Source organism: Mustela putorius, unplaced genomic scaffold (assembly GCF_011764305.1).
Source record: "Mustela putorius furo isolate JIRA1106 unplaced genomic scaffold, ASM1176430v1.1 tig00000129_pilon_pilon_pilon, whole genome shotgun sequence".
NCBI lineage: Eukaryota > Metazoa > Chordata > Mammalia > Carnivora > Mustelidae > Mustela > Mustela putorius.
This window is the reverse complement of record NW_025421290.1, coordinates 14,301,026-14,445,204: the sequence shown is the minus strand read 5'-3', so window position 1 is coordinate 14,445,204 and position 144,179 is coordinate 14,301,026. Positions and strand designations below refer to the sequence as shown.

Sequence of the window (144,179 nt, the reverse complement as noted above, 5' to 3'; positions counted from 1 at the left end):
GCCACCCAGATGCCCCTAGTATGGTATTTTAAAAAAAATTATTATTATTATGTTTTTTGTGTGGACTGCTGTTAAACTAAAGGCTGAGGAAGTTTTTAAAGATTTTCTGTTTAGGCATATTTTAATTGATTTAACCTCTTAAAACCGAACAAATTAATTTTAATTACTTCAAATTCTTCTTATGGGAGAAAAATATAAAAACTTCCAAATTTTGGGTAAATTATTGAGATTATGATATTAATGGCTACATGTAAATATGTATGTCTACCAGCACTACCAGATTGGTACATTTCATTGGTAAGGAAAAAAAAAATCAGTTACTGGATTTTATAGAAATCAATGGATCATCAGGATGAATGAAGTACCATATCAGATAAAGTACATCCATGTCTCTACTCAGTGTTGAAAAAGGTCTTATGCTGGATCAGCTGTTAACTTATTTTTTATCTTTTTAAAGATTTTATTTATTTATTTGACAGAGAGAGAGAGGCCACAAGTAGGCAGAAAGAGAGAGAGGGGAAGCAGGCTCCCTGCTGAGCAGAGAGCCCAAGGCAGGACTAATCCCAGGACCCTGAGACCAGGGTCTTTCTCAGCTGAGGGCAGAGGCTTAACCCACTGAGTCACCCAGGCGATCCTGGATCAGCTATTTAGAGAAAATAGACAAGACCAGCAAAGAATTTCTAGTGGTAATGTATGGAAAGTAAGCGATCACTGTAACTTACTTATTTTCTCAGCAGTTTGACTTATGTAGTCCTTTCTTAAAACCTGTATCCTTTTCGTTATCTCTTCCTTTTGCACACATCTTCATAAACATTGCAGGTAGATTTGATGCACTTGCCCTTACAAATAGAAATACGCACTATCTTTACTGAATGATTGATTTGTTCATCAACAGTGGGCAGTTAATTAAGGCTGGTGGGAGGAGACACTGCAGTTGGTGATGAAGGTGGATTAAAAAGGATAAGAGGAAATATTTTCTCTTCTTTCATGATAAGGTTGTGCCTCTAATTAGCCAAAGATTTAAAAACGGAAAAAGGTAATGCTAGAAGGGATTAGATGATTGAGTGAACTTTTCTGGGCTTGTGCTGCTTGGTTGAGCTGATCACTTTGCATATAGAAAGCAGACATGTCAGCACAGCGATCTCTGTTAAATGTCGTCTGGCCCCTTTGCTTTCACCAGAAATGAATCCAAATATTTAGATATGCTCTCAGTTACAATTGAATTAGAAAATTTGCCTAGAATGAAATCTTAGAACAAATGAAATTTGTAGCCATGTATATGTAAGAAATGATAATAAATGTAAAGTTTAAAACAATAAACTTCTCATGAAATTTCAAACTCAGTACTGTCTTTGTTTATGATGGATGCAAGGTTAAGGGGTGGAACGATGTATCTTTAGCCCTCGTAGGAAAGGTTTTCTACCTCGAGAATTCCGCAGTAGTTAGAAAACCACCATTGAGAAAGGTCTTTCTCCTGCAACTAGTGTAATTTAAAGTGGTTGTCTCAGAAAGAATCTGCCCATGGCCACCAGCTAATTCAGAGAATTGAGGTCACATTTACTTAAAACAGTTGACCAGTTAAATACAAAGAAAGCTTTTCTTTATAACAATGAGTGCAGAATTATGGTTAAAAATGTTATTCATGAGCAATCCACAAAATGGTTCTTGGGTCAAATGTACCATTAAGTGGGATGCAACCATATATAGGATAGCCTTATCTCCCTGTCCAGTCTCTCTGATGAGATTGTGCTGGAGGAAACTGAAAACTGTTCAGGTAGCTGAATGACTGCCCTTCAGATAGATAGACTGTCCCTGAGAAATGGGAAGCATAATCATATAGAAAGCATCATGGTAGTATCACATATTTTATAACAAAAGCATAGACTGGTTTCACTGAGTTGCATATAATCTATATATATAGGATATATATATATATATATACACATATATTTGTGTGTGTGTATATATATATATATAAAACATATAGCACTCATGTTTGGAGGATAAACATTTTTATTCTAAAAATTTTAAAAAGAAGATCTTTGTCTTTACATGTGACTCTAGACTTTTTCTAGGAATGGTTTTCATTAAAAAAAAAAAAAAGGGAACAAAAACAAACAAAAATGCTACCAGGGCACCCCAGGAAGGTGTTAATAGTAAATATTCGTAAGGTAATGAGAGAAAGATTTTTATCTAACTAGATTTGGTGAATTTATTGGTAAACTGTGTATTAAACCAGGAAAATAAATCCAATGCAAACAGAGTACGTTTAGGGAATACTTGTAGTTGGATGGTTTAACAAGTATAAGTATGTGTATGAGCCAAAGTTACACTTTTTTTTTTTTAAGATTTTATTTATTTATTTGACAGATCACAAGTAGGCAGAGAGGCAGGCAGAGAGAGGAAGGGAAGCAGGCTCCCTGCTGAGCAGAGAGCCCGACTTGGGGCTCTATCCCAGGACCCTGGGACCATGACCTGAGCTGAAAGCAGAGGCTTTAACCCACTGAGCCACCCAGGTGCCCCCAAAGTTACACTTTTAAAATCAGATTCTTCCAAGTGCCTAAGATTGTGTCTACATAAAGCAAGCATCACAATTCTGTTAAAACAACAACAAACAAAAAACAAAAACAAAAAAACAAAAAACTACTCCAAACCCAGTGAAACTGGCCATTTGGCAGCCTAGAAAGCAAAATGCTTATTAAACTGAATGTTCCAATTTTATAAATAGCTTGTAAATTTAAATTAGGCAGGCAGTTTCCTTGCCCTCTTTCCCCCACCCCTCAGTAAGCCATGTGTTAAGGTTGTTTTAGGCTGCCAGGGTTCCATTTCTCTATTTTTATGCTTTTATTTTTATCTTAAAAAATTTTTTTATTTAAAATAAACTCTATCCCCAAGTGGGGCTCAAACTCTTGACCCCAAGATCAAGAGTTGCATGCTCTCTGGACTGAGCCAGCCAGGTGCCCCCATATTTCTACACTTTTAAATTTATTTCTATATTTTATTTTTATTTTTATTCTTAAAGATTTTGTATATTTATGTGACAGAGAAAGACACAGCAAGAGAGGGAACACAAGCCGGGGGGAGTGGGAGAGGGAGAAGCAGGTTTCCCACCCAGGAGGGAGCCAGATGTGGGGCTTGAGCCCAGGACTCTAGGATCGTGACCTGAGTCGAAGGCAGACACACAATAATTGAGCCACCCAGGTGCCCTCTTTCTATACGTTAAAGAGATATGCCAGCAACCCGAAAGCCTTTCTGTGCCCAGCATCTTGGCAAAGTCAACTTATTGGGAGTGTAACTTAGGCAAAATACATAATTTCTTTTATTGCAATTCTCTAACCTATTGGTCACCTTGTTAAGATATCAGTGTGACTAGGAAAAAAATATGAGGTTCTAGATAACTCATGAAAGCAAGCATGACTTACAGAATGATTGTTGTTTTTAAGGTTCTTGGTGTTTAAAGCTTTATTGTCACCTTTGATGTCTACTCCAAATAACTCAGTATTTACCTTTTCAAAAAGAACTTCTGGTATTATTTCTAGAAGCAATGATTATGTTCTCAATATATCCCTTCTCATCTTATTCAGGAGAGGGTTAGAGAGTCTAGTACATTAGACATCAAAGGGTCTAGGACTGGGGCTAAAAATCCCAATATATCTCATGGATTCTCAAATTGTCCACCTTTCAGATGGCATTGGCATACAGTGATTTGAGGACTTTGTCTTGGACAACTTCAGAAGATGGCATTAGAGTTCCTTTTTATTTCTTCTTCCCCTTGACAAGAAAATCTTGACCCTAGTGATTTATAAAACAATCTACACACATCATTTTCCTTCTGAGTATTCAATCCATGTCTCTAGGGTGCTCTCAGGTTGTCAGAAGCTGATATCAGAGGCTGCCTGTTCTTCGTTTAAGGTTCAGGTAAGGTATTCATAATAAGACCTGATCCACATGCAGGATCTGGGGATAGTCTCATCAGCCTGTACGTTTCCAAAATCTTGTTCTTGACTCTTCCCCTGCTCCTGTTTTCTACTGAACTTAATTTACCTTTGTGTTCTTTCTTTTCTCCTTCATAATGTGAAGTTTTAGAGAATAAATGGCATCCAAGGGAAGATAAGGAAAATGATCAACATCTCTCCTATGAGAGGGTGCATTTTATTTGTCTTGGTATGACCCAGGTTGGGTTCAAGCACCTAGATGATGCTTAATAGATGCACTTTGAGTGGATGTAAGAATAATATTCAGTGAATGATAGGAACATTTCTATGTACAGCACAAGAGGGAACAGATAGGCGCTGCTAGGCAAGATTGAGATGAGACTATAGGAAAAACCATGTGACTCCAAGGAGTTCAGGACACAAGAACACTTTATTTGGGAAAGCTGTAAGCCCTTATATTGGGATCATTTAAAGAATAAAAGATGGTTATTTTTGTAAAGTGGTCTTATCTAGAGAGTCAAAGATCCAATGTTTCTGTATTGCTGTCCCACTGATGTGTTTCTTTATATTGTAAACAATTACAAGGAGTGATTCTTTCACAAACTAAAGTTTGAGATTAATGGTTCCAAATAATATTTCCATTATAGAGCCCAGGCCATCATCATCTCTTACCTGGATTCCTATAATAGCCCTCCATCTCCCCACAGTTATACTCCCTCTCCAGTATATTCTTCAAACAGAAGCAGACAGAGTGAGCTTGAATTATGTCACTGCTTTAAGTCCTTCAGTGACTTTCCATTATACTTAAAATTAAGTCTAGGGGCACCTGGGTGGCTCAGTTGGTTAAGCGTCTACCTTTGGCTCAGGTCATGATCCCAGGGTCCTGGGATGGAGTCCCACATCAGGCTTCCTGCTCAGTGGGGAGTCTGCTTCTCCCTCTCCCTCCCTTCTCCTCACCATTTGTGCTCTCTCTCCCTCTGTCTTGCTCTCTCAAATGAAGAAATAAAATCTTTTTTAAAAAAAAGATTTTAGGGGCACCTGGGTGGCTCAGTGGGTTAAGCCTCTACCTTCGGCTCAGGTCATGATCCCAGGGGCCTGGGATCGAGTCCCGCATAGGGCTCTCTGCTCAGCAGGGAGCCTGCTTCTCCTCATCTCTCTCTCTGTCTGTCTCTCTGCCTATTTGTGATCTCTCTCTCTGTCAAATAAAGAAATAAAATCTTTAAAAAAAAAAGATTTTATTTCTTTATTTGACACAGAGAGATCACAGGTAGGTAGAGAGGCAGGCAAAGAGGGAAGGGGAAGCAGGCTCCCTGTTGAGTAGAGAGCCCAATGTGGGGCTCCATTCCAGGACCTGAGCCGAAGGCAGAGGCTTAACCCACTGAGCCAAATAAATAAATAAAATCTTAAAAAAAAATTAAGTCTAAACTTCTCTCTGTTGCCTTGAAGGTCCTGCATAATCTTTTTTGTTAATCTTATTTCATACTCCCCTCCAGTCACCATACTTCAGTTCTACAAGCTTTGAGTGCCTTAAACAAGCCAAAGTCATTCACTCTTCTAAGACTGCAGACATTGTTTCCTCTAACCATTAGGAGTGCTCCTCTCCTGCCTAATCCTTCCTGCCACTCGAGTGTTACTTCTCTGAGAGGTCTTTTCTCTAAGTATAGCAGGGGAATTAAGGTACATATGGCTGCAAATGTCAGAAAACCACAATCCAAACTGGCTAAAACATTAGGGCAGGCCCCAGCCAGGTCCCTCCAGGCTGCTGGCTCACAGCAGTCCTGCCAGGCAGACCATCTTCTCTATGTCAATGTCATCCATCCCTAGATGGGTTTGCAAGATGGTTCCAGCAGTTCGAGCCATCTCATCTAGGCATAGCTGCAAGCAGAGGGGCCAGGCCAACCTTCTCTTCTTGGAGCCCACAGGAAGGAGGAAGCCTCTCCCTAACAGATTTTTCTTTGGTTGGCCAGAAGTGGATATATGCTAATTTGTAAACCAATCACTGGTGGGTGGAAGTGAGGTTATTATGACTACCTTTGACCAGAGGTTCTTTTGTTGTTGTTGTTAAGATTGTATATATTTATTTGACAGAGAGAGAGCAGAAGGAGGGTGAGAGGCAGGCAGAGGGAGAAGCAGGCGCCCTACTGAGCAAGGAGCCTGATGGGGGACTCGATTCCTGGACCCTGAGATCATGATCTGAGCCAAAGACAGATGCTTAACTAACTGAGCCACCCAGGCACCCCTTGACTGGGGTTCTCACTCCATTCTGTACCAAGTATACCTCAGGCAGTTTTGTGACACCCAAAGACCTCAAGTGTCTAGTATAAGTGATATGTTGAGATATCTAGATTTCTTTTTTTCTTTTCTTTTTTTTTTTTTAAAGATTTATTTATTTATTTGACAGAGAGAGATCACAAGTAGGCAGAGAGGCAGGAAGAGAGAGAGGAGGAAGCAGGCTCCCTGCTGAGCAGAGAGCCCGATGTGGGACTCGATCCCAGGACCCTGAGATCATGACCTGAGCCGAAGGCAGAGGCTTAACCCACTGAGCCAGCCAGGCGCCCTAGATTTCTTTTTTTCTAAGATTTATTTATTTTTTTTTTTTGAGATATCTGCAGGAGCTGATGAGTGGGGGCAGAGGCAGAAGGAAAGAACTCCTGACCTCCACTAATCACCTGAAGATTCAATGACATATTAATGTATGTAAAGTGCTAAGCATAATGGCTAGTACATGACAGATGTTGAAAGGATAGCTTAAAACACAGACATTCACAGAAATCTTAGGAATATAAAACCCCAAATAATATCATTTAAATTGATTCATTTTATCCTTATAAACTAGGGATGGCATTTTAGTGCAATATATTAAAACACACTACTCCCAAACAATTTCACATATACGTTCAAGACAGAAGAATGGCAAATAAAGGATGTCTGGGCAGCTCAGTCGGTGAATAAAATCTTAAAAAAAAAAAAAAGAAGAATGGCAAATGACTGAAACTAACTTGGTGAATGGACTAGAACCATATCCAGAAATATTCAAAATCACACCTAGCTTATATTTTTTAAGTTTTTAAAAAATATTTTATTTATTTATTTGACAGAGATCACAAGTAGGCAGAGAGGCTGGCAGAGAGAGAGGAGGAAGCAGGCTCCCTGCCGAGCATGGTTCTTCATTAAATTTTAGTTCCTCCCTTAATAGGAGGATGTAATTTTGTGACCATTAAGATCCCAGGACCCTGAGATCATGACCTGAGCCGAAGGCAGAGGCTTAATCCACTGAACCAAAGCTTGTATTTTTTAAAGGTTTATTTATTTTATTTGAGAGACAGAGAGAGAGAGAGAGAGAGAGCATGACCAGGGGGAAGAGCAAAGGGAGAAAGAGGGAAAGAATCTTAAGCAGACTCCCCACTGAGCGCGGAGCTTGTCCTGGGGCTCTATCTCAGGACCTTGAAATCATGAACTGAGCTGAAATTGAGAATTGGAGGCTTAACTGACTGAGCCACACAGGTGCCCCCACACCAAGCTTATTAATGCTACTAGCCAGAGAACCTGTCCCTTAATGCCATGGTTTGGCACCATCATCCACTCTGATTGATATGCCTGGATCATAGCTCACTCTGCCATGTTGCTGATACTGGATAAGCCAGGACCAAGACTTGGCTCTGCATCCTATGGTGTGGTCACCTTGGCTCAATGCTGGGTAGTTCCGGTTTACACCAGTCATGGTTCTTCATTAAATTTTAGTTCCTCCCTTAATAGGAGGATGTAATTTTGTGACCATTAAGATATCATATTTTGGTCAGAAAGACAAAAGGTCATCTTGATCTACCGGATGAATTGGGGGAGGCAAAGCATTTGCTTGTTCATGTGTGTGTTGGGTCTGAAAGAAGAAACTTGAAGAGATGTTGATGGTTCTTATAAATTCTCTCTATTAAAGGGAGGAATTTCCAGATTTCCAGAAGTCTTATTTTATTCTCAGAATTACCCTGGCTTAGTCATTCAAAAGCATTGCCTTCTATATACTAAGCACCCAAGTTCTGGAATCAAAAAAGAATTTGAACCTGAGGTCAAATTCTGACCATCCCATACTCTCTGTGTGACTCTGAACAAATAACTTCAATAATAATAATAATTATTATTATATAGAATATTTATGTAATTGGTACTATATTATATGTATAATAAAATAATATAACATATCATATTATAACATAATAGTAGCAGAAGTAGTAATCACAGCAGCAGGAGCAATAGAATAGCAGCAGCAACAGTGTTAGGAATCCCATATGTAGCATTTACTCTTACAAGGCTAATTGCTTTGTATGGATTCTTTTAGTTGATTCTTACAACCCTAAGAAATAGCTTCTACTTTCTTTCTCACTTTGCAGATGAGGAGATAAGGCGAAATGGGTTATAATATTTGCTTATAAACTTTATTTTTCTTTCTTACAGAGTGGAGATAATCGTCCTACCTGCCTAATAGAGTTGCTGTGGAGACTAAATTGCTTTATGTTGCAGGTTTTCATTGTAGATATAAGCGCTCAGTGAGTGGCATTGTTAGGTATTATTAGTCTACCCAATCTTAGGCAGCCAGTAAGACTTTCTAAAAAGAGTTTATTTATTTATTTATTTATTTATTTATTTATTTATTATCAGAAAGAGAGAGAGAGAGAGGATGCACGCATGAACAAGCAGAATGGCAGGCAGAGGGAAAAGCAAGCTCCCCACTGAGCAAGGAGCCTGATGACCCTATCCCGGGATCCTGGGATCATGACCGCAGTGGAAGGTAGATGCTCAACCGACTGAGCCACTTCTGCTCAATTCATTCTTACTCAAAATGGTTTTGGCTTGCTTTTTTTTTTAAATATTCAAAGTGGTATGTGGTTCCTTAATCCCATTCCAAATACTGTCAAATCAGGAAAGGGGCAACAGAAATATTTTAGGCCAAATGATCATAGACTGGGTGGTTCAAACGAGAATTATTTCTCACAGTTGTGGAGGTTGGAGGCTGTGATCAAGATGCCAAGACAGGGACATCTGCGTGACTGGGTTGGTGAAGGGTCTGCTCAGGTTATGAACCTGAGATAGAGCCCCAGGTCAGGTTCTCTGCTCAGCGGGAAGCCTGCTTCTCCCTCTCCCACTCCCCCTGCTGTGTTCCCTCTCTCTCTGTGTCTCTCTGTCAAATAAATAAATAAAAATCTTAAAAAAAAAAAAATTGCCTGCTCTACTCACTGAGCCAGCCAGGCACCCTAAAAGCTCTATTCTTGTAACCTAATTATCCCCAAAGTCCCCACCACTCATTACCATCATACTGGGGCTTTAGGGTTTAACATATGAATATTCAGGGGGCATAAACATTCTGTCCATAATGTCTACAAAGCTATATTTTCAATATGGAATTTCTCCAGTCTTGGATTACTTTACACACACACACACAAAACACATAGATTGGCTGGCTGCTTACGTCCAATGTCAAAACTTCATTTAAGAAGACACTAGGAGTGAAATTCATGGTCTTTTATTAAGAAGTCATCTTTCTACTATTTACTGAGTAGCAATGAACCCACCTTTTGTGAACAAAGATTTCCCTGGCCAGGGCAAAGCTCCTTGTATCCTTGGATGTGAGTGCCACCTGCTGGATGCTGTATACAAAAACTTCCCTGTACCTCAACCCAAGAAGGGTCAATGGTTTCAATTCTTAATGGGAAAATGCCCAGGCAACACCCCTTTTGATTTTAGGTCACAAGGACAGCTGTAATGCCTAACGAGCAATGTAATCTTTTAGTAAACGTGCAGATCTTATAAGAAAAACACACTCAGGAAACAAATCCAATGCTAAAATATTCCACTGAGCTATTGTTTATAAGCTTGCCAAGAATATAGTAAATAGTTCTCTGTTTATATTATGAGCTCACTCAGTTTTATACATTGGGGACATAGGCAGTTGGTGGGTGGCTTTTTACCTTAAAGAGCCTGTACCTATATCTTGCAGAAGGGTGAGAAATTAGGGAACCCTTGACTATGACCATGACTATGTGTTGGCTTCAATACTAAATACAAAACCTCATCAATCTGAGTTTTGGTGCCATACTCACTGCTTGGGGCTTAGGAGAAAAATGGTTTTCTTTGCTGTTGTTTGTTTCACTTTAAAAAAAAAAAAAGCTTTTATTTATTTGACAGACAGAGATCACAAGTAGGAAGAGAGGCAGGCAGAGAGAGGAGGAAGCAGGCTCCCCGCTGAGCAGACAGCCTGATGATGTGGGGCTCTATCCCAGGACCCTGGGATCATGACCTGAGCCAAAGGCAGAGACTTTAACCCACTGAGCCACCCAGGCGCCCCTGTTTGTTTACTTTAATGGGCTCTGCAACAATAACTTAATCTGTTATTTATGGACTCAGTAGATGGAGGCTCATAGTAGCTTTGGGACAACTTGTGATTTCCATGGAGGGCAAGAAGGTAGAAATGGCTCTTTAAGGGAAATAAATACATGTCTTGGGCTATCAAGAGCTTCATGAAGTTTCTGCCAGATTGATCCTTGAAGGACATGACAATTGCAAAGCATTGTTTGTGTGGTAGCTACCTAGGGGAGGTATAGGGGGAAAGGGACAATCACCTAGCCTTCTTTTCCTTAGATCATTTTTGATTGCTTTTGCAGAAAGCTTTTAAGTTGGGCCTTTCTTCAGCTTCCACTAAGGTGCTCTGTGCTTCCGAGGAAGTTCAGGCTGCATTGGGGTGAGGCCCTCATTTCATCCAGTGACTAGCGTGGTGCCCCGCACAGGGCCTGCTCAGCACTCGCCAGGCCACGGCCTCTGTCTAGGAACTCGCCTGCATGGTGATGAGGTAACAGTCACAGGGGGTAAATCAATGCCCTCATTAAAGCAGCAGGTGTAAATGTTGTGTCTCTCTGGCCAGGCTTGTTTGCAAAGGTCCTGGATGATGTCCGCATCGGGAACCTCATCTACGGTGTGGGGTTGGTGAACCTGATCAGCTGCTGGTGCCACACCAGCAGGAGTCCTGCTCCTCCCACCACTGCTGCCCCAGCTGAGGTGAAGAAAGTGGAAGTAAAGAAGAAGAATCAGAGCAGTGTGAGGATGACATGGGCTCTGGTCTTTTTTGTTGTTAAGGTTTCACTTATTTATTTGAGAGAGAGAGAGAGAGAAAGCACGCAGAAGCAGGGGGAGTGGCAGGCAGAGGGAGGAGCAGACTCCCCGCTGAGCAGGGAGCAGGATGTGGGGACTGGATCACTGGATCACTACCTGGATCACTGGATCACTACCTGAGCCGAAGGCAGACACTCAACTGAGTGAGACACCCAGGTGCTCCAGGTTTTGGTCTTTTTGACCACACCTCTTCTGTAACCTGTTCAATAAAAAGCTGAGCTCCTGGGGGGGGGGTGTCCCTAAGTTATCCCTGACCCAAAGATTGTCTTTAGTGTATTCTTGACATAAGTAAGGCCAGTAATCTGCTTTTAGAATTTTACAAAAGCTGGTGGCATCTATATCTCCTGCCCTGATTCCCTTTTCCTAGCATTGAAAAACATCATGCATAATTCACAAAAGAGTCTTTGAGCTAAAGCAAAAATTCTCTTTCTTTGTTGCTAAGTCGGTTAATGGATTTTTGTGGCTAAAATTTCTTTCTTTTTTTTTTTTTTTAAAGATTTTATTTATTTATTTGACAGACAGAGATCACAACTAGGCAGAGAGGCAGGCAGAGAGAGAGGAGGAAGCAGGCTCCCTGACAATCAGAGAGTCCGATGTGGGACTCGATCCCAGGACCCTGAGATCATGACCTGAGCCAAAGGCAGAGGCTTAACCCACTGAGCCACCCAGGCGCCCTGTGGCTACAATTTCTAAAACTACAAAATAAGATTCAGATTTGGAAGGGGCTCAAGGCAGATAGAGCTTTCTGTTTTTATTTTTGGGTATGTGCAGCTCAGGACCATGATAGCACAGTAGTGCTGGAATTCAGTATTTTATGGAAAACAATGGATCCTTGACAGGAATCTATGTTGTGAGTATTAACTAGGCTTATTTTTGTAATACATGCAATTACAGATTCATTATGCTGAACACCTGAAACTAATATATTATATGGCAAATATATCTCAACTAAAAAAAGAACTGTAGTATATGAGATTACATGACATTTAGCACTCTTGTCTGTACCTACATCAATGGCAAGCCAGAACACAGAATGAAAATGTTACTTCTTAGACCTACAATGGTACGCTCAGCTCACTTGACTGAGGTATTTTGTCCCTGCTAATGATTGCATGTTCAGATTTTTGGCTTCTCTGGACCTCTCAATATGCTGTACCATTTCTGTTTCTTGCACTTTTAGTCTGCGACAACATTTACTTATGCTTGGGTTTCGGTTGTCCAGCAATTCTACCCCATGATATGCAAACCCCAGTTTTTTCAAATGTGACTTTCAAATTGAGTTGTTGTTATTGTTGGTCTAATAGAGCAAGCATGTAGATTTGTATTATATCTTAGAATCTTCTTGATATTACACTAAATGGATTTTAGTATTCTCTGCTTTTTCATCATAGAGTTTTCCAAAAATGTTGCTGGGCAGAAATTTGGTTTGAACCTCTGTGGAACAGAGGAGAAATGGCAGATTTACACAGTCATATGCTATAGAAGTCACCAGACTTTGCAAAAAGAGTTTGAAACAAGACAGGAATGGAAGTGCAAATCTCAGTGGGTCTTAGTGTTTCATCACAAAGTTTTGTGGTAAAACAAAGATGAAACCACAAGTTTCACTGTTAGCCAGACCAGCCCTGGAAGAATGATCGATTTCAAGGTTAGCTAAGGTCAGGCGGAAACTTGGGTTGTTTTATTCATATGTTCAAACCCCAGATCTACTGAATTTTGTATGATTTGGGGTTTCCAAAACAGAAAGCATTTTGGGGCCCAGTCCAAGGCTGAGGTCTAGAGAATAAGGGTAAGGGAAAGTTGTTCTGTGTTGGTTTGCACTTCAGCGATGACAAGGTGCGGGCTTTTATCTCCAGTTACTAGCTGAGCCTTATTTACTTAAACTGTTCTTTGGAAGTTTACAAAACCAAAGTATGTCTTTTCTCTCTGTATTTCTGCCTAATAAGAAGACCAGGGTTCTTCTCCCAGAGTCTCCAGATGTTTCTACAGGCCACAAGAAGATTTATTTTTTGAAAAATTTCATGCCTGCATTTGCCATCACTCATAGACTGTATTCAATTTCTTCACTTCAATATTTAGGTAATTTTCTAGGGGTAAAACTAGCAAGGTCACCTACTCTGAAAGAACTGGGCCCAGCCCACTAATCTGAAAAAGTCTTGTTGAACTTTCAGAATAAGAAGGCAAAGAAAACAAAAGAAACAAAAGAAAGACCTGCCCCCCAGTGGAGTGTGGGAAATGGGACTCATGACAGACTTTCCTTTGGCAAATTGTGGGCAGTCTGAGTTCTGGTTAGGGCATTATCAGTGAGTAATATGAGTCTGGGAGTGACTTTTATTATGCCAGGACCAAATATACTAGAAGGTGGCAAACCCATCAAGTTAGTTGGACATGTTTTCAACTACAAATTGTGGAAAACCATTCTATAATGTTTCAATCTTATAGGGTGTTACTTGTTTTTCTCAATAGGAATTTTGAGACTGGCATGGTGGCTCACTGATACCATAAGGAACCTAGTCTTTTTTCTTTTTTCCATTCCACATTCTTATTATGGTCACCTTAGGATCTTAAGATGGCTGCTGTGGTTCCAGACATCATGTTTGTGTTCCATACAGGAAGAAGGAGAAAAGGAGCTGAAGGGTAAAAGGCAAAGGCTTAAGGGCAAAATGGTGAAAAGATCCATTTCATGCAGAAAACAAGAGCTTAACCAGAAGACTACGCCAGCAGATCCAGTCAACAATATCTACCTTTATCTCAAGCCAGGTGGTCAACAATAAGAGGATACCATGTAACTGCACGAAAGAGCAGGTGTGAAGTACTCACGCTGAGTACATGCTGAGGCAGGTCTCACCTACAATTCAGAGCCATGGAATAAGGCCAGTAGAGCCTTACAGCTAAACATGAGAGGATTCTCAAAGAGAAGGTTCTCTGTGAAAGTTCACAGAGAAGTCCAGGGGAGATGGTATCAGGAGATCACAAAGCGATTGTGTAAACTAAAATAATTGGGCATGGGATGGTTAAAATGTAAGGTTACGAGCCATTGTTGACCACTAAAGTTTTCAGAATGAGCAAATCAGCGAAAACCACATCTTTCAGGGTCTTAAGGAAGACTTCTTTCCTTCATTCCTTCCTTCCCTCCTTCCCCCACTCTGCTTCTTTTTTTCCATTTTTCTTCTTTCCTTCTATTCATATGTTTAAGTTTTTAAAATTTATTTATTTATTTATTTGACAGAGAGAGACACAGAGAGAGGGAACAAAAGTGGGGTGGGGGTGGGAGATAAGGAAGAGGCTTCCCACTGAGCAAGGAGCTCAACGTGGGGCTTGTACCCAGGACCCTGGGATCATGACCTTAGCCAAAGGCAGATGCTTAATGACTGAGCCACAGGCACCCATATGTTTAAGTTTTTAATCATGAAAAATCTCAGCATACAGAAAAAGAGAAAATAATTCCCCACATTCCTCCCATTAAGTTTTAATAAATTATTATGTACCTATTTTACCTTCTCTTTCATTCTATATACAATATCATTAAACACATGTTTATATGTACATGTGTATACACGGGTGCACCTACATATATACCTATACATATACACAAGTCTACACATCTCTATCTACATATCTATCTACATCTGAGCTATTTTTTAAATGCAAGGTTGTTTTTTTTTTTTAAGATTTTATTTATTTATTTGACAGAGAGGGACACAGTGAGAGAGGGAACACAAGCAGGAGGAGTGGGCAGAGGGAGAAGCAGGCTTCCCCCTGAGCAGGGAGCCAGATTCAGAGCTCGATCCCAGGACCATGAGATCATGACCTGAGCTGAAGGCAGACGCTTAACCAACTGAGCCTCCCAGGTGCCCCTACCTCGGAGCTATTTAAGCAGGTTGTAGACTCTTCACCCCTAAATACTTGAGCATATATCTCTTAAGGATATATTTCTATGTGGATGTGTAATTGCAACACAGAGCTAATGTAAAAAGACTGAAAAAAAGAAACATGATTTATAAAGAAACTGAGGCAAGAGGAATTCATGAAACAAGTAAGGACAGAATGGAGAGTGTCCACATAGCTCATCCTTAAAAATGAAATTATGCCAAACACATTGTACTCTCTGTGGACAAAGCTTACGTCAGAGAGAGGCATGGCTCAGAAACATAAACTGAAGTTTCTAAATAGTAATTTTTCTAATGGTATCCTAACTTTGAGGAAGAGAAAAAAGTCAGAATGTGAAACATTCAACTTCTTCTACTACTCTTTTCTTTCCTTTTAAATTATGAAAACATTAAAAGTTAGAGAAAAGTTGGGGCACCTGGGTGGCTCAGTGGGTTAAGCCTCTGCCTTTGGCTCAGGTCATGATCTCAGGGTCCTGGGATCGAGCCCTTATCGAGCTCTCTGCTCAGCAGGGAACCTGCTTCCCCCCTCTTCCTCTGCCTGCCTCTCTGCCTACTTGTGATCTCTGTCTGTCAAACAAATAAATAAAATCTTTAAATAAAAGTGATCTGCTAAAAAAAAAAAAAGTTAGAGAAAAGTTGCTAGCATAAATATTCAGGTGTGTGCCACCTAGAATTTAAAATGGAAATTCGAGGTAACAGCCTTTTGAAAAGAGAACAATGAATCTCAATCTTCAAGGGCAATTGTGCTGGAGGAAAAGAAATGAGGTACGTGTAAGTAAAATATTCTAGAGAAGGGTTGTTTGTGAATTAAAAGAAGGTAGAACAATGGAGAAAGAGAGGGGTTAGGGTGATTTGTGAGACTTAAAATCCTCAGACTGAAGTTCCATGAAAAGCGTGGCACTCTTTCATGCCTCCCTCATGAACAGAGCTGTCCTTTCCTTCTGACCCTAGTGTCAGAGTTCCAGAAATATCGCTCAGCAGAAAAGCCCAAATCTCACTCTTGGCCAGCACTGCCGGCCAGCTGCAGTCAGTGCAGGAGATGATGGGTGCTCACTCCCTCTCCCACCTCTTCTGGGGGCAGACTGTTCCCTCCTCCTTCACGGGATAAACCATGAGCCCATCAGGAGATCTGAGGGAACCTACAGCCAGTGGAGTCAGGGCCCGTCAGATTCCAGCCAGAGCAAGCTCCCTTCAGGTGAGTGGTGGGGGTAAAAGCAAAACCAAAACCCACAGCGGGGTAGATTGAGAACCAAGAGTGGTTCAAGTTCAGTCCATCCGAGGTAGGAACAGATTATAGCATCAGTGGCCAGGATGCCGATGGTTTTGTTCTACCCCTCTTCAAGTTCTTGGACCCCTTGATCCAAGAAGTTAGCTCTATAGCTAAGGCACAGGGAACTACCCTTGTGAATGTGGGTGTACCTCCCTTTCAAAACCACCTTGTTTGAAAGATTAGGTTTTTTAAGCTGCTTGAAGGACAAGCAAAATTGTTTTCTTTCTTCTTGAACTTCCCTTTGTCACACTTACTTTTCCCAGGTCACCCCACTTGGGTCTGCTTTTGCTACTGTTGGTTTCATCAAACCTCTACTCTCACAGGTAACGTGTTTACAGGCTGTGAAGCTAAAAGTGATGAAAAAGGTTCCCTCACTGGCACTGACATCCTCTGGTTTCTCTCTGCAGTCAATATACTCATTTTACTTATTCTGTTTCTCTTGACTCCCGAAATCTCCTTTTTTTTTTTTAAAGATTATTTATTTACTTGACAGAGAGAGACACAGGCAGGAGGAGTGGGAGAGGGAGAAGCAGGCTTCCTGCCTAGTAGGAATCCTGATTCAGGGTTCAGTGTGGGGCTCAATGCAGGGCTCTATCCCAGGACCTGGAATCACGACCTGAGCGGAAGGCAGACGATTAATGACTGAGCTACCCAGGGGCCCCTCTCCTTTCTTTTTAATCAGGTGAGACTAACCTGGGTCCTCTGCTGATGGGAGAGATCTTTCAAAAGCAATATTCAGAGTGTGTGCTTGCCAGCAAGAACCCACCTCTTGTATGAGGCCATATGTTCTCTAAGGGATGGGAGTCTATTAACAGACTTTGCCGCCTGAGGGTTTTTTATTCTTTCCTCTTTCAGACTTAGAAGGATATCTAAAGTGTTTATTATTAGCTAAACTGAGAGCAAGTGAGTGTCCTTATCATTCAAAAACAAATACACCTGTCTGGCAACAGGAACTCTGCCTGGCTTTATGAACCAGGAAAATCAACACTGTATTCAGAGCTCAGCCAGTAAATCTGAGGGGCTTGTAAAGTCATGTTGGAGAAGGGGTTCTTTGTGGAAGGATCTAAACTTCCACAGACTCAAGAATTCCCAGTGGAAGACCAGACTTGCTAGTCATTTTTCTGTACTGACTCTGTATCCTACTTATGTGTCCTATACCTACTATAGGATATATATAAGAATTCCAGTGGGGGAGGGGAGGACATACTGAAGAACTGGGAGGGAAGAAATTGAAGGGATAAAGGGAACTTAACATCTGTGAATGCTGTCAGATTAGCACTTCTTCCTGATCTCTCCTAAGTACCCCAGACCTTCACTACTTTCCTTTTTGCTAAAAAAGGAGCTAGGTTAGTTCCAAAGCTTGGTCATGGCATTGTCATGACTTCCTTCATCTAGAATTAAAACTGAAATTTAAGAATAACTGTTTCAAAAGGAAAAGGGTGTCTTGATATTGCCCAAATGCACAAGGCTGTAACACCTGATATTCATTTAGTTATATGACTCATCTCTTTGTACCTGTGAATTTTAAGGACAAAATAAAGGTGCAGAATGTGACCTTGCCCTCTAGAAGCTTTTGATCTAATGGGGATGTAAGATATTTTGCATCCAGGCCCCCGACACCCACACCAGAGCCACATATCCATGGCTCCTACTCTTTCATCATCAGCTTCAAAGACATTTTCATAGGGGAGATAGTTTCAGTCACTCATTGCCCCTGACTCTTACCTTCTGTAATTTTAAGCCTTCTCAGAGAAGACTTAAAGGATTTTTTTTTTTTTTTAAAACAGCTTTAGAGTGACCTAAACAGGTGTGGGTAGTTTTGAATCCTTTTACCTTAGCTGTTAGGATGTAGTTTGATGGTTTATCAACAGAGGAGAGATTTCTTTCTTTCTTTTTAAAAAGATTTTTAAAAATTTATTTTTGCACGTGCGAAAGAGAGAAAGAGAGAGAGAGGGTGCATGAGTAGGGGAAGGGCAGACAGAGAAGCAGACTCCTGCTGAGTAGGGAGAACCATGTGAGACTCAGGCCCAAGATCCTGGGATCATGACCTGAGCTGAAGGCAGATGCTTAACCGACAGAGCCACCCAGGCACCTGACGGGAGAGATTTCTAGATCGAATGTAGCAGTTCGGGTGAGGCGTGAAGGACAATGTCTTTGATGGAATAAAAACGTTTGGGACCTCTTTCAAGAAATGACCCCAAATTAAGGAGTCATTGAACATATGGTTATTACTACTAATGAATGAAGTCAACCAAATTTAGAAGTCCTATTTGTCATATTTTCAAACCTAAGACAGCCTGTGAGAGAGAGTGTACAGTCTGAAATTAGCAGAACTGTGTTCAAATTCTGCTCTACCATTTTCTATCTGCAAAACTTTAGACAAATAACTTGCTAAGCTTCTTTTTTTTTTTCTTTAAAGATTTTATTTATTTATTTGACAGAGATCACAAGTAGGCAGAGAGGCAGGCAGAGAGAGAGGAGGAAGCAGGCTCCCTGTCGAGCAGAGAGCCTGATGTGGGACTTGATCCCAGGACCTGAGATCATGACCTGAGCTGAAGGCAGCGGCTTAACCCACTGAGCCACCCAGGCGCCCACTTGCTAAGCTTCTAAGCCTCTATTTTTACCTCTGCAAAATGAATATTGCCACCATTCACTTTTCAAAATGCTGTGAGGATTAAGTGAGACAATGTGTGTAAAAGCTTTTAACTGTGTCCCCCCCTCCCCTCCCACTGCCCGGCTGTGCTAATTCTGTCCTTGTCTTTTCCTCCACTTTTCTTTGGAGGATTATGTCTGTATTTTATTTTAGTCCATCCTTTTTTTTTTTTTTTTACACCCCCCCATTCTTGGCTTTTCTCATTTGTTCTTATTTTTTCTGGCTGATCTTGTCTCTTTGGTTTCCCTCTCTCTACTCTTTGTGGATGTTTGTTTTGCCTGTGTTTATTTTTCCATCGTGAACTTTCCTTGAGTTCCTTTCTCATTTGCCTTTTCGCAGGCGTCTTTTGTTTTACCTGGGGCTCTAGCTCTTTGCACATTGATGTCAACACTGACTGCTGATTTTGGACTTTGCTGAGGAAAGGAGGGGTGGAAGGTGTGGGGAAAACCGCTCTTACAAGGCTAGAGAAAGGCTATTGGGAGGTTGGAGCAGTTTGTTGCTTGGCCATACATATTTTGCAGACATACACTCAGTTCCTGGCCAGAAGATTGAGGCTTTTTCCCGCAGGTCCTCAGAATTTTTTTTAATCTGCCTGGATTTCACTCTCTTTTTCTTCCCTGCCTGTTTCTCTATCTGTTGGAGTAGAGCTCTGCTTCTCCTTCCCCGACTTCTGGCTGTTTTGCTTTCTCTGAAACATGTTTTACCTATTACTGCTCCTGTCCAATATTTCACTTATGTGGAACACCCACTTGGAAGGGGAGATGTTTTTAAAGAGGGGGTGGTCATTATTGATAACAGCAATAAGAATAAGGGTTGCATACAAAGCACTGATGCTTGTTCACATAAGGCCAAAAACAAGACAGCAGGAACTCATGACCCTGGGCATAGATTCTTAATAGAATCCAGAGTCCAAAGGATAGAAACAAGCTAAGGGAGTGGTGGGTGGTGACAGGAAGGAGAAGCCAGGGAATATTTCTTGCATCTTTATTTCCACAAACATTTATTCATCACCTATGCTGGGCCAACCAGTGAGCTACGTTTTGGGTATCATTGTACCAATATACAAAAGGTGTTGTCTTTAGCAGCCTTTGAGAATTATGGTTGTGTTCTAAAGAGTTAGAGTCTCCCTGAAACTCATACTGAGTATTTTAAATTTGGAGCGAGTTTTCTATCAGGAAACACCATGGAAGGGAGACTGTGGCTCCGGTGGCAACAGTAGATCTTGTGCTTGCGGGCAATTGTTGGGGGCACACCATGACTACCCATTAGTGTCCTTAAATATTTTTATTGTGGAATTTTTAAGCAAATGTAGGGAGAATAGGATAATGAATGTTTATGACCCATCCTTCGGCTTTAATAGTTATCATCATTTTATCGATCTTGTTATAGCTCCTCCCTCCTCCACTATTTTCCTGAAATATTTTCATGCGAATTCCAGACATCCTGTCATTTCACCTTTATTTCAGTCTGCATGTCAAGTAGGTAAAGACTTTGTTTTTTACGTAACTATCATGCCATTATCACATGAAACAGAATCAATAATAATTATGTAATTTCCTTCAATATTCTTTCCACATGCAGATTTTCCCCGAGTTATCTCAAAGATGCTTTTTTATAGTTTGTTTGGGTGGATGGAGATTAAAGCAAAGCCCGCACATTACTTTTGGTCATTCTGTCTTTCAAATCTCTTGCTCCATCATAGGCCCCCTCCATTTCCCGCCACACCATTGCTTCTTGTCGAAATTTGACGTAGTGGTTGTGGTGTGCTGTCCATATCGCTTCTTCATGACCAAAGTACTCCTTCCTGAAGCTGTCAGACCCACAGCATGCATCCGATGACTGAGTGTTTAGAGAGTAAGAAGGTCTGGTTTCCTTGCTTCAGTTTAGGACACCTCTGGAGGACTATCTCAACTCTAGAGCTTCCTGTAGGACTGAGATGTCTGTTGTGATGACATCACAGCTCAATTTCTTCTTTTGCCCAAACTTGTTCCCCTCACTCCCTTTGGGTATGTTCCTGTGGCTGCTTTTTGGTAAAATGCCTCACACAAATCACCATGTCAGAGTCTAGTTCCTGGGAAACCTGTCCTAGACAATTGATACTACGAGCTCTCTGAGCAAGCAGAATGTAAAAATGGGATTTTAGAGTTGGTCACCAGCCTATTGGCTGGCAACCCAAGCACCATCACTGGTGTAGATGAAAACTGGAAACACTCATATTTTGTAGCGTTGTGAGTTTAATTTTTATTTGATTTTAACATTTTAAGAGATTTATTTATTTATTTTAGAGAGAAAGAGCGAGAGTGCATACAAGTAGGGGGAGGGACAGAGGGAAAGGATCTCAAGCAGACTCTCCACTGAGCATGGAGCGAGACTGATTTCAATTTTCTGACCTGGAGATCATGACCTGAGCTGAAACCAAGAGTTAGATGCTCAGTCTACTGAGGCACGCAGGCGTCCCCAGAGTTGCAATTTTTAAAAAGATTTTAAAAATTTATTTGACAGAGATAAAGAACAAGAGAGCACAAGCAGGGGGAGTGGCAGAGGGAGAGAGAGAGAGAGAAGCATGTTCCCCACTGAGCAGGAAGCCTGATACAGGGCACAACACCAGGACCCTGGGATCATGACCTGAGCTGAAGACAGATGCTTAACCAACTGAGCCACCCAGGTGCCCCTAGAGCTGCAATTTTTAAACAAGAATTTCACACTCTATTCTTTAATCATAAATACCCCTTCCCCATCCTGCCCTCTAACTTCTCAAGGCATAATTATTGGCATGGCCTCCTCACTCTCTCTTTTTACTAAAACATTTTTTTTTCCTTCTGGTAAGTTTTTTATTTTTAGATAATTCTGGATTTACACACAACTATAAGAAATAATTCTGAGAGGTCCCATACACTTTTTACTCAGTTTCCTTCAATGGTAGCATCCTGCAAAACTATAGTACTAGAATGCAATCAAGGTACGGAACATTTCCATCACCAAAAGGATTTATCATGCTTTCTTTTAAAAACCATACTCTCTTCCCTTCAGTGCTCCCCTCCCTGGCAATGACTAATCTGTTCTTCATCTCTATAATTTTTTCATTTCAAGAATGTTATGTAAATGGAACCATACAGTATGTGAACTTCTGGGATTACTGTTTTTTCCACTCAGCATAATTCTTTGGAGAGGCATCCAGGTTGTTCTATCAATAGTTTTTTTTAAATAGTTTGTTTTTTTAAATTGCTGAATAATATTCCATGCTATGGATTTATAACCATTGTTTAACTGTTTACCTGTTGAAGGATATCTACATTATATCTGGGTTTTGGCTATTAGAAATAAAGCTGGAATAAGCTTTTGTGCATAGGTTTTCTGTAAGCATAAGTTTTTATTTCTCTGCAATAAATGTTCAGGAGAGAAATTGCTGGTAGTATAATAGTTGTATGTTTAGTTTTTTAAAATAAACTGCCAAACTGTTTTCTAGAGTGACTATACCATTTTACATTCCCACCAACAATGCATGAATGATCTAATTGTTCCACATTTTTGCCAGCACTGGAGGTTGTCACACTTTCTTTTTTCTTTTATTTTTTCCAGCTTTTTTGAGTTATAATTAACAAATTAAAATAGCATATATTTAAGTTGTACAATGTAATGATTTAATATATACATACATTGCTAACTGATTATGACAATCAAGTTAATTCACTCAACCATCACTTCGCAGTTATTATTGTGTGTGTGTGTGTGTGTGTGTGTGTGGCGAGAGCACTTAAGATTTACTCTCTTAGCAAGTTTCAAGTATACAATACAGTATTATTAACTATAGTCACTTTTCTGTACAACAGATCTCCAGAACTTATTCATTTTATAACTGGGAGTTTGTACTGTTTGACCAACGTCTCCACATTTCCCTCACCCCAGCCGCTGGCAACCACCTATCTATTCTCTGGTTCCTTGAGATTGACTTTTTTAGATTGCCACATAGAAGTGAGAACATGCAGTATTTGTACTTTTGTACCTGACTTATATTACTTAGCAAATTGTCCTATGCTTTCATACATATTGATGCAAATGTCAAGATTGCCCTCTTTTTTTGTGGCTGAATAACATTCCTCTGTGTGTGTGTGTGTGTGTGTGTGTAACATCTTCATTATCCATTCATCTGTTGATAGACCCTTAGGTTTTTTTTTTCCTATTTCTTGGCTATTGTGAATAATGTTATGAGAAACATGGGAGTGCAGATAACTCTTTGAGATACTGATTTCATTTCCTGTGGATATATACCGTAAAGTTGAATTACAGGATCATATGGAAAAGAACCACCATACTGTTTTCCACAGTGTCAATTTACATTCACACCAATAGTGCACAAAGTTCCCTTTTCACCATATCCTCACCAACACTTGTTATCCTTTGATAAAAGCCATCTTAAGAGGCATGAGGTAATATCTCATTGTGGTTTTGATTTGCATTTCCATTTCCCCGATGAATAGTGATGTCAAGCACTAATCTCATGTACCCTTTACTGGAATTTGATGTCAGTTTGCTAAGTTGATACATTATTCAGCTATGTTAAATGAAAGGGAAGAGGAAAGGTCTAAGGTCTTCCTTCTAAGAATCTGTTATCCCCTGCATGGTAATACATAGCTGGCATCTGAAGATAATTCTTCCAATTTTATTATTCCATAAATAGGATGACTGGAGGGATGGGAATTCATTGGGAAAAAAAGGAAACACTCTGGCAAACTAAGGTAGCAGTTTTTTGGTAGGCATTGTCTTGAGTCTAGTAACTATCAATCAGCTCAGTAGCTTACTTCATTTACACACAGGGCTGGCCAAAAGGCTTATGTCCAAAGGCATTGAGAAAGTGCTCACTTGAAAAGAAAGACATTATTTGACAATGACATCTGATCTCTTTCACACACTGTGTTATAGTCAATGTTGTAAAGTTCTTTTGATTGCCAGTAACAGAAAATAGCTTGGAATAACTTAGCCGAGAAGGAAAGAGAAAAAAGAAAAACAAAAAAAACATAGAGATAGGCTATGAAATTCAAGAAGTTACAGATTAAATAAGGTTTCAGGAAAGGAAATGACCAGAAGTTAGAAAGCTATTAGATCCCAGGCGACTATTCCCATTTGTGTTCCTCTCTGTTTACATTTTTAAAAAAAGATTTTATTTATTTATTAATGAGAGACAGAGACAGAGCTAGAGGCAGAGGGAGAAGCAGGACCCCAGGAAGCCTGATGTGGGACTCAATGCCAGGACCCTGGGATCATGACCTGAGCCAAAGGCAGAAGCTTAACCAACTGAGCCACGCAGGTACCCTGTTAACATTTTTTTCTTTCCTTTAAAAAAATTATTTATTTATTTGGCAGAGAGATTGAGAGAGAGCACAAGCAGAGGGAGTGGGAGAGGGAGAAGCAGGCTCCCCACTGAATAGGGAGCCTGATGTGGAGCTGGATCCCAGGACCCTGGCAGCACAACTTGAGCCAAAGGCAGACACCTAACTGACTGAGTCACTCAGGCATCCTCCTGTTTACATTTTTAAAAAAAAATTTTATTTATTTATTTGAGAGAGAAAGAGAGAGAGCCAGAATGAGTTGGGTAGGGGAGGAGCAGGGAGAGAAGCAGATTCCCTGATGAGCAGAGAACCCAATGTGGGGCTCAATCCCAGGACCCCAGGATCATGACTTGAGTCCAAGGCAGATGCTTAGCCAACTGAGCCACAACACATTTGTGGAAATTTGATCAGAGACTGGATGCTAGGTGATACCAAAGAATTATTATTAATTTTGTTAAATATAATAAGGGCCTTATGGTTACATAAGAAAGTGTCCATGTTTTTAGAGATGCATATTGAAACATGTGAGGGTAAAATTATATATCATCTTAGATTTTATCTAAATTGCTTCAGCAAAGAAAAACAAAACCAAAAATAATAGACAAAATAATGGCAAACATTTGCAGTTTTTGAGTATGGGTGATATGCATATGGTGGGTTATTTTCTATTCTATTCTCATGCATTTGAAATGTTATGTTAGAAAGGAAATAGAGAAAAGAGCATATTTTCAGCTTTTTCTTAAAACACTGGGTCTTAAGTATGTTTAAGTTTTATCATTAGAATATCCAAATTTATGTGGAGAAACACTTCTTGTGGGACAAGAAGAAATGGTAGAAAGTGTACTACCTTAGAAGTCAGACAAATGTGATTTGAATCTCATCCGCACCCCAAGGTCCTGAGAAGAAAGAAACATGGCAAGAGCAAAGATGGCAAGAGCAGAGATATGGCGCTTTATAACATCTCTATGTGCACGTTTGGGGGTGGGGATGGGGTTGGTGTACTTGAGGCTGGCTGTGTCAAGTTTAGAACAAGCATTTACTTTCTCTGTTTGCTTTTTTGTCTTTTTTTTTTTTTGCCATAATTATCAATCGTAATGACTGTATTGCCAACAAATTATCTCAAAGAAAATTGTTAGAAAGTTATCTCTTCTGGAGATTATGTCCTGGAAGGAACTCTACTACCCTTCCTTTCTCCCTAGTGAGGGAGAGTATAGTGTGAATTGGGGCTGATGAGGTAGGTAGAGAGCAGATCATGCAGGGCATTATAGACTGTCATAAGGAGGTTTGTCCTGATCACAAGAGCAACAGGGAGACATGTGAGGCTTTTAAAACAGAATATGTATCGTGACATGATTGGTTTTGTATTTTGAAATGATAGCTCTGGCTAAAGTGTAAAGAACACATTGGAAGGGGCCAGAGTGGATGTACAAAAAATACAGTGGGTGTTCAGAGGCCAATGATGTGTCCATATGAGAGACAATGGGTAGGGGTGGTAGAGATAGAAGGGAGTAGATATCTCAAGAGACACCGGGGAGGTAAAATGGATAGGACTTGGTGATGCACTGAATGTGGTAGAGTAAGAAGATGATGTCACACGTGAAAGGTAGGTGAGTGGTAGAACTGGATGGATGGTAGATTAATTCACTTGGAATCCCTGGAAGAGGACCAAGTTTTAAGGAGTGAAAGAAATAATGGTTTTTGGTTTTGGGCACACTGAGTTTGACTTTAAGGTATCTTTGAGACATTTAAGAAGTGATGTCAAGAATGCAGTTCAATATTAAAGTCTGGAGCTCAATGAGACATGAGTGTACGTCTATTAGTTTAAAAGAAAAAGGTAGTTCACCTTTTGGTTTTTCTATATAATTGTGTTACTGCTGCACCATATGCAAACATTTCACAGCTGTAATACCTGTGAGAAACAAGGACTCACATAAACCAAAGTTTTGTTTTATTTGTTTCACAAATGAGCAGGTTCATTTTTACAGGAAAGCAGTTAACTTTCCCTTGCTTTTTATTTTTTATTGCAAATACTGAAGGATTCTGGCAGTAGCTAAGACTTCTTTTGAACCAGCTGTGCCTTAATTTTCTCCTATTATTTATGGTTTCTCTTTTTCATGATGCATCTTTGCCAGTTACTGGTTAGATCAACTTACCATTAAGGGAGATTCCTCTGGAATTAGAATATAGTAATTTCTACGCAGAAACATACCTCTCCAACCCATTAAAAAACCATTAGAGGAGCTCCTGGGAGGCTCAGTGGGTTAAGCCTCTGCCTTTGGCTCAGGTCATGATCTCAGGGTCCTGGGATTAGGACCCTGATGTGGGCATCGGTCTCTTTGCTTGGCAGAGGGCTTCCTGTTTCCTTCTCCTCCTCTCTCTCTGCTTACTTGTGATCTCTCTGTCAAATAAATAAATAAAATCTTAAAAAAATAAAAAACCATTAGAAAACTGTTAACAAAACTGAGGGTTGCTGGGGGGAGGGGGTTTGGGAGAAGGGGGTGGGATTATGGACATTGGGGAGGGTATGTGCTTGGGTGAGTGCTGTGAAGTGTGTAAACCTGGTGATTCACAGACCTGTACCCCTGGGGATAAAAATATATGTTTATAAAAAATAAAAAATTAATAAAAAAATAAAGAAAACTGTTAACAATATCTGAAGAGTCAGATCCCAAAACAAAATTTTCCCAAATGTATGTAGGTATAGAACAGAATGAGGCTGGCAGGGAGGGAGTGGTGGGGGTGGAGGGGATGATATATATATTTTTAATTTTTTATTTTTTATTAACATATAATGTATTATTAGCCCCAGTAGTACAGGTCTGTGAATTGCCAGGTTTACACACTTCACAACACTCACAATAGCAAATACCCTCCCCAAAGTCCATAACCAGCCACCCTCTCCCTGCTCCCCTCCAGCAACCCTCAGTTTGTTTTGTGAGATTAAGAGTCTCTTATGCTTTGTCTCCCTCCCGATCCCATCTTGTTTCATTTTTTCCTTCCCTACCCCCCAAACCCCCCACATTGCCTCTCAAATTCTTCATATCAGGGAGATCATATGGTAATTGTCTTTTTCTGATTTATTTCGCTCAGCATAATACCCTCTAGTTCTATCGTATCTAGTCTAGTCATTGCAAGCGGCAAGATTTCATTTCTTTTGATGGCTGCACAGTATTCCATTGTGTGTGTATGTGTGTGTGTGTGTGTGTGTGTGTATACCACATCTTCTTTATCCACTCATCTGTTGATGGACATATAGGTTCTTTCCCTAGTTTGACTATTGTGGACATTGCTGCTATAAACTCGGGTGCACATGCCCCTTCAGATCACTACATTTGTATCTTTAGGATGAATACCCAGTAGTGCAATTGCTGGGTCATAGGGTAGCTCTATTTTCAACTTTTTGAGGAACCTCCATGCTGTTTTCCAGAGTGACTACATCAGTTTGCATTCCCATCAACAGGGTAGGAGAGTTCCCCTTTCTCTACATCCTTACCAGCATCTGTCATTTCCTGACTTGTTAATTTTAGCCATTCTGACTGGTGTGAGGTGGTATCTTATTGTGGTTTTGATTTGCATTTCCCTGATGCCGAGTGATGTGGAGTACTTTTTCATGTATCTGTTGGCCATCTGGATGTCTTCTTTGCAGAAATGTCTGTTCATGTCCTCTACCCACTTCTTGAATCAATTATTTGTTCTTTGGGTATTGAGTTTGGTAAGTTCTTTATAGATTTTAGAAATTAGCCCTTTATCAGATATGTCATTTGCAAACATTTCTCCCATTCTGTCAGTTGTCTTTTGGTTTTGTTAACGGTTTCCTTTGCTGTGCAAAAGGTTTTGATCTTGATGAAGTCCCAATTTTTGCCCTTGCTTCCCTTGCCTTTGGCAATGTTCCTAGGAAGAAGTTCCTATGGCTGAGGTTGAAGAGGTTGCTGCCTGTGTTCTCCTCAAGGATTTTGATGGATTTCTTTCTCACATTGAGGTCCTTCATCCATTTTGAGTCTATTTGTGTGTGGGGTGTAAGGAAATGGTCCAGTTTCATTTTTCTGCATGTGGCTGTCCAATTTTCCCAACACCATTTGTTGAAGAGGCTGTCTTTTTTCCATTGGACATTCTTTCCTGCTTTGTCGAAGATTAGTTGACCATAGAGTTGAGGGTCTATTTCTGGGCTTTCTATTCTGTTCCATTGATCTATGTGTCTGTTTTTGTGCCAGTACCATACTGTCTTGATGATGACAGCTTTGTAATAGAGCTTGACGTCCAGAATTGTGATGCCACCAACTTTGGCTTTCCTTTTCAATATTCCTTTGTCTATTCAAGCTCTTTTCTGGTTCCATATAAAATTTAGGATTATTTATTCCGTTTCTTTGAAAAAAATGGGTGGGATTTTGATAGGGATTGCATTAAATGTGTAGATTGCTTTAGGTAGCATTGACATTTTCACAATATTTGTTCTTCCAATCCATGAGCATGGAACATTTTTCCATTTCTTTGTGTCTTCCTCAATTTCTTTCATGAGTACTTTATAGTTTTCTGAGTATAGATTCTTTGCCTCTTTGGTTGGGTTTATTCCTAAGTATGTTATAGTTTTGGGTGCAACTGTAAATGGGACTGACTCCTTAATTTCTCTTTCTTCTGTCTTGTTGTTGGTGTAAAGAAATGCAACTAATTTCTGTGCATTGATTTTATATCCTGACACTTTACTGAATTCCTATAGAAATTCTAGCAGATTTGGAGTGGAGTCTTTTGGGTTTTCCACATATAATATCATATCATCTGCAAAGAGTGATAGTTTGACTTCTTTGCCAATTTGGAAGCCTTTAATTTCTTTTTGTTGTCTGATTGCTGAGGCTAGGACTTCGAGTACTATGTTGAATAGCAGTGGTGATAATGGATACCCTGCCATGTTCCTGACCTTAGTGGAAAAGCTCTCAGTTTTTCTTCATTGAGAATGATATTTGCTGTGGGGTTTTCATAGATGGCTTTGATGATATTGAGGTATGTACCCTCTATTCCTACAATTTGAAGAGTTTTGATCAAGAAAAGATGCCGTACTTTGTCAAATGCTTTTTTAGCATCTATTGAGAGTATCATGTGGTTCTTATTCTTTCTTTTATTAATGTATTGTATCACATTGATTGATTCATGGATGTTGAACCAACCTTGCAGCCCTGGAATAAATCCCACTTGATCGTGGTGAATAATCCTTTTAATGTACTGTTGGATCCTATTGGCTAGTATTTTGGTGAGAATTTTCGCATCTGTGTTCATCAAGGATATTGGTCTGTAATTCTCTTTTCTTTCTTTCTTTCTTTCTTTCTTTCTTTCTTTTTTTTTTTTTTAAGATTTTATTTATTTATCTCAGAGGGAGTGAGAGAGCACTAGTAGGGGGGACAATGGGGAGAGATAGGGAGAAGCAGCTCCCTGCTTGAGCAGGGAGTCAGATGTGGGGCCTGATCCCAGGACCCTGGGATCATGACCTGAGCTGAAGGCAGAGGCTTTAACCGACTGAGCCACCCAGGTGCCCCTGTAATTCTCTTTTTTGATGGGGTCTTTGTCTGGTTTGGGGATCAAGGTAATGCTGGCATCATAAAATGAGTTTGGAAGTTTTCCTTCCATTTCTGTTTTTCAGAACAGTTTCAGGAGAATAGGAATTAATTCTTCTTTAAATGTTTGGTAGAATTCCCCTGGGAAGCTGTCTGGCCCTGGGCTCTTGTTTGTTGGGAGATTTTTGATGACTGCTTCAATCTCCTTACTGGTTATGGGCCTGTTCAGGTTTTCTATTTCTTCCTGGAAAAGTGGAAAGTTTATATGTCTCTAGGAATGCATCCATTTCTTCCAGATTGTCAAATTTTCTGACATACAGTTGCTCATAGTATGTTCTTATAATTGTTTGTATTTCCTTGGTGTTGGTTGTAATCTCTCCTCTTTCATTCATGATTTTATTTATTTGGGCCCTTTCTCTTTTCTTTTGGTAAGTCTGGCCAGGGGTTTATCAATCTTATTAATTCTTTCAAAGAATCAACTCCTAGTTTCGTTGATTTGTTCTATTGTTTTTGTTTGTTTGTTTCAGTTTCATTGATTTCTGCTCAGATCTTTATTATTTCTCTTCTCCTGTTAGGTTTAGGCATTCTTTGCTGTTCTTTGTCCAGCTCCTTTGGGTGTAGGGTTTAGGTTGTGTATTTGAGACCTTTATTGTTTCTTGAGAAAGGCTTGTATCACTATATCTTTTCCTTTTAGGACTGCCTTTGCTGTGTCCCACAGCAGTTGTGTTTTCATTTTCATTTGTTTCCATGAATTTTAAAAATTATTCTTCACTTTCCTGGTTGACCCATTCATTCTTTGTGAGATGTTCTTTAGCCTCTATGTATTTTAGTTCTTTCCAACTTTCCTCTTGTGGTTGGGTTCTAGTTTCAAAGCACTGTGGTCTGAAAATACACAGGGAATGTTCCTAATTTTTTGGTGTCAGTTGAGACCTGATTTGTGACCTAGGATGTGATCTATTCTGGAGAATGTTCTATGTGCACTAGAAAAGAATGTGTATTCTCTTGCTTTGGGATGGAATGTTCTGAATATATCTGTGATGTCCATCTGTCCAGTGTGTCATTTAAGGCCTTTATTTTCTTCTTGATCTTTTGCTTGGATGATCTGTCCATTCAGTGAGGGGGTGTTAAAGTCCCCTCTTATTATTGTATTATTATTATTGATGTGTTTCTTTGATTTTGTTATCAATTTAGTTTAAATAGTTGTTGCTCCCATGCTAGGGGCATAGATATTTAAAACTGTTACATCTTCTTGTTGGACAGACCCTTTGAGTATGACGGGGATGATATTTCTAATCCTATTTTTAAACAAAGTTGAAAAAGGCTGCTTCTGTAAATTATTTGGTTTCTCAAAGGGTTAAACTCCTTCAGAGACTTTGGTAAACTCAGATATATCCTAAGGGCAATTGTCCAATTTGGTGTAGGTTTTGCTTAACCTCCCAGAGGATGTTCTGAGTAATGGAATCTTAAGCAGGCTCCATACCCAGTGCAGAGCCTGACTCAGGGATTGATCTCATAATTCTGAGATTATGACCTGAGCTGAAATCAAGAGTTGGACACTTAACCAACTGAGCCATCCCGATGCCCCTCATAACATTATATTTTTAATTGGGAAAGGAAGACAAGTTGATGATGCACTAATGGGTCCTTGCATACCACTAAGAGAGTTTATCCCCTTCCCTTGCACATATTTTTTTCACTTCTAGGTTTTCCTAATTGTTTCTTAATTTTGTAGGCCAGTCTCTGGTTCAGTTAGTAGATAAAAAATATCAAAACAACATCTTTGATTTATCTAATTCCTTTCTCTTGATTGATGTCCCATGTGTGATTTCATTAGAATTTACACAATATTTCTGTCAGTGAGTTAGAGAAGAATAGGTGCTCTTATTACCATTTTTTGAAAAACAATGATCCACAGAGTTAATATCAGAACCAGGGCTGGAACACAGGTGTTTTGATTTTATTCTAACAAGAGAAAAAGAAAACAGAAAAAAAGGAGAAAAAGAAGATAAAGGATAAAAGGAGGTGGTAGGAGAAAAGGCAGGGCAAAAAAGGAAAATGAATTTATTTATTCCTTCAAGAAATTTTTTTTTTCCACATGGAAAAAGCCCAAATATCTGATGAATGGGATAAAGAAGATGTGATATGTATATACAATGGAATTTTACTCAGCCATAATAATGAAATCTTGCCATTTGCAACAACGTGGTTGGAGCTAGAGAGTACTATGCTAACCAAAAAGAGTAAGTTAGAGAAAGATAATACCATATGAATTAACTTATATGGAATTTATGAAACAAAATAGATGAACATAGTGGGGGGAAAAGGGAGATAAACCAGGAAACAGACTCTAAATGATAGAGAACAAACTGAGGGGTGCTGGAGGGAGGAAGGTGGCAGGATGGGGTAGTTGGGTGATGGGTATTAAGGAGGGCACTTATTGTGATGAGCACTGGGTGTAGAATGTAAGTAATAAAATCACTAAATTCTATACCTGAAAGTAATATTACATTGTATGTTAACTAACTGGAGTTTAAATAAAAATTTGTAGAAAGAAAAAAATAAGTGTATGTAGAAGCATTGAAAAGAAAAAAGAAGTAAGGTCTTCCAAATTAGAAAAGCATAAAGAAGAAGAATAATGAAGACCTGTAATGCACCCTGTAGGGATATCACAAATGGCAGTAGAGTGCAAAATCTAAGGTGCATCATGGACATTAAAGGCAGAACTTGTGGTCCAATCGCTAGTTCTCAAATTATTAACTACATATATTTCTTAACTTGTTCTCTGAGACTCTGAGTCATTTTCTGAAAAATACAGATAATAATACATACTTTTAGTGGTTACTACAAGGATCAGTCATAAAATAGTAATACCACATGGTATATAGCAGCATTTAAGTATTTTTTTAAGAAGATTTTATTTATTTGAGAGAGAGAGAGAGTGGGCACAGGCAGGGTGAGGGAAAGAGGGAAAAGCAGGCTCCCCATTGTGTAGGGAGCCTGATTCAGGGCTCAATCCCAGGACTCTGGGATCAGGACCTGAGCCAAAGGCAGACCCTTACCGAGTGAGCCACCCAGGCACCCTGCAACTAAGTTTTTTTTTTTTTTAAAGCTTTATTAATTCATTTGAGAGAGAGTGCACATGAGTGGGGAAGGGGCAAGGAGAGAGAATCTCAAACAGATTCTCTGCTGAGTACATGGCCTAATGTGGGGCTGGATGTGGGGCTTGATCCCATGACCTAAGAGATCATGAGCTAAAACCAAGAGCTGGTTGCTTAACTGACTGAGCCACCCAGGCATCCCAGCAACTAAATAATTAATAGCTAGCGCAATCATCATTGTCATCATCGTGTGAGAATGAAAACCCAAGGCTCAAAAATGCTGTTAAGTAATTTCCCTAAAATCTCACAGAGAGTTAATTGGGATTAAAATCTAGGGTGTTTTTTTTTTTTTTTTGCTTGTTTTGTTTTGTTTTGAAATAAACATCTTTATATTAAAAGATATGGAGAACAATCTGCGGAAAAAAAAATAAATTAAAAAAAAATCTTCAGTGTTCCCATTCCTGAGAATAAATGGTATATGATGCGTGGTTACATGACAAGAGCTAAAAAATTAAAGGGGAGGGAGATAAAATCATAAATATTAGAGTACAGGGGAAAAATTAAAGGAGGACTATGGAAGATAAATTGCATAAAATAAATATAACACATAGTAAAAAAAAATATATATATATAACACAAAGTAGTTTTTATCAATGGTTTTGGTTTCTCAATCCAAATATCTAATACCTTCTCATTTGTTTGTCTTGAAGTGGATTTGTCATGCATTATTTGGTATTACTTTTCATTCACATACTTTTGTGCCTTCTTGTTATTTTGCCCATATCTTGACATAAGATTTCTTGATTTTCTTAAATATGTATCCTTTCTTAGCCACATTTCACCTACTGAAGTCATAAAAAAACTCCTATTTTCAATTTTATGCACCTAGAATTACCACTTTGGAGCAGGGGAGAACTGCAGTAGATTTTTGAATCCTGCTTCCTGGGTTCCCCTTTCATCACTATGGCAAACCTCGGTGGAACACCATGTCTTCCTCCTGGACTTCCAGATGCTGTCCCTTTCCCCTTATAATCCACCTGATCCAGGGATAACTAGTCAGCTAGATGCTATACCCTATGCTTACTTAGTTTTTTTTTTTTTTTTTTATCTATCTATTTATTTATTTATTTATTTTTAAAGATTTTATTTATTTATTTGACAGAGATCACAGTAGGAAGAGAGGCAGGCAGAGAGAGGGGAAGGGAAGGAAGCAGGCCCCTGCTGAGCAGAGAGCCCGATACGGGACTCGATCCCAGGACCCTGAGATCATGACCTGAGCCGAAGGCAGCGGCTTAACCCACTGAGCCACCCAGGCGCCCCTGCTTACTTAGTTTTTTAAAAAAAATATTTCAGAAGATCTTGTTATAGCATTAAAAAGGAGTAACCAGGCAGGCGCCCAGAAGGGAATATTAGAGGAAGATAGTCAAAGATACAAATACTCAGTTATGAGATAAATAAACCCTAGATATGTAATATACAGCATGGTGACTATTGCTAACACTGCTGTGTGGTATATAGGAAAGCTGTTAAGAGAGTAAATCACAAGGAGAAAATTATTTTTATTTTATCCTTTCTTGTCTTTTGAATCTATATGAGGAAATACATGTTAGCTAAACCTATTATTGTAGTCATTTCACAATATATGTAAATCAAACCATCATCTTGTATTCTTGAGACTTATACAGTGTTATATATTAATTATTTCTCAATAAAATTGGAAAAAAGTAGGATTGGTTGGGTTTGAGTCCAGGAAAGTTTTGGTAACTGATGTGACTCATTTCGTAAAATGTAATTAACCATTTTTATCTTAATAAATCATGCTACTTCATGTTTGTTTGTATGAGAATTATCAAGAAACAAACCACTCTACTTCTTTACATTTCAGATGTGATGACTGACCTATTCTTGTGGTCAGTTTTGAAGAAGGAAGTTTGCCTACATATGCATTTATTCAAAAAGTATTTACTGAGTACCTTCCACAGTCAGGTCACCTGCAGATGTATGGGAGATACAGAGGTGCCTGGCTCCCAGAGTGGTGGCTTCAAAAAAATTAATAAGATAATATGTTTATACGAAAGCTGCTTTATGAAGTAAAAGCAAACATTTTAGTATTGTTACAAAAAAAAAAACCCAAACAAAATCAATTCATCTTTTCCTATTGCATGTTCGGCACAGAGGTGAAATCATTTCAACTTTGCACCTTTAGAAACCCTGGGCTTATGGAACGCAGGAAATAAACTTGGACTCGGTTCAAATTCTATGATGTCAGAAACTGTGGGGACTATTGTTGTGACAGCACCATTAGAGTCTTGTCCTCCGTAGGCCCGCAGAGTTATAATCTTCATTCCAATTTGGGTAGAAGAGGAAGCTGAGACTAATTTTACCTTATGAGTCATGTAGACCCTGAGTGACTTAGATTTTCATCCTCACTAATTTCTTTTGCAAAATGTCCTTCCATGGCAGGTGTAGGCAGAGAAACTATGGTAGAACTCCCTCCTCTTGCAAAGCAAAGTGGAGTGTTACTGTCACAACAAATGCACCTTTTCTTTTCCTCTCGTTTTCATAAATGCCCAGGTGCATAAACAAATGTCCTAGGATTACCTGTGGCTTGTTCAAAGTTGTAGTAATTTCTACATTTTCTAGTTTGAGGTCTTTCTTGGTCTCCTTCCCTAAATTCTGTTATCTGGCCTACCAAGGAAAGATGCTTTTTCTCCAAATATGGATAAAGAAAAATAAGGCTCCACGTAGTGAAATCAGTGATCACTCAAATTGTTTGGTCTTTGTTCACAGAATAAGAATTGTATATCTTGGTTATGGTTTGTTGGTTGCTCTGAAATCTTTGGTACAGATTAGTTATGACCTTAGTTGTATTTGGCATTGAAAACAGCAGCGAGTAATACACATTTTATTCTACAGAGTAGTTCCAGCTGGTGCTGACTCTTAAACAGTATTTATTGGAAAGGTTATTTTACATCATTGTTTTATTGTTTAAGGTTTATTGTCAATTTGCTTTTAAATATTATGCAAAAGCATTGGCTTAGTTGTAGAAAACTTAGTCTTGGAGAATTTGACTCTCTGAGGGATGAATAATTAATGTCCTGTGAAGTCACATGTGTGAAAGAGAATTCTAAAGTTTACCATGACCATATTTTCTCCTGTTTCCTATTTTTGAAAAAATTCTTGGAAACCACTCTATGCTAAAAAAGAAAAAAAAATTTAAAAGCAAACGTGCTGAGAACGTATTCACAGAACATATGATAGACAAAAGATTGCTGCTTATGTTATAAAAATTTCTAAGAATATCTTTAAGATTAGGTGAATGAAGAAAGGATATGAATATCCTACATAATTAGATGAAATAATATGAACCATTCACAAAAGAGATAGTTCAATTAACAAACATGGAAACTGGTCAGTCTTACAAGTGTCATAGGTATACAATAACAGATGCTTTTTTTTTCTAGGCCAAATTGGCATTGGGAAGATTACAATATTGGTGAGAGTATGGTAAATAGGTACTGTCTCACATAATTTTTGAGTGCACAAATTAATAAGAGACTGCATTGCAAACTGAGTTGGAAAACTCTATGAAGTTTCTTAAAAATACTCATATTCTTCATTTTCAGTGATTACACCTCTAGGTATTTACTCTAAGAATACAATATTACATAAAGCATATAATACATATATACACTAATCTAAAGTGAAATATTAGAACCAAAACAGACATATTCAATGATAGGAAAACAGTCAATAAATTCTGTGTACTGTTGAGCATTGAACAACATGGGTTTGTACAGTATGGTACTGTAAATGTATTTTCTCTTGCCTATGGTTTTCTTCATAACATTTTCTCTAGTTTACTTTATTTTAAGAATACAGTATACAATATATATAACATACAAAATGTGTTAATTGAGTGTTTTTGTTTTCAGTATGGCTTACAGTCAATAGGAAGCTATTGGTAGTTCAGTTTTGGGGGAGTCAAAAGTTATATATGGATTTTTGACTGTGTGGGGTTTGGCACCCTTAGCCTTTCTGTGTTGTTCAAGGATCAATTGTATTTAATATTATGTCATCATTGAATAATATTGTAATGTTAAATTGCAAGGTCAAAAGTACAAATATTGCATGATTCCATTTATATGAGGTACCCAGAATAGTAAAAAAAAAAATTTTTTTAAACTGGACAATGTACTAGTTTCACGTTTGTTTGTTTGTTTGTTTTGGTAAAGACTTATTTATCTGAGAGAGGGAGATCAGACGAGCAAGGGGGAGTAGCAGAGGGAGAGGAAGAAGCTGACTCCCTGGAGAGCAGAGAGCCCCAATGCAGGACTTGATCCCAGAACACTGGGATGGAGACCTGAGCCAAAGGCAGATGCTTAACTGACTGAGCCATACAGGTGCCATGCAACTGACAAATTTATAGAGATAGAAAATAGAACGATTGTTGCCAGGGGTGGGGTACGGTATGGGTAATGGGAAGTTAATTGTTATTATTTTGTTTTGCATTGTTTTATTTTTTGGGGGGGAAGTTTACTGTTTAATCGGTATAGAGTTTCGGCTTCAGTTTTCATCTTTGGGAATATGAAAGTTCTGGAGACAGTGATGATAGTTGCACAACCATGTGACTACTTACTGTCACTGAAATGTATACTAAAATGATTAAAATGGTAAATTTTCTGTAATGTATATTTTATCACAATAACAAATGGCAAGTTCCTTATAATAGTATTAGGAATGCTTATTACATTATTTTATTTTAAAAAGGCAGTATACATGCTCTGCAAAATACGTTGTCAAGAGAATGAGAAGACAAGCCACAGACTAGAAGAAAATATTTGCCAAAGACACATGGGTAAAGTACTGTTATCCAAAACATAGGAAGAGCTCTTAAAACTGAACAGTAAGGACAAAACGCACTTGATTAAAATGGGCCAAAGATCTGAACAGACACCTTACGAGAGATACAGATGGCAAATAAGCATATGAAGAAATGCTCAACGTCATATGTCATTAGAGAATTGCAAAGTAAAATAGCAATGAGGTACAACTACATACCTATTAACATGGCCCAAACCCAAAACGCTGACAACACCAAACGTTGGTGAGGATGAGGAACAATAGGCCCTCTCCTATTTTGTTGGTGGGAATGCAAAGTGATACAGTTACTTCAGAAGACAGTTGGCAGCTTCTTACAAAACTAAACAGATTCTTACTATTATGATCCAGCAATTCAACTTGGGTATTTTCCCAAAGGAAAAATTTTTTTCCAAATCCAAAAAAATTTTTTGGAGCACCAAAAAATCTGCACATGGATGTTTATAGTAACTTTTTTCAGAATTTCCTAAACTTAGTCCAATTTCATTCTTTTGCTTATAGATATCTAGTTTTCTAGCACCTTTTATTGAAGAGCCTATCCTTTCCCCATTGAATTTTCTTGGCTTCTTTGTCCAAGTATTAGTTGACGATATATGTCTGGGTTTATCTGGGGGCTCTTGATTCTGTTCCGTGGGTGAATGTGTCTGTTTTTATGCCAATACCATACTGTTTTGATTACTACAACTTTGTAATACAATTTGAAATCAGGAAGTGTGATGTTTACAGATATGTTCTTTCTCAAGACTGCTTTGGCTACTTAAGGTTTTTTGTGGTTCCATACAAATTTTACAACTGTTTTTTCTATTTAATTTTTTTTTCCTATTCCATAGGTTGCCTTTTCATATTTTTTATTTTCAAAAGCTTTAAGAAACTTTTTAGTTTGATGCAGTCCTAAGAAGCCCTCATACTTTCATGAGTTTCACCTCCAGGAATTCTACCAGGTTTTTTTTTTTTAAAAGATAGATTTATGTATGTATATATGAATATATGTATGTATTTATGAGAGAGTGGTGGGGCATGAGCAGGTGTGAGGGGCAGAGGGGGAGGAAGACGCACACTCCCTATTGAGCAGGGAGCCTGATGCAGGGCTCAATCCCAGGACCCTGAGATTATAACCTGAGCAGAAGGTAGACACTTACCTGACTAAGCCACCCAGGCACCCTCTACCAGTTTTTTAGGTGAAGAGCCAAGAAAAACCTTCATATTTCTGCCCGGGGAAGGGGAAAAGCAACCATTTTGAAATACACCTAGTGTATTCTCCTTAACGAAGGCATACTTAGCAACAGAAAGATTACCAGAACTTTATCTGAAGTGGGGGAAAGAAAATTACCCAATTCCAGCCTCTTCTAGCCTTTCTGTCTCACCTACAAGGAAAAATAAGATCACAGCCCAATCATGACCCTTCTCTATAGTCAGAGATTTTAATTTAATTTTTAAATACTTTTTTTCAATAATTGATAGATCATGCAGGCATAAAATCAATAAATATAGTTGAACTAAAAAAATACCACCAATCATCTTGATATAATATTAACACTTATAAAGTATTTCAACCAATGATAGCAGCATACACATTTTTTCAAGTTCACATAAAACATTTATCAAAATAGACGATAAATACACCAGAAAATACACCTGAACAAGCCTAGAATAGAAAATATATTAAGAATGTTAATGTGTTCTTTAGACCACAACAGAATTAAACTATAAATAAAAAAACAGAAAGCTAGAAAATTCCAAAATACATGAAGACTAAGTAACATACCACTAAATAAATGATGTGTCAAAGAAGTCTTGAGAAAGGACAAGCTTAATTGTTTTGTCCTTCACATTTAGGTTTACAATCCACCTCAAATCAGCTTTATGTGTGATGTGAGTATGGGATCAACTTTTGCCCTTTTTTTTATGAATATCTGTCACACACACACAAGATAAGGTAAGGCCAAGGCGTGACTGATTTAGTCATAAATGTACAATGAGCCACTTCTAGATTCAGGTAGTTTTTACTGTACAAACAGTGAAAGTAAAAAAGCTTCCCACACACCAAGTATTCACCTTGTCCCCTACACCAGGGCCAGCACCAAAACCAAAGGGGCTAGATGCGAATTGAGATGAATTAATGAAATTATTAGTTGCAAAACAGGAGAGAGTGATTTTGGCCCCACTCATTCGTTAGTTTATTCAACAAATTTATTGAGTACTTACTATGCACTTTATGTTAGATTCTGGCAATGATGAACAAGATAGACTCGGTCTCTGACATGACAGAGTTTATAATCTCAGACTTGGAGAAAGAGATTTAAAAAATTAATTGCAGTACAGTGGCTAAATCCTATGATTTTTAAAAAAGATTTTATTTGACAGAGAGGAAAAGCATAATCAGGGGGAGCAGCAAGCAGAGGGAGAGGAAGAATCAGGCTCCCCTGCAGATGTGGGACTCAATCCCAGGAACCTGGGATCATGACCTGAGCCAAAGGCAGTTGCTTAACCAACTGAGCCACCCAGGTGCCCCTTCTATGATTTTTTTTTTAACAAGATAGGCTAATTCTAAGCTTACTAGCTAAAATATATTAGTCTAGTTGAAGTATGAAAAAATAAGAGTAATGGGTGATAGTAAGGGGAAACTAGCCCCAACAGATATTTAAAACATGTTATATAATGATGTGCTGTATGTTGGTTAACTGAACATAATAAAAAAAAAAAAAAGAAAGAAAGGCAATACCACGTATTAGTGAGGATATACAGTTACTGGAACTTATAGAATGTTCTTGTTGGGAATGCCAATTTGTATGACCACTTTGGAAGACAGTTTGACTATCTATTAAAGCTAAAAATATGTATATCCTATGATCCAACAATTCTATTACTATCTTTACATTCACATGCCCAAGATGCATGTACAGGAATATTCATAGATAAAACTTCAAATAACCCAATGTTAACAGAAAAATGGATAAATTATGGTGAATGTCTAAAATACCACACTGCAACAAAAATGAATAAACTATAGCTATGTGGAACAACATAGATGAACCACACAAATAAATAAAACATTATAAAACTACATTAATTGAGACTATTAGTACTTGTGAAGGGATTGATCAGTGGAGCAAAAGCAAGTATCCAGAAATCAATCCAAAAAAGTAGGATGAAAGATGGCTTATTTGATGAATGTATTACTTTAAGATGATTGTTTGGTTATTTGAAAAAAATAATCTCTGAAATGAATTTCACTCTATACCAAAATAAATTCTGAATGGATCTAATATTTAAAAATACAAATTAAAAAAATAAAATAAAAATACAAATTAAATAATAAATTTTGAGACAAAGTATGGATGAATTTTTTTAATGAGTTGGGATAGAGAAAAGAACTTTCAAGCAATATTCCAAATTTAGAACCCATAATGTAAAAAATTATTAGATCTGACTACATATTAATTAGAAATAACTGTACTACAAAAGATAACATAAACAAAGTCAAAGAAGAACTGATAAATTGAAGAAAATAGGTTTTAAAAGAGTAACAATGGCTAATCTTTTCTTAGTATATAAAATCCCTTAAAAATTAACAAATACCAGGTGCCTGGGTGGCTCAGTTGGTTATGCTTCTACCTTTGGTCACGATCTGGGCATCCTGGGATAGAGCTTCTCGATGGGCTCCCTGCTCAGTGGGGAGTCTGACTCTCCCTTTCCCTCTGCCTCTCCCCCCACTCATCCATTCATGCTCTCTTTCTCTCTCTCAAATAAATAAATAGAATCTTAAAAAAAAAAAAACACAAACCAATAAGCTATGTTCATGCACATATAGAAAAGAAATACAAATGAGTTTTAAACATATAAGGAAATGAATGAAATATGGTATACAAACATTAAATAAATCAATAATAATACCTAATTTGGGGGTAAAAATATCAATAACTAAGGATAAAATAGGAAATTCTAATATCCATCTAATTGAAGTCCCAGAGGGTAAGAATAGAGAGAATGGGAGAGGCATTCTTCACAGAGATCCCATCTAATGATTTTCCAGAAATATAAAGACATGCATTTTCAGGTTCAGGATACACAATGAATTCCAATTACTCAATAAGGAATTCACAGTTGGATACATCTTGGATTGATTTAGAGCACTAAAAACAAAAAGAAATTTACACAAGCGAGCAGAGAGAAAAAAATACAACTTACAAAGGATATGACAATCACATTTACAGCAGACTTCTCATCTTTGACATGGAAACTAGAAGACAGTGGAATATCCTCAGAGTGCTGAGACAAAATAACTGTCAACTTAGCTAAGTTACCATTAAGTAAACACCCTTTCTGACAAAAACTGAGAATTTCTTTTACCTTAAACAGATGCTAAAGCACTTCTAAAAGGATTACTTTAGGGACACCTGGCTGGCTCAGTAGGAAGCAAGCAACTTTTGATCTTGGGGTCACAAGTCTGAGCCCTGTGTTGGGTGTAGAGATTACATAAATAAATAAATAAATGGATTACTTCAAGAACAAGGAAAATGGTCTCCAAAAGAAGGTCTGAAAATACAATAAATAAATATAATAAATAAAAGGTCTGAAATACAATAAAGAATTGTGAGCAAAGAAAAGATACTTAACCTCTTAGGCCTTAAATGACTTGCAAGTAAAGTGCTTATAAGAGTACTTAATAAATAGTAGGCACTGAATAAACATTATTTTTATGATTATAAAGGTCCTGAGATTGCTTAGAGTAAAACTGACATACTGATTATATTTAGACAATAACCAAATACATGAGTTGAAATTTTAAGGGTGACTACTAAAGGTATAGAAATAGAGATTATACATTTCTCATCATGGTGGGGGGGGGAACCTTAGTCCAAAATGAGATACTAAAAGCAATGAAAAAATAAGCTTGGAGAAATAGAACATTTAACTTTCTCCTATTGATCATGCACATGACAGTTGGCTTTCTCCTATTTACCAGTGATTCCTCATAATCAGGATATTATTAAGATTAGATATAAAACAAAGAGGGCTTCTTGATGGTTTTATTCCTTAGCACATTCGTCCTAGAAGCTGCCACTATTGATGTAAAATTGTATATAGAGGCTTTAGCAAAGCATATGGAGGCCATCTTTAACTGAGCCCAACATGCAGTCACCCATAAATTCAAAAGATGGCCCTTCAAAACTGGGTAGCCTTTGATAGCCTGACTGCAGCTCAAGAAGGAACCTATATTTTATAAAAACAGAGTGTTATGTATATACTCCGGGTTACCACAAAAATGTGACAGGATTATTAAAAGACATGAATACTCAAATTGGTACTTTTTTAAAAATGATTTTATTTATTTATTTGAGAGAGAGAGAGAGCAAGCACGAGAGGAGAGAGATCAGCGGGAGAAGCAGACTCCCTGCTGAGCAGGGAGTCTGATGTGGGACTTGATCCCAGGACTCCAGGATCATGACCTGAGCCGAAGGCAGTCGCTTAACCAACTGAGCCACCCAGGCGCCCCTCAAATTGGTACTTTAAAAGATCCCTCTGTTTCCTTCTGTGATTGGTTAAATTCCTAGACTGGAGGAAGATTTTGGTCAACTAGAGAAGGTCTTTTATTTGGGTTTCTCTTTCTCATAATAATAATAACAACCTTGGGACGCCTGGGTGGCTCAGTTGGTTAAGCAGCTGCCTTCGGCTCAGGTCATGATCCCAGCGTCCTGGGATCGAGTCCCACATCGGGCTCCTTGCTCAGCAGGGAGCCTGCTTCTCCCTCTGCCTGCCATTCTGTCTGCCTGTGCTTGCTCTCTCCCCCTCTCTCTCTCTGATAAATAAATAAAATTTAAAAAAAAATAATAATAATAACAACCTTATTTTGCTGTGTTTTCCAATGTCTTTTCCAATGTCTGGTGCTGAGACTCCTTCACTGCCATAACTTTAAGCCAACAGATGATTCTTTCTACTTAAGGAGATTCATATATGTTGTCTACCTTGGATTTGGCTGTCTCCACCTTTCATAACTTCTATATATAAATTCCCCAACTGATCAATGTTGACACATAGGTAGGGACATCTCTATGCCCCTATTCAGCTGGAAGACGTTACAGAAGATAAGACCTTCCACCCTCAGCAACCTTAAAGATTTAAGGGTCAAAACTGTCCAGGGGGCAATGGTGTGGAGAACAAAGGCAAAAGGACATGTAGATAAAATTAAATTTTCTTACAACTTGCAGCCCATTGACAAATATTTAAGACAAGTCAAGTATAACATTCCTCCAAAAATTCCCAATTCCCTTAATGTTAATGCTTTGTTAGAGACAAAACAAAACAAAACAAAACCCACAAAAAACCCCTAAGTTTGACAGTAGTCAGGCTTCCAGGATTCTGTAAATTTTCTGTAACATACAAAAATCCTTTTGGAAACTTCTTTATCTCTTCCCCTTCCAACTTCAATCTAAACATGTCTAATCACTCTTTCCTCACCATCACAGTGCGGCTCTTTTTGCCCATGGGTCCTCTCCTTCTGCTTTAATAAAACCACCTTTTTGCACCAAAAATATCTCAAGAATTCTTTCTTGACTGTTTGCTCCCAAACCCCACATCAAATCGTACCAGTTACATGTCTCTTGTATTATTATTTTAGAACTGTTATAGATTTCTTTTTTAAAGATTTTATTTGTTTTTTTATTTATTTGAGGGAGAGACAGTGAACAAGGTGGGGTGGGCAGAGGGACATGCAGACTCCCTCCTGAGCAAAGAGGCCATCATTGTGGGGCTCAATCCCAGGATCCTGAAACCAGGGCCCAAGCTGAAGTTATATGCTTAAGGGACTGAGCCACCCAGTCACCCCTGTGAGAGATTTCTTTATATTTCTATTATATGTATGGGAGGTTTTTATCCTGCTCTAATTTTATTCTGGTTGTTTTCTTCATAAGAAAATTACTGTTAGAAGAAACTTAATTTAGCATTATTCTTGTCTCTAACAAGAATGTTTTAGAAGCCCAATGCACTATTTTAGAAGTCCAGTGCATTATTCATTGTGCAGCAGAACCTCTAACAGGATAATTTTAAGGAGTAAAAACACTGTGTTGTAATGGGTTTCCAAATATTGTGTTGCTATTGTAATTTGGTCTCATTCTATTTATGTTCTTATAATTAACTCAGCAATGTAAATGAATGTAACTTTTTGTGATTACATAAACCTTTACTTGGTTATAATAAATTTCTTAAAACTGAAAAAAAAGAACATTTAGAAAGTGCATTTATGTAAGAAAAAAGGTATTAGAAAATTGACATGACATTTATGTAAGAAAAAAAGAGATATTAGAAAATATACAGGAATCTGCTAATTTGTGTAAAGGAATACAGGAAGAATAAATCAGAAATTAAAGAGATTGATGGAGGGCTCCTGGGTGGCTCAGTGGGTTGAGTGTCAGACTCTTGTTTTTGGCTCAGGTCGTGATCTCAAGGGCATGGCATCAAGCCCCAATGTTGGGCTCTGTGCTCAGTGTGGAGTCCATTCCAGGTTTTCTCTCCTTTTCCACCCTGCTTACTCTCTCTCTCTCTCTCTCAAATCAATACAAAAATAAAATCTTTAAAACTAAAAAAAAAGAGATGGTGGGCAAAGGGTGCAAAAAGTTTGGTAGCGATGAGAACAGAATAGTGGGCATGTGGAAAAAGCAACACTTCTCTGAGTATACCTTTTTTTATAGCTCTATGGAACCATAATAATGTTTCACATACTCCTCTAAAAAATAAGTGGCAATCCAAAACAAAGTGCAAATAGTTAGATAAATAACATGAATGATATTACTAATAAATAATATTGCTACATTGGAAGGGTGGGGAAGAAAAGAGCTAATGTAAGTAATGTAAGAAATATAATATTTTGACCAGATTCTATAAAAGCTGTACACAATACTGTTATTTAGTTATTAGATTTGTTTTTCACATGGCTCTGGATAAGCAATTTTGAAAGTACATTATGTACACACTAAGAACAAATAGAGTGTAGATAATAAGAGCAGGGTGATTTCTCACTGTTGGAATAAGTATACATAAGAAAAGGGGTAAGGGAAAAAATGAACTTCATGGTGTTGGATTGGAATCAGAGGTATCAGTATGACCTTGTTCATACATAGTATGGTAACTTAACACATCTATTTGTGAAATTGGTAGATAAAGCAAAGAAAAATAATCTAGTGCATAAGAACTTTTAACAACTGATAAGAATAGATCTAATGATCAAATATAAAACCATATATTCAGTGATTACAGAATGCACTTATTTTTAAGTTTTTATTTAAATTCCAGTTAACAGATTGTGTAATATTAGTTTCAGGTATAGAATATAGTAATTCAATACTTACATACATCACCTGATGCTCATCACATAAAGTGCACTACTTAATCCCCATCACCTGTCTCACCCATCCTCCCACCCCCCCTTCCTTCTGGTAACCATTAGTTTGTTCTCTATAGTTGAGTCTATTTCCTTAAAAATATATGTTTATAAAAAATAAAAAAATTTTTAAAAAGAGTCTGTTTCTTGCTTTGTCTCTCTCTTCTCTCTATCTCTCTTTATTCCTTAGCTTGTTTTTGTTTCTTAAATTCTACATGTGAGGGAAATAATATGGTATTTGTCTTTCTCTGACTTATTTCCCTTAGCATTGTACTCTCTAGCTCCATGTATATCATTGCAAATGGCAATATATCATTCTTTTTATGGCTGAATAATATTCCATTATATATATATGTATGTATGTATACATACATATATATATATATATATGTATATATATACACATCTTTATCCATTCATCAGTCAATGGACACTTGGACTCTTTCCATAGTTTAGTTGTTGTAGATAATGCTGCTATAAACATTGAGGGGCATGTGTTCCTTTGAATTAGTGTTTTATAGTCTTTGGGTAAATACCTAGTAGTGCAATTGCTGGATCATAGAGTAATTCTATTTTTAACTTTTTGAGGAACCTCCATACTGTTTATCAGAATGACTGCACCAGTTTGCTTTCCCACCAACAGTATAAGAGAGTTCCCCTTTCTCCACATCCTTGCCAACATTTTTTGTTTTCTGTGTTTTTGATTTTAGCATTCTGATAGGCGTGAGGTGTTATCTCATTATAATTCTGAAATGCATTTTACCAACAATCAGTGATATTGAGCATCTTTCCATGTGTCTGTTGGCCATTTGTATGTCTTTAGAAAAATGTCTCTTCATATCCTCTGCTTATTTAAATTGGATAGTTTTTTGGGGTGTTGGGTTTTATAATATCTTTATATATTTTGGATACGAACCCTTGCTATATCATTAGCAAATATCTTCTCCCATCCTGTAGGTTGCCCTTTTGTTTTGTTGATTATTTCCTTGGGTGTGCAGAAGATTTTTATTTTGATGTATTCCCAATAGTTTATTTTTTTGTTTCCCTTGGCTCAGGAGACTTATCTAGAAAGAAGCTGGTGCTGCTGATGTCAAAGAAGTTACTGTCTGTGTTCTTTCCTAGGATTTCTATAGTTTCAGGTCTTACATTTAGGTCTTTAATCCATTTTGAATTTATTTTTGTGTATGCTGTGAGAAAGTGGTCTAGTTTCATTCCTTTGCATGTGGCTGTCCAGTTTTGCCAATACCACTTGTTGAAGAGACTTCTTTTACCCATTGGATATTTTTTCTTGCATTGTCAAAGATTAGTTGACCATATAGTTGTGGGTCCATTTCTGGGTTTCTGTTCCGTTGATCTGTGTGTCTAATTTGTGCCAGTACCAGACTGTTTTGATTACTATGGGTTTGCAATATAATTAAAAGTACCGAATTGTGATGCCTCCAACTTTTTCTTTTTCAAGTTTGTTTTGGCTATTTGGGGTCTTTTATGGTCTCATAAAAATTTTAGGATTGCTTGTTCTAGCTCTGTGGAAAATGCTCTTAGTGTTATGATAGGGATTGCTTTAAATGTGTAAATTGCTTTGGATAGTATAGACATTTTAAAAATAGTTGTTCTTCCGATCCACAAGCATGGGATGTCTTTCCATTTCTTTGTGTCATTTTCAATTTCTCTCATCAGTGTTTTATGGTTTTCAGAGTCCAAGTCTTTCATATCTTTGATTAGGTTTATTCCTAGGTATTTTATTGTTTTTGGTGCAATTGCAAATGGGATTGATTCCTTAATTTCTCTTTCTGCTGCCTTATTATTAGTTTGTAGAAATGCAACATATTTCTGTATGTTAATTTTGTGTCCTGTGACTTTACTGAATTTATTTATCAGTTCTAATAGTTTTTTTTTTTTTTTGTGGAGGTTTTTCAGTTTTCTACATATAGTACCCTGCATCTGCAACTAGTGAAAGTTTTACTTCTTGCTGATTTGGATGTCTTTTATTTCTTTTTGTTGTCTGATTGCTGTGGCTAGGACTTCCAGCACTGTGTTGAATAAAAGTGGTAAGAGTCAATATCCCTGTCTTCTTCCTAACCATAGAGGAAAAGATCTGTTTTTCCCCATTAGGGATATTAGTTGTGGGTATTTCATATATGACCTTTATTATGTTGCAGTATGTTCCTTTTACACCTATTTTATTGAGGGTTTTTATCATAAATGGTTATTGTACTTTGTCAAATGGCATTTTCTGCATCTACTGAGAAGTTCATATGGTTCTTATCCTTTTCTTTATTAATGTGTATATCACATTGATTGGTTTGTGAATGTTAAACCACCCTTGTAACCCAGGAATAAATCCCACTTGATTGTGGTGAATGATTTTTTAATGTATTGTTGCATTTGGTTTACTAGTATTTTTTTTCCCTAGATGGGGAAAGGTGGGGGAGGGGCAGAGGAGGGGAGAGAGAATCTTTTTTTAAAAAAATTAATTTATTTATTTTCAGAAAAACAGTATTCATTATTTTTTCACCATACCCAGTGCTCCATGCAATCTGTGCCCTCTATAATACCCACCACCTGGTACCCCAACCTCCCACCCCCCTGCCACTTCAAACCCCTCAGTTGTTTTTCAGAGTCCATAGTCTCTCATGATTCACCACCCCTTCCAATTTACCCCAACTCCCTTCTCCTCTCTAAGACCCCCTGTCCTCCATGATATTTGTTATGCTCCACAAATGAGTGAAACCATATGATAGTTGACTCTCTCTGCTTGACTTATTTCACTCAGCATAATCTCCTCCAGTCCCATCCATGTTGCTACAAAAGTTGGGTATTCATCCTTTCTGATGGAGGCATAATACTCCATAGTGTATATGGACCACATCTTCCTTATCCATTCATCCGTTGAAGGGCATCTTGGTTCTTTCCACAGTTTGGCGACCATGGCCATTGCTGCTATAAACATTGGGGTACAGATGGCCCTTCTTTTCGCGACATCTGTATCTTTGGGGCAAATATCCAGGAGTGCAATGGCAAGGTCATAGGGAAGTTGTATTTTTAATTTCTTGAGGAATCTCCACACTGTTCTTCAAAGACACTGCACCAACTTGCATTCCCACCAACAGTGTAAGAGGATTCCCCTTTCTCTACATCCTCTCCAACACATGTTGTTTCCTGTTTTGTTAATTTTGGCCATTCTAACTGGTGTAAGGTGATATCTCAATGTGGTTTTAATTTGAATCTGCCTGAGGGCTAGTGATGATGAACATTTTTTTCATGTGTCTGATAGCCATTTGTATGTCTTCATTGGAGAAGTGTCTGTTCATATCTTCTGCCCATTTTTTGATATGTTTGCCTGTTTCGTGTGTGTTGAGTTTGAGGAGTTCATTATAGATCCTGTATATCAACCTTTTGTCTGGACTGTCCTTTGCAAATACCTTCTCCCATTCCGTGGGTTGCCTCTTTGTTTTTTTGACTGTTTCCTTTGCTGTGCAGAAGCCTTTGATTTTGATGAAGTCCCAAAAGTTTATTTTGACTTTTGTTTCCTTTGCCTTTGGAGACATATCTTGAAAGAAGTTGCTGTGGCTGATATCAAAGAGATTACTGCCTATGTTCTCCTCTAGGATTCTTACGGATTCCTGTCTCACGTTGAGGTCTTTTATCCATTTTGAGTTTATCTTTGTGTACGGTGTAAGAGAATGGTCGAGTTTCATTCTTCTACTTATAGCTGTCCAGTTTTCCCAGCACCATTTATTGAAGAGACTGTCTTTTTTCCACTGTATATTTTTTCCTGTTTTGTAGAAGATTAATTGACCATAGAGTTGAAGGTCCATATCTGGGCTCTCTACTCTGTTCCACTGGTCTATGTGTCTGTTTTTATGCCAGTTCCATGCTATCTTGGTGATCACAGCTTTGTAATAAAGCTTGAAATCAGGTAACGTGATGCCCCCAGCTTTATTTTTGTTTTTCAACATTTCCTTAGTGATTCGGGGTCTCTTCTGATTCCATACAAATTTTAGGATTATTTTCTCCAGCTCTTTGAAGAATACTGGTGGAATTTTGATTGGAATGGCATTAAAAGTATATATTGCTCTAGGTAGTATAGACATTTTAACAATGTTTATTCTTCCGATCCAAGAGCATGGAATGGTCTTCCATCTTTTTGTGTCTTCTTCAATTTCTTTCATGAGTGTTCTGTAGTTCCTCAAGTACAGATCCTTTACCTCTTTGGTTAGGTTTATTCCCAGGTATCTTATGGTTCTTGGTGCTATAGTAAATGGAATCGATTCTCTAATTTCCCTTTCTCTATTTTCATTGTTAGTGTATAAGAAAGCCACTGATTTTTGCACATTGACTTTGTATCCTGTCACATTGCTGAATTGCTGTATGAGTTCTAGTAGTTTGGGGGTGGAGTCTTTTGGGTTTTCCATATAAAGAATCATGTCATCTGTGAAGAGAGAGAGTTTGACTTCTTCATTGCCAATTTGGATACCTTTTATTTCTCTTTGTTGTCTGATTTCTGTTGCTAGGACTTCTAATACTATGTTGAACAAGAGTGGTGAAAGTGGGCATCCTTGTCTTGTTCCTGATCTCAACAGGAAGGCTGCAAGCTCTTTCCCATGAGGATGATATTTGCTGTGGGTCTTTCATAGATAGATTTGATGAGGTTCAGGAATGTTCCCTCCATCCCTATACTTTGAAGCGTTTTAATCAGGAATGGATGCTGGATTTTGTCAAATGCTTTTTCTGCATTAATTGAGAGGACCATGTGGTTCTTCTCTCTTCTCATATTAATTTGTTGTATCACATTGATTGATTTGCGAATGTTGAACCATCCTTGTAGCCCAGGGATGAATCCCACCTGATCATGGTGGATAATATTTTTAATGTGCTGTTGGATCCTGTTGGCTAGGATCTTGTTGAGAATCTTAGCATCCATATTCATCAGTGATATTGGTCTGAAATTCTCCTTTTTGGTAGGGTCTTTGCCTGGTTTGGGGATCAGGGTAATGCTGGCTTCATAGAAAGAGTCTGGAAGTTTTCCTTCTGCTTCAATTTTTTGAAACAGCTTCAGGAGAATAAGGGTTATTTCTTCTTTGAAAGTTTGGTAGAATTCCCCAGGGAATCCATCAGGTCCTGGGCTCTTGTTTTTTAGAAGGTTTTTGATCACTGCTTCAATCTCGTTATTAGATTGGTCTATTCAGGTTGTCGATTTCTTCCTGGTTCAATTTTTGGAGTTTATAGTTTTCCAGGAATGCATCCATTTCATCTAGGTTGCTTAGCTTATTGGAATATAACTGTTGATAGTAACTTCTGATGATTGTTTCTACTTCCTTGGTGTTCATTGTGATCTCTCCCTTTTCATTCATAATTTTATGAATTTGGGATTTCTCTCTTTTCTTTTGGATTAGTGTGGCCAATGGTTTATCAATCTTATTGATTCTTTCAAAAAACCAGCTTCTAGTTTCATTGATACGTTCTACTGTATCTCTGGTTTTTACCTCATTGATCTCAGCTCTAATCTTGATGATTTCCCTTCTTATGTGTGGAGTTGGTTTGATTTGTTGTTGATGGGGAGAGAGAATCTTAAGCAGGCTCCACGCCTGGTGTGGAGCTCAACATGGGGCTCTCTCTCACAACCCTGAGATCATGACCTGAGCTAAAATCAAGAGGCAGATGCTTAAGGAACTGAACCACCCAGACACTCTGGTTTGCTAGTATTTTATTAGTAATTTTTGCATATATGTTCATCAGAGATATTGGTCTATAGTTCTGCTTTAAGTGGCATCTTTATCTGGTTTTGGTATTAGGGTAATGCTGTCCTCATAGAATAAATTTGGAAATATTACTTCTTCATTTTTGGGGGGGGGAAATAATTTGAGAAGAATAGGTATTAACTCTTCTTTAAATGTTTGATAGAATTTGCCTGTGAGGCCACCTGGTCCTGGACTTTTGTTTCTTGGAAGCTTTTTGATTACTGATTCAATTTCTTTGCTGGTTATTGGTCTGTTCAAGGTTTTAAATTTCTTCCCGTTTCAGTTTTTGTAATTGGTATGCTTCTAAGAATGTATCCATTTCTTCTAGGTTGTCAATTTTTTGGTATATAGTTTTTCATAATATAGAATACACATTTTTCTCAAGGACACATAGGAAGTTCAGAAAAAGCAAACATCAAGGAATCTTAATGAAGTTCAAAGAGTCCATAGTACCAATCATACTCTGTGACCATAATGCACTTAAGTTGGAAGTCAACTACCAAAAATAACCAACCCTGTTAGAGGGGTAAAAATTGGTCCAGCCACTTTGGCCATGTCAGTTGATTATACACATAAGCTATGGTTCAGCAATTCTTTTCCTGTAACAGAACTACATACATACATACAGTCAACTAAAAATATGTACTAGAATGTTCACAGAAGCACTATTCACAACAGCTCTAAACTAGAAACTACTCAAATGTCCATCAACTGTAGAATAGATAAAGAAATTGTGATCCATTCTTAAAATGAAGTGTTCTACATCAAGGACTATTAACAAACTATAGTTACATACAACAATATGGATGATTTCACAAACTTAACTTTGAAGACCTTCAGGGTACATATTGTTTGATTTCTTTTATATTAAATACAGAAGCAGGTAGAACTATACTGTCAGAAATCAGGGTAGTGTTTATTCTTAGGGAAGGTAGTGAAGGGAAGGGAGCATAAAGGTGGCCTCTGGGGTACTGGCAAAGTTTTGTTTCTTGATTTTGGTGTTGGTGACATGGCTGTATTTAGTTTGTAAAAATTCACTGATTTGTGCATTTATAATATGTACTTTGTGTATGCATATTATTCTTCAATGAAAAGTTAAAATTAAACCCATATGACTTTCTTATATTTGGAAATTTAAAAGCATTTATGAAGTAACTTATGAATAAGAGTATAGTCAAAATGGAAATTTGTAAATGCCTAGAACTACCATAAGGAAAATACTAAATCAAAGTTAATGAAATATAGCAAAAGCAGAAGGAAATGTCTATTTTTGAATGTTTACATTATAAAGGAGGAAAGGCTGAAAAATTAAAGGGGTAAGCATCTAACTTATCTAACTTTAGATAGCAAAAGATAGGCAGAGCAAGCCCAAAGAAAATAGAAGGAAAGAAAAATAAGAGTAGACATTAATAAGATATAAAAAAATAAAGATAAAATAGAGAGGATCAACAAAGCCAGAAAGAAGATGGTTCTTTGGAAAGTCTAATAAAGTACACAAATCTTTGGCAGGACAGATGATGAGGAAAAAGAGAAGATGAATAAATAAACAATATTAATAATGAAACAGATATCTAGTGCACATTCTGCAGAAATTAAGAGATAAAAGAATGCTATGAACCTCTTTAAACCAATAATTGAATTTGCTAAGAGAGTAGAACTTAAGTGCTCTCACACACACAGACCAAAAGATATGTGAGGTGATGGATATGTTGATTATTTTTCATTTTGTTGAGAGATAATTGACATACATCATTTTGTAAGTGTAAGGTAGACAGCATGATGGCTTGATTTATATATATTGTGAAAAGATTACCACCCTAGATTTAGTTAATATCCATCATCTCATATAGGCACAATAAAACAAATGAAAAAAATTTCCTTGTGATGAGAATTCCTAGAATCTACTTTTTAAAATTTTTCCCATGTATCATACAGTAGGGTTATATAATCATCATATTGTATATTACATCTCCAGTACTTATTTATCTTATAACTGGAAGTTGTACCTTTGACTGCCTTCCTCCAATTCCTCCTCCTCTATCCTTCATCTCTGGTAACCACAAATCTGATCTCTTTTTGTATGCCTTTGGTGAGGTTTTAGAGGGTTTGTTTTGTTTTTAGATTCTACATATAAATAAGATCATAGAGCAGTTTGTTTTTCTTTGTCTGACTTATTTCACTTGGCATAATGCCTTTAGGATCCATCCATGTTGTCACAAACTGTAAGATTTCCTCATTTTTCATGGCTGCATAATACTCCTTTGTGCATATGTGTAAATGTGCGTGTGTGGGTATATATAGATAGATATAGATAAAGATATAACAACTTCTTTATTCATCCACTGATGGACACTTAGTTTGCTTCCATGCCTTGGTTATTGTAAATAATGCTGCTATAAACATGTACACATCTATTTTTTCAAGTTAGTGTTTTCGTTCCCTTTGGACATAGTTCCAGAAGTGGCATTGCTGGGTCCTTTGGTAGTTCTATTTTTAACTTTCTGTGGGTATTTCATGTTGTTTTCTATAGTGGCTATGCCTATTTATAATCCAACAGTGCACAAGTGTTCCCTTTTCTACACATCACACCAGCATTTATTTCTTGTCTTTTTGATGACAGACATTCTAATAGGCATGAGATGATATCTGTGTGTGTGTGTGTGTGTTTTAAAGATTTTATTTATTTATTTGACAGAGAGAGAGAGAAAGAAAGAGAGAGAGAGAGAGAGTGAGAGCACAAGCAGGAGGAAGCATCAGAAGGAGAGAGAGAAGCAGGCTCTCCGCTGAGCAGGGAGCCTGAAGCAGAGCTTAATCCCAGGACTTTGGGATCAGGACCCGAGCTGAAGGCAGATGCTTAACCAGCAGAGCCACCCAGGTGCCCCTCTGTATGGTTTTAATTTGCATTTCCTTGATGAAATGATGCATTTCTCAGGTTATTTGCCCATTTTTAAGGGAAACAAAAGCAAGAATAAACTACTGGGACTACATCAAAATAATAAGCTCCTACACACTGAAGGAAACAATTAACAAAACTAAAATACTAAAAGGGAGAAGATATTTGCTAATGGCATAGCTGATAAAGGTGATAAATATAACAAAATATATAAAGAACTTATAAAACTCAACACCCCAAAACATATAATCCAATTAAAAATGGGCAGAAGACACGAAAAGACATTTTTCCAAAGAAGACATACAGATGGCCAACAGACACATGAAAAGATGCTCAGCATCACTGATCAAGATATATATAGGGCACCTGGGTGGCTCAGTTGGTTAAACAACTGCCTTGGGCTCAGGTCATGATCCTGGAGTTCCAGATCCAGTCCTGCATCAGGCTCCCTGCTTGGTGGGGAGTCTGCTTCTCCCTCTGACCTCTTCCCTCTCATGCTCTCTCTGTCTTTCTCTATCTCTCAAATAAATAAATAGAATCTTAAAAAAAAAGATATATCTATCTATCTATCTATATGAAAATACAATAGAAATGAAGTAAGAAAAAAAATCCAGCACAGGCCAACAAAGACAAAGTTGATTTTTCAAAACAATAACAATTAACAATATAAACAAATATAAACAAATAACAATATAAACAAATTACTGACAAGATTTATCAAGAGCAAAAGGGAGAAGATACAATTTTATGCATGAAAAGGGGAACATAACTAAGATAAAGTAGAGATTAGCAAATAGGAAAACACTACCAACTCTATGCCAATGATTTTGCAAATATAGGTGAGAACATAACCCTATGAAAAAAATTTACCAGAAGAAATAAAATGCTTGAATAATTTTACACTAATAATTGTAATTAATTGAAGTAATTGAAACAATAGTTAAAATCTTCCCAAAGAGAAAGCATTGATATTTTTATGAGGTTTTATTAAGTTTTTAAAGAATAAAGAAATATGAAAATTATGTAGGACAGTAGGAAAAGAGGGATGCCTGGGTGGCTTAGTCAGTTAGGTGGCTGCCTTTGGCTCAGGTCATGATCCCAGTAGTCCTGGGATCAAGCTCCGTATTGGGCTCCATGCTTGGTGGGGAGACTGCTTCTCCCTTGCCTCTGCCTGCCGCTTTGCCTGCTTGTGCTCTCTCTTCCTTTCTCTCTCTCTGACAAATAAATAAAATCTTTTTAAAAAAGAAAGAAAAAGAGAGAACATTGCCCAGTTTGTTCTACAAGGCCGGTATAATATATAAAATAAAACCAGGGGTGCCTGGTGTCTGCCTTCAGTTCAGGTCATGATCCCAGGGTCCTGGGATCCAGCCCCGCATCGGGCTTCCTTCTCTTCAGGAAGCTTGCTTCTTCCTCTCCCACTTTCCCTGCTTATGTTCCCTCTCTCGCTGTGTCTCTCTCTATCAAATGAACAAATAAAATCTTTAAAAAAAAACAACCAGGAAACACATTAAGAGAAAGAAAAATTACAAGCCTAATGAATTTCACTAATGAACATCAATACAATAATCCTAAACAAAATGCAAATTGAAACCACGGTGTAAAAAAGAATACACTACAATCAAGTTGGATTATCCCAAGATTGGGATGGTTAGTAAAAGAGGGAAATTTATACATTTCATTACAAAAGTTGCATAAAAAGTATTCTTTATCTAAAATAAAACAGTTAAGGGCTCTTGGGTGGCTTAGTTGAACATTGGACTCTGGATTTCTACCTGTGTCATGATCTCAGGGTCATGAGATCGAATTCCTCAATGGCTCCTTCATAGCCCTGGAGACTAATTAAAATTCTCTCCCTCTCTCTCCTTCCACCCGCACTTCACCCTCCTCAGCACTTGTGCATGTGTGCTCTCTCTCTCTCTCAAAATAAATAAAAAATAAACACTTAAATTTTTTTTTTAATTTGAGAAAGAGAAAGAGCATGGGCAGGAGGAGGACAGAGGGAGAGGCAGATTTCCCACTGAGAAGGGAGCCAGACATGGGGCTTGATCCCAGGACTCTGGGATCATGATATGAGCCAGAGGTAGATGCCCTACTGACTGAGCCACCCAGGTGCCCCTAAATAAACACTTAGTAAGTACAAATGGGAGTCTTTTTATTCTGATCAAAATATTTACCAATATCTAGCACAAACGTCATCCTAAATAGGGGGAGATTAGAAATAGTCTCTTGAAATGAAAGAAATACGTACATCACTAACACTTGTATTCATTACTGCATTAGGTGTCTAACCCAGTGTAATAAGGACAAGGAATAGTCAATTGAGGCATAAAGACTGGTAGAATGTAGCAGAAGTGACTTTCTGGGATTTTCAAGTGCAACCCTTAAGAAAGCAACTTTCATGGCCTCTTTCTAGGAATCCAATCACCATGTGAAATACCCAGCTCTTCCACTAGACAGACTCCATAGAGATGATATGGAGAGGCCACATGGGTAGGGAGAGGCCCTGAAATGTAAGGAATTAAGAAATCTAGCCAACAAGAACTAAGGCCCCACAAACATGACTCTAGTTGGTATTCTAAACAGCCATTTGAACAGTCATTTGAACCATCCTAGCTGAGGTTCCGGATATGTGAGTAAAGACGCCATCTTGGATATTCCAGACCCAGCAAACATCAGGCAGAGGAGATAAACTGTCTCTGCTCTATCCTGCCCAAATACTAGTCCATGGTCTCATGAACAAGATAAAATTGTTACAGTTTCCAGCCACTAAGTTTTGAGGTAGTTATGCAATGGCAGATATTTGACACAACAGGAGTCTAACTATACACTCTTCTCTTGAGTTTCATGACATAAAGGATGTATGTGGTACTTACATAAGTGAGAAATGCTTGAGACCTTTTATCTGAATTCTTGCTATAGACAAATTTTCCCTGGTTGGCAACTTGTATATGATAAGGATTGTGTAGCAGATAGATGCCAAGTTGGCCTCCAGCGGTTCCTACCTCCTAGTCTTTATGCCTTTGTGTAATCCCTCTGAGTTTAGGCAGGATTTATGAGTGTAGGTAACACACACACACACATACAAAGATGATAGGATGTCACTCCCATGGTTAGGTTATGTTATATTGTAAAGGTGATGAGATATCATTCCTGTGATTATGTTACATTATATAAGACTCTTCTTAGCAGACTGGAACTACAGATTCTTGCTGGATGAATAGACAGCTATATTGAAAAAGCTCATATATCAAAGGACTATGGGTAGCCTCTAGGATCAAAAGAGGCCTCCAGTCTACTGCTAGCACAAAGCTAAGCCCCAGCCATGCAGTCACAAGGAAATAAAGTCTGCCAACAACCCAAAGAGCTTGGAAGTGGATTCCTGTCTGGAGAAGTCCCCAAAGAGCTTGAAAGTAGATTCCTGTCCGGTGAAGTCTCCAAATGGGAATGTAGTCTGGTCAACGCTTTGACTGCAGCCTTGTGAGACTCTGAGCTGAGGAGCTAGTCAAGCTGTGCCTTGATTCCTAATCCATGGAAAATGTGAAATAATAAATGTGTGGTGTTTTAAGGCCCTGAATTTGTGGTAATTTGTCACACTGCAATAGAACACAAATTCAGGAAAATTATGTTGGGGGAGTATTATGGTGCATCACTTATATATCCAACAAAGAAGAGCATTACTATGCAAATAAAAGAGGTTATATAAATTCCACACTTAGTTCATTCACAGGGTATAGCTGGTGGTCATCAATAACCCTCCTGATTTTGATTTGGAATTGAAAAAAAAAAAGAGTAAAAATAAATGATTCACTGAAGGAGGTTGAAACTTTGGAATTGAGTTCCAGTGAGGGTTGGTATAATGTTAATTGTGGGTTTTGCTTGTTTGTGGTTTTTTTTGTTTTTGTTTTTGTTTGGTTCTTGGTCTATGTGTGGTAAGGCACTTCCATTGACCTTTCCTAGGATTTTTGATGGCTTAGTTCTTTCTGAATTTCCCTGTCTCGATGCTCCCAAAACTAGGAAGGATTTTAACATTCTAGCCCATGCCATATTAGATGCAGAGTTCCATACCTTTATGATTTCTACAGGAAAGCTACTAACATTAAGTGTTTTATGATTTTTTAGAGGAGTGAGAGGGGTAGTACCTTTTTACCGAGGTTTGGAGAGAACCAAAGTGGGGAGTCATGATGTGCAATGCTCTGATATCATCTTGTTGGGTCCTCCTTTCTTCTCTTCTCTGTCTGTCCTTGTCTGCTTTGGGATCAATTAAGTATTTCCTCTCCTCTTCTCAAGCAGGGAGGTTCTTTCCTCCTTTGCTTCCACTCAAGGTGTTAGCCTTTGTCTGAATTGAGTAACAAAGAGATTTTTTCCAATTAAATATTTTGTATGTGGCAGACTCTATCCCTTGCCTACCCTATACTTATTTACTTGTTTTCCTTACTAACAGATAAAGTATTAATTAATTAAAAGTATTAATTTTCCCAAACTTTTCTTAGAGCCAATAAAAGGCATGTAGGCTGTATGGGAAAAACTATAATTCCCTGATATAAAGGGACAGGCTCAGCTGGCAGTAGTACCCTTTTGCCCTTTTCCCTTCTTTGGGGCTAAATAGACACAGTGATTCAAAGGGCTGCAGCCATCTGGTAAACTCAGAGGTGAATAGCAGAGCAGGAAAATAGCAGGGCTACTTTGCTGAGCTGCTTTACTTGCTTTGGTTATCAATCTCTGGACCTACTGTCATAGAAGAGAACAAAATCTCATATTTAATTAAGTCACTGTTTACTGGGTATCTGTTACACCATTCTGGTATATAGAGAAATAGTTTATTTCTCTTTCTACTTGTATTTTTATCTTTTTCTGAAGGGCTTATTTGAACAACTCAAATAAAACTTGGCTTTTTTATTCCCTGCTTAAGTCCACCCTCAGCATGGTGACTTATCTCAAAGTAACATGAATCTGACTGTAAAAAGTAGTCTGGTGGTCACTGGAGCCTCTCGAGCCCAGGGAAAACTGCTACATAGAAGCTCCAGCAAAACTTCCCCAAACCCTTCTCTGCAGAGCTTTCTCTCTGCAGTCATACCCTGAAATATACTTCTTTCCATCTCTCCTTGATAATCTCCTCAAAACTGTCTCCACTACTCTTTCACCCTCTTTTTTCAGCCTTGAAGTTGAAAGATGTTTTTAAGAGAAGCTTCATGTCAGCACTTTTGTAAATCAATCTGTCCCCATCTTTTCCCTCTTATTTTGCAGCGTTATCTATAAGCCCTGGCAACACATCAAAGAACTCATGTGTAGGGACACCTGGGTGGGTCAGTCAGTTAAACATTTGACCTTGGCTCAATATTCCCATCCCAGGGTCCTGAGATGGAGGGAGTCCCACTTTGGACTCCCTGTTCAGCAGGGAGTTCTGCCTATCCCTCTACCCATGCTCTCTATCTCTCCCAAATCAATAAACAAAATATTAAAAAAAAAAAAGAATCCATGTGCAGTTATAGACTTGCCCTCAGAAGGCAACCGAGGGAGAGATATTTGAAAATTCCATCTCCCCCCACCCCCCACCACCAACCCCATGTATTAGCCAGGGTTCTCCAGAAAAATAGAACCAACAGGACTGAGTGGTTGGTTGATTGGTTGGTTGGCTGATTCATTTTAAGGAATTGGCTCATGTGATTATAGAAGTTTTTAAGTCCTAAGATTTACATTTGGCACTTTGGAGTTCCAGGATTGCTAATGGTGTAATTTAAGTCTGAAAACTGGGGACTCAAGACCCAAGAAAATCCAATGTTTCAGTTTGAGTCCAAAGGCTGAAAAAAACAAAAACAAAAACAAAAACCAATGGACTAGCTCTTAGGCAATCACTCAGGAGAAATTCCTCTTTTTTTGAGGGAGGGCCAGACTTTTTGTTCTATTCAGGCCTTCAACTGATTGGGTGATGCCCATCCATATTAGGAAGAGCAATCTGCTTTACTCATTCAAATGCTACTAATTCAAATGCTAATGTCACCCAGAAACACCCCCACAGACACTTTCAGAATAATATATGACCAAATGTCTGGGCACCCCAAGGCCCAGTCAAGTGGATACATAAAGTTAATCATCATAGCCCATCACATTTGTATCTCTCACACAGCTGTCCACTCTATGTGCCAACTCCCTAGGTTCATTTCTTCACACTTCCCTTTCCTCTTCCCATCCCCTTTTCACATCAGGCTATTGGTTCTATGTCCTAGAGTAGACTCCTTCCTCTCCCTCTTCCCCACCTTCAAATCTCTGTTCATCTATTATTTTTTTTTTTAAGATTTATTTACTTATTTAGAGAGAGGCTGGGGGCAAGGGCAGAGGAAAGAGAGAGCCTTAAACAGACTCTTTGCTGAGTGCAGAGCCTGAAAAAGGACTCGCTCTAACTTCTTCTGTAAGTTATTCCTTGATTCTCCCAATTCAACGTAAGTGCTCTCTTTTCTGTATGCCCAGTATTTTGTGTGACTCTCAAACATACACTTATCATAGATGACTTGTGTTCTATTCATGTTTGTCTGACATGTCTGTGTCCTGTAAGTGCTCTCCACAGAGTGGAGGGTGTGACTGAAATGGTTGGGAAGAATTAGTGATGCCATATTTGCATTGAAAATGGTAGCAATAATTAAAATTTGGCATGTGAGAGTGCCTGGGTGGTTCAGTGGGTTAAAGCCTCTGCCTTTGGCTCAGGTCATGATCCCAGGCTCCTGGGATCAAGCCCCGCATCGGGCTCTCTGCTTGGCAGGGAGCCTGCCTCCCCCCTCTCTCTGCCAGCCTCTCTGCCTACCTGTAATTTTTCTGCCTGTCAAATAAATAAACAAAAATCTAAAATAAATAAATAAAAAAATAAAAATTGGCATGTGAATAACTGGTTTCACTCTAAGAAGAAAGATGCCTTAGTTGAAAGTAAGTTTTAAAATGGAAATGTGGATGATAATAATACAAACAGCTAATCATAAAAGCTCTATTGTGTCCCAGGCAGTACATTAAATGATTTACATATATCACCTTATTTAATCCACACATCAACACTATGAAACAAAGCCTAATAACCCTATTTTACAAAGGAGGAAACTGAGGGAGAGAGGGGGTAAAGTAACTTGGCAAGGTCACAAAGCTAGATGCTGTGGAGCTGGAGTTTGAACCCAAGCATAAATGTGTAATATTGTGAAAGGCTGAGGTGTGTTAGTTTCCCAGGAGGAAAGCGGCACACCTATGTAATCTATTATGTGCATTCTTGATTCTCCCCACCCACACCCTGAGAGCATTCCTTATACTCTTGCCCACCAACAACAATGTTTTTTTGCTCCTTTTCTCCTGTTTTCCCTCCTCAAAAAATGCTATTAATTATTATAATGAAAACCTTTCTGGAAAAGCAACACCAGGCACCACATGCATTCCAAGCCTGGTTTTCGTTACCAGATTTGCTTTCCACACATGATTCTCACCGTGAGCGTGAAGTTATGGTGCCCTTCTTGTGACATGATGTAGTTGGCTCTGCTTTGTGGTTGGTGCTGCCAACCTCTGGATTAAATAATAAAGAGCCAATTGTATATTTCAGGGCTATTATACCATTTAATCAGGATTTAAAGAAAACTGTATAGAATAAAGGAATCTGTAAGTGTATTTATAATTAATGCTATTTTCATTTCACTGAAGTAAAAACACATTATGCAGATTATCAAGTGAGGAATGTCTTAATTTTTCTTTTCTGGATATGAGAAATTTTATATCTAGAGTCTCCCTCCACAATACCCCTTAAAAAATTATTATGACTTTCCATTGGAAAAAGTGGGACTGGTAAGTTCTAAACATATTTTTATAGAAGAAACTAAAAATTAACTAAATAATAGGATATTTCCCACATTATCATATATAAGCAAATGTAGTATCTTTAAATTTCATACATTACAATCTAAGAAAAGGTACTGAATTGAGGTAAATATTCTTTTAGTTTAAGATTTTATTTATTTTTATTTATTTGAAAGAGAGAGAGTGAGTGAGAGAGAGGATAAGCAAGGGGAGGGGGAGAAGCAGATTCCCCTGCTAAGCAGGGAACAGAACACGACTCCGGAGTTGATCCCAGGACTCTGGGATCATGACCTGAGCTGAAGGCAGAAGCTTAACGGACTGAGCCACCTAGGTGCCTTGAGGTAAATATTCTTATAATTTAATTACCTTCTCAAGAATTTTCTTACAGGAATCTTGCAAAATGTACTATTGTAGGAACAAACTTATACCTTGGAGGAAATGAATGCTCAACGCCTAAGAGCTGCTCTATAAATCATGATGTTTTCAGAACAAAAATCGCAGTTCTTCCAAAGTTTTCTGATAAGCAAATGTGAGTAAAAAATAACTTTATATCTCACAAACTTCTTTTTGATGGAAGAAAGAGCACACAAATCAGGCATTTAATGCAAGAATGTAGAATTTTTCCAGATGATTTTTTGGTACCAGACCTGTGCATACATTGTGGTCTTTGGGGCCAAGAAGCCGAACTTGTTGTGAGAGTTTTGCTTTGAGGGAACAGAATGGGCTTTAGCAGCAACCCACTTATTACGAAACAGCTTGGGAAAGGCTTCCAGAGAAAATACAAGAAATCTGCTATGTATTTAGAAATGTTCTTTCCCAGATATGGAAGGGACATCACTTGCAAACTTAAAATATTTTAGCAGAGAAGGCACTGGCCTACATCTACTTAAGTAGGACATTTCAGGAGTCCTTATGCTGGTTGGCATAGAGAATTAGTCTATTTCAGAAAATCTGATATTCTAACTAGGAAAAAAAGACATACTTTCTACCTTTTAATTCTTTCTGGTGACTCAACTCATCAATTCAGACTAATTTGAGAGAGAAGAATTAGAGCTAGAGAATTGGAATAAAATTTCTGGGGCCAAATTCACACTGACCTTGGGCAGATCATTTACGACTTTGGGTCTAGGGTTCCCCTTCACCCCACCTCCCACTGTATTTAAGTAGCTGGACTTGATCCCAGGTTTGCTGGTCTGATAGAAGAAGAATATGTGTCCTTGGCTGGAGAAGTAGGAGATGATGTGATAATTTTATGTATTTTATTTTTAGTTATTAAAGACTTGCCTTCTTAACCAGAAAGTTAGGATGGTGATATATGTTTGTCAAGAAGTTGATCTATGATTGAGCAACAATGATAGAAATCCAAATTATTGCTTTCTTCTCTTGAAGGATCATAGGGACAAACCTGCCTGTAATTATCTGTTGCTTAGGTATGGCACTTTTCATTAGATGATGTCAAACTGTTTTGTAAATGTTAATTAAGATTTGCCTTTTCTCTGTGAAGTGAATGTGATTGTTTTCCTGGTACACAGAGTAGCAGACTGAGACAGAACACCTTAGAGGCTGCCCATGATTACCCTCATGAACAGTTCATCAAGAATCAGAGAGACTATTTATAAAGTTACTTAGTCTAACCTGCAACACTATATAGCTACTTGGTAAAGGTTAAGTAGTTAAATTTTTGAAAGGCCAGTTGGCCTTGGTGCCACTGACTAAAGTTCTCAGATGCATCAGGAAACTTGTATTCTATGCAGAAATGGAGGCAACACTAAGTGAGGGAGGGAAAGTTACTAAGAGACTAACTGGCTCTGTCTTCTCTTGAAGAGTTGCAGGCTTCCTTATTCCCACCTGGTATGCTAGGCAGGTTCTATGGCATTGGGTGGGGTTTGTAAAAGCAGGATTTTTGAGGAATGGGGATACCCTGCAAGGTGTTACTGTGGGTACTACTGGCGATTTCAGGGTCTAAAGAGAGCCCCTATTTTTGTATGTTCTTAACATAGGAACATTTTGTTCTTATGAGTGTTCACTTGGTGGCCATGTGAAGAAGTGGCTGGTAGACAAAAAAATAGTAGTTACTGTGGAATTTATTTTTTCCTTCTTCTCTCATCACCTCACCCCTGGACCACTGCCTCCTCAAATGTTTTGTCATATTTACTTGTTTATTCTTTAGTCTGCTCTGTGCACAACTGCCAGATTAGCTTAAGCATGGCTTTCATGGTACATCTCTTCTTAGAAATCTCTCATGTTTGCACCAAAACATCAACCAAAACAGCAATAAATATAAGCCGAGTCCCTAGTTATGGGTAGACATCATACTAAGGGCTTTATATATCTTATTTTTACTTCATTCCAAATATTTTGTATAATTTGAACGCCCCTCCAAAGTTGGATCCTACCCTCCCTTTTCCAATTGCATTTTCTCCCATTCTAACATGAACTGTCTCCTCTGGTAGGACCGTGTCTCATTTCTCTGTCCACCCCCTACCCCCAGCCCTAAATGCTGTGCCCATTATCTTTGGCTCATTGTTTCCCCCTCATTGAGTGGGCTTACTTCCTTTGACCATTCAATTCATCTTTCAAGGAACAGCTTGAGTCCCACTTCAGGGCTTCGGCAATAATTATAGGTTCCTTCCATGAACTATTCACTGTTGTTGAATTACATAATTATCACTCAATTACTTGCTAATCTATTTTCTGGTAGACTATCAGGACATATTGAGTATCGGTGTGGAAGATGTTTCTTGATCCCTCCATTTTCTGTTGGATCATCATTCCTTCTAGACTTGGCTTCTATATTAGGCAGAGGACAGCCTAAGTTATCCTGCAGTAGTGAAGACTCAAATCTTAATGGTTTCTAACAACAAAGGTTTATTTGTTACCTATAATATGCATCTGTTGTGTGTTGGCTGGAGGCTCTGCTCTGCTGTCTTATTCAAGGACTCAGGCTGATTCAAGGACTCAGGAGCAACATCTGGAACATTGCCTAATGCAGTGACGGGGCAAAAAAGATGCGGCTAATAATGCACTAGCTCTTAAATTTAGACCCGTGTCTCTTCTGCTCACTTCCCATGGTCCAAACAAGTTAAATGGCCATTCCTAACTTTAAGGGGTACAGGGAAATACAATTTATCATGTACCCATTGTAAGGGCCTATTTAGCCAGAGCAATTCCATCCGGTTAAACAGCGATTTTGTTGTTTATGCAGTAAAACTTAAACTGACCCTGCCTCCCCTCTCTCAGGGAATTTACTCAAAAACAAGTCCCGGAAACCAGTCCCAGGTAACAAAGCCCAAATACAAGGGTGGGTCAGGCCAGGTGGAGGTATCTAATCAGTGGGGGCACATACCTTCTCCCTAGCTACCAAGGAGTATGGGCCCCGCCCTTTGGGTGCCCTTTGGGCGCCAATTCTGACCAAGGTGATAGGCTAGTTCAAATATCTACTATAGGGTAAATTGTAATTCAATTGGTCACTTATGTGTGACCTAACATGACTGTGCAGATTTCTCTTTGTGTTACAATCTCATTGGCCATCTGTGCGTGGCCAGGCCCAACCACATGGCCTTTGCCCTTAAAAGCTAGTCTGTAAGGCAGAGAGAGGTCGCCCTCTCTGCGTGGCCCCAAACGGTCGGTTTGTTTCTTGATGCTTGGCACGAAATAAAGCTTTGCTTGACCTTCGCTTTGTATCAGTCTTGCTCCTTTGATTATGGACCCTACACCCATCAGAAAGGAAACCAGAATATTTGCCAGAAATGCTCATGATTAATACAACATTATTTTCTGTATAGACTAGACCAGGGGTTTTCAAGCTTTTTGATTATATCCCATTATGAAGACTACCTTCTACATCACAACTAAATATACAGTACATATATGCATGTACTTAACTGAGACAAAGGTTACCGAAAGTAATTTACTGTTATTTCTTATTCCATTCCATTTAACTTCATTTTTACAAAAATGGACAATACCCACTAAATTGGTTTGATGATCCACTGATGAATTGTGACCCAGGATTTGAAAAGTAATTGTCTAGAAGCCATGAGCCCAGCAGCCTTAACCTTTTCTCACTGCTAATCCCAAATTTTTTCTCACTGAAATCCCATTCTATACATTCACCTTCTCTATATCTATACCCTTGTTAAGTACTGCTAGTGAAAAACCATATAGTTATAAAGACTTACTGGAGTTTGGAGACAGTACATCTGTAGAAGTATGATCACCATAATCGATCTCATCCAGCAGCGTTTTGTGTGTCCTATTCCCCTCACTGTCTTCTCTCTGCAAATGAGTCAACATGCACACATTAAGGTCATTTAGGGACATGCTCATTCAACTTCTCACCTCGTGCTTATAACCTTATCAATATCTGCATTCTCTCTCACTTCCTTTCATCTGGTCTTAGAGAAGGAGGTGCTGCTTTATGAAGTGCTCTTATTAAGTATTCAAGTGTTTGCCTGTTTCCTTCAGGAACAGGTCTATAACATTGGGCTTGCATTATAATCATCCTACCTGTTTCACCTTTTTCTGGCTACTCTTAGGTAAGCTATTATTTTTCTCTTGGGCTCATTATTTATCTCTTGGCCTCAAAGACCTAGTTGTCATTCTTAAATGCAGGAAGTGTAAGGCAAATGGATCTTTGGCTGGTGCCCTGTTCCTCCTGAGTCACCTGCTCTCTGCCTTCCTATCTTGGAGCTCACAGAAGATTAGCTTTACCATTGGCTCTCTCCTGGCTTTTGAGAGTCAGGAAAACCAGCATACTTACATGTGGGGTTAAGGTAGTCTATCCCAGGAACCAAAGTTTGCTAAATAAATGAGAAGCTCTTCCCAGTAACCACTGCCTCTGATCCTCACTCCCAAATCTGGTTCACAGGGAAAGAACGCTACCTCAGGTCATTCCACTAGGAGCCTGAACGGTTGCTGCCTCATCTCTACCCAGTTAGTTGCCTGAGGGTCCCAGCACATTGTTACTCAAGAGAGACCAATATCTTGTGGGAATGGACAAGAAGGAGTTGCCTTCAGGATGCCCTTTTCTGGGACCAAGATAGCTAATTACTTCCTTACTGATTTCTTTCATTTACTGTCAACTTTCTCAAAAAGTAAACTATACCTGTTTTCTTTCTTTCTTATCTTATGTATGCTTTAGAATCCATTGCAATAAAACATTAGCCCCACCACCTCCCTGAAACTGCTTTGGCAAAGGCAACTAGACCTAATTGCCACATGCCTTGTAATCTTCATGGTTCTCAGGTCTTTATCAACCCCTTTGCTGCATTTACTCTGTTGACCACTCCCACTCCTTTTCTGACTCTCTCTTTGGCTTTTGTGACAATACTCTTTTTTAGTTCTTCCCTTGTTTCTCTGATTCTTCTTAGTCTCCTCTTTTGGAATTCCCATTTCTCCTATGTTCTCTCTCTCTTTCTTTCTCTCTCTCTCTCTTTTTTTTTTTTTAAAGATTTTATTTATTTATTTGACACAGAGAGAGAGAGATCACAAGTAGGCAGAAAGGCAGGTAGAGAGAGAGGGGGACGGAGGCTCCATGCTGAGCAGAGAGCCCGATGTGGGGCTTGATTCTGGGACCTTGGGATCATGACCTGAGCTGAAGGCAGAGGCTTTAACCCACTGAGCCACCCAGGCGCACCCCCCTCCCTATCTCTACTATGTTCTTATTTTTGGTGTCACCCATAGTTGTGTTCTCTCCTTTCTCACTCTACTTGCTGTCCTCTGTGTAAACCCATCCAGTCTATTAACTTCTATATTTAGCCACCTGTATGTGAATGAGTCAGAAATTCAGGTCTCTAGTTCAGATCTCTTCTAAAGTCTAGATCTATTTCCAACAGCTGCCAATAGGACATTTCTTCCTGAACATTCCACAGGCATTCTGAACTCAGCAGTCCAAAATGGAAAATAATCTTTCTCAGAAGTAGCAGCTCAGGAGGTGGCAAACCAAGACCAAAGGGCCGAATATGGCCTGCTCCCTGTTTTTATATGGCCCAAGGACAGACAATGGTTTTTACATTTTTAAATGGTTGGAAAAATCAAAATAATATTGTTTCAGAAAACATGGAATTATATGAAATTCAAAGTTCAGTGTTTATAAGTAAAGTTTTATTATAACACAGTGTTACCCATTTGTTTATGGGTAATTATTATTCATAATTGGCTATAGATTTCACTACAATGGCAGAACTGAGTAGTTGTACAGTTCACAATGCCTAAAATATTTAGTATTGGGACCTTTGCAGAAAAAGGTTTGCTGACTCCTGGTGTAGCTAAATAGACTTAGTTTTATTTATTTATTTATTTATTTATTTATAAATGATTTTATTTATTTATTTGCCAAAGAGAGAGTGTGAGAGAGTGAGAGTAAAAGCTGGGGGAATGGCAAGCGGAGGGAGGAGCTGGCTTCCCACTGAGCAAGAAACCCAATGCAGGACTCGATCCCTGCATTGAGGATCAAGATCCTGGGATCTTGACCTGAGCTGAAGGCAGATGCTTAACTGACTGAGCCACCCAGGAGTCCTAAGACTTAGTTTTAAATCTCAGCTTTACCACTTATTCTCCATGTCACCTGGGCAAAATATTCTACTTCTCTCAATCTCGATTTTCTTGTCTGAAAATGAGAATAATCATACTTACTGCTCAGGGTTTTTTGTAGACTGAATGAGATAAAACATGTAAGACATTTGGCACAGTGCTTGATATATATTACCTCATAAATGTTAAACTATTGTTATTTCTCCCCAAACTCACTCTTCTTCTTGTGGTTTTTTTTTTTTTTTTTCTCTTTAGGATAGCTACATGGTCTACCAGTCATCCAAGTCAGAAATCTGAGTGTCACTGTAGACCTTCCATGCTATTTGTTGTTGATTTTAACTCCACAAAATCTAAGATGTTCAATTTTTTTAAAAAATTTATTTATTTATTTGACAGACAGAGATTACAAGTAGGCAGAGAAGCAGGCAGAGAGAGAGAGGGAAGCAGGCTCCCCGCTGAATGGAGAGCCTGATGTGGGGCTCGATCCCAGGACCCTGAGATCATGACCTGAGCCAAAGGCAGAGGCTTTAACCCACTGAGCTGCCCAGGTGCCCCAATTTTTCTTCTTCATAGTACTACTACACTCTAATCTTCTCTCACCTGGATTGTCCTTAACTTGTCTCCCTGAGTCAGATCATGTCCCAATTTTCTGTTTTCTATACTATAACACAAGTGAATATTTTTTTTTTTTTTTTTTTTTTTAAAGATTTCATTTGTTTATTTGACAGAGATCACAAGTAGACAGAGAGGGAGGCAGAGAGAGAGAGAGGGAAGCAGGCTCCCTGCTGAGCAGAGAGCCCGATGCGGGCCTCGATCCCAGGACGCTGAGATCATGACCTGAGCCGAAGGCAGCGGCTTAACCCACTGAGCCACCCAGGCGCCCCACAAGTGAATATTTTAAAATGAAAATCTTATTGTATTACTCTACATCTTAAAGCAATGCAAGAACTCCCCATTGCCTGCAAGATAAAGCCCAAGCTTTCACTATTCTCCATGGTTAGCTTTTGCTCAGTCTTCATTTTCACCATGCCTATATTGGACATCATTCACCAGCTCATTACAGCTTGAAATTTTCAAGGCTACCCAAAATGTCCTTCTTCTCTCGTCATTCCAGGCAGCTGGTACTTCACTTTCAACATTCAACCCAACCATCACTGCCACTATGAAGTAAGTTTTCTTTAGTTCTAACCTCTTCCAATTTTTTAAAGAATATTTATTTATTTGTATATTTAGAGAGATGGGGGAGAGAGAGAGAAAGAGCAAGTAGAGGGAGGGACAGAGTGAGAGAATCTTCAGACAGAGTCCCTGCTGAGTAAAATCCTGACATGGGGCTCATCCCATGACCCATGAAATCAAAACCAAGAGTTGGAGTCTTAACGGACTGAGCCTAGGCACCTTACCCCCTCCCTATTCTTGTCCATCATTCAGCACTCCCTTTTTGAGTTCCCATGGATGCTTATGTTCTTTAATCACAGCATGGAATTGTGGTTCTAGGTTATAAACACCTGGGTAACATGATATGTATTCAAGTCCCAGAAGCTAGTACAGTGTTGACACACTGTGGAAACTTATAAGCATTTATCAAAAGAAAGAATCAGCAAAGTACTGCAAAAAAATACACATATTTGTAAAATGAACATTTATCAGTCTGTCTTTTCCTTCTGTGACTTTTCAGAAGATCCAAGTGATTCTTTTTTAAGATTTTATTTATTGATATGAGAGAGAAAGGGAGAGTGCATGTGTGTGCACTACATGCATGTAAGCACACAAGTAGGGGGAGGTGTAGAGGAAGAGAGAGGGGGACAAGTAGACTCCTTGCTGAACATGGAGCTCGACACAGGCCAACTTGAGGCCTGACATGGGGCCCCATTCCAGGACCCTGAGACCATGACCTGAGCCAAAATCAGATGCTTAAGGACTGAGCCATCCAGGTGCCCCAATCAGTGATTTTTTAAAAATTCAATTAGCCAACTTACAGTACATCATTAACTTCAGAGGTAGTGTTTAATAAGTTATCAGTTTTGTGTAACACCCAGTTCTCATCACATTACATGACCTCCTTAATGCTCATCACCCAGTTACCCCATTGCCCCACCCACCACCCCTCCAGCAACCCACAGTTTGTTTCTTATAGTTAAGTCTCTCATAGTTTTTCTCTCTCTCTGATGACTTCCCATTCTGTTTTTCCTCCCTTCTCCTATGGTCCTCTGCCCTTTTTCTTATATTTCATGTATGAGTGAAACCATATGATAATTGTCTTTCTCAGACTGACTTATTTTGCTAAGCATAATACCCTCGAGTTCCACCCATTTGATGTAAATTGTAAGTACTCATCCTTTCTGATGGCTGAGTAGTATTCCATTCTATACATATACCACATCTTCTCTATCCCTTAATCTGTTGATGGACATCTCAGCTCTTTCCACAGTTTGGCTATTGTAGACATTGCTGCTATGAACACTGGGGTGCAGGTGCTCTTCAGATCACTAAACTTGTATCTTCAGGGTAAATACCTAGTTGGTATTTGTTGTGGGGTCGTAGGGTACCTCTATTTTTAACTTCTTGAGGAATCTCCAAAATGTCTTCCAGAGTGACTGTATCAACAGTGTAAGAGGGCTTCCTTTCTCTGCATTCTCGCCAACATTTATTGTTTCCTGTCTTATTAATTTTAGTTATTCTGACTGGTGTGAGGTGGTTTCTCATTGTGGTTTTGATTTGTATTTCCCTAATGTCAAGTAATGTGGAACATTTTTTCATGTGTCTATTAGCCATCTGTGTGTCTTTTTTGGAGAAATGTCTATTCATGTCTTCTGCCCATTTCTTGACTGGATTATTTGTTTTTTGGGTGTTGAGTTTGATAAGTTCTTTTTTTTTTAAGGTTTTATTTATATATTTGACAGAGAGAGAGAGAGAGCAAGCACAAACAGTGGGGGGGCCAGAGGGAGAGGGAGAAGCAGGCTCTCCACCCAGTAGGGACCCTGATGTGGGGCTAGATCCCAGGACTCTAGGTTCCTGACCAGAGCTGAAGGCAGATGCTCAACCGACAGCCATTCAGGTGCCTCAAGTTTGATAAGTTCTTTATAGATCTTAGATACTAACCTTTTATCTAATAAGTCATTTGCTAATATCTTCTCCCATTCTGTAGATTGCCTTTTAGTTTTATTGACTGTTTCCTTTGTTGTGCAGAAGCCTTTTATCTTGATGAAGTCCCAGTAGTTCATTTTTGCTTTTGTTTCCCTTCCCTTTGGAGACATGTCTAGCAAGGAGCTGTTGCAGCTAAGGTTGAAGAAGTTGCTGCCCATGATCTCTAGGATTTTGATGGATTCCTGCCTCAAATTGAGGTTTTTCATCCATGTTAAGTTTCTCTTTGTGTAGGATGTGAGAAAAATGGTCCATTTTCATTCTTCTACATGTGGTTGTCCAATTTTCTCACCAGCATTCACTGAAGAGACTGTCCTTTTTCCATTGGATCAAAGTGATTCCTATAATGTGGTATCCCTGCACCAGCATCACCTGGAAATTTGTTAGAAAGACAGATGCCTAGGCCTCATCCCACACTTCCTCAATCAGAAATTGTGGAGGTGGGGCACAGTAAACCATTTCAATAAGGGCTTGAGTTAATTTGGATGTATGCAAAAATTTCTAAAAAAAATTTAATTTTTTTTAATTAGCTTTAATTTCTAAAAAATTTCCATTCTAGACTAGTTTCTCTCAAACTGTGACTGTGGCCCACCTGTATTAGAATAATCTAAGTTGATTGTTGAAGCTAAAGATGGTGGACCCCATCCCAGAGTCTTTGGGTGCATGAAATAGCTATAATTTCAACACTGGCTGCACATTAGAAGTACCTGCCAAGACTTAAAAAATAAAAAACAAAAACAAAAACCAGTACTCTTTGTTTCCAGAGCTTCTGATTCTTTGGGTTTGGTGGAAGACCCAGCACAAGTTTTTTCAAAGCTTCCCAGGTGATGAAAATATACAGTCAGGGTAGAGCATGGAATATGATGGCTCACCATCTAGTCCTAGCTGTGTGACTTTGGTTAAGTTAATTCTGTTTCACTTCCTTGTCTGAGGATTAAATGAAGTAGTATGTATGGAATGCTTACCACGGGGTATGACCCACAGCAAGCTTTTAATAGATTTTAAATACATTTTAATTCATGAATATAAACCCTTACAGTTCTTTATAAACACCAACATTTAGGAACCATGGAGGATGGTTAGTTTAGAGGATGGAGCTAGAGGATATCCTGATTCCCTGAAACTGACTGAGTGCTGGTGAATTACTTTGCTCTTTAGATGGTTTGATCAGGTACCTTGTAAATCTCTCAACTTTCTGGTATGTTATTTCATCCAGGTAATCAGTCCTAACTAATCCTGATTGTGGTGATAAAATGTAGGTATACCTGCAGAGACACACAATGTTTTTTTTTTTTTTAATATTTATTTATTTATTTGATAGAGAGATCACAAGTAGGCAGAGAGGCAGGCAGAGAGAGAGGGGGAAGCAGGCTCCCCGCTGAGCAGAGAGCCCGATGTGGGGCTCGATCCCAGGACCCTGAGATCATGACCTGAGCTGAAGGCAGAGGCTTAAACCACTGAGCCACCCAGGCACCCCGAGACACACAATGTTTAAAGTACTTTAAAAGCATCTATCATCATCTCTTGCTCAGAAGTGTTTCACAGGTATGTCTCTTCTTCCTAATTAGATTCTAATTCTCCTGGGGCAGACCGAATCTTATATTTGCTTTTCATATTACAGTACCTAGTAGAGTGTTAGAGATATCAAAGACCTTCAACTTGACTAAAACATAGGCTCCACACATGCCAATCTCAGTCCTGCCTTGTGTCATCCTTACTGGGTTTTCTGAATTCCTTGGGTCTTGATTTCCCCATCTAGGACAGGGAGAGAGTTAGTTATTTCAATTTACTTCCAGGGCTGAAATTTACTTCCAGGGCTGAAAAAGTGTCTATATAGCTCCTCAGAATTTATAGTAAGTTTTAAATATTCAAACAAAACAGACACAAAGTTCCCCCACAGTTGTGTTTGAGCTCTGAGTATTTATCTGAGGTTGCTGGTATTTCCAGGTATTTTAGTAAAGCCTTCCTTTACTATGATATCTCATTGTGAATGATTTTAATATGAATTGTGTAAGTGCCCAGCTACAAAAAGAATTAAGTTTTCAGACACCCTTGCTTTTTAAGCCTCTCTTTCCTTTTTATTTTTCTCCTGAGATTCTAAAAGTCATCTCTTTTCTAAGATTTCATTGGCACCTTGCAAAAGAGAAATAATAATTAATTATAGAAGCATAAAGTGTCACTATATGAATCTCGTATAGTTTGTGGACTAAGAGTATGTTAAACAGATGAAGATTATGATTTTCATTCAGGATGAAATATCTAAATTTTGTTTCCAGGACACTGGTGGTAATATTCCATAATCAGAGCTTTGTAATGATGTCATCTTCATGATTTCTATCATTGAACTGCATTAGAAATGATTGTCACCTTTGAAGTTCTTTGGTCAGAAATCAGTAGATCAGAGGGTATTCCCTTTGAACTGATGTTAAAACAGAACTTTGAGAATCAGAACTGAGCTGGAGATACTCTCAAGCTTACCTTTCTTTACTACCATTACAGTCTGTAACTTCCTCTATCCTCACTTAAATCACAGAGCATTGTTCTTAAGTTTTTATATGTAGTTACTATAGTGCTTAAGGCAGCTGGTTTTTATTTTAGTTAGAATTAGTCACACTGTTCTCTGGCCTTGGAATTTGTAAGAGTTTTGGATGGAGAGACTTCTTGGAAGCTAAGGCCTGTGTAATTTTGTTAGTTTTTTTGGCTTGCTGAATTCACTGCTGTGGTTCTTGACAGATGAAGGGTGTGTGTGAATTGGCTGTAATTTCTTTGTTGTGTCAGGCAAAACTCTGCACTGGGTGACTTTTAATAACCCAGTTTTATTTACTTTCTGAATGTTGGAGCATTCAGGGCTCCTAAAAAGAGGTTGGGTAAGTATGAGTGCTCTTAGGTTGTTTTATTACTATAAGATTTCCCCAAATACTTCCAACTGTGTACTCATACAAGAAATATAATTAGATTTATGAGGATTTGTAGCATGATTCTGGTATATCTGTTTGAGTATTTGGGCTTAGATTACCTATTTAAGAAATTCTTTTTAATATCATAATTTATCCTTCAGATAAGTCAATTAGGAATCACTTAATTCTCCACCATTGAAATTGCTAGTCACATCAGTGTATCTTTGTATTTCAAAATTGGTTTCCTTTCTTGTATTTGATCAAATTCTCATGGTAAGTTTTGCAATTCATTTTGTAATGATGTTACAGCTGATTTGTTCTTCCATCTAAAATTTCCAGTGAATCCTTGCATTTGTCAGACATTTGCTGAGTCTCTCCACATGCTAACCCCTGGGATAAAGGTGGACAGCAGAGTTGGACAGCAGTCTCTCTTCTTAGGAGCTTGCTGTTAAGAGGGTGGCAGTTGAGAAAAACAAATAATCCGATATATAATGTGCTTAGAGATGTGCTGGAGACAATGCCTGAAGCAAATTTTCTCTATTTCTTCCTTGCTGGAGGAAGTCAGGGAAGGTCTTTCTTCATTTGCAGCCTCTTCTGAAAACTAGGGAGGACTCCATGATTTGGAGCACAGAAGGGGTGTAGGTTTCCAGTTGGTTCTTGAGGAAACAAAAGAGAACAAGAAGCTTTTGCACACGAGGTGGTGCTGCTGCTCTGTAGCAAGAACGGGCAGGCCATCACTCTCAGAGGCAGATAAGGGGCTCCTATCATCTTTTGACTTGTGCTGAAAAGTTAGGTTTTTAAACTTTATTGTCTTTGGCCTTCTGAAGCTTTTAATTCCTAGGTACGTTTGCTTTCTGAATGAAAATATCTGCTTCTTCTCCAAAGTGCTATTCCTCTCCCATCTTAAAAGGGAAGGCTTTTGCTTTTTCTAAAAGTTATTGAGGCTTTCCTGGGAGTATCCTTGAGAAATATGGTATTTAGTACTTATATGCTCAGATTTTTATTTTGTTTTGTTTTGTTTTTGTGATTTGGGGGTTGGCCTGACAAACTTTTGGAATGGCTTTGGCTGTGGAAGGACTTTTTTGAACCGGCGGAATGAGTCAGGAGAGGGAGGCCCCCAAATACTGAATTGCATTAGAGGTTTTTTTTTTTTTTTCTTACAATTGCTGCAGTATTTCTGGTAAGAAAAGTTATTAGGTGTTTATGGATGTTTCAAAAGACCAGGGGAAAAAAAGCAGATTCCATGTTAAAATATCCACTTGGGGACCCTTAACACTCAGAACAGAACCTAGGCTGGGAATGCCAAAGAGTGTGATCAGCGTAAACCAGCAGTTGTTTCTAACATGGGGGTGTTAGCTGGATGTAGTCCAAGAGGAAAGGGGTTGCCAGAGCATTCCCCCGGGTGGATAGGTTGGCTAGGCCAGGTGGATCAGGAATACAGGTTTTCCTCCTACTGAGTCACATCTAAACTTCTTTTTTTTTTTTTTTTTTTTTTTTTTTTTTTTTTTTTTTTTAAAGATTTTATTTATTAATTTGACAGAGAGAAATCACAAGTAGACAGAGAGGCAGCCAGAGAGAGAGAGAGAGGGAAGCAGGCTCTCCGCCGAGCAGAGAGCCCGATGCGGGACTCGATCCCAGGACTCTGAGATCATGACCTGAGCCGAAGGCAGCGGCTTAACCCACTGAGCCACCCAGGCGCCCCACATCTAAACTTCTTAAACAGGGAAAACCCAGCTCAGTTAATGGAGATCTCTTTCCCTGTCTGCCTCCTCCAGGAGATATGGAGGGAAGCAAGCTATGGGAAGAGGTGAAAACTCAGAGTTCCAAAAGGGAAAGAGAGAGGAAGTATTTTAGGCTAATAATTTTGGGTTACTGTTTTAGATTAAAATGCTTTTCCTCCCCCATTAGACATGAGGCTGCTTTGAATTGTTTTTTGCAGAGCAGGTGAGGGAGTGGCTTTAACCTGATCCAGTCCCTCTTCTGATCCACTTTGGAATCCACAGGCCACATTTACTATTCAGAATCTAACATTTGGCCAGAGGTTCCTTTAACACTCAAATTTTGGAATATTTGGAGGGAAAAATGTTATGAAAATTTTGCCAGATAGTTTTTTCAAAATGTTGTTTTGAATAAGTGGTACGAATAATGGGACGTGATGTTGACATTCTTCTAATCTCTTTGGTGTGACAGTGAAAAAAAACAGAGCATTCTGGGGCACCTGGGTGGCTTAGCTGATTAAGTGCCCAACTCTCGATCTCCGCTCAGGTCTTGATCTCAAGGTCATGAGTTTGATTCCCGGGTTGGGCTATATGGGACAGATACATAATACCAGTTATATAATACCATGTTCGTGTGATGTATATGACATTAACATAGGTAATGCACACTTTAATTATACATTAATGTATAATTAAATGTAATTAATGTATAATTAATGTATGGCTGCTTTTTATGGTTATTGTGATATGCAGCAAGCATTAAAAAGACTACCACTCAGTAAGACTTAGGGCTATATAAATCAGTAATTATGTGTTCAAATCTAAAGTTCAAATCAAATTAAATGTTAATTTGGAATTCACTTTATGTAAAACTCTTCTAGTCATTATTTGAGATATCTGTAAGTTCAGGAGAAAATTGTGAGAAACTACATGAATCAGCCAATACTCAACTTAAAAAAAGATTGTGTTCTGAAAATTTCTTTTAAATATTTGTAAATCAAAACACATTCCTATTAAAAATATCACATAGGATGTCTAGTTTCTCTGGGTACCCAACAAAAGCTCAATTACACTATCATGACTTTTAGAATAACTACAACATGATTTCTGGGACTTGAAGGGAATGGGCCATGAGATGAAATAAGAAGGAAGTAGAGTTTCTCTGCTTTTATGAGGCAGAGCCAACCCTAGGCAAACTAATTTAAAAAAAGAAAAATTTATGCTTGGCCAGCTCCTAGTTCCATTTCTGTACCCTTCTCCCAAGGATCCAGGACCCTCATGATACTTTAAATGCTCCCATGTTGTGGCTCTCCACTGAATTCTAACATACTCTATCAGTGATTTGGAAAATATGATTTTTGTACCACCTGTATCAGAATCACTTGGGATACTTGTTAAAAACAGATTTCTGGATCTCATTCTAAACATACTGTAAATTGGAATATCCAGTGACGGGGATTGGGAATCTACCTGGGTTTACAACAAACTCCTTGAGTCACATTTAGATTGGGCAACCTCTGAAATGAGGTCTCCTATTTCATCAGAAGAGCCAATAGTGTAAAATATTATTCAGTCTTTAAAAAGAAGGAGATTCCACCATTTCCAACAATGTGGATGAACCTGGGACAGGGATAGGAGGGAAATGAGGAGATACTGGTCAGAGAGTACAAAATTATAGCTATGTAGGCTAAGTCTAAAGATCTAATGTACAGTATGGTGACTATAGTTAATAATACTGTAACTGGAAATTTGTTAAAAGTATATTTCAGGTGCTCTCACAATACACACACAAAAATGCTAACTACACAGGGAGATGGATTTTTTAAGGGGGGAGGGGCAGAGGGAGAGAGAGAATCTTAGGCAGGCTCCACACTCAGTGTGGAGGGCTTATGAATCACAGGGCTCATGACCCTGAGATAATGGACACAGGGCTTATGAATCACAGGGCTCATGACCCCGAGATAATGACCCTGCGATCATGGCTTGAACTAAAATCAAAAGTTGGTTGCTGGGGCACCTAGGTGGCTCAGTTAGTTAAGTGCCTTCCCTCAGCTCAGGTCATGATCCCAGGGTCCTGGATCGAGCCCAAGGTCGAGCTCCCTGCTCAGTGGAGAGTCTTCTCCCCTGAGTCTTCTCCCTCTCCTTTATCCCTCCCCTCCCTGGTGCCTTCTTGCTCACACTTTCTCTCCCTCTGAAATAAATAAATGAATGAAATCTTAAAAAAAAAAAAAAAGAGTTTGGTCACTGAACCAACTGAGCCACCTAGGCACCCCGGGAGATGGATATGGTAATTAGCTTGATAGTAGTAATCATTTTACTATGTACATGTACACCAAAACATCATGTTGTATAACTTAAATGCATATAATTTGTACTAAAGAATAAAAATCAGAAGAAGAAACACCAACAATATCAATCAATGTTTCTCAAACTTTGGCATGCATCAGAATCACCTAGTGGGCTTATTAAAATACAAATCACTGGGCCCTTACTGAGTTTCTGATTCAGTAGGTCTGAGACAGACCCCAGAATTTTCATTTAAGTGCCTAGGTGACTTTCATGTTGCTGGTTTGAGAGACACACTTTGAAAACCAGGATTTATTATATAGACTCTATGGAATCTAGAGATACTTGTGTTTTAAAAATAGGCTGCTTACAAACCAGACCTGTAAATACAGAGAACAAAGCAATGGTTGCTAGAGGGGAGGAAGAGGCAGGTAAGTAAAATAAGTGAAGGGGAGTCATAGATACAGGCTTCTAGTTGTGGGATGAAAAAGTCACAATAATAAAAGGCACAGCACAAGAATTAGAGACAATAATATTGCAATAACATTACATGGTGAGCATAGCATGATGCATAGAGTAGTTGAACCACAATGTTGTACACCTACCTGAAAGTAATGTAATATTGTGTGTCAGCTATACAAAAAAAAAAAAAAGTTGTGATCAATAGTTTCAAGAAAATATTTTGAAAAAAATACAAGGATACTGCTTATTAACCCAAATGGATCTCAGACAGTGGAGCATTGCAAAATAAAAATGGAAAGATGCAGAGGGTTAGAACTTCTGGGTGGAGGCTGAGGCGTGTGTGTGTGTGTGTGTGTGTGTATCTGTGTGTGTCTGTGTCTGTGTGTGTGTGTGTGTTGGGGTGAGTTGGGTAAGCATCTCGAGATCTAACTAGGAATCTGACTGGATTTTTCCCCTGTAAATCAGACCCTGATTTTCACAGCTTTTATCTCTAATCTAATCCTAGATATGCCCCTAGTAGTTCCAATAGCAGTGACCATAAAATGATAAACTGGATGAGGAGAGGCAGGGCACGGAAGCTATGCCTCTTCTGGAATTGTTCGTTTCCTGAAATCTACAGTGATCCATTTATTTAAATTTACCAACATTAGAATTTTACTTTGGCCACCAGAGGGCTCTCCTAACATTGTATAAATGGATATTTCCCTAGCGAAAGAAAGGGAAGTGATTTGTTAACCTGAGAATACTGGAAATTCTGACAGAATTTGCAATTAGGGAATTTCTACACTATTTTGATTATTACGTTTTCCCTTATAATAAGATTTAAAAATCACTAATTGTTATGTAAGAAAGAACAATAATATAAGAACAATAAGTAAATGGAGGTTTGGTAGTTTGAGTCTTTACTATGGATTTGACTAATAAAATTGGTAGTGTGATAATTGCCAGATGTGTAGGGCAGGGATATGAGAATGAGTGAGTATTTTTTTTTTTAAAGAAACTAACTATTCCAGACTAGGAAATTTTTTTGTTTTGCTTTGCTTTCTGGAACAAGAAGCCTGTAATCAGAATTAATATTTCATGGGTAAAATGATTTTTCTATTGTGGATGAGGATATGAAGTGCAAGTCTCAAATGTTTCTACACATTGGTTCTATAGCTTAGCCTTTTATTAGTCATGAGAAAGTGAGCAAACTGTCAAGACAAATCAAGTTGTTCAAACAGACAATAATACTGTTTAGAGATTAGTTATTTGCGGGATCTTAGACACAGAGTGAACACCATATTGAGAAAAGATTACCTATTTCTTGATCCTAAAAAATGAAACAAAACACCATAACTTGGTTTAGTAAAGAATGAAATCAAGACTGGTTTCATGTGCGTGTGACCTGTGCAGTGACACGGGGCCCTGTGCTTAGATGGATCTCATGCTTGGTTTAACACTCTTCTGTCATGATCTTGAAATTTTAATAATTTTGAACAAAGAGCCAATATTTTCATTTTGCATGGGGCCCTGAACATTACGTAGCTGGTCCTGAATTGAATAGGTGATTGTCTTCTCCTGTTGTTGAATAGGATAGATAATAGAATAGATAATTGTATTCTCCTGTTGCTGCTGCTGCTGCTGCTGTTGTTGTTGTTTTTCAGACAGTAGTTCTTGTCCTTGGTTGTAAATTTAGAATCATCTGGGGAGTTTTTGAAAATCCCAACAGTTTATACCCAGATTGGTTACATCACAATTTTCATGGACGGGTTTCAGATTTTTGTATTTAACCAGTCTCTTTAACAAATGGTGTTGGGAAAATTTTAACAAATGGTGATGGCAACATGCAAAAGAAAGAAACTGGGCCACTTTCTTATACCATACACAAAAATAAATTAAAAACGGATTAAATATGAGAGCAGTAACCATAAAAATCCTAGAAAAGAACACAGGCTGTAACCACTTTGAAATCAGATATATTCTTTTTAATATGTCTTATGAGTCATTGGAATCAAAAACAAAAATAAACTATTGGGACTACATCAAAATAAAAAGTTTCTGTACACTGAAAGAAACAATCAATAAAACAAAAAGGCAACCTAAAGAATAGGAAAAGATATTTAATAATGACATACCTGATAAAGGGTTAGTATCCAAAACAGAATAAAGAACTTATAAAACCCAACACCCCCCCCCAAATATTCCAATTAAAGGTGGGCAGAAGATGTGAACAGACATTTCTCCAAAGAAGACATACAGATGGCCAAACAGACAAATTAAATGATGTTCATCATCACTTACCCATCAGGGAAATGCAAATCAAACTATAATATCACCTCATACCTGTCAGAATGATTAAAATCAACAACATAAGACATAACAGGTGTCTCTAAGGATGTGGAGAAAGAGGAACACACTTACACTGTTGGTGGGAATGTAAACCGGTATAGCTACTCTGGAAAACAGTATGGAGGTTCCTCAAAAAGTTAAAAATAGAACTACCCTATGATCCAGCAATTGCACTACTGGATATTTACCCAAAGAATACAAAAACACTAATCCAAAGGGATGCATACATCCCTATGTTTATAGCAGTATTATTTACAACACCCAAGATACGGAAGTAGTCCAAGTGTCCATCGGTAGATGGCTGGATAGAGAAGATCTCTCTCTCTCTCTCTCTCTCTCTCACACACACACACACACACACACACACACGGAGGAATATTATTCAGCCATACAAAGGAATGAAATCTTGCCATTTGCAATGACATAGATGAAGCTAGAGAGTATTATGCTAAGCCAAGTAAGTCAGAGAAAGACAAATACCATACGATTTCTTTGTATGTGGTATTTAAGAAACAAAACAAAGGAGCAAAGGAGAAAAGAAAGAAAGAAAAATCAGGAAACACGTTATCAGAGAGTGTTAGAGACTGTAACTCTAACTATAGTAGAGACTATAGTAGCTATAGTAGAGACTATAGTCAAAACAGACTATGGAGATCAAACTGATGTTACCAGAGGGGATGGGGATTGGGAATGGGTTGCACAGGAGTGTACTTATGAAGAGCAGCAGGTGATGTATGGAACGGATGAATCACCATATTGTGTACTTGAAACTAATATAACACTGTATATTAACTAATTAGAATTAAAATAAAAATGTAAAGAAAAAATTCCTCAGGTGATTCCAATGTGCAGCCCAGGTTGTGAACCACTGTAATTTTAGAGCCTCATTTTCAGAACTGTCCTTCTACCCTAACCTCCCCAGCTTAGATTGCTCTTGTGGTTTTATGGTCTTGTAAGATTTTAGATTCTTCACATGGGCTTTCTTTATGTCTGAGAAGAACAAAAGTGTATGAAATTTGAGTCTTTTATAGATGTACTTCATTTTTATTACTCTTACTTAAGAGATTATAGGGTTCGAAAGAAAACCATCTTTCTTAAACACAGGTCTAATCAACTCTGTATTCCTTTTAAAGTAGCAAATTAATGTACTCTGTTAAGAAAAACCTCAGGTATTTAGTGAGATTAAAACTGAAGAGAGAAATACATACTTTCCTCTTCTTTGCTAATGGCTGAATATTCACTAAGCGCCTTGCCCTGGCTGGGCCTGCATCAGGTTTCATTAAATGCCTCTTTTCTATCTGAAGGGTTTTTTAGGACACTAATTGTTTTTTCATTATGAGTCACCTGTGGGCTTTTGCAATCATCTAGAAGCGTCTGGTCCCAATCCTTCTGGATTATAGGAATTGAAGGTCCCAATTAGAGACCTGGGGTCCTGCAAGGGCAAATCCTTTTAACCTTAATTCACTGGGGACCTTCTCTGAACAGAACTGTTTTGCTGTCTTTAACCTTCTTGTTCCCTTACAAAACAGCACACAAGGAATTGTTTTTCTCCTTAGTGTGTCTTCTTAATATTATGTCTGTGTCTGCATACAGGTAATTTAGGGATTAATTCCAACCCTAGATTATTTTACTATTAAGAGTTATGTTAAATCTTTCCACTTGTTTAGCTTTGAAATGAACATTGAGTGAAGAGTCACTTAATGGCAAAATATTTGAATGTTTAATGAAAATATTAGTAAGCTGAAACCCAAGGGGAGATGAAAACCAGAATAATCCTTTGGTTCTCAGGATTCAGAGATTCAGACTCACAGGGAGGCACCATTTTACTGCTATAATTTATGGCCAAATTAGACATAAGAAGTGATGGTGAAACTACAGTTTGGAATAAGGTATTTTGATATTAAGCAGTTTCTCTTTAGCAAATGGTCATTGGCAAGAATAATGTAAATAATTTATGTATGTAACTTCAAATTTTGAAAAATTATTTTCTTGTTTACATGTATCATCCTCTGAGTTGAAGTGTGCATTTTTTTAGGTTCAGAAAAATATGACTTAACGAGCACTCACTGAATATCAGATGTGATGCCAGATGCCTTACATATATTATCTCTAAACCTCAGAATAGCCATGCAGAGTAGGGATTATTGTCCCATTTTTCAGATGAGGAAACTGAGCCTTGGAGAGGCTAAGTGACTTTCTCTAGGTCACACAGCCTATAAATGTCAGAACTAGGACTCTCAACCATCTTTTCGACTATACTACACAGTCCCTAGAAATTGTAGGCATAGAATTTTAAAAATTGTAGTAAGATATACTTAACATAAAAACTGCCATTTAAACCACTTTACATATACAGTTCCGTGGCATTAAGTACATTCATGTTGCTGTGCAATCATCATCACTGTCCATCTCAAGAGTTTTTTCTTTTTTTCTTTAAAGATTTTCTTTATTTTTTTGACAGAGAGAGAGATCACAAGTAGTCAGAGAGGCAGAAAGAGGGGGAGGGGGAAGCAGACTCCCTGCTAAGCAGAGAGCCTAATGCGGGGCTCAGTCCCAGGACCCTGAGATCCTGACCTGAGCCAAAGGCAGAGACTTAACCCACTGAGCCACCTAAAAAAAAAGCTTTGGGGGGCTCCTGGGTGCGCAGTTTGTTAAGCAACTAACTCTTAGTTTTGGCTCAGGTTGGGATTTCAGGATCATGAGATAGAGCCCCATGTTGGGCTCCATGCTCAGTGTGGAGTTTGCTCTACATTCTCTCTCTCTCTCTCTCCCTTTGCTCCTCCCACTCATGCTCTCGCTCTCTCTCTAAAATAAATAAATACATCTTTTAAAAAAATTTTTCTCTATTCCAAACTGAAATTCTGTACCCTTTAAACAATAACTCCCTATTTCTTCCTCCCCTCAGCCCATGGTAATCTATATTATACTTTTTGTCTCCACAAACTTGACTACTCTGCATGTTTCATATAAATGAAATCATACAATATTTATACCTTTATGTATGGCTTATTTCACTTAGCATGTTTTTGAGATGTATCCATATTGTAGCATATGTGTCAGAATTTTATCCCTTTCTTAATATTCCATTATAAGTATATACCATGCTTTATCAATTTCATTGCTTATCTATTCATCCATCAATGGATATTTGGATTGTTTCCACGTTTTGGCTAGTATGAATAATGGTGCTATGAACACTGGTGTTCAAATATCTATTTGAGATCCTGCTTTCAATTCTTTTTGGGGGGCATATACCTAGAAGTGGACTTTCTGGATCATATGGTAATTCTATGTTTAACTTTTGTTAAGAACCACCATATTGTCTTGAAGCCTTAGAATTTTACATTAAGACATTTGATTCTTAAAAAATCCCCCATGTGGAATGCTGAGGTAAATCTCAACTACTGGCTGAACTGACAGCACCAGGCCTATCTCCTCAATCTGTGGGCTCTGATTCAGGCATAGAGTTAAGGGAGCTTGAGTCATTTGACAAGCAAGAGATTGTTCTTTCCTTACTGTGGGCCTTTGCCAGCATGTGGCCATCCATGTCTGGCTCCTGCCCTGGGTATTCCAATTAAAAGGAAATTCTTTTGAAAGAATGTGCTTGTAGGGGAGGGTTATCTTTCTTAGTAAAATTAAGCCCAAACATCTCTATTTCTGGACTCTGAATGGAACAATACCTAATCTCTGATCATTTTATTGTTCAAATTACAGACACACAAAGCCACCTTGAACTGCAGATAATGAATAATCCCATTTATGAACCAGTTGTCATGTTTTCATATCATAATAATGTTAAAAAATGCAGCTGATGCTAGGCTTCCTCTTTTTTTTTTTTTTTTTTTAAGATCTTATTGATTTCTCAGAGAGAGAGAGAGAGACAGCACAAGTAGGGGGAGTGGCAAGCAGAGGGAGAAGCAGGCTCTCTGCTGAGCAGGGAGCCTGATATGGGACTCAATCATAGGACCCTGGGATCATGACCCAAGCCGAAGGTAGATGCTTAATGGACTGAGCCACTCAGGTGTCCCAGATGCTAGGTTTCTTTACTTGTGGGGCCATGCCAACTAAGAACCACTGGGGGCAAAAATGGAAACAGTATTTGGCAGAGTGGATGTTAGTCAACTAATGATTACTTAATGAATGATTTCACTGTGCCTGTAATGCCTTCTGCATTAATGGATATTAATGACATCCTATGAATTTTAGCAATAATCATTGTGTGCCCATGTTCAATTCAGCATATATTCATTGCATGTCTGTTCTGTTCTACTATTAGGAGTAGAGGAACAACGAACTAAAGGGTACACCAATGATTAGACATATACTCCATCCCAGAATTTCTTCCCCATTTATAAAAGAACTATAGAGCTGGAAGAAGATCATAGGATTTATCCAGTCCAATATCTTCCTTTCTCAACTCCACTTCCTCAGTATAGTATAGATGAGAAAATTAAGGCCTTCAAAGATGGAGTTGTTATGAACACAGAGATCTGGGTTTGAATCCCTATACATGAGTATGTATCTTTTTGGGTAATCTTTCCTAATTTTTTTTTTTTTAAGATCTTATTGATCTTATTGACTTCTCAGAGAGAGAGAGAGACAGCACAAGTAGGGGGAGTGGCAAGCAGAGGGAGAAGTTTATCTGTAAAGATAACTTTTTGTTTATCTGTAAAGATGAGCTTCAGACACTCCCTTTGTTCTGAAATATTCTCTCCTCTTTGTTTGTATGATACCATTCCTTTTGGATTTTCTTTCTTTTTCCTGATTAGTCATTGTTTTCTTTCATAGTCCCTCTTGCTTGGCTTATCTCATAAATACTGGAATTCTTGGAACTCTACCTTGGGCCCTCTTCTCTTATTACTCTATACTCTTTTCTTGAGAAATCTCATCCATTCCCATCTATAGGCTGGTGATCCCTAAATATGTATCCTCTGCCTTGAAATTTCTTCTGAGCTCCAAACGAATACACCCATTTGTCTGCCTGATTTCCATCCAGGGATCCCATAGGTACTTTAAACTCCACAATACCAAAACTGAGCCGAGAATATTCACCCATGCCTGCTCCTTCTCCAGTATTTGCAATCCTAAGTTTTCCAAGACAGAAACTGACAGATATTCTCTAGCCAACAAATGTTTAAGTTGTGTTGCTTTTATCCCCCTAACTATATCTGGCATCTGTCTACATCTCTATCCCGACCACCACATTATTGCCACCATCCTTACTCAGATTCTCATCATTTCTTACCTAGACAACTACTTGCCTGTCTCCTGAATGACCTTCTGCTTCAAATAGCACTCTCTTCCAATCCATTTTTCACACTCCACTCAGAGCAATCACTCAAACATATCTGATCTATCACTCAAACACATTTAGAGGAACACCTCTATTTAAAACCGCCCAATGGTCTCTAGTTGCCCTTAGACAAAATGTAAACCTCTAAACTTGTGTAGCAGGGTAGAACATTTATTATCCTAACAACTGGAACTGGAATTTTTCTTGGTGAAGAGAAAGTGGTCTTTGCTTAAGAAAAATCCTTCAAGACTGCTGGAGATTGGCTGAGAGAAGATCTAATGAAAGACATGACATGCCAGAAGTCAAGGTAACAAATTGTTGACTGACAACAAATTGTCAGTCAAAATAAGTAGAAATATGAAGTTAGTGAAAGATCTGATGGTAACGTGGCTGAGGACTTTGGGGAATCAGAATTCGAGTATTTACTTTAACTTTTACAGTACAATGTTATAAGCATCTCATATACTCTGTAAATCTACTTATATAAATTACCTGGGTGTGTCAGTGATTGTGTGTACACGTGTGTGTGTGTGTGTGTGTGTAAAGGAAAGGAAAGAGCGTGTCCCATGTCTTGGTCAACATTGTGTAGGAATAGGACCAGTACTCACTCATGCAGTGATAATCCTTTAACTGAATTAAGCAGAAATTCATAGTTAGTAATATAAACCTACTAGAAATTTGATGAAATCCTGGAGAAGGCTTTGGATTTTCTAAACTCCTGTGGAATGGGGTTTTAGATCTGGCTTATCTAGATCTTTGTCAAGCTGACAGTGACTTACACAAGATTCCATTATCTTCATTATCTCTCCACTGCCTTTTTCCCCTCTGGATTTGTCTCTCATTCTTTTTACTCCTGGACTTTATATTCTAGGTGTGCTTAAGTGTTTCCATTCACTCTAATCTTCTTGTCTTTGCAAATAGAGCACTGCTCTTCCCAATATTAACTGGGTTAACTCTATTTTTCCTTCTGATTGCAGAGAATTGTTAGGGCAGTGAAACTATTCTGAATCATTCTGTAATGGTGGACGTATGTCATCCTCTGTCAAAACTCATAAAATATGACATGATGTAAAACATGGACTTTAGTTAATAATAATGTATCAATGTAGGTTTGTCAGTTGTAACAAATGTACCTCAGTGATGTAGGGTGTTACTGAAACTGAAATTGGGGTGGTGGCAGTGAGGGCAGAAAGGGATATATGGAGACTCTTGTACCTTCTGTTCAGTTTTCTGTAAATTTAAATTGGCTCTAAGAAATAAAAATCTATTAGTTTTCTGTTTCTAAAAGATTATTTGAGGGGCGCCTAAGTGCTTAGTTGGTTAAGTGTCTGCCTTCAGCTCAGGTGGTGATCCCAGGGTCCTGGGATGGAGCCCTGCATCAGGCTCCCTGCAGGAAGCCTGCTTCTCCCTCTTCCTCTGTCCCTCCCCCTACTCTTGTTCTCTCTCTCTCAAATAAATAAATAATAAAAAGTTATTTGAGGGGCGCCTGGGTGTCTGGTTAAGCCTCTGCCTTGCTCCGGTCGTGATCTCAGGGTCCGGGGATGGAGCCCTGTGTCAGGCTTTCTGCTCAGCAGGGAACCTCATTCCTCCTCTCTCTCTCTATCTGCCTCTCTGCCTACTTGTGATCTCTGTCAAATAAATAAATAAAATCTTTTAAAAAATATATAAGGTTATTTGAGAGAGAGTGTGTGCATGTGCCCCTGGCTGGGGGGGCAGAGACAGAGGGACAGGGTGAGATAGTCTTAAGGAGACTCCACACTCAGCATGGAGTCCAACCCTAGGCTTGATCTCATGACCCTGAGATCACAACCTAAGCTGATGCTTAACTTACTGTGCCACCCAGGTGCCACTATCAATTTTCTTCAGTAGCTAACAAAACAAAACAAAACAAAACCCACAAAAAAAGCACATGCAAGATCTAGCACAGGCAAAGGGAGAAGCCAATATACTTGGGTGTTTATATTTTAAGCTCTTTCTACTTTAAGGTCCTGAGACTGATGGTGATGACCTGGAAGATACTAAGGAACATGTGGTGCCAAAGTTTCTCTGCACCCTTGCCCAGTCTGTGAAGACAAAAAGTAACTTTGTATCAAAAAATTCTAGGGGAACTATTTCAAACCAAAAGCTACCAGGGTCTAGGGCACTTATTTAGAGGGGAGGGCCAAGTAGGTGGCAGAAGTTAGGTGGTTGAGGATTAAATATGCAGGCTTGAACCTGCATCCACTGATCCACTGAAGTATATGAAGATATAATGATAAAGGAATGAGACAGTCCCTAAGATTTCAACTGTAGTCTGTGATAAGGAGATGATGAGATGAGAAGAGTTGTTAAATCACCAAAGGCCATTCTGTCACTTTCCAGTGATTGATAATCATCTTCAGAATCAAAGGATTCTGCAAGGGTCTGTGGTAACTAAAATCCACTCTTCTCTTAGAATTTTTTCACATTGAGAAATACTTTTAAAATACACTTGAACTTAATAACTGATTTTGTAAATTTGCATATATATATTATCCCTCATGTAGCACCTAGAAAAAAATTAAACTATTTTTAATGCTTTATTAACAACCGATTAATGCTTCTACTCTCAAAAAAATCCCACTCACCTGTGGATAAAAGATACACATGAAGCATATTAGAATGATTACCTCTTGGCAGAGAGGGGAATGGGAGTAAAAAGCCTAATAAATAAAAAGCCTAAGTAAATAAAACCAGAGATTACCTTGCACAGGCCAATGATAATGCTATGTCCTAAAAAAAGAATGATTCCCTTAACCCTCTACAATAGTTTAAAGAAGGTATCAGTAATTCTTATTTGGGAAGTAGAGTGGCATATCATGTTCTCTCAGATATGTTTGGGTGGATTAAAAGACTGAAGAGGAATGAATTAAATGAGCTTTCCAACTATAAACTTGATGAAGGTGGTTTGATGAGTAGAAAGAATGCCAGGTTAGAAGTCAGAAGGGAGGGGTGCCTGGATGGCTCAGTGGGTTAAGCCTCTGACTTTGGTTCAGGTCGTGATCCCAGGGTCCTGGGATTGAGCCCCGCATCGGGCTTTCTGCTCAGTGGGGAGCCTGCTCCACCACCCACCCCCACCTCCCCACCTGCCTCTCTGCCTACTTGGGATCTCTGTCTGTCAAATAAATAAATAAAATCTTTAAAAGAAAAAAAAAAAAGAAGTCAGAAGGGAGTTCTACTTAGGCTACTTCAATAGCAAGGCTGATACTGGGTTGGGTATAGAGATGCTTTGGAGGTAGAATCATGAAAATAGGGGATATTTTTGGTTGTGAGGGGTGAAGAAGAGGAAGGAAGAAATCAAGAATGACTATACTATTTCTGCTTTGGATGACTGAGAAGCTGAGAAACATAAGCAGGGAGGGAGGTTTGGGAGCTGAGTAAGATGAATTCAGTTGGGTGTATTGAAGCTGATGTGGGTAGAGGTCAGGAAAATGCAACCTGCAGAAAGAAGCTGCTGACTGGGGATGGTGTGATTGATCAAGGGCCCCTGGTCGTAGGGTGCTCTGACCTTCTTTACATCAATCAGGCCCAGGCCACACCTCCTATGGGTTGCTTCCAGTCAGTGACTGGGCATGGCAAGAATACTGAACACTTAGAATCTTCCTCCTTTTACCACCAACGTTGGTTTCAGGACTCTCCATCAGCCTTGCCGAAATTCCTTAGAATTGCACAGCAATCTATGGCTCTTCCCTCAACCTCCCTTCCTTCTCCCCTCAAAAAGGGGTAGGTAGTCTGTGCTTTCCCAGTCTCACTGTTTTTTTCTCTATTTTCCCTCATTAATATTTCCCCCAATTCATCTCTTGCTTCTCTAATCTTGTTTTGGCATTTGCTTCTCAGACAACCCACACTAACATGAAGTGTTATTGGGACATCCACTTGGAGAAACCTAGCTGGCATATACAAATATAGGCTGAGAGCTTCTTTAGAAAGGCTCAATTAGAGTGCAGGTAATAGAAAAAGCAGCCCAAATTGGCTCAAATGATAAAACAAGTCCATCAGTAGAGTGGTTTCTGGGCATGGTGTGGTCAGGGATCTGGCTCCATTTCTCCAAAAACTCTTTTGGTTCTTTCCAACTGTGTGTAAACTTTGTCCTTAGGTGGTTGTATCAATCAAAAGCCTGTTTTTTGTTTTTGTTTTGTTTTGTTTTAGATTTTATTTATTTATTTGACAGAGAGATCACAAGTAGGCAGAGAGGCAGGTGGGGTGTGTGCAGGAAGCAGGCTCCCCACCGAGCAGCGAGCCTGATGTGGGGCTCAATGCCAGGACCCTGGGATCATGACCTGAGCTGAAGGCAGAGGTTTTAATCTACTGAGCTGCCCAGGCACCACAAAAGCCTGTTCTTTTTCCAGCCTCAGCTCAAATATCTCATTCTCTGTGGAGGCTTACTTACTCAATCAAGTCAGAAATCATTTCTCTCTTTCAAACTTGGATGTCTTAGTTCAAGTTGCTATTTAAAAATACTATAGCCTGGGTGGTTTAAACAACAAACAATTTATTTTTCATTAATCAACTCTCATCTCTTCTTATAATGGCACCAATCCCATTCATGAGGGCTGTGCCCTTGTGATTTAATTACGCCCAAAGTCTCTAGGTATCATCACATCTTCAAATACCATCACACTGGAATAAGATTTCAACATATGAATTTGGGGGTAAACAAATATTTGGTCCAACACTTGAATCTATTTGGCATTGTTTTATCCTGCTTGTCAAGCCTGTTTACATAGCTGCTTCCTCTAGACCAGAAGGGAAAATAATGACCATATTGCATTAACTTTCATCCCTATTAATATTTTACACATAGTTGGTACTGAGTATTTATCCAATTAAATTCACTATCATTATTTACATAGAGAAATAGAAATAGAATCTGTGCTTAAGCTTATTTAACATTTCAAAGTAATTTAGAAAAGGTAGTACATAGAAAAAATTTGAGGTTCATACATGGCATTTAGTCTCATTAGATAACACTACACCTATGCTGCTAAAACCTCAGGAAGATACAATGAGAATGTAGTTAGATGGGTTAAATATGAGACCTGAAATGTAGGAATGATGCATATAGCTAATAAATTTGGGAAAGATCCATATAGCTAATGAGTTCCAAGCTATGCTTTCAAATATAGGGACAGAATTTAGAAGTTCATCTGAATTGCTTCCTGAAGATTTTGACCAAATACGTTCCCTCAGCAAAAAACTAGACTAAGAAAAATAAAAAGAAATGAAATCATAAATATGGAGGAGAAAAACAGTAATATATCTTCATACTCAAAATTAGAAATAAAACAGAAAATGTTCTACCTGTGTATAAACTCCTGTCTGTTTGAATCTTGAATGGTGAATCGCAAATAAAGTAGAGAATATTGTAAAGACTGTAAAACAAAAGAATAAAAGAATTGTTGATTGAAGACAGATTGCCAATAAAGATCTTCTGTAGAAATATAATTGGAGAAAAAATATATTCAAACAAAAGTCACTGTTTAAGATGAAAGTGGAGAATTTCTATCAAACTCAAAAATTCAAATATTTGGCATGCTTCAGTATTTGACAAAGCAATTTTATTTTTTTATTATTATTTTTTAAAGATTTTATTTATTTGTTTGACAGACAGAGATCACAAGTAGGCAGAGAGGCAGGAGCAGAGAGAGAGAGAGGAAGGGAAGCAGGCTCCCTGTCAAGCTGAGAGCCCAATGTGGGGCTCGATCCAGGACCCTGGGATCATGACCTGAGCAGAAAGCAGAGGCTTTAACCCACTGAATCACCCAGGTGCCCCTTATTATTATTATTTCTAAAAGATTTATTTATTTGATTGAGAGAGAACAAGTTGGGGAGGGGCAGAATGAGAAGGAGAGAATCTCAGGCAGTCTCCCCCTGAGTCCACCCAGGTGTCTCTGACAAGGCAGTTTTAAAACAAGAAGAATGGGGTACCTGGGTGGCTTTGCTGATTGAGCATCTGACTCTTAATTTTGGTTCAGGCCATGATATTGGGGTCCTGAGATCAAGCCCCGAGTTGGCCCTGGGCTCTGTACAGTCTGCTTAGTATTCTCTCTCTCCCTCTCCCTCTGCCTCTTCTCCTGCTCATGCTCTCTTTCCAGCTCTCTCTAAAATAAATAAATAAAATCTTAAAAAAAAAAAGTAGGAAGAAACAAGTTTTTCCAACAGGCAGTTATGGCACTCGATATTCCAAGAGGTGATATGGGCTAAGGGTTGTGTTCAATTCAGGGCTATTGAGTTCATATCAAGTTAAAAACTTGGGTTGGTTTAGTGATACAGAGAAGTATTTTGAGGTTGATGTTAGAGGGAACTATCATGCCCTTATGCCAAATACCTTTTATGCCATGAATGGCCCTCTTGATTAAGATGAGAATTTTTCAGTGATTGGTAGCTAGATGCTCCTCTTGGTGGACTGTGAATGGATGTAAATTTATGAGTGCTTTGGTTTTCAGTTTTATATGCATCTAAGGAACTATTTACATGTAACTTAACTGAATTGTGTCCCTACCTTCAAATTCATTTGTTAAAACCTAACCCTCACTCTGATTGTATTTAGAGATAGGGCTTTTAGGGAAGTAATTAAGGTTAAATGAGGTCATATGAGTAGGACCCTAATCCAATAGGACTGGTGTCCTTATAAGAAGATGAAGAGATAAAAGATTACCATGCAAGGACACATGAAGAAGGCACTGTCTGCAAACTGAGGAGAGAGACCTCACCAGAAACCTACCATGTTGGCAGCTTGCTCTTGGACTTTTATTTTCCAGAACTGCGAGAAAATAATTTTCTGGTTTTTAAGTCTCCCAGTCTGTGGTATTTTTTTATGGCAGTCTGAGAAGGCTAATATGCCTGCTAATGAATCACTAAAATAAGTAAAATAATAAAATTTGGAGTCCATAAACAAAAAACTAGTGTATTACCAAGGGAAAGAATATATATATATATATATATATATATATATATATATATATATATACACACACACACACACACACATTGACTGCTTAGTATGTGTTAGGCACTGTCTACGTATTTCTTTAATCTGTACAATTACTTAAGATTGTGTTGTTATTAACTCCATTTAACAGATGATGAAACTGAGACCCCCCAAAATGACTATTTTGTTTAATGTCACAGAACTCAAACCTGGGTTTCAAACTGACCCCAGACTGTACTGAATACAGTATAAAATAGCATTGTTGAATAGAAATATGATGTGAACCATGTATGTAATCTAAATTTTTCTAGGAACCATATCTTATTTTTTATTTCAAGTTTTAATTTAAATTCCAGTTAGTTAATATACAGTGTAATATTAGTTTCAGGTGTAACCATATAGTGATTCAGTACTTCCATACATCACCCAGTGCTCCTCATGACAAGTGTACTCCTTAATCCCCATCACCTGTTTCATCCATCCTCCCACCCACCTACATTCTAGTAACTGTCAGTTTGTTCTCTATTGTTAATAGTCTGTTTCTTAGTTTGCCTCTTTTTTCCCCTTTGCTCATTTGTTTTGTTTCTTGAATTCCACATGTGAGTGAAATCATATTGTATTTGTCTTTCTGACTGACTTACCTCACTTAGTATTATACTCTCTAGCTCCATCCATGTTGTTGCAACTGGCAAGATTTCATTTATTTTATAGCTGAATAATAGTCTCTCTCTCTCTCTCTCTATATATATATATAGTGCATGTGTGTGTGTGTGTGTGTATACACATACCACATTTTCTTTATCCAGCCATCTACAGATGGACACTTGGGCTACTTCCTTATCTTGGCTATGGTACATAATGCTGCTATAAAAATAGGGGTACACTATCCCTTTGAATTAGTGTTTTTGTATCCTTTATGTAAATACACAGTAGTATGATGTCCTGATCATAGGGCAGTTCTATTTTTAACTTTTTGGGGAACTTCCATACTGCTTTCCAGAGTAGCTGCACCTGTTTTCATTCTCTCCAAAAGTAAAAGAGGGTTCGCCTTTTGCCACATCCTCTCCAACACCTGTTGTGTCTTGTGCTGTTGATTTAAGCCATTCTGACAAGGTGATACCTCATTGTAGTTTTGATTTGTATTTCCTTGATGATGAGTGATGTTGAGCATCTTTTCATGTGTCTGTTGGCCATGTCTTTTTTTTTTATTTTTAAGATTTTTATTATTTATTTGACAGAGAGAGAGAGATCACAAGTAGGCAGAGCAGCAGGCAGAGAGAGAGGGGGGAAGCAGGAAGCCTGATCAGAGAGCCCGATGCAGGGCTTGATCCTAGGACCCTGGAATCATGACCTGAGCCAAAAGCAGAGGCTTAACCCACTGAGCCACCCAGGCACCTCCATCTGTATGTCTTCTTTGGAGAAATGTCTATTCATGTCGTCTGCCCATTTTTTAATTGGATTATTTGTTTTTCGCATGTTGCGTTTTATAAGTTCTTTTTTTTTTAATTTTATTTCTTTATTTGACAGAGAGAGATCACAAGTAGGCAGAGAGGCAGGCAGAGAGTGAGAGAGGAGGAAGCAGGCTCCCTGCTGAGCAGAGAGCCCTAGGCAGAACTCCATCCCAGGACCCTGAGATCATGACCTGAGCAGAAGGCAGCGGCTTAACCCACTGAGCCACCCAGGCACCCATGCGTTTTATAAGTTCTTTATATATTCTTGGATACTAATCTTTTATCGGATATGTCACTTGCAAATTTATTATAGGAGCCAAATTTTATTTATTTTATTTTTTAAATACTTTATTTATTTATTTGGCACAGAAAAAGAGATCACAAGTAGGCAGAGAGGTAGACGCGGAGGGTTGAGGGGAAGCAGGCTCCCCACCAAGCAGAGACTCTGACACAGGGCTCGATGCCAGGATAGTTCGATCCCAGGACCCTGAGATCATGACCTGAGCTGAAGGCAGAGGCTTAACCCACTGAGCCACCCAGGTGCCCCTATTTATTTTTTTAAAAGATTTTATTTGACAGAGAGATAGAGAGAGCCAGTGCACAAGCAGGGGGGACAGCAGGCAGAAGTGGAAGGACAGGGAGAAGGGAGCAGGGAGCCTGATGCAGGGCTTGGTCCCAGGACCCTGTGATCATGACCTGAGCTGAAGGCAGATGCTTAACTGACTGAGCCACCCAGGTACCCAAAACTCATATTTTTTATATGCATACATAGTTGATATTCTTCCAATTTTTCGGAAGGATATTTTCTTATTATAGTACATCGCTAGTGTTGTCTTGAATTATTGTGGTTTCAAGTGCTCCAGTTGGTGTTAATGAAAACATTTACAGAATTGCTATTTTTTTTCTATAAAGTTATGTGTGGTTGACATTTTGTTATTATCAAGTTCTTTTTTCCCTAGAAAGTGAGAATATGTAGACTAAGAGGACATCCTGCCTTTTTCTCCACCTAAATAGGTTATATTGTTAGAAAAAAAAGAAAAACCACTGGGGTAGATGAATCAGTGGCCTGACCTAGACTGACATCGTGTATGGGTTTTTTTTTTTTTTAACAAGATACAATTGTAAAACATAGTTAAGGGACCTTCTGTGACTATGAAATAGAATGATGCTAACCAGTCTGCATAAATCCATTATGTTGAATGCAGAACTGTTGGCTCTCTTATGACCTTATTGGATGTGGTTTGGAAGTGTTTCGGAGGTGGTGGGTTTTTTTTCCCCCTTTTCATATTAGCCTAACTTCAGTGTTCCAGAGAAGTGGTTATTTTTAAACCAAGTAAAAAAGAGCTTTATCATGGCTACATCACTGCAAGACAGAAAAAGAAATTATTTCAGATGATCTCCTTCTGTTTCACTATATACACATTTATTCTCTCTAGATTCCAAGGATAAGTGGATAAATGCGATGGTTCACATTTGCCCTGTAACTAGTGAGAACTGGTTTTCTAAGGCAAATGTTTCTATTCCTTTGCTTTAGCTTTATCAAACGATCTGAGCTGAAACAATCTTTTAAAATGCTATGATGCACTCAGTGTTTTCGAAAGCAGAGCATTGTAACCATTTAGATCCTTCATCATTATAACAATGCGTCCAGTGGCTCTTCTTGTAGAATTAATGCACGGAGCTTCCATTAAGTGTTCTCTGAATCCACTCAGAGATAGGCCAGTCTATTGTCCTCTGAACTATTCATATATAAGATTCAAAAAATGTTCAGAAACATTGCCAATCAGAGAGAGAGAGAAAAAAAAAACCCACACGTCAGCTTTGATAAGAAAGATGTGCTCTTTAAAGGGTCCTTAGGAGTTTCAAGGGGGTTCCCAAGGGACGGTGGAATATACAGCTATGAGTTTAAAACAGCTATGAGTTTAAAATTCTAATAGCAGTCCTCCAAAACCCACAAATTATTGTCAGTTTAAAAAATCTATGGGAAAAAAGATTAAGAAAAATAAGCTGATTAGACTAATAAAAAAGAATATTATAGCAATCAACTGTGCATTAGTCAAGAAGCAAGTGAAAGAAGCCCAATGCAAACCAGTTTAAGTGAAAAAAAAAAAAAAAAGATTTAATCGGTTCATGTACTGGGGGAACATCTGAAGAACATCTGACTTTGGGCATACCTGGATCCAGGGTCTCAAATGATGCTTTCAGGATTCTTCTTCTTCTTTTTTTTTCCCCTTTTAAAAAAAAATTTTTATTTTTTTTATTTCTTTTCAGTGTTTCAGAATTCATTGTTTATGAACCATACCCAGTGCTCCATGCAATGCATGTCCTCCACAACACCCACTAGCAGGCTCACCCAACATCCCATCCCTCTCCCCTCCAAAACCCTCAGTTAGTTCCTCGAAGTCCACAGTCTCTCATGATTCATCTCCCCCTCCAATTTCCCCCCACTCCCTTCTCTCCACCTCCCCATGTCCTCCATGTTATTCCTTATGCTCCACAAATAAGCAAAACTATATGATTATTGACTCTCTTTGCTTGACTTATTTCACTCAGCATAATCTCTTCCAGTCCCATCCATGTTGATACAAAAGTTGGGTATTCATCATTTCTGATGGAGGCATAATACTCCATAGTATATATGGACCACATCTTTATCCATTCATCCATTGAAGGGCATCTTGGTTCTTCCCACAGTTTGGCAACTGTGGCCATTGCTGCTATGAACATTGGAGTACAGATGGCCCTTCTTTTCACTACATCTGTATCTTTGGGGTAAATACCCAGCAGTGCAATTGCAGGGTCATAGGGAAGTTCTATTTTTAATTTCTTAAGGAATCTCCACACTGTTTTCTAAAGTGGCTGCACCAACTTGCATTCCCACCAACAGTGTAAGAGGATTCCCCTTTCTCTACATCCTCTCCAACACATGTTTACTGCTTGTTAATTTTGGCCATACTAACTGGTGTAAGGTGGTATCTCAATGTGGTTTTGATTGGAATCTCCCTGATGGCTAGTGATGATGAACATTTTTTCATGTTAGCTATTTGTATGTCTTCATTGGAGAAGAGTCTGTTCATGTCTTCTGCCCATTTTTTGACAAGAATATCTGTTTTGTGTGTGTTGAGTTTGAAGAGTTCTTTGTAGATCTTGGATATCAGCCCTTTGTCTGTACTGTCATTTGCAAATATCTTCTCCCATTATGTGGGTTGCCTCTTTGTTTTGTTGACTGTTTCCTTTGCTGTGAAGAAGCTTTTGATTTTGATGAAATCCCAAAAGTTCATTTTCACTTTTGTTTCCTTTGCCTTTGGAGACTTATCTTGAAAGAAGTTGCTGTGGCTGATGTTGAAGAGGTTACTATGTTCTCCAGGATTCTTCTTCTTCTTTTTAAAAAAATATTTTATTTATTTATTTGACAGAAAGAGAGAGAGATCACAAGTAGGCAGAGAGGCAGGCAGAGAGAGAGGGGGGAAGCAGACTCCCTGCTGAGCAGAGAGCCCCATGTGGGGCTTGATCCCAGGACCCTGAGATCATGACCTGAGCCGAAGACAGAGGGTTAACCCACTAAGCCACCCAGGTGCCCCTCCAGGATTCTTCTTCTTATCTGTCTTCCCTTTCCGTTTAGTTTTGTTCCTTTCTATTTTATAGGGCATTTCTCCCTTTGATGGAAATATGGCCTCTGGCAATGCAGATGTCATTGCTCTACACTTTCAGCTCCAAAGGGAGAGAGAAAACTATCAGTCTCCAATTTGGAAAACTTCATGAATATTGATCACTCTGTGTTGGATTACTTGTCAAATGGGCCACTCAGGGCAGTCACTATTTCCAGGGGGTTACAGTCCTGTGGTCTGCTTGGCCTGGCTCACAGGCCTGCCCCTTGGTGGAGGTGATGGGGAATGGAGGTCCATCAGATCCACAAAGAATAGGGGAAAGGTGGTGACTCAAATGGGAATAGCACAAAGATGAAAATAGTTATATGTTTTGCAAAGCTATTGGAGAAAACATAAATAGTTCAGGTTCTAACAATTCTGAAAATTGCTTTTCAGATTTGGAGATTTTGTTCAAGTAGTTTCCAATTGAGTAGGTTGGGTTGGGCTCTGAGATTCTTTATTTCTAAGCAAGCTTCAGGGACCACACTTGAGTAGCACTACTCTAGAAGACATTTGTAAATTGGGTATAATTTTATAGCATCTGGTCAGCAGAAAACCAAAGCAGATTACCTGTGTGAGGTTGAGTTTTGAAAGCTTCAGATTTAATTATTTGAATTACTCTTTATCAGGAGTACTAACATACAAACTTTAATGTTCTTTTGGACCATACTGTTTTGTTAACTTGTTAATGTCCTCAACTAGAAAGAGTGCAATGATTAACACACTTACCTTGAACCTTGTTTTGAGAAATAATGAAGTAAGATACATCTGGAATATACTGTTCTCTTTAAGACATAATGTGAGAAAGAGAAAGGTATGGGGCTAGGGCTGGGACTGTGGTCTGTCTCACAGTCATGGGGCAAGGCTGGGACTGAATAGAACTCATTTCCGTGGGTTGTGGGAAGATGTACAGGTGGGCAGAGTGTGACTTCTTGGTCCTTGGCAATAGAGAGAGCTAGTAACAGGGCTCCATCTCTAGGGCTAGGGCTTAGGGATAGTGATGTGGATAGGATGTGGATAGGAGGGGGGATGAATATAGACACTGGCACGAGCAAGGTAAAGATGAAGGTAAAGTACAGAGACTGGGAGAATGGGCAGATTATGAAGGTAAGAATTTAAGTCATTGGAACCAGGGAGAAGGCAAGGGCTTAGTTTTAGAAGCACAGTTGAACTCAAGGTACCAAATCTTAGATATGAAATGGAAAACAGACTGGCTTGATGTCTGTTCCCTTAGTGTGCAACAAGAGTTCTGCAGAGCTCATGCTGGAGGGAGTAGAGGTCATGCATCTTGAAAGAGTAGAAGGAGTAAGGCCACAAGTCCCAACTAAAAGGCCCCAGGTATAAAGGATGAATGTATTGACAAGAAATCAGATAAGTTATTACTACTGGAGAAAGTTCCAAGCTTTTATGCATATCTCTTTATTTCAATTTTATAATTACTGAATCTAGTCATTATTGTTTAATGCATCAATTGAGAAAGAAATGTGTTCTTACCACAAGAGTGGTAGTGATACTAGATACACAGATTTGTAACCCAAGTCTGTATGATTGCCCAGAGGTTCTGCAAACAGGAATCAGTTAAAAAAGTCTATTGAATTTGAGATAGTTATTTTGAACTGTAGTATTTCCTCCTGGCTCATTGGTTAGTTGCAAAGGAACTTGCCTAAGATAAATGCTGGAAGGCTTACTAGTTTTTAACTTCTTTGGATTTATTTCTTAAAAGAATTGGGTTTTGGATCAAAAGGAGAAATCTGATTGGTTATCTACCTAAAGTATAATGCAAATAACCGGAAATAATATATTATTTATCTTCAAACAAATTTCTTTTTTTTTTTTAAAGATTTTATTTATTTATTTGACCAAGAGAGTCAGTGAGAAAGGGAACACAAGCAAGGGGAGTGTGAGAGGGAGAAGCAGGCTTCCTGCTGAGCAGGGAGCCTGATATGGGGGTTGTGGGGCTGGATCCCAGGACCCTGGGATCATGACCTGAGCGGAAGGCAGACGCTTAACAGCTGAGCTGCCCAGGTGCCCCGAAACAGAAATTTCTATACCAAAAATTTATAAAGCAAAGAAGTTCTCTAACGGTATATAGGAAGGTATGAAGACCTAAAACTTTAAGGGATACTTGTTTTCTTTTCCAATTCCACCTTCAAAATACTGCCATTGCTTTTCACTCTGCACCTACTCACCCTTTCTCTCCAATCAGTCAGTACTGAGTATAGCAGTGAGCTCTCTTTGGAAGCCTTTGGAACTTTCTTTGAGATGGGGAGGATTCCCCGAACTTCTTTCAAATTCAACTTGACATCACAAGGGCAGAAAGGAATCAGGAATGGTTCCTTATTTCCATGTATTACTTAAGATATAAAAAAGTCCCATCTTTGATTTCCTTGGATAACTGCCAAACCCTTTTGTAGAAGGGGCAGAACAAGAGAATCTATGCTAAAGGCAATAGCAGTCACACAAGTTTAAGAAGTAATTCATAGACAACATATGCATTTTGTGGCATAGATTCAAGAATAAGAAACAGTTTAAAAGAATTCTAAAAAAACATTGATTAGGGAATGCCAAGTTAGCAAGTAGATACAAATTTAAAAACAATATGTCCCTGGTGATTCAGGATGACTCAGCTAAAATGGTCATCTTAATTTAGGATGTTTTTTGAAGGCCTCCTCAGGTGGGGTGTGTGTGTGTGTGTGTGTATGGAAGATAGAAGAAATCAATTTAATGTTTTTCATTGGGTGAATTGAAATTATGCAAATTTGCTTTTCTTGGTTTTTGCAGTTTAACAAATGAATAATTGACTCCAGAAAGCTGATGATAAACCTTTTACTTTTTATAATAATTTCAGACAGAAAATATGTAAAAATAGTGCAAAGATTTCATGTATATGCTTCAACCAGCTTCTTTTATGTTAACTATTTATTTAACATTGTACAATGGACAAACCAGGATTAGCATTGGCACATTGTTATTAACTAAATTATGAATCTTATTGAAAGTTCACCAGTGTTTTTCTAGTGTCTTTTTTTTTCCCCCCCATTTCAGGATCTGATCTTGGATTCTACATTGCATTTAGTGTGCCTCTCTTTAATCTCTGTCAATCTTTAGTCATTTCTTATCTTTTGCAACATGGACTCTTTTGAAGAATACTGTGTTAGTTTGTAGAATGTCTCTCCAATTTGGGCTTGTCTAATGTTTTCTCATGATGGGGTCATATATTTTTGGCAAGAATACAAGTAATTTTGTGTCCTCCTTAGGACATAACAGAGGTACATGACATTGACACATCTTATTACTGGTGATGTAATCTTGATTGCTTGGTTAAGTGGTTATGTCAGGTTTCTTCACTAAAAAGTTACTATTTTCCCTTTTGAAATTCGTAATTATCTTGGGTTATTTTGAGAGTTAGGTTAAAATCATATTTCTCCTCAAACTTTTGTCCATTGATTTTTACATCCATAGGAAGATCTTGTCTGTAACAACTATTATTATAAGTATGCCCAGTAGTGACTTTGTACTTCTTAAATTCTCTCTATATTTATTAACTGGAATTCTATAAGGAGGAGCTGCCCTTTTCCCCCCATTTATTTACTCAATTATTTGGCTCATGGATATTTTATGGATTAAAATCTAATACTATCATCGCTGATTTAGTTGCCCAAATTTTTCCATATTTGGCCATTGTGGGGTTCCTTCAGTTTGGCTCCTGTATCCTTTTGATTTATCACATCTTTTTGTGAGAACTTCCTTTTTTTCTGGTACCACAGGATTATCCATGTTCATCCTGTCCCAGCCCAGGAATCAACCACTTCTCTAATGAGCCCTGATTCCTTTTACTGGCTTTGCCCTGTGGTCCTATACTGCTCTCTGCTCTGGTGGGCAGCCTTTTGGGTGTGATATCCCCCTATACTCTGGGCTCAGTTTAAATGATGTGGGCTTTAGATGTGGGCTCTCATCTAAAGCCCATATCTTTAGATGCCATATAGTTGAATGCTATGGAGGACTAAACTTCCCAGCTACATTTAACTGTGTTGCTTAGACTGAGAGGTGGGGTTAGGGTAACTTCCTTCTTTCTCTGGGCCTTTGGGGGAGTGTAATTTGAACTCATAGGGGTAGAGATGTCAAAGCACTCTCAGTGAATGGATGGTTCAGAGAAGAAGCAGGACAGGACTCAGCAAGGGCTCAGTCTTTGGGATCTGATAATAATTACTTCAAGTAGCATTTGAACTTCTGCTTTATACTTCCTTTCTGTTATCCTCTAACCCTTAAGTAAAATTTTATTCTCTATACTTCAGGGATTTTAATGGGGAATCTGTCCTATGTGGATAGAGGTGAAAAGGAGAGAACAGAATCTTCTTCCTTGAAGCTTGAGAAGTTACAATGAGGGGATGGATTATAGGTAGAGACATCTGTGCCCAATATCGTGGTAATCTCATGCAGTAGCAAGAGTGTAGTATCAAGATAAGGTGGTTATAGCAGAAAAATATAAAAGCACTTGTAACACAATATGGGGAAATTCTTTCAACCAAGGTAGTTTCCTTCAAATAAACCAACAGGGTCCATTGTAATTTTCCCATTTAGTGGAAGTGTGATCTGTGATCCTGTGACCTTATTTTGTAGTTACAGGTTTCTAAAGCCTAGATATTATGTAGAGACCGACTAAAATTTACCTGGCTAGTTTTGGCCCATCCCATTTGGGATCATCATGAATTTTGTTTCTATCACCCATCATATTAACTATTCTTTTTGGTTATAATTCTGCTCATTTAAAAAACATGACCTTTTTTTAACCTTCATCTAATTACTGAATAAAAATGTTGATTTACAGTGACTTGTGGCATTGCACTGTGGTCTTCCTGCAGTTAGAGAACTAATGTCTCAATCTCTGGTTTCTAAAATTGACTCTTTTTCCTGTTTCTGAGCAAAGGAGATTCTCTTCCCATTCCAGGATTCTGGTACCTCTCTCATCATCCATTGATTCTCTAAGTTTCCGGACTCAGAGACTACCTCATTACCGTCCTTCAAGGTCCAAGAATGTAATTCACTAGGCACCTGACTGGCTCAGTCACTAGAGTATGCAACTCTTGATCTTTTGAGCCTCATGTTGGGTATAGAGATTACTTAAATATTTGGGGGGAATCTCTGGGTGACTCAGTCAGTTTATCATCTCACTCTTGATTTCAGCTCAGGTCATAATCTTAGGGCCTTGGGATGAAGCCTAGAGTCCTACCTTGGGCTCCGTGTTCAGAGGGAAGTCTTTTTGAGATTCTGTCTCACTATCTGCACCTCCCCTCTGCACTCACACATATGTATGCAGTCTCTCTCTCATAAACAAATACATCTTTTAAGAAAATAAAATCTTTTTTTTTCTTTTTAAAGGATGTAATGGGGCACCTGGATGGCTCAGTCAGTTGAGCCTCTGACTCCTGATTTCCACTCAGGTCATGATCTTAGGGTGATGGGATTGAGCCTTGGGTTGAGCTCTGTGCTGTGTGTGGAGTCTGCTTGTCTCTCTCTCCCTCTGCCTCTCCCCCAATTCTCTCTCTCTTCTGATTTCTACCTATTGGATACTCATTTACTAATAATTACTTAAAAGGTTAAAAGATGGAAGAGATTTTTAGTGTGGGTGGAGAGCAGAAAATGCCTTGCAGGTACTATGAGCCCAATATATGGATGGATGATTACAGGATGATTGAATGAATGAATGGATTTCTGACCAGTCTGTCAATCTGTAATAGTGATACCACTTGGGTGTTGACAGTGAAAGTTCTTCTTCAGAAGAGAAATGGGATTTCTAATTTATATAAGTTACCATGAATTACTAGTTAAGATGTTTTAAATAAAAAACCAAGCTGCTTCCTTTAGCTAGTAGGAATATTATTATTTTAGCTAATTATAAATTGTTAATTAGATAATGTGTCAAAAGACCTGACTTTCAACTTTTAAATGAACAAAATGAAGTTAAGACTTTTTTTGTCTGTAAACCTATTTAATTTTATCGCTTTTTATCACTAACATTGTGGTGGTTTATATGATTTCATTCAGGTCATAAAATCAAGATTTGGGAGTTAATTAAAAACAAAATAAAAGTAATGCTTGGAAGAAAAAAATTGGGGATGACTACACAAAATATCTAAGGTCCCTTTCAATCTAATATTTTATATATTTTTAAAATCAACTTCATTGAGGTATAATTTATATACAATGAAAGTCACCCATCTGAAAGTGTAAATTTCAGTAGGTTCTAAGACAAGGACTTTTTTTTTTTACTGAAAAGAAAAACACTAATTAGTAGATGGAGAATTCTGAATTCTCTGATAGACTTTTTTTTTTAATATGAGACAATTTTATTTAAAGCCTTTACATTTAGCTTCAACGTTATCATTATTATTACCAGGGCTGTTTGCTCCATCTCTTGAGATCTCTAACAGAATTTTCCAGACCACATCATCTTCATGTCTATATAAATTATTTGAGCTATTTCACTTTTTAAACCAGAGCATGGTGTATTACCACATGCATGTTATATTAAAAAAGATTTTTCCTTTCATCTTGCAAGTAGAGAATCTCTACAACAAACCTCTTTATTTAATTGTTCTTTTATTCGTTCACTTTTTTTTTTATTAAAGATTTTATTTAAATCACAAGTAGAGAGATCACAAGTAGGCAGAGAGTCAGGCAGAGAGAGAGAGAGAAGCAGGCTCCCCGCTGAGCAAAGAGCCTGATGCAGGGCTTGATCCCAGGACATTGAGATCATGACCTGAGCCGAAGGCAGCGGCTTAATCCACTGAGCCATCCAGGCGCCCCTATTCGTTCACTTTTAATGTAACTTTTGAATAGAGCAAAGATTCACATGGTCAAACAAATTAAAATATACAAACTACACAGTGAAAAGTCTCTTTCTCACTTCTGTTCCCATCTGCTCAGTTGCTCCTCCAAACTTGAAACTACCGTTTATAGTTTCTTGTGTATTCTTCCAGAGTTTGTTTATTCAGATAAGAGTATATATAAACATAGGTCTCATTTGCATGTTTTAAAGAACTCTGGCACCCTTTAACAATCATCATTTTCTCTGGCAATCAGTGGAACACTCCTTTTATTTTTCTCTTAGAAAAAGAGGTCCCTTTTCAAAGAACTTTAGGAGTGCCTGGGTGGCTCAGTTGGTTAGGTGTCTGACTCTTGATTTCTGCTAGGTTCATCCCAGAGGTCATGGGATCAAGCCCCACATCAGCTCTGTTCTCAGCACAGAGTCTGCTTGAGATTCTTTCCCTCTGCCTTTCTCCCTGCTCTCGTTCATGTGCTCTTTCTCAAATAAATAAATCTTTAAAAAAAGCAAAGAACTTCAGATTATTCAGACTAAAGTTTCCTGAAATTAAAAAGATTCCAGTTACCCTTTAGTTATTTTCATTCATTCATTTGATTCATTCATTTAGCAAAAATCTATTGATTTGCTTGCTGTGTCAAAGATCCTGCACTCAGGTCTTAGAAGATTACAAAGATTATGGATCTTGCTCTGAAAGAGCATGTAGTAAGAGATACAAGACATGAAGCTAAATAATTATAAGAGATGTATAAAATGCCACAGCCTTTCAGAGAAGGGAGAGATTAGTTCAATTCTATGGATCAAGGAAGGCTTTCAGAGGAAAATGACCTTTGAGCTGAGCCATGAAAGTTGAGTCTATACACCAACAGAAATGGGATGATGGAAAAGTAAGAACATTCTATGTTATATCACAGCACTCTTGTTTTCAAATGACAGAAACTCCAAGTAGCTTAAACAAGAAAGAAAAAGTAGGAGGGCACTGTACTCATTTCTGTAACCAAAATCAGAATACACAAGATTGGAGTTATCTTCAGTGTTAAAAGCATACAAAGATTTTATCAGCATTACCCTTTTCTGTCTCTTCTTCCTCCATTCTGTCTCTTCTCCTTCTAACAGAGTCCTTCTTATAACAGGTGATGTTACTGCCAATAACTTTGGCATCATATATCTTACTGCTCTCTATTCAAGAGTAGAGAGAGTTACCCCTCTGCTTCCAATTTAGAAATTTTGGAAAGGACTGGCCCAGCTTGGTGGTTAAACCCTGCTGTGAGTTGGGAAGGGAAGTACTGTGTTTGCCAGTCCCACCAGAAACACTGAATTGGGAGAAGCAGTTCTCTAAGGGTGCAGCTATCCGAAGAAGGTGGGAAGGAGTGCAGGGGAGACACAAAGCATGGAGCTCCATTTATACCTGCAGCATTAGCAAAGGCAAGAAGGCTGCAAGCTGTGCTGTGAATATGGTGAGAAGCAGGGCTTGGGACTTGTGTAAGGGAGCCAATGTATTTGTGGTGCAAAATTTGAGAGGTATTCTCAGATGTCAACCCTGAACTTGGTGGGGAGAAGGGGGGAGAGAGAGAGGGTCAAACCTCCTTAAATTTTGTACCTTAAGCACCTTGTTTGCCTCAACCTAATCTTGGCCCTGTTAAGAAGGGATGTTCCACAGTGTTGAAGATAACAGGCTGAAGAGTTGAGGACCGAGTAGAGTGACCTTTGAGGGGACAGTTTTGTTGGAACCATGCAAGTGAAAGTCAGACTGCGAGAGGTTAAGGAGTAACTATCTAGTGAAAAAATGGTGGCAGAGAATGTAGGCTACTGTCTCCTCTATCATGAAGTTGGGTGGTGAAAGGAATGACAGAGAAGGAATTACAACTTAAGGGGGTAGCTGAGGGCTCAGCAAGTTTGTTTTACTTCATCTTATTTTCAATATTGGTGCTATCTGTCCCAAGAAGCAGTCATTTACTTCCATGGAATGATTTGAAGGATTCCTGGCTCCCTTCCAACCAAAAATAATTTTATACTAGTTTACTAGTGGTGTCTGAATTGCTACCATTAGTGATTTGGGGTTATTGAATTAAAGGATTATCTCCTAGCAGTTAGTAAGTACCCCCCTAGGTCCCCATCTGTAGGTAATTCATTAAGCTTTTAGCAGCTATCTGTACGTCAATGTGAATTGGCTTATCTGATTTTTTGGAAACAACCAAGAATAGATTTTGATAAAGGGCGGGTAAAGAGCACTGAAGGGTTTTTGACAGTTTGGGATGTGGCACCTATAAGGAGGAAAGGTGAAGAATTCCCAAAAGGAAAAGGTGAGGTTCTAAAGGGTAACCTCTCTATCTCATAGCCCTACCCAAGGCCAGCTACACTCTAAAATTCTTTCCTTCCATCAATGAACCATTTTGTAAAACAGCTTTTGAGAAAAACTGTTCTCATCAGACACTTATTTGGCCTGCACAGAAGCAGAATTACCTTGAAGCAAGTGATACGTAGGTTGCAAAATACCCATTTGCACAGATCCCTTCAAAGGCCCTCAGAAGGATCCTAGCAACATTTTCATATGATCATGCATTTTTGAAAAATTTGAAAAACAAGATAATTTAACTATAATACACCACTGTCTCTATCCACTCCTATTTTCCCTTTGTCACATTTCCCCTAGTGCTGAGTGGCACTGGAGTAACCAGTCATTTTTGCTATCCAGTACCTAAAGGGAACTTGAGTTGGGGATACAGTTTGGGTTTAGTGGTATATATTTTAATGGCTTATTGTCATTTCTGCATATTGTTAGGTAATTACTAGCTCTTTTGGTGCAGGGATGTCTTATAGACATATTCCTATTGCCTGTTGGGCTAATTTATGTGTCACAACATGAATATGTAAGGCCCTTGATTAAAAACTGGTTAATGAGTGCCGTCAATGCAAAGATTATTTAAGATTGGCTGCTATTTAAGGAAACTTGAAACATGAAATTCAAGAAAATCTTGAAATCTGTTCACATATGAAGAAACTTCACAGAGGCTTTCCCAAATTTGATACCAATCCAAAAAATTACATATGGCATTACCAATGAGTTATGAAATTGAAAGAAATTTTTATAAACTATGAATAATAAATCTTAAAAATGAACCCATACTAAAGGAAAGACAAAATTACCTTTCTATTCAAGATTGTACTGTAAAGCTGTCATATATAGAAGCAATCAATCAAAGAACATACAGGAAAAAATTGGGAAAAAACTATTCTAGAGGTATATATGACAATTAGTAGAATGATTTTGTTATTATTTGGATTTTGTGACATTTGTTGTATTTGCTGGTTTTTAAAATTTTGTAATTGTGGTTTATTTGCTTATTTATTTATTTATTTATTTTTTAAAAAGATTTATTTATTTATTTGACAGAGAGAGAGATCACAAGTTAGGCAGAGAGGCAGGCAGAGAGAGAGGAGGAAGCAGGCTCCCTGCTGAGCAGAGAGCCCAATGTGGGACTTGATCCCAGGACTCTGAGATCATGACCTGAGCCGAAGGCAGTGGCTCAACCCACTGAGCCACCCAGGCGCCCCTGCTTATTTATTTTTTAAGAAAGATTTTATTTATTTATTTGAGAGAGAGAGCATGAGTGAGAGAGCACAAGCAGGGGTAGGGCAAAGGCAGAAGAAGACCCTTGATCCCAGGGGCTCGATTCCAGGACCCTGAGATCATGACCTGAGCCAAAGGCAGGCAGACATTTAACCAACTGAGCCATCCAGGTGTCCCTGTTACGATTTCTTATGCCCAATTTTGTACTCATAATTTTATACCTTTATTTTAAAGAGTATCCTCCACCCCCCAAATTAGCTAAACTTTAAGTCCTATAAAGTCTGGATTCTTCTCTGATCCTGTGGCTGAGCAAGTAATGTGAGCCCCTAGTTCTCTCATCTGGAAGGTAGGAAGCACTCTCACGGGGTGCTTGTGAGGAAGAGAGATGGTGCAGTTCAAAGACCCTCATTACTAGTTACAAAGAGCCATACAAATGTAAGTAGTAGGATCACTGCCTCTTCCTCAAAAAACAGGTCTTGCATTTTCCCTAAGAGGTTATCTTTTCAGTGATCATACTTACATTTCGGGTTATCCTGAATTGTAGAATGGGCTAAGATGCCTCTGGAGAACTTCATACAGATGACAAGCAGCCCCAGACAGAGTTAAAATCCTAAGAAAGAATGGTGTTCTATTAGCACAAGTTCATCCATTACCACGCCTGGGAAACCAACACACTGGGTCCTCCCTGCTAGGGGTAGTGAGCAGAGATGCTTCTAACAACAGCATTTAGCATTCAAATTCAATAATATTCCAAATATGTAGATGACCCCTATTAAAACACAGTTTTTACAGGGAATTAATATAGCTTTTATTTCCTTGGCCAAGCATTTAACCAGGAAAAATGGGAAAAGGGAAGTTCCATTCACTGAACACTTAATATATGTAAGCATCCAATCTAGGTGCTGTACATATATGTTATCCCAAACACAATATCCCTGGATATTATCAACAGATATAAAAGAAATTTTGCAGAAATAAAAGCTAAGGCTCAAAGAATAGAGGGACTTGCCCAAATCCACAGTAATTAGGGTGTTTTAAGCAAGGTTTGTTTGATCCCACCCTTTCAGGTATTAGTCTATTGCTACATGCTGTTTCCAGTACAGTTTTTGTTTTCCTATTTGCTCCTCTTTTCTATTCTTATTGAGTCTGGCTCATACAGTCACACTTGCCTGCAAAAATAAGTTTGTAAATCAGATGTCTAGTGTATATATATGCATAGGTCTTTAGTTCAAATGCATACTCCATCATGAATTTATGGAAAGTCAGGAGTATATCCAATGCAATAAAATATGCCTTAAATGGTAATTTGAATGGACAAATCTTTAATAGGAATTATAAATGTCTGAAAATGTCTGAAATGCATAATAAACTAGTTTACCACCAACCAGACTGTTCATGTATCAAATTAATATGCACAATCTAAAGTAAGATACTTGATTTCATGCTAAAAAAAATTCAGGGCCAATGTCTTCAGTCTGAAAACAAATAGTAAGTCAACATTCTCAGGTTGCAGATTGATAGTGTCAGGTTAAAATGACTTTCCAAGAGGCAGCTTTATATATATTTTATCAGAACTCAAAATTACACACAGTTCACTTGCTTCTGTCCATTAAATTTTAAAATTGAGATGAGTTTAGTAGCTAGTAGACTTTCACAGGGCTTTTGTGTTTTAATATTTTAATGGAAACGCTTGTTTTTCATCCCCTGATTTAGCCTAAGCATGGGTGGGATGCCGATCCAAGATCTTAAAATTGAACACCTTGAATATTTGTGATTTTGTTGTTGTTGTTTATCTTTTAATTTGTAGGTCAAGACCAAAGTGAGGGAGGTAGGGCAGAAGGCAGAGAGAAAGAAAGGAAAGAAATATTTTGGAAGAGGAGACCTCCTTCATTCTATAACAGACAAATATATTAGAAATTATATGTTATAGGGTTAAGAGAGTGTAATAGCTAGAATTTTTGAAACCTAAGGGGATAACTCTTATCTTACTGTTTGAAAAAAATGTGCACGTGAGAAGATAATTTTCATATTATGAACGCAAAGCCACAGAATTCTGAAAAACCATGTACTTAGTGGGAGTATCATCCCAGAGGACCTGACGAGTAGGCCAGAGCCGGTAAGCTTAAGTATTTAAGTGAACTTTGGGTCCAGCCTGTATTTGTCATCTTTGCCGTTCAAGTGAACTCAGCACTAGCCGTACTCCCCAGCTAATTCGGGACAGGTTTCAAGGAAGATCCATTGTTTTGGTTTAAATATATATATTGAGCACCTACTACTAGGTCAGGCTGTGAGCATAGAAAGATGGAAAAAATTCAGTATCTGCCCTTAAGGAGCTTCTATTCTGGAAGGGCAGGGGTGTGTCAAACATTCAGACAAATGCACAACTGTATGACAGGGTTTAAAACTTAACACATTAGATAAGGTACGGTGAGAGCACTAAAAAGGGAAGTCGAAATGTCTCTGTGGGGAGCCCACTGAACCAAGAAAGACTCTTTGGAAGCAGGACAGGTTTCCAGCGGGACCGGCTAGCCCAGGAAGCAGGCGGCAGAATTCGCGCAGGGGAAGCGGAAACGGCGCGAGCAGAGGCACAGGCCTGAAACTGCGGGTTCTGCTCTGGGATCGCCCTCGCACCCCTTTGTCTCCAGACAACCGGAGACGACCAGTTCGATCCCTCACGGCAGGGCAGATCTGAATAAGTTTGGGGGATATAAATCCCAGCCAAGAGAGCGGCAAGGCATGACCTTGCCTGAGGAGATTTGTAGGAGCCGAAATGGGAGCCGCCAAGTTTCTGAAAGACCGGGCGGGGCTCGGGTGGCTGCGGGGCCCTGCCTGAGCTTAATCGTGCTGCCGCGGGCCTTTGGTTCTCAGGAAGCTGTGCTCTCCGTCCCCGCCCCGACGGCCGACACGCGAATCTGCGGGGCGCTCCAAGCCTTCCCGAAGCTGAGCGCCTGAGAAGCCCGCTCCCTGTGTCGGGAGCCTCTCTGCCCCTCCTTGGTCCCTGCTTGGGAAACTCGCGTGACGCAGCCGAGAGCCCGCGGTGACAAATGCTGTTCTGTGGTCCCAGCGCGCGACGGTGCTTACCGCGGCCTGACGAGCGGCCCTCGGCGCGCGGCCTCCCCCCACGCAAGCCCACCGCGCGCGGCACCAATCCGCGCAGGCCCAGACCCGCGCTGCGGCCTCCCGGCGCGCGTCGCACGGTCTGGCACGAGGCGCACGAACCACCTCGCGGTCCGAGGCTACGGGCTAACGGGCGCCTCAGTAGCTGCCAGGGCGCCGATCTGTTTATCCCCTCACCTTGGGCTTTTAACCCCGCGCCCCGCTTGGTTTTGAGAGGTTTCTGTGCTCGAGCTATTTGAGGCAGGCCCTCTTAACAATAGGAGTGGCTCGCGGCCTACGCGTCTGAGAGCTTCCAGGGCGCTGGACGGAAAAGGTGGGTGTTGTCACCTCACGGAGTCGCGATCCGAACCTTGGAGGAGGGACACACCTTCCCGGGTACTCTGGGCCCACGATGGGCTTCTCCTAGGGAACAAGTTCGTCCCGAACCCCTGTCTCAGGGCAGCCTCCCTTAAGGGACCGACGCACCGGCCGTTCCTGCCGCCATTTCCCAGCAGGCCTCCAGGGGGCCTCCCGGCCGCGGCCTTCCTGTCGGCCGCTCCAGGCCCGGGGGCCGCCGCGCGGGGAGGGACGCGCCTCGGCGCCCGGGCCACTGCGCGAACAATGACCCCTTTTCCCCTCGCCGCCGCCTCTTCCCCGACACCGCCCCCTCGCACCCCCAGGCAAACCTATTAGCCTTTCAGGCCGACAAAACCCCGCGGCCCCGCGCATTGTCCCGCGGAGCGCCCGGCCGCCGTCATTAGCCCTGATTACGCTGAGCCTCCTGACAGCCCTGCGGGCCGCTCGGCAGACCCCCCATTCACGGCCGCCCCCGGGCCCCGCCTCACAATAGGAGCGGAAATCGGCCGCGCTCCCGCGTCCCGGCTGAATAGAGCGAGAAGCTGCTTCTCTTCTCCTCCCGCCCCTTTCACGTTCTTTTTGGATACAATATTTTTTCCCTTTTTGTTAAAATTAGGGAAAGAGAACGAGGTCAAGGAAGATTTTGATTGAGCTCTTTGCCTGTCATTTGTTTAATGTAAACAAAGAGCAAGTCCTCCCCCCGCCCCAGCCTCTCTTCACCTCCCTCCCAGATTTTTATAAACAAACTGGAGAAGGGGTGGGAGGGGGGTGCGAGCGCGGCGGGTGGAAGCCGAGTGGGTCATTAAAGTGGAGGAGCGAGGAACTGCGGCATTTGGGGAGCGGGAGCCATCGCGCTTTTGGTGGAACTGGCGGGTGGTTGAAATATTTATAACCGAGAAAGAAGCCGAGCTGGGGCTGGTGGTTAAATCCGCACATTGGGAAGATCCGTTGAATTGTTAAAATGCAGCTTCTTTCCACTGTGCTGGAATAACTGCTTTTTGGGAAATTGTTACAGGAAATAAACTTCAAGAGAAGACAGGAAGGAAACCCATCATAAGGAGATTTCTCCAAATTCGGAAACCTTCCGCATTGCTCCTACCTGGAATTAAAAACAAACAAACAACAAACCTTTCTAGAACAGGATAAAACTGATACAGAAAAAAAAAAAAATCTTAAAAAGAAAACGAAAACTTTTATGATACCTGCCCAAGGGAAGATTTGGACCAATTAGCATAAATATCTGTGTGAAGATATGGACCGATTTCCCAACATGTGATCATCAAAGAATTGATTATTCACAAGAGCAATTAGGCGCCACCAGGTTTCAGATAAACATTTTAAAAATTCTTTAAAATAATATGTCATCCCTCCCTTAAGATTCTAAAATGAAATCAGATTAAACCTACAGATCGGTGAAACAGAATACCTACTTTATAATATAATTCTTAGTCAACGCGTTACTTTAAGCAAATTAGATGTACTTTAAAGGAAAATACTTTAAAGGCTTTCACCAAAGCAGGAAAAAAATTCCTCCATAACTTCGGTCTTCTCTTTTTTTGCCAGGCCATAAGGGTTATTTTAAAACTATTTGTACAGGGGCTCCTGGATAGGTTCCTGAATCCAGGGTCTTAGGATCAAGCCGCACAACCTCCGGTTCCTTGCTCAGGGAGGAGACAGTTTCTCCCCTGCCTGTCGGTCCCCCTGCTGTGCTTGCTCTCTGTATATCTCACTTGTTCTCTCTGTGTTAAATGGATAAATAAAACCCTAAAAAAAAATTATTTGTGCAGAGAAAGCTTAGTTCTTAGCAGTATAATCCTTTTTTCTTCAGAATGCAGAATGGACATTTTCTTCTGCATTTAGGCATCATTTGAATTGGTTAGTGGGATGGGATTTTTAAGAATCCCAACTGCCATTACATCATTCTACTAATTCTTTCCCTGCCTTCTTGGACCTAGAAACATTAGCTTAAGAGATAAAATTTATCCAAGTGCTGGTTTGGACAGTTCCTTAGTACTAGGTGGATCCGGTAAACAAGACTGGAAATCTCTACGTTTTTTCTTGAAGTGCAATATTCCTTAGCAGATTCAGGACTAGGGTAAGGCAAGGGAAGCACCTACAGTGCAAAATTTAAGGAGGCACTCATTTCCAGATGTCTTGCACTTGTGTAGCTGCTGACCTTGAGAGAGAATGCCTTCTTCAATTTTGTACTCTGGGTGCTTCCCTTGCTTCATTGGAGTCCTGGCCCTGCTCCTCAGCATTCAAGGAACTAGATGTGTGTGTGTGTGTGTGGGGGGGGTTGTTCAAGGAAACAAAGTTAAGAATCTTCAGGAAGCCCTCTCATCCTAGCCTTTCCAGACCCATGGGAGGGCATTTGCTTGCTTTCCTGAAGAACACCAGCTTGATCACAAAGACATCCCCACTCCTTCCATCTAGAGCTCTTGTGCAAGAGAGTTTTGACTGTCAACAGTTCTCTGGATAAGGGCCCCTCTATATAATGACAACAGTTTATAAAGCCCAAATGAGCCAAATCTGTTTAAGTGATTTAGAAACTAAAAAATCAGCCCTTAGTCATATCCTGGACTTCTCTCAGGTATCTTGCCATTTGACTGCTTTTTGTCTTTCAAGACTTCACTTTTTCTTTTTCTTTTTTTGGGGGGGGGGTGGCGGCGGGGGCACATTGGTATTTCTACCCAAATAAGTTAACAGGGTTCTGAACCAAAGGACATCTGGTAAGGACAGAGAGGTACATTGAAAGGATCCAGTGTGTGTGTGTGTGTGTGTGTGTGTGTATCAGGAGGAGCTCAAGGAGGGAAATTCAGCTTAAGTGATTTAAAGATCAGTGTCAAATTTTATAATATACAACCCATTTCACTAGGAAAAAAAGCTTAGAGACTCAGGATAACATTTACTTTTTTAGTGCAAGGACAGTGAAGTTTTTTTGTTTGGGTTTTGGTGTGTGTGTGTGCCTGCATGTACCTATACACTTTGGGAGGACAAATTAAATCCCAAGAATATTTGATAGTTTTAATTGAGGCCATTACAGAACAATGAAGCTCTAGATGACTTATTTCATGTTTAATACAGAGATCAGATTTTTAAAATGCCAGTCATTTCTCTGCAGCCTTCCATTTCACTTCAGCATGTCACATGATTACACCCTTTCCTTCATCTAAGTATCACTGTTGTGGAAAAATGTGTTTGATTAAAACCTGCTTCTGCATCAAGAAGATGTTAGTTTAGTTATTAAAACCTCTCCTATCTTTTGTCTTATTTTAATATGAGCTCAATCCTAAACATAGTACATACTCATTCTAACATGATCATGGGTGCCTATTGCTTTTGTATGGGAGGGGAAAGAGATGAAAAGAGATGGAAAACTTTTGTAATTGCAGAACCTGAGTCAGAATAGTCTTGCATTTTTATAAAATTTTTATAAAATAGGACTCATGACTGAATCCCAGAGTTTGGCTTCTTAAATTGTTCCTGAAAGACACTGACAATTCATAAAAGTGAGTGTCAGGAGGACAAGCCATACTAACCGGAGTTTGGGGATGTGTGGAGTTGTCTTATAGGGGATGCTCATGTTGCAAATTTCTAGATTTAAACATATCACACATACACACATGTATATACATACATACAATTTTTTGAGCAGGTGGTTATGGATCTACCATTGGCCATTTAAAATATATAGCAGGAGACCTCAGAGAAAGCAAAAGATAAGAGAAGACTCTCCTGGGACTATGCACAGGGGCCCCTGCTTACCTGGTGAAGAGTATCTTTTTTTGTTTTGTTTTGTTTTGTTTTTAAGAAATCTGAGAGCAGCTCACTTAATTAAGAAAGTTTGCTCACCAGGTTTTTATTGTTTGGCTTCTTCACACCGAACCCATCTGCTCCATCCTGCGCCTTTAGAAACAGCAAGTTCCCAGGATATAGAGAAACCTACCAGGCAGTCTCTTAAATAAGTAAACAGCATATATATGTTTTGTTTTGTTTTGTTTTTCTTAAAAAAAAACCTTTAAAGCAAAAGTTATACATATATAACAGCGTCCTTTTGACGTGAAATACCCACGGAAGATTTAGGACAGGCGCTCAGCGTTCAGTTCAGGTTCCGGAGGCATCTTTGCAGCAAAATTCTTGGGAAAAAGCAAAGCAAGGAGAACGTAGCGCTGGGTTGGGCCTCACCGCGGACCCCTGTGATAGCGGCCGGAGGGCGCCAGTGGAGCCAGGCCGGCCGCGGGGCGGAAATGGGCACCCGGAGCCCGCGGGTCCCTGGCCCCCCGGTTTCGCAAGCTGTGGGTTTGCTTGGTCTCTCATCCTCCCTATTTCATTTTATCTAGTTTTTACACTGGATTCTGTTTCTGAGCGTGCTGGGTGGGCAGTTCAGATGTCGCACTCGCTGTCGCTGGACGTGATGGAGATGGCCGAAGTGGCTGCCTTGCTGGATAGGCTGGCGGCGGGGCTGGCGGCGGCGCCGAGCACCTCAGGCGTGCCCTCTTCCTCAGCCCTTAGAGCCCGTCCGGAGCCCTGCGTCATGACCTGCTGCTGGAGTCTAGGAAAAGGAAAGGGATAGCAGTCACAGAGCGTAACATAGCCGCCCTTTGCCCCCCGGGTCTGCATCCCTTAAGCCCAGCGGCCAGCGGATCTCCCACAGACCCCGGCTCTTAAAGTGGGGAAAGTGAGGCAACAGAGACCAGGGCCAGAGTCCGCGGCAGCCTCTCCACGTAGCCCGCCGTTGTCCCATCCTTCTTCTGAATCCTTTCTCGGCTCCCCATCCGAGACGCTGGGCTCAGGGTCATTCGCGATTGTTGGCCGCCTTTGGGAGATTTACAATACTGTCAAGATAAATGAGGTGTGGGTGACAACGACGTATCAAGCTCCTGGATAGGGAACCCCCTTCCCAGCGTGCATCTGCTCCAGGCGCACGCTTCTGTCAATGCCCTCGAGGCCGGGTCAGACCAAAGCTAAAACCAAAAAGAGCTGCCTGAGGATTGCACGGAACGACTGGGCCTGGGGGATGAGGCGGGGTTTCTTGGCCAAAATGTTTGGCTAATTTAGATCCACACGCTGCGGAAGGAAAAGCCTCAGCTGACTAGCTTGCTGTTTTGAGGCAGGGTTGTCCACGCGTGAAAAGATGAGAACTCGACTTCCATCCAGAAGTCCATGAGAAACTCTTTGCTAAGCATTAGGAGAAGAATTTATCTGGGCTTTTAAAATGGCAATATCGGTAATAAGCCAGGCTTCACTTAATAATAGGAGCCTGGGCCCAGGCTGACAAGAATTCGCTTTGGGCCTTGGGGTCCCTAATTATTGCTGGGATTTTAATTTTTATTATTTCTTTCCCCTACCTAATGCAGCCTTGGTTTGGCGACTGGAACTATCTGGTGGAGAACCCCATCCCCCCACCCCAGGCGCCGAGAACCAGAGGAAAAGAGTATGGGGAACCAAGAGCGGGGAAGGAAACCGCCCCCTACTCCGGGACCAGGATCCCAGAATACGGTGGGCTCATAACTGAAGACAGACTGAGCTCTCAAGTCCTGCGGATCCAAGTCGCCAGGCCCCGCGTAAGGGCGCCCGGGTGCCTTCTGCCTGCCCCATCCAGGGAAAGTGCAAGGCGCGTAGGCCTCTAGGTACTGACCTGTTCTTGGCTGCAGCCGCCCGATCCCTTTGTCGGCGGTTTTTGAACCAGTTGCCCACCTGCGTAGGGGTCAGTCCGGTTGCCTGGGCGAGCTCACGCTTTTTGCTGGGGTTGGGGTATGGGTCCTGCAGGTACCATTCCCGTAGCAGATGCCGCGTGCGCTCCTTGAAACAGTGTGTCTTCTGTTCGCCATCCCAAATGGTGCGCGGCAGCGGGAACTTCTTCCTCACACGGTACTTGTCCACCGGCCCCAGGGGCCGTCCACGCAGCTTCTCAGCCTCCTGGTAATGAGCTTCGAGCCACAGCGCCTGCAGCTTGGCGTGGGACTCCTTAGTGAACTTGTGGTTTTCCAGGATATGGTAGAGTTCCCGGTAATTGCCACCGTGAAAGGCCACGATGGCTCTCGCGCGCAGCACCGATTCATTCTTGTTGAGGGCCTCGCAGGCCGCAGGGGCCACGGGCAGCGACCAGAGGAAGCGACCCAGGCGTTCTACGTCGCCGCTCTCCTCCAGAGTCTCGCATACCCCGGCCACTTGCTGGGGACTGAAATTCAAGATGGGCAGTTGGAACATCGAGGCAGCGCCGACTGCAATGGGGACGCTGAGCACGGAGTGGGACACGCAGTAGATGCCCGCGGGCCTGGCCGGGTGCTCCAGGCTCTCCTCGGTGAGGCGGCTTAGGGCAGCGGGGACGCACAGCCCCCGGCAGCTGCGGCGGCGCAAAGGATGCGAGCGAGCGAGCGGGAGGGATTGGAGGAGGTGCCGGCCCCGCAGCCCAGGTTCGGCTCCGCTCGGTTAGGGCACGCAGGCCGGCAAACTGGCGCCGCTACTGGAAAGGGCGGATTGGCGGCGCGGGCGCCATGGAGACCCCCTGTCAGTCACCGGCCCGCTCTGCCAATCAAGACTGCGACCAGTGCGCCCGGGTCCTTTCAGCACCTCCCCGCTCTCGACAGCGCCCGCCGTTCACCCGTGGACTTTTCCTCAGTATTTTGCAGAATCTGGAGGAAGAGAAGACTGGAGAGTTGCTCGGAGAAAAAGAAAGGCAAGAACAGCAGCGTTTCAACACCCTCCTCCAGCGGCCTTCCTCCACCCTCGAACCCCCCAAACCCCCCACCCTCAGCCAAAAGAGGCAGTAGTGCTACAGGAATCCACTTTGGAGTGATGCGCTGCCTGGGTCAAGAGGTCTCCAGAGGACAATGAGGACTGGACCAAATCGAAATCCTCGGAGAATTCGCCAAGTTTAACTGGAACGAAACAGAAAACTTTGGGGGGAGCGCATGAATGGGAAGGGAGGGAAGTAGATCACCTATTTTTTTTTCCCCCTCAGCACCCATCCCCGCACGGCTTTCCCTCTTTTCTAGCTAAAGCAGCCGAGTGGGAAGTGAATCTGAAGCAGAAGCACAGGACCAGGGATCTGTTAAGAGGTCAGTTTGGGCTATCCCCAACACCTTCAAAAGCCTCCTGAAAATTTAAATACGGGCTAGAACAAATCTCACACCTGAAATCTCACACCTGATAACACAGGTGTTGACCCTGAAGTTAAACACTCAAGAATAGGGGTGTTGTACTCCCCCAAAGTTTATATTTTTAGCCCCCCCCCACGTTAACGGACTTGAACAAATGTGCAGCACAGCCACATCTAGAGTGAGAAGTCACTGGTAGGTCAGGACAGCAACTTAAAAGCTTATTTCAAAGATCTATTTTAAAATATTGATTTGCTCTTTTTGCAGGCTGATTTTGCCTTACCCTATGTTAGAACATGTAACTCTTGTGCTGGGAGTAGAAACTCTAACCTTGGCCTTTTTGTCCGAAAGAAACTCAGTGCAAGTAAAATAGAGAAAGGGGAACCACAGCAATGGGAAGGGGGGCAGAAAATGCTTTCTAAGCCGCTGAGCACTGACCCCTCCTGCAGAGAAGAAGGGCCTTCTTGGCAGCTCTGCCTTAGGGCCAGCAGACTGAATTGGCAACTTTTATTGATTCCCAATTGACATCCACATCATACCATTTTCTGAGGTCTCTGTCAAAAGAAACCATGATCTCACCTGGGCCTTTGATAGGGGCTTGTTCAGTTTGAAGAAAATAATTGGGAAAGGGGAGTCCAATGAAAATGACTGGAAACCCATCTTTGGAGACCTATCCCTAAAGAAATCAGGTAGAAATGTTAACCCCCGAACTGGACTGGGCTGGCCCTCTTTTCTTTAGTATCAAGTACAATTTGTATGCGGCTTGTACAGCTCTGGTAAATCAGAAGGCAGATAGATAGCACAGATGGTTGGAGGTGTCGGGTCAGATTATGCTACGCCTGAGTGCAGGGCAAAGCTCGTTCTGACAGAAAACCCTGATATTATTTTCACAGATCTTCACAGCTAAAAAAAAAAAAAGCTGAGGTTGGCCAGAGGAAAAGGGGGAGCCCTGCAACCATTAACATCATTTCTGTGAGATTGAGATTGCCAGCCACCTCCACGGAGAGGCTTTTTTAAGGGCTCGGGTTTGTTTGGTTGGTTTTTGTTTTTGTTTTTTGTTTGAAATGCGACAAGGCAAGGGCAAATAGGGTGGTGAAGACAATGTCAAAGAACAAATCTTCTCTAGCTTGGGGAGATTTCAGAATTCGCTGGAGGAACAACTTTAGTGAGGAAAGTCGCACACAAAGTGCCCCCTAAAAACGCAGTGTAGAAAACCCAGCGGGCCATGGGGATCCGGCAGCCGTGAAGCAGAACCTGGGAAGGCTGTGTTCCCAGCACCTCTGGCCCAGAAAGGAAAGCATCCCCTTGCTCAGGATGTCTCTCCTGCCTGCTCCCCCTAGCAGAATGGTCTCACGTTCTCCTTCTGCGCGGAAGAAGCCGCAAGTCTGGGAGACCCTACAACCCCAGAGCCCAGAGAGAACCCCAACACTTGAACCTAGCCGCTGGAGGTGAGAAGTTGCGGTGCCTCACGGGACTGCACCTCTCCACCCTTTTACTAAACAATTTGAAAGCTGCGAATTCCGGGAAAGCTGGCTACTTGCCCTTAGTTTTTGTGAGCAAAGTCGTGTTAATTTTCCAGTCTATGTGCACTATCCAGGAAATGGGAATATCCTATGTCTTGGATAATAGTTCTACAAATATTAGAGGAGAGGCACTTTGGCTTCTGAGTGTTTGGGGATCTCAGGCAGCTGGAACCAAAATCCTGGCTTGGCTTCGCCTGGCGCCTGTAGCGTAGGAAAAGGGGCACTGGTTAGTGTCGACAGAGTCCCAGTTTCGCTGGACGCTGTGTCTGGACACCATGCGAATGGAGGTCTGAGAAGTGTCTAGAGGCCTCGGTCTATGATCAGGAGATCCTATCCTACCACAGCGGACTGGTTTAATTTTATTAACTCAAAGGAAATAAACCACCCTTCAGAAAGTTAGGATCACATATTCATTCATCACTTTCGCAAACAGAAGAAATGCATGCCCACCCTCGTCCGGTCTCCCCCAGTCCCTGGAAATGAGAGACGCTCCACTGGGTTCCTTAGGAAAAAACCCATTGTGGACAAGGCGGTGACCCACCCCCCCCTTAAAGCAGATGAATGTTGGACTTTCAGGTTGACTTTTCTTAATTTTATGGAAGGATAAATTTTTACTAGTTTGGAAACTTTGCACCAACTACCTGCTTGCTACCCCCAACTTTATTTTTCTTTTGCGTTTTACCAGGAAATCTAGAAAGCTTAGTTGCAGCCCTTAGCCTGATTTTCAGTTTTCTGTGGTTGGTCTGTAGCTAGTAGATTTGGGAGGCCTTGGGCAGGCAAATGCTTGATTCTCGCTAGGAATCCAAAGACGTCTATTCTGTTCTCTGCAGACTCAATTTTACTTTAGCGGGAAAAATTGGGAGAAAAAAGCTTTTAGAAGACAAAGTCCCTGGGCAAATTGTGTTTAATTATTCAGTGAGGCTGCAGCAGAGCAAAGTGCCCCTTTAGCCCTGCAGAAAGTTTTGAGGTTCCTACCAGAAATGTTCAGAGTGGGACTTTTTGAGGTTATCAGTGTTGCTCCCTCATTTTGCCCTCTGTGATTCTCCTCTAGAGAGAGGGACATGTGGATTCCCTGCTTACACCTTGCTGAATGATTTGCCAGTGGAGAGTGCTGCTTAGGGGTCAATACAATCTTACCTCAAGATTTCATTCTCTTGTTTTGTCTCTTGTCTTAGACTTTTCCTAAATCAGATACCTGTAAAATAAATGATATATTGTTGTTTTCTTTCCTACATAATTTCACAGTTAGGGATTTTTAAAATGTGGTAATTGAGTGCATCTGAATTTCTTGATGAAGACATATGTGCTGCATGTGAGAGTCATAGACTGGAAGACAATGAGGTCCTAGCATTTTGTGTAAGTCCATTTTGACATTTGGGGAGAGATCTTGGTTTTCCTTTCTTGGGCCTTAAAGCTGTGTATTGCTGGTGGGTGAGAATAACATAAAAAAAGATCTAAAAATCTTTAAAAAGTGTTTTACTGTCTTGGAATTTACAGTATTAAAAATTTACAGTCTCACACATTTATTAATTTTTAGTATTCTGATTTTCAGATGATACCATATGCATAAATAAAGATATATGTTTGTTTATGTATTTGGTAGTCCAAATCTTGAGGTTAGGGAATTAATTCAATATCTTAGTTTTTAAGTGCTGATCGTCCTAGTTAGTTACCAAGGTAGATTGTTCTATTTCATGCATTCTTCCCCTGCCATTATGCACCTTGTAACAAAGAACAGAGATGGCTCTTTATTGTGTGTTCCTGAGAGCAAACACGATTTGATAAATATTTTGTAGATTTCCTGGCATTGTAAAATTAACAGGGAAAAAGTATTACAATTAAAATATTGGTCTAATTTTAAGTGATTAGAATATTTTTGCTGTTATTAGCACAATTATTTACATTATTTTTAAAATGATGCAAAATTGCTTATGTTGTTAAGTAGAGGAAATTTGTATAAGCTTAAATGTGAGAAAATGTACCATTTGAAAGTAATGATGAACTAGCAGTCATTTTTTTTTTTTAATGTTAGACTACACAACTCTGTTTGGACCTCTAGCTTATTGTTAATCCTAGGCTTTGAATGAGAATTTGTATTTAAACCACAGAGTATATTACAAGTCATACTTCTTTTTAAATCTATAGTCTTAAATTCACTTTTCTCTCTTTCTTCTGCTTCTGTAGTATAAGTCTGAATCTGCATGGGGCTAACTATACCACAGCATAGCTTGCTTAGGGCTATGTATCAGTGGGTTCTTGTAGCATTAAGGATTTTAAGCATTAAGGATTAATGCTTAAAAATGTAACTAGTGTGTCACTTATAAACACTTTATTATTAGTAATGGAACACTAGTTGAATGACTGAAAGAATGATTAATTCGTAGTTCTCTATTGGAACTTTATTTTTTTCTACCAGCAGATTATTTTTGGCCATTTTCAAATCCAAGATCAAAGTATCTTTCTAAAATATACATAGAAATGTTAAAATTTAAAGAAGTGAAAGAATATAAGTTTGTTTATGCCCTTTGGGGTGAGCCAAAGAGTATTCATGTTAAATTATATGTGTGGCACATATATGTATTAATTACCTGTATTATATGAGTAAATAATTTCCTTCCAATACTATAAAATCAAATAGAGGTATTACCCTGTAATAAAAACCTAAATTCTCCTGGTAGTCCAGAGACTACCAGAAAATAGGTTTTGTTTTTTTTTTAAGATTTTTTATTTATTTGACAGACATAGATCACAAGTAGGCAGAGAGGCAGGCAGAGACAGATAGAGGGGGAAATAGGCTCCCCGCTGAGCAGAGAGCCTGATGGGGGGAGGGGGACCTTGATCCCAGGACTCTGGGATCCTGACCTGAGCCACCCAGGTGCTCCAGCAGAAAATAGTTTTAAAAAATATTGCACTACAAAAATATTTACATAATATATTATTTACATATTATATATAATATGTAATAAATTATGTACTATATATGATTCATATAAATAGGTGTAAATAAATAAGAATACTACATTACAGAAATACATATATGTAACATCTTACCTGTCAAAGCAGCAAATCTCAAGAGAGAGCAATTTTACTCCCCCTTTCAGGGGACATTTAGCAATGCCTGAAGGTATTTTTGGTTGTCACAACTAGCATCTGATGGGTGGGTGCCAGAGATGCTGCTAAACATCTTAGAATGAACAAAACAGTCAATTATAACAAAATGTCAGTAGCACCACTGTTGAGAAACCCTGTTTCAAGAAAGAATCTCAAAATAATCAACAAGGTGTAGACAAACAAAACCTGTTAAAATTGTTTATTCTGGAGTTGAAGCACTTTCAAAGGAATTAGTGCTCCTTTAATTTCACCTTAGAACTAGTCCGCACCAATAAAATCTTTTCCTAAGAGCCTACTGTAATTTTATTTCTTCTTAAAATTTACTATAAATGATACTTATGGTGACTGAATTCTTATATATTTAGAAATATCTCTGGGAAAGGTGGAGTTTTGCTTCTATTATGTTGGAATTTATACTGTTTGAGTAACTGGTGGGACATGCAACAATGGTTGAAAGTTATTGCTCAACCCTTCTTTATTTCACAAGTGAATAAAATATGAAGGCCCAAGAGGTTAAAAGATTACTCATGTTACACAATGATTAGTGGCAGAAATTGGTTTAAACACAAATTCAAACCTCTCTCCACTATATACATCGCTTTCCTTACCCAAGGAAGATGGTAATAATTGCAGTTGAGTTTAAGCACAAAGGATCTGAATCACACATGAATATTTATTTATTGGTGGTTGCCCTGTGTAAAGTCTTATGCTGTTTCCCATTGCTGTGACTTTCAGAGGTTGATGCGCTCTAATTCATGGATCCCAGAGAGATTTAAACCATTCTGGGTCTTGTCAAGTTTTATGCCCTTCTAAGCCCTAAAAAGGCTTTGAATCTCAAATGTGACTCTGGGACTTCTTCTCGAGGGGGTGGGAACATTGGAGTCTGGGTGTAATTGAAGACCTTTCTCTGAGTCATCACTCTGTATACTACAGGAAAATGGGACTGAATCCAGCCTCTTGGGGAGGAGAGATTGGAGTTGAAGTGTTGTAAGGCTTGGTTTAAGTAAAAAAAAAAAAAAAAATCTGAAGTCTTTTGTCAGGTTTTTCAAAAGAATAACAGTGATGTTCACTAGCATTTCTATAATTAACAAGCTGTCAGCATTTCTATTACAACCACAGAAGTCTATTACAGACCACAGAATTGTGATAAATGTTTCTTTAGGTTTAAATGTTAGCCTTCATCTTCTTTTCAGCCTAAGGGCAATTTTTGAAACCAATTTTGTTTCAATCATTTTGGATCAGTTGTGTGGTAATTTTGGAAGTGCAGATGCTCTAGGCCCACCTATTGAAATAAAGATTTTTAAATGGAAACACAGAGAGGAGTCTGCTTAAGCCCCAGTGGGGACCAGCTGCAAAGCTCTGGTAGGGAATTACATAGGCAGACAGTGGGAATAGATTTAGAAAAAAATTAAGGGACAGAGAAATGTGTGCATGTTTCCTTTAACAGCATTTTTTTTTTTCCAGATCCTTCACACAATGGAACTTTAATCCTCCACTTTTTGTGTTTTGTATTGTTATCACTTTATTATTGCTGGGTTTGGGTGAAATTAGTGTGAAAGAATTTGTTATTACAACTATTAAAATTTGAGGCTGAAATGACTTTTTGGAATTTTAGTATTTAATTTTTATCCTTCACTTAGTTAAATTTTCTTCCTATGTCTCTCATCTTTATGCTTACTTTATGCTTTATGCTTACTTTATACTTCATGCTTACTTACCTTTTTATCCTTATCTGTCCTTTTTGTGTACTCTGAAAGTTCATTATTTCCCAATGATTGTAGTTTTCTGTAGTGTAATGGTTTGTATTTACTTCTCTTTTCTCTTTGTTCTGACTCTGTAACTCCTTTCTTCTGTTTCCCATTCTCCATTGCCAAATACCTCCTCACTAAATTAAGCCTTGTAAAATTGTGATGGACAGAGACAAAGTGCTCACTCCTGAAAGTAAATGGGGACTGGGAGTGGTTCTCAGAGAAGAGGGATATAGTGTCATTATAATGATGTTTCAGAGAAGTGATGCTTCTCAAGCTAAACTTTGTGGAAGCAGATAAAATAGTAGAAACAGCAAGGATTCTAAATAATTTAAGTTTATATCATTGCAGTAACCACATGATTTTAGGTCCTAGTTTGTTTCTTTCTTTTTTTTTTTTTAAAGATTTTATTTATTTATTTATTTGACAGAGATCATGGGCAGGCAGAGAGGCAGGCAGAGAGAGAGGGGGGAGCAGGCTCCCCGCTGAGCAGAGAGCCTGATATAGGGCTCAATCCCAGGACCCTGAGATCATGACCTGAGCTGAAGGCAGAGGCTTTAACCCACTGAGCCACCCAGGTGCCCCTAGGCCCTAGTTTCTTTACTGGATTATGCATGACTATTCCTTGCATAGTACCTGGCTTATAGTAAATTCACAAGTATTATTTCCCCTCTTGTGGAAAACCATCCAGTTAATCTGTTAGTTTGACCCTCTGCATTAGTGATGGCTCACTTTCCATCTTGTCCTTGGTCTCATAATTCCTTGGTGTTCTGCTTAGGTCTCTTGAAACTTTCCAAATAATAAATTATTTTGACGTTGGCCTTCCTGTTCTATGGGCCACTATTTTTACAATAAGTTAGTCTAAAGAAGTCAGTGGATAGTTCACATGAAATTCTCCAAATGCTCATTGTATTAGTCTCCAGTAGCTGCTATAACAAATGATCACAAACTGGGTGCCTTAAAACAACCAGAAATGTATTCTCTCATGATTCTGGAGGCCACAAGTCTGAATAAAGGTGCAGTGCTCCTTCCAGAGTGTCTAGGAAAGGATGAGTTTCTTGCCTCTTCTAGCTTCCAACGGCTTGCTGGATTTCTCAGTTTGTAGCCACATCTCTCCAGTCTTTGCCCCCTTCACACCACATCCTCTCTTCTCTTCTTTCCTCTCTCCCCTCTTTAAATAAATTCCAGTGTAGTTAACATACAGTTATATTATTTTCAGGTGTACAATATAGTCATTCAACAATTCTATACATTACTCAGTGCTCATTAAGATAAGTGTACTCTTAATCCCCTTCACTTATTTCACTCATCCCCTGATTTACCTCCCCTCTGGTAACCCTCTCTTCTCTAAGGGTCTGTTTTTGGATTTGTCTCTTTTTTAACTCATTCATTTGTTTTGTTTCTTAAATTCACATATGAGTGAAATCCTATGGTATTTGTCTTTCTCTGACTTATCTCACTTGGTATTATACTCTCTAGTTCCACCCATGTTGTTGCAAATGGCAAGATTTCATTCTCTTCTATGGTTGAGTAATATTCCATCGTATGCATATACCTCATCTTCTTTATCCATTTATCCATTGATGGACACTTGGGCTGCTTCCACAATTTGGCTATTGTAGATAATGCTGCATCCTGCCCTGCTCCCCCACCCCACTGTCTTGCTCTTACTCTCACTGTCTCTGTGAAAACTCCTTCAGCCTATATTTTGTAAATGCATGTGATTGCCTTTAGGTCTACCAGTTTAAACCAGGATAAGCACCTCTTCTCAAGATCTTTAACTCAATCATATCTTTTGCCACATAAGGTGATATTCATAGATTCTAAGGGTTAGGAAGTGAATACGTCTTGGGAGCTAGTCTCAAATGTTTCTTGGAAATAAATTTAGGGAATAGAACATTGTAAGTAGTTAGTATACAAGTAGGAAAATAGTCTTTTTGGCTTTGTTGTTACAAATTATAGACTTTTCGGGATGTGTGGAGTGGCTCAGTCAGTGAAGTGTCTGCTCAGGTCATGAGTAGGGGTCCTGGGATGAGTCTCACATTGGGTTCCTTGCTCAGCTTGCTTCACAAGGAGCCTGCTTCTCCCTCTGCCTACCATTCTCCATGCTTGTACTCTTTCCCTCTCTCTGACAAATAAATAAATAAATAAATAATCTTTAAAAAAAATTACAGATTTTCACCTCATCATTATTCAGAGTTAAGATTGGCAAGCTCTAAACAAAGGAAGATGGTCATTAAATTCTTTATTTTCATATTAAGCTTTCTTTAAAAGCTTCCCTTGGGACATTAACTGAATTTAACAAAGTAGTTGATTTATCTTATGGGATAAGATAAAAGAGAAGACTCTTTCCCTCTCTGCATATGTTAGTGTAAAATGAAAACATATCATGGTATTATGTTGAAGAACAATTCACAGATATGAGAAGAAATTTAGAATTTATTTGTATTTTTCTTTAGTTCAGTTAGTTGAAATAATGATTTGGAAGTTCTACAGTCATTTTTAGTCCATCAGTGGTTATCTTTCTTTTCCCTGCTCTCTTTGATTTTTACATGATTCTACTACAGTTTATAAACAAGATACTTAATATTTTCCCCATCCAGATGTACTGTTTTTCCTACCATGACATAAATTTTCCCATTCTTCTTATCCAAATAGGATCAGACTTTTGGAGTATTTTCACGTCCCCGTTTTCCTCCTCCTCTGTGATGCCAATCCCCAAATTTCCTGTAATGGAATAGAACCTAATTTTCCTTGAAGTGTGCCCCTTCTGTTTTAAGAATACTTATTTAACAATAGTCACACAGTTCTAGGCAGTCTATTCTTATTAGGAACACACATACAGACACACACACACACTCCTCTCCATTCTTCTTTCTGCTCTTATTCATTATTGACATTTAGATTCTGTTCTCATGTATTTTCATTATCTGGAGCACTAGCAGTGTTTTTTTTCCTTCTGGAAACACCTTTTTTGCTTTTCTTCTTGTAAAAGTAATACATACTTACTTCAATAAATATCTATATATTATGGTTATATGGAGTCAAAAGCTCAAGTTTTTATAGTCATTATTCCAGAGAAAATCCCTAATAGTGCTAGGTGCATATCTTATAGACCTTTTTTCCTTACATATACAGATACACTTTTTTTTCTTTTTACAGAAGTTTTGTCATATTATCCACACTGTTTTATAACCTTTTTTCATGATAATATTTTGTGAACATTTTTATTGATAATAAATGCATATTATTATTTTGAATGGTTGCATTGTATTTCACATGTATACATAACTTATTGAGCCAGTCTCTGTTGATGTTTGTTTAAATCAATTCCAATTTTTCAGCGTCATAAACAATGAGGCGTGAGCGTCTTAATGCATTGTCCAATCTTTTTCCTTAAATTCTTTTTTTGCAACAAAACAGCTTTTTATTTTTTTATTTTTTTTTAAAGATTTTTTTTTATTTATTTATTTGATAGAGAGAGATCACAAGTAGGCAGAGAGGCAGGCAGAGAGAGAGAGGGGGAAGCAGGCTCCCCGCTGAGTGGAGAGCCCGATGCGGGGCTCGATCCCAGGACCCTGAGATCATGACCTGAGCCGAAGACAGAGGCTTAAACCACTGAGCCACCCAGGCGCCCCAAAACAGCTTTTTAAAAAATCTTGTAAATAATTTTATCTTTTTCATCATGAAAAAGTGTACTCTAATCCCTATCGCCCCCACTTCCCCTCTAGTAACCATCAGTTTGTTCTCTATATTTTGATTTATCTTTTTCTTTCTTTCCTTGTTTGTTTTGTTTCCTAAATTCCACATGGTATTTGGATTTTTCTTCTGAATGACTTATTTTGCTTAGCATTATACTTTCTAGCTTGATCCATATTGTTGTAAATGATGAGATTTCGTTATTTTTTATGGGTGAATAATATTCCATTGTATATACATGCCACATCTTCTTTATCCATTTATCTATCAATGGATATTTGGACTGCTTCCATAGTTTGGTTATTGCATATAATGCTGCAATTGAATAGGGGTGCAGGAATCTCTTTAAATTAGTGTTTTGGGGGGTAAATACTCAATTGTGTGACTCCTAAATTGAGGTACCTCTGTACAGTTTTCTACAATGGTGCACCAATTTACATTCCCACCAATAGTGAAAGAGTGTTCCCCTTTCTCTACATCCTTGCCAACACTTGTTGCCTCTTGTTTTTTAAATTTTAGCTATTCTGTCAGGTGTGAGGTGATATCTCATTGTAGTTTTGATTTGCATTTCTCTGATGGTAAGTGACTTTTCATGTGTCTCTTGGCCAACTATATGTCTTCTTCGGAGATTTCCATTTTTAAATTGGATTATTTGTTTTTTGGGTATTGAGTTGTATCAGTTCTTTATATATTTTGGGTACTAATCCTTTATCTGTTTTGTCATTTGGAAATATCTTCTCCCATTCAGTAGGTTGTCTTCCTTCAAATTCTTGGAAGTGAAATGAGTAGATTAAAGAGTTTACATATTTGAAAAATTGATACACATTTCCAAATTGTCAACCAAAAGGATTTTTACTTCTACTTATACTGTGTAAGAGTATGAGAGTATAAGATTACCCCCCCCCATGCCCTGGCTGTTATTATTCTTTTAAATCTTTGCTATCTTGATAGGTGAAAAATGTTTTTTTATTTTTATAATAGGCATTTCTCTGGTTATTAATAAGGTTATGTTTATATTTCCCCTTTGAGAATTTCTCAATTATATCCCTTCATTGGAATATTTTTTCCTTTTATTCATTTGTAATATTTCTCCAAATATTAAATATCTGTTTTGCCCTGTCCTATATTGCAAAATTTTCCCTTTTTCACTTGCCTTTTAACTTGATGGTTTTGTTTTCCCTGTAAGTTTATAATTTTTACATAGATCTATCAAATCTGGTTCTATTTTGCATGGCATACTTAGTATTGCCTCCCTTCCAAATTATATAAATAATCAGCATTTTCTTCTCCTACTCTGCCTAGATTAAAAATACAGGTTTTCCCCTTCATATAATTTTCTAATTCTTCTGCTATTATTTTTTGATTGATGCATTCATATCCCATTGATTGAAGTGCCACCATTATCACATACTAAATTTCTATATATAGATAAATTTCTATGTATACATAGAGTACATAGGTTTTCTTCTGAACCTTTTATTCTCTTTCTTTGGTATGTCTACTTATTCCTATGATTTCACTGTAGTTAAATTACATTTTAATATTTGATATATTAAATTATTCCTTAGCACTTTTTAAAGAAAAATTTTTTGGCTTTTCTCTGAATATTTTCTTCCAGATGAAAGGTCAGTTTTGTCAAGTGTCTTTTTGACACCTGCAGAGAGAGTCCAGTGGGAGTTTTTGTGGAATTGTGTGCATTTGCAAACTGACCCCATGCATGGAAGGCAGAAAGAGACCAAGGAAAGAGGCAGACCACTCCAGATTGGCAGGTGGCAGGTTTAATAAGCAAGCAACTTACTTACAAGGGATGTCTCAAGCAGTCACAAGATGACCAGATCTCTGCACCTGCCTACCAAATCTTTTTTTTTTTTCTGCCAACCAAATCTTAAAAATTTATATAGAGGCCTTGATTGGGCTCAGTCATGTATTCAGTCCAGATGATCTCAACAATACCTTATCCTCTCAAGCCTATGTCCTTGAAAATGGCTCCCATTTTCAAGGAAATAGTGAGTAGAACTTACATTCCAAGGATAGGGAATGGGGTGAGGAAACTCCAGTTGGCTGGTCTAGCTCTTAAGTCAATAGGTGGTCATTTCTTTTCAATGACCTTCTTCAATACTCCATCCCTCATACTGCTCTTACAATCCTATACATACCCTTCTTCCACATTATGCCCTAAGAAGTCAGTAAGAAATTTCACTAACATAGAGACAGCTTATTTGGTGACTATATGGCCATCCTAGTGAGACATCCCATTGTAAATTCCAGTAGATGATTCCTTTCCCATGTGTAATGGGGCTTTGATGTTTTCAGCAGCATAGCATGTGTGTGTGTGTGTGTGTGTGTGTGTGTGTGTGTGTGTGTTTTAAAGGAGGTATAAGTTTATTGAATACACTGCAAGGAGGTGGCAGGCAGGACAGCAGAAGAGAGACTGTCTGCCAGCAGCATAGCATGTGATCTATAGTGAGAGTTGGGGCAATGGCTATTTCCTACAACTTCTATATCTTTGTGGTACTGAGTGTCTCAGCATGTGTCCCCAGTCTGACATATGGGGCAATAGGCTTTACTTTTTCTCTTTTATCAGGAGAGAGAGCACATCTTTTGAGATGTTCTAGGGCTTCCCTGCAAAATCCCAAAGTTAACTCAAGGTCAATAAAACCTTATTTAGAATTTGATTTTGAGGAAATTTGTCAAAATTATCAAAAAGTTTACTTCTTTTTTTTTAAGTTTAAAGATTTTATTTATTTGACAGACAGAGATCACAAGCAGGCAGAGAGGGAGGCAGAGAGAGAGGAGCAAGCAGGCTCCCTGCTGAGCAGAGAGCCCGATGTGGGGCTTGATCCCAAGACCCTGAGATCATGACCTGAGCCAAAGGCAGAGGCTTTAACCCATTGAGCCACCCAGGTGCCCCAAAATTATCAAAAAGTTTAAAACTCTTGATTACATAGGCTCAGAGGTCACTGTGATACATTACTTAGTTATTCATTTAACCAAAGTAACAACTGAGGACTTCAAATACCTAGGATTTAACTAAGGAGGTGAAAGACCTGTACTCTGAAAACTATAAAAACATTGCTGAAAGAAATTAAAGACAGAACCAACAAATCTAAAGATAATCCATGCTCATGGATTGGAAGAATTAATATTGGTAAAAATTCCGTACTGCCCAAAGCAGTCTACCGATAGAATACAATCTCTATTAAAATATCAACAGCATTTTTCAGAGAACTAGAAAAAAATAATACTAAAATTTTTATGGAACTACAAAAGAGCCCAGATAGCCAAAGTAATGTTGAGGAAGAAAAACAAAACTGGAGATATCACAATCCCAGATTTCAAGATATACTACAAAGTTATATAATCAAAGCAGTATGGCATTGGCACAAAAGTAGACACAAAGATCAATGGAACAGAATAGAAAAATAATCTGTGACAACAGAGGCAAGATATACAACGGGGAAAAGTCTCTTCAATAAATAATGTTGGGAAAACTGGAAAGCTACATGCAAAAGAACAAAATTGGACTACTTCATACATGATAGAAAAAAATAAACTCAAAATGAATTAAAGATTAAATGTGAAACATGAAACTATAAAATCTCTAAAAGAAAACATAGGCAGTAATTTCTTTGACATTGTCCCATAGCAACATTTTTCTAGATATATCTCATCTGGCTAGGGAAATAAAAGCAAAAACAATCCATTGGGACTACATCAAAATAAAAAGTTTGTGTGCAGTGAAGGAAACCATCAAAAAATGAAAAGGCAGCCTACTGATGGGGAAAAGATATTTGTAAATAATATATCTGATAAGGGGTTAATATTCAAAATATATGAAGGACTTAGACAATTGGACATAAAAAAACTTCAATCTGATTAAAATATTGGTAGAGGAACTGAATAGATGTTTTTCTAAAGAAGACATACAGATGGTCAACAGACACATGAAAAGATGCTCAACATCCTTAACCATCAGGGAAATACAAATCAAAACCACAATGTGATATTACATCATACCTGTCAGAATGGCTAATATCAAAAAGATAAGAAATAACTAATGTTGGTAAGGATGTGGAGAAAAAGGAACCCTCACTATTGGTGGGAATGTAAATCGGTGCAATCTTTGTGGAAAACAGCATGGAGTTTTCTCAGAAAGTTAAAAATAGAAGTACCATACAATCTAGTAATTCCACTACTGGGTATTTACCCAAAGAAAATGAAAACACTAATTAAAAGCTATAAGTACCTCTATTTATAGCAACATTATATTCAATAGCCAAGATATGGAAAGAACCCAAGTGTCCATCAATAGATGAATGGATTAAAAAGATGAATGGATAAATATATACCTATAATATATATCTATATTTCTAATATATGGAAGAAATGAAGATTGTCTTGTTTCTCCTAAGTGTGCGTGCACGCGCGTGCACACACACACACACACACACACACGACTATTACCCTGCCATAAGAAGAATATCTTGCTATTTGTAACAACCGGATGAATCCAGAGTGTGCTAGTTAAAGTGGAATAAGGCAAATATCATATGATTTCACTTATATGTGGAATTAAAAAAATGGATAAACAAACAAACAAACAAAAGCAGAAGCAGACCCATAAATATAGAGAACAAACTGATAGTTCCCAGAGGGGAGAAGGGTGAGAGGATGGGAAAAATGGGTGAAAGGGAGAGGAAGATGCAGTCTTCTAGTTATGGAATGAATAAGTCACAGGGATAGAGCATAGAGAATTTAGTCAGTGATATTATAATAGCATTATATGGTGACAGATCGTAGCTACACTTGAGGTGAGCACAGAATAATGTATAGACTTCTCAAGTCACTGTGTTATACAGCTGAAACTAATGTAGTATTGTGTGTTAACTGTACTTCAGTAAATAAAAGTGACTTCAAAGGCAAATACAAGAAGTTATGTAGTTGGAAAAATAACTCTTAGTAGAGAAGACACTTTTCTTAAGTAATCAAAGACTTAATAAAGACAACATGAAGTATAGGAAATTATTTTGATAAAACACAGAATCTTTGTTTTCTAAGCAGATTACTTAAAAGTTAAAAACATTTCATAATTCCATTAAGAACAGACCAATAGTCCAAGAAAATGTTGTCCTTTTAGGATATGAAAGAAAATTAAGTTTCAGTTCCATATAAGTACACTACTGATTTTATTTTATTTTATTTTAAAGATTTTATTTATTTGACAGAGATCACAAGTAGGTGGAGAGGCAGGCAGAGAGAGAGAGGAGGAAGCAGGCTCCCCACTGAGCAGAAAGCCCAATGTGGGGCTTGATCCCAGGACGCTGGGATCATGACCTGAGCTGAAGGCAGAGGCTTTAACTCACTGAGCCACCCAGACGCTCCCATAATACTGATTTTAAAGCTTAATTTTCTTTAGGCTAATTAAATAGAACTTTTTTACAAATTAATTTAAGCGCTATCCACTGGAGGCAGAAAAGCACATATACATAACATATATCTACAGACATAACATATATCTAAGAATATAGACAAATTCAAACAGAGACCCTATAGCTTTCATTCCAAAATTTTATCAGAGTTAGGTATAGCAACATAAAACTCATTCGTTTACAAACCAAATATGTCTAGTGAACCCAAATGTGTCTCTGGTGGAACAAGTTAAGGTTACCCACTTACAATGCTAAAGATTTTTACTAATATTTGGAGAAGATTTTTAAGATTTGTATTTGTCATTTACCAATAATATTTTAGTGGACTAGATCTGGAGTAAGGGAGCTTCTATAGCAGTCTGTATTTTATTTTATTTATTTTTTTTTTAAAGATTTTATTTATTTATTTGACAGACAGAGATCACAAGTAGGCAGAGAGGCAGGCAGAGAGAGAGAGGAGGAAGCAGGCTCCCTGCTGAGCAGAGAGCCTGATGCGGGACTCGATCCCAGGACCCTGAGATCATGACCTGAGCCGAAGGCAGCGGCTTAACCCACTGAGCCACCCAGGCGCCCCAGCAGTCTGTATTTTAAAAAAACTTCTTTCCCCCCTTTTTCTTCCCTACTCTCAGTCAACTGTAGTCAGTGTTTTAGTTATCTATTACGATGTTTATTTTTCAGATATGATAAATTTACAAACTCAAGGGACAAAGAAAGAATGCAACTTTTCTCGTAGTTTTGGGGTATATTTTTCTATCTTTAGAATTCTAGGGTAATTACTATTTAAAATTGTCAGCCAGCATGGGGCACTCTGTCTACATCATTATCAATAACCACAACATCCTTCCCTTTGCCCTCCTCACTTTCTGAGTAATTCTACCTTTTAGCGTCCTAATCAGGCTTTAGCCCTATTCTTGGATCTTAATCTGTGGCAGTTTATGGCCTCCTTGCTTTGTAAAATGGCATGCAAAGGTCTCCAATTTATTATCATGCCGTCCCACCTAGTCCCCAGCTCCAAAGTTAGCAGAATAGCAGACAACTGCATGTTTTTCTCTAACTTCAGCTCTTCTTCCATCTTTCTAACTTGAGCTTCAGTGTCTCATTGGGCATTGATGGCCAGCTGAACTGCCCACAATAGAGGCCATTCTACTGTGATGGCTGTTTGTTTCCCTTCTTTGCTACAGTGTGTTATGCAGAGTTTCTCAAACAAATGCATTGAAACAGCTTGCATTTTTGGGGTGTCCGTATACTTACATAGGGGTCCATAAGCATTTGACATATGGGCCACTCTGTCTCACTTAGAGGTCAATGGTCAACTTGGAATTTCCCCTGCAGATACCACTTTCCCAAGGCATATTTCTTTGGTTTCTTGTCTGGCTGCCTAATTATTGGTTCAGAAACTTAGCCCTGTACACAGAGGGCAAGAGAGAACAAAGAAAGAGGCAGACCACTTCAGATTGATAGGGGGCAGGTTTAAAGTAACTTACTTATGATGCTTGTCTTAAGTGGCACAAGATGGGGGCACCTGGGTGGCTCAGTGGGTTAAAGCCTCTGCCTTCAGCTCAGGTCATGATCCTGGGGTCCTGGGATTGAGCCCCGCATCAGGCTCTCTGCTCGGTAAGGAGCCTGCTTCCTCCTCTCTCTCTGCCTGCCTCTCTGCCTACTTGTGATCTCTGTCTGTCAAATAAATAAATAAAATCTTTAAAAAAAAAAGTGGCACAAGATGAGTAGATCTCTGCACCCACATGCCAAATCTTAAAAGTCATCAGAGGCCTTACCTGGGTTCAGTCATGTATGCAGTCCAGTTGGTCTCAATAACACCTTACTCACTCAAGGCTCTGTCCTTGAAAATGGCTCCTGTGGTGGGAATGGTAGGGAATGGTATCCCTAAGGATAGGGAAGGGGTTGAGGAGCCTCCAAGTGCTTAGGTCTAGCTCACAGGTCAACCAGTAGTTATCCTATCAATGATATCCTTCAACAAATTGTATTACATAAATTTATTTGGGATAAAGTACATTTTTACATTGATGAATATTCCCATTCAGGTACATGGAATGGCTGTCATTTATTCAAATGTTCTTTTATGTCCATCAGTAAGATTTTATAGTTTCCTTAACTAATAGGAAAAGCAGATAAGAGAACTGAAAAAGTGTCACGATTTGAGGTTATTATTGTAAACGTTTTAAGTCCTACACAGTTCCACAGATTTTGAAGGCATCATTGTATTGCAACATGGTACAATAATTAACATTTAATATTGTTTAAAATGAATGAGGAAGTTTTTCTATTGATTGTCCCTGAGTTGGTAGATATAAAAAAATTGCAAGGGGAAGAGGAGCAGAAAATGAGGTTACAACTTGAAAAATTATCCAGAGCAGGGCTGTGATAATTGGCCTCTCCTATCCCCTCCTACTTATATGAATGCACCCAGATGAAGCCTAAGAAATAGTCTGCAATGAAGTCAAGTGATTAATTTGCGAAGATATGGGTCTCTCAAAGTAGTGTTTGTGCTTACTTTAGGCTTAGAAATTATGCTAGGGCAATTAACAAGTAGTAAGGCACCTGAGTGATTTAATGATATGATGAAGAAGACATATGATTCTTCTCTTTATAGGGGGGAAAGTACAATTGAAACTCCAGGGAAAACAAAATATGTATAAGAAATCATGGATCAAATATGAAACAAACTAAGACATGGAATGATTACAATTAATTGATGGAGACTAAACAAGGAAAATTTAACTTACTTTAATGATTGGAAATTTGATGCAATCAAATTTCAAATGGCATGTGTAGCGACAAAAATTTTATCATCTCTACTTCTCTGCATTTAAAAGGACTCTATAGCTTCCCTATGACCCTGTAATTGCACTACTGGGTATTTACCCCAAAAATACAGATGTAGTGAAAAGAAGGGCCATCTGTACCCCTAATGTTTATAGCAGCAATGGCCACGGTCACCAAACTGTGGAAAGAACGAAGATGCCCTTCAATGGACGAATGGATAAGGAAGATGTGGTCCATATACACTATGGAGTATTATGCCTCCATCAGAAAGGATGAATACCCAACTTTTGTAGCAACATGGATGGGACTGGAAGAGATTATGCTGAGTGAAATCAGTCAAGCAGAGAGAGTCAGTTATCATAGGGTTTCACTTATTTGTGGAGCATAACAAATAGCATGGAGGACAAGGGGAGATGGAGAGGAGAAAGGAGTTGAGGGAAATTGGAAGGGAAGGTGAACCATGAGAGACTATGGACTCTGAAAAACAACCTGAGGGTTTTAAAGGAGCAGGGGGTGGGAGGTTGGGGGAACCAGGTGGTGGGTATTAGAGAGGGCACAGATTGCATGGAGCACTGGGTGTGGCGCAAAAACAATGAATAAATAAATTTATTTATTTTATTTTTTAAAGATTTTATTTATTTGACAGAGAAAGAGAGAGAAATCACAAGTAGGCAGAGAGGCAGACAGAGAGAGAGGAGAAAGCAGGTTCCCTGCGGAGCAGAGAGCCAGACGTGGGGCTCGATCCCAGGACCTTGGGATCATGACCTGAGCTGAAGGCAGAGGCTTTAACCCACTGAGCCACCCAGGTGCCCCTGAAAATAAATTTAAAAAAATTAAAAAAAATAAATAAAAGGACTCTCTAAGTGCAGGCAATATAAACTGAACTTAGACTATCTTGAATAAAAAGGAAACCTATTGACTTACAACACTGAAAACCCTAGATAGTTGACTCCTCTCTATCTTGTTTCTGTTTTTGTTTGTGTTGCCTTCTTTATAGGGCAGGGTTTTTGTTGTTGTTGTTTTGTTTGTTTGTTTTTTTTTTTTTTTTTTTTTTTTTTTTTGTATGGAGAGAAGGACAGTTAGCAGCTCCAGCCTTACAAGGTTTTTGGAGTTCAGTAGCTTAGAGAAACATTTTTCTTTCACCATTCTGATGACACCATTTAAGCAAAGACTGGCCCCAGAGATGGAGAAATGTGATTGGCCAGGCCATTCCTGGCCTGGTCACATGTCCATCCCTGAGATGAGCCCTCTGGGAGCTAGATATATAAAGTTATTGGTATCTGTTAAGAAAGAGGAGTTCTGTTGTCTGAGAAGGAATTCTTAAATGTCCTAAGCCTTTATAGCTCTGCAACTGATTTAAATGTGCCAAGAAGAAACTTTCTAGTTGAGAGGAACATTGAACACAAAACCATGGAAGCTTAAATAAGCATAGTGTCTTCATGGATCAGTGAATTGGGCTGCTAAAAAGAGAGAGAGATTTTGTTGGGAAATAAGGTCAAGGTTAAATTATAGAAAGTCTTAAAATAGTGCAGACATTCCAATTTGAAGCAGAGGAAAATATAATCATTAATTTCTTTCAAATTAGATGGATACCATAATGAGATAGTTGCAAGAAAAATCAGAATTATTGTAGGATGGAATAAGAAGAGTAAAGGATAGGTCAAGGGGATAGGTTGTTCCCAGTCTGTTATAGTAATCCAGATATGAAATGATATAACCATTTTTGAGCACTTTTCATTCATTCATTTATAAATTAAATTAAAGTACCTTTTTTTTTTAAGTTTTATTTATTTATTTGACAGACAGAGATTACAAGTAGGCAGAGAGGCAGGCAGGGAGAGAGAGGAGGAAGCAGGATCTCTGCGGAGCAGAAAGCCCAATGTGGGGCTCAATCCCAGGACTGTGGGATCATGACCTGAGCTGGAGGCAGAGGCTTTAACCCACTGAGCCACCCAGGCGCCTCTAAAGTACCTTTTGAGTGTCTATCTTGTCTCAGGTACTTGGCCAGCTGCTGGACATACAAAGGTGAGTAAAAAACAAATAAAATTAAAGAATTATGTGATGTAAAAGATAGAATAAGGGGGGGTAAATTAAAATTTAAGATCTCATTTAATAGGATTTTAGAAGTGAGTAGATATATTTGAGGGAAACAGGATTGCACCCAAAACGAAGATACATGAACAGTAAAACAATGAATGGGTCAAATTAACATTAAATGGTACCTTTAAGATCTACAAGAACAAAAAATTCTGTTTTTGTTTGTTTGTTTGTATTTGCCCAATATGGTTTGTACACACTTAGAAGAAAACCTACTAGCATTAGGATTATTGTCAATAGAGCAGAGGTGTCAAATAACTACTCATATTTTATTGATGTGGTAATTCAAGGAAGTGATGAAAATACAAACCTAATGTGGCCAGAAAGGTGAGCAGCACTAATCCTACCACAGGGGATCAAATGAGGAAAAAAAGGAGGGGGGTGTTTTGATTAATATTAATATATAAATTTAATATTAAACTGTACATTTCATCATGCATATTTGAAAATCTGGGCACACTTGAAACTTGTCGGTTTTTTTCATGGACCTGATTACCATTCATGTAAATAAATTTGTGTTAGATTCAAATTGTTTCACTTCCTCTTCTATGACTGTTTTCCCTATAAGGACTATTCTTAGAATGAGGTGGCATTTATTACCTTATAATTGCATGTGATTATTCCTATGGCTGTGAAGGTGTTTGTGTGTGTTGGAGCAGAGGGAACAGAAGAGATTAGGCCTGTTCTTAGGAAGCCTACAGTATCATGAATGAGATAGATATTTATACAATAATTACATAAATAACGTAGAATTATAACCATGCTAAAGGCTATGAAGGATGAATACGTGAAATCTGAGAGTTTTTAATGAGCGTTACTGTGGCTGTGATACTTGAGTTGAGATTTGAAGGATTAGGAGGTTATAAATGAAAGATAGAGCATTCCAAACTAAGCAGTCAGCAAGTGCAATATCTAGAAAGAAACATGTTAAGAACTGAAAGAAGGTCTGTAAGGCTGGATTGCAAGGAAGGAAATAGGGTTGGTATAATATGAAAAAACAGAGATATATAGGGACAAGGAACATGAAGTACTTTGTAAGTCCTTAGAATAATAGGAAGTCATTGCTACTGAAGTGTTCTAAGGGGTGTGTGTGTGTGTGTGTGTGTCTAATGAGAGAGAGAGAGAGAGGCAGAGAGAGTCATAAGTTTGCATTTAAAATCACTCCAATGAAGGATGAATGAAGAATGTTCTAGAGGGCCAGAAGTAGATACACAGCAAAACTAGTAGCTACTATAATAATCCAGGTGAGAAAATAGTGGTAACCTGGACTAAAATAGTGGAAACTGAGATGGAGAGAAATAGAATCTGTATATGTATGCCTACAAAAAGTTTATAGAGTTGATTGGATATAAATGGGGATATATCAAAGAACACAGGGTGTTACACACACACACACACACACACTAATGATTACATTAGTTACATCACAGTCACATTAGTTACATCACAAACTAATGATGTACTATATGTTGGCTAATTGAATTTAAATAAAAAAGAAACGAAAAAAATCAACAAGACTTTGTGAATAGTTATAAGAGATGAAAAGAGTAATGAGTCATATAAGATACCAACTTTTCATGTACTGATTTTTGGGGGAATTACAATGTCACTGAGACAGGTGTGTTAGAAGGAAAGGAAGAGATGACTTTGGATTTGGATCAGACTGAACCCAGACTGATGGAAAAGCAAGTAAGTGTAAATATATTTATAACTCTTAGATAATAAGATAGAACTGGAAGTAAAGATTTGGGAATTTTTAAGCACAGAGGTGATAACTAAAGTCATTAGAGTGAATGATGCAAAGAAAAGAGTGTAGAGAACGTTAGAGTTAAAGAAAAGGCTTTGAGGGACACCTGGGTGTCTCAGTTGGTTAAGGTGATGCCTTCGGTTCAGGTCATGATCCCATGGGATTGAGTCCCGCAAGAGGCTCCTTGCTCGCCGGGGAGCCTGCTTCTCTTGCTGCCTCTGCCTGCCTCTCTGCCTGCTTGAGTGTACTCTCTCTCTCTCTCTCTCTGGCAAATAAATAAACTCTTAAAAAAAAAAAAAGAAAAAGAAAAAGAAAAGGCTTTGATAGGAGTCCATAGTTGGGTAGTGATGGTAAAAGGGAAAGAAGTAGATGCCAAAATCAGATGAGCAGGTAGGAGAGATAGAGAACTATGAACGAGTAGTGTCTTGGAAGTCAAGGTTACAAAGACCTTTACTAGGACCAAATATGTAGAAGAGTTAGAAAAGGGGGGGGCGGGATAAGACTGAGAAAAGACCATTAGATTTGGAATAAAAATATTTATTGATTATCTGAGAAAGCAGTTAAATGTGATGGGGATAGCAGATGAGTTTAAAAAGCCAATGAGGAAAGGAATGGAAAGCAATAGTAAATAGGAGATGTGTTTTCTGTTGGATAGATTCAGCAGTGAAAGGAAAAAAAAAAAGGAATACAGTACAGTTAGAATGGGGAACACGTTTAAATAAAGAATTTCTTCAGATTCTGATTTGCATGATTGGAGCAAAGGAGAAGGTGCTTATAATATGTGGGGAGGGATTTTTACAGGAGTACTTTCCCAGAAAATGATGTTAAGATAAATGTTTACCTAAGTCAATGGTCTAAAATTTTTCGAATAGTGCTCTATATTTCATTGGGGGGATAGAGAGGGAAGAGCAAAATTTGTTATTTAAAATTCTCCAGTTGTTGGATCTTTCTCATCTTTATTGCTTTCCAGAAGGGATTTTTTGGAATGGAATATGTGGCAGTGGTTTTGGTAGAACACAGTTGTATTTTTGTGAGAGTAATTAGATATGCACAGATGTTGGGACACCTGGGTGACCTTCAGCTCAGAGGCTCAGATCATGATCTCAGGGTCCTGGGATCTACACCCCCCCCCCAGCCCCCCCCCACCCCCTACCCCCAGCGTCCCTGCCATCAGGCTGTCTGCTCAGCAGGGAACCTGCTCCCCGCAACACCCCCCCTACTTGTGATCTCTGTCAAATAAATAAATAAAACCTTAACAAAATAAGATATGCATAGATGTGAATTTAAATGCAAATAAATTTCCAGGTGTCAGTAAGGTGATGTTTCTAGGTTTCCACAAATTTTTACAAGAAAATCTGTTAAGTTGAACTGAATCGATTCTTTTGACCTATGAAATTGTCATAGCAATGTAGTACCAGCAAGACTAAATAACTGTAACCTTCATATTTATACCCCTACGCCTTTCTGAAAGGGGGTTAGTTAACAAATACATCATAAATACATATAAGAATAAAGCTGTTAAATGTCTTACACCATCAAACTTAGTTTTGATGGCTTACTACCATTAATACTAATGAGCAACATTACATCATAGTATATTATATTACATCATAGTATAATAAAGTCAATTATGCACACATACTGAGGTATTTAAACAAGAAACACCTCAAACTTTTTTTCATTTTAATAATCTGTGAATTAGGTTGTGATGAGTTGAGGCAATTATTTAGATCATTTAGTATTAAAAATCTTTACCACAAATATATTAATAATGAAAGCAATTTGGGGGCTGACTTGCTTA

The 144,179-nt window shown here is 38.9% G+C and overlaps 1 protein-coding gene and 2 long non-coding RNA genes across 3 annotated transcripts; 1 reads left to right on the top strand and 2 right to left on the bottom strand.

Annotated features, from left to right (window-relative positions):
- Window positions 1-58,898: 58,898 nt before the first annotated feature.
- LOC106005919 lies at window positions 58,899-113,077 on the bottom strand. Its single transcript, XR_001179641.2, has 5 exons — window positions 112,982-113,077; window positions 110,208-110,297; window positions 66,766-66,862; window positions 65,464-65,567; window positions 58,899-59,099 (listed from the first exon to the last, which is right to left on the bottom strand). It is a non-coding gene; the product is annotated as an uncharacterized LOC106005919 (long non-coding RNA).
- Window positions 113,031-126,463, top strand: LOC123389167. Its single transcript, XR_006603725.1, has 4 exons — window positions 113,031-113,117; window positions 120,139-120,201; window positions 123,009-123,119; window positions 126,339-126,463. It is a non-coding gene; the product is annotated as an uncharacterized LOC123389167 (long non-coding RNA).
- Window positions 116,685-119,562, bottom strand: SIX6 (SIX homeobox 6). The gene is made up of 2 exons (XM_004738878.3): window positions 118,779-119,562; window positions 116,685-117,692 (listed from the first exon to the last, which is right to left on the bottom strand). The coding sequence occupies exons 1-2, from the start codon at window positions 119,348-119,350 to the stop codon at window positions 117,524-117,526; spliced, it is 741 nt and encodes a 246-aa protein (XP_004738935.1). The 5' UTR covers window positions 119,351-119,562; the 3' UTR covers window positions 116,685-117,523.
- Window positions 126,464-144,179: the final 17,716 nt, after the last annotated feature.

Excerpts from the sequence above, each read along its gene's own strand:
- SIX6 (XM_004738878.3), bottom strand. The coding sequence starts at position 119,350 with ATGTTCCAACTGCCCATCTTGAATTTCAGTCCCCAGCAAGTGGCCGGG. Across the intron at positions 117,693-118,778 it reads GCGGCTGCAGCCAAGAACAG|ACTCCAGCAGCAGGTCATGA; the intron begins GTCAGTACCTAG and ends TCCTTTTCCTAG.